This window comes from Genypterus blacodes, unplaced genomic scaffold (assembly GCF_046128005.1).
Source record: "Genypterus blacodes isolate CSIRO-AG114 ecotype Tasmania unplaced genomic scaffold, CSIRO-AGI_Gbla_v1 ptg000072l_1, whole genome shotgun sequence".
NCBI classification, from domain to species: domain Eukaryota; kingdom Metazoa; phylum Chordata; class Actinopteri; order Ophidiiformes; family Ophidiidae; genus Genypterus; species Genypterus blacodes.
In genome coordinates this window covers 1,425,257-1,547,152 of record NW_027466882.1, presented here as the reverse complement: position 1 = coordinate 1,547,152, position 121,896 = coordinate 1,425,257, and the positions used below count along the sequence as shown (strand labels likewise).

The following is a 121,896-nucleotide window of genomic DNA, read 5'->3' as shown; positions in this document are numbered from 1 at the left end:
ACCTTCTGCTGTAGCTGCTGTGTTTGTGACACAATTTACTGTATTTTGCTACAAATTGAAGAACTATGTATGCGTTTAATGAAGTGGTTGCACTTGAACAATGAACTCCCTTGTTCTGAATCTATTCATTTCGTTTATGCTTGGCGAGTGCTATCAACAGAATGAAAGTTGAAAGAGGAATGAGTGGATTTCCAGTGACGGTGTCCAGTGAATAATCAGCATAATCTGTTATAATGACGTGTCCCTTCCACCAGATCCACACAAACTTCACTACAAACATCATTAGTCATACTGCACTTAAGGTCACTTTAGAGGTATTTGTTATGGTTATATATCACTCAGAAGGAAATGTACTTTTTACTCTGGCAGGAGTATCTAGTAGATAGTAGATACTTAGCAGATACATAGTTTACGTACAAATGACAAAAAAATAAATGTTTTAAATGAACTGCTAGCCACAACATTAATTTTTGGAATAGATTTAATTTAATTTAAGACTACAAAAAAAATCCTGGATGATGACATTCTTTCAAGTTCCTTTTACAGCAAATAGCTCCATACTTGTAACTCAGTGATTCTATTATTTTATTGTGATTTGTTTATTAGCTGAATTATAAAGTCTGTCAATAATTCTACAGTTAGAATTACGGTTAGGATTGCGTGTTCATTTCAACAAGGTTGAGCCTGTGTGTCTCTCTGGCCTGGTTCCTGAGAGTATTTTTAACCCGCTTGTTGACCTCATGCTTTCCGTCCTGCCTCGCCTGTACAAACATAGCAAAGAGTGCGGCCTGCTGATTGGTTCACAGTGAGCGTTGTTTTATCCTCTCAGTCGCTGATTGGCCATGCATATGTGCAACCTCATTCTGCGTTTCTGATTGGTCCCGGAGGGCCGCGTACAGCTAATGGAGTCTGCGCAGTAGCCACTCCGCGGAAATTCAAATTTGAACAGACGTTTAGTGCAAAGAGAGCAACAGAGAGAGAAAAGAAGAGAGTTGACAGGCGTTCGCTGCTGTATTTCCGTACACACTCTGGTGTATTGGCTTCGATACTACACTGTTTTATTGATAAACCGTGTCGGAAATGGATCCATTTACTGAGGTGAGTTGCTGAATAATTTTACCGTATTTACCGAGTTATGGCTAAATGGAAATGGCTGCATTACCCCGCTAAAGCTAACTTCACGTCGTGTTTTCTGTCTTTTGTTCCTAAGGCGAATTTTAACTAAACAACTGAGCGACGGTTTCACATCAAACCGCCAACTAACAGCAGTTTATTTATACACATATTTCACCCGGGGAAGCTGTTACATTTGTTCCGTAAATGCGAGTCACATGTTCCGTTTTATGTAGTCGTCAGCAACATGATAGCAAATATTCTGACTGATGTTACGATCAATTTAATGTTGAAATAAAAGACGTAGATAAGTAATGCTATTCATTCTACATTTCATTCATATTCTGACTTGTATAGCTTCCATATCCATGTGCGTTTTCCATGAATTCAGCCACGACACAACCCGCATAACGCAATGCTGTTCAAACCCAAATGCCCAATTAAGGCAGAAGAATGCTTCAGTCTGGAATGTATCCAACATTTCGTCCACATTCTCTCTCTTTTCTTGTTTTGGCTGACTAAACTTTGACATGACTCGTATATAATACCAGTCATGTCTACTACCAGCTCTTGTTATTCCACTGCTCTGTCCATTTCCAAGGGTAAGGTTCCAGTAAACAGCCATAAACAGGAGTGGCTCATTCCAAAGGAATGTTGGTAAAGGCAGCTTCAAGTTTTCCAACGTTCACTTAGTTTGAGGCATTGTGAGGCTGTACAGTGCAGCTGCTGGAATGTGTTGGGTCTTGCACAGTAGAGAGCAGTAAATCAGACTGTGAGACCAAAGGATTGATGTCACCTAAAAAGGACAGCAAGCAAAGGAGCCTTTTTTGAAAATCGGTGCAGGAGGAGCCGCTGTGCTACTAGTGAAGTTAACACACATATAGAATTATGGGGTTAAGTTATCAAGGCTGTGTTGGCTCCTATGCATCAGCACATATGGGGCAAAAGTTATTTATTTAGTCCATTTTGAATAAGTGACAGATATGGATGTTAATTTAATACAAAACTATTTACACAAGCACATTTAAGGACTCATCAATCCACAGGTCAAGATTGAGGGTCTACTGGGATACATAAGCGCTGTACCGGTTGTGTAAGCCAATTTTGTGTGGTGGGAATGTGCTCACTATTTAACAAAAACATGCTGAAATGACAAATGGTCACCCTTGGCAACCCTAGCAAACGGCAACCCTAGCTTGTTGTCATGTAGAAAAGCAGCAGCGAACATGATGAATTTGCATTCCCATCACATTTCCAGTATTTGCTGTCCCCAGATTCAATTTGTATAAAAGTGACACAAATTAGAGAACGTAACTTTGAATAAACTGCACATGCAAAACTGGATTCATACCCACAGCACTTTATGCAGCGTTACCGTTCTGAACGATTGCTCTCAAACCTGTTCCTGTGTCAAATCTCCATATACAAGAAGATCAAGCTCACTTCTGTGCTCATTCATTGTGGTTCTTAATGGACATGTAAAGAGATTCCACATTTCAAGGTTTAAAAACACAAAACTACAAGTCAAGTCAAATGTAGAGTGAAAGAGTTGCTTCATGTTTTGCTTACAACAGTGTCAGACCCACTTAGATATATGAACAACAGTGATGTCATCAAACTACATTTACTACATTGATGTCATCCAAACTAACACAAGTTGCAGCAAAGATGTCTAGTTCCATTTGTAGCCAAAAACAAACTCAGGAATTTCACCCATCCTTGAAAATCAGGCATTGTTGAAAAGAGATTTTTGATTCTGCTCTTGTCAAACCAGAAACTGTTGGAGCGGACCCGGGCCCGCAGGGAGAACTTACAGAAGAAGATGGCAGAGAGACCAAATGCAAACAGACAGATGGTGAAACGGGCCAGAGAGCCACTGGCAGAGACCAACAGTGTGATCAGTGAGCCTGCCAGTGATAAAGGTATGAACGTGAAGGCACCTACGTTATTGTTACTGTGCTTATTTGTGATGGCTGTAAACACAACTGCTCTTCATAAACTGTGGTCTTTAACATTTCCTATGTCAGTGGCCATTTACTTCTTCATTTCTAATTTAGTCAAATGTTTCCCGGTTACCTCCTCTCAGTTCCTCAGGCTGCCAAGCCGTCTCCCTCCAAGCGCAAATGCTCAGGAGAAAATATCCTGCCTCCTTCAAAAGACGAGAACCAGGAGCTGACAACGACACGTCCGGCTGTCCTCACGACACCCGATCCTCCGAAAGACAAGACGGTCCTCACTCCTGTCCCACCCGTGTCGTCCGTGGAGATGCCTGCTTTCCAGCCCGCCGCTCACGTTCGGCCGGAGCAGAAGATGAGCGTACAGCCGGAGCCTGAGCGGATGGTTGTGATGCCTCCTCAGACTTCAGGCAGCACAGATGCAGAGAGGACCCCGCACAGGGGGAAGGAGGACCTAGAGGACGATCCAGCTCCATCAGCTGCTGGCATGAAGTCTCGTCTACAGAGACTAGCAGAGCAGAGGAAGTGCTGGGATGGTGAGGGATTGAAGATTTCTACCTGTTTTTCCTATAACCCAGTGAATTCCGGAAGAAATTCTGATCTATAAAAGGGGGGGCGCCAAAGAAAAAGTTTGGGAACCACTGCTATAACCTAATTTGCATTGTACAGAATAATTTGGATATTCTGAGATGCCTATCATTTGTTTTAACCTAGTATGAAGCACACACACACACACACACACGTAAATCTGTTTTTCATCATTTATTCAAAGGTTTTTGTTCCATCTCTTAAATGTTGAGCAGTGAAGATGAGAAACAAACTAAACAATGTACACATTCTATAATACACAGCTCAGTTTGTCTGCCTGTATGTGAAAGTATCATCTTGGACAGTTCCAATCCAGTTTGGTTAACTGATCTCTCATCTTTGCCTCTGTTTCAGGCACTTCAGCTGCAGCTCCAGACTGCAGCCCTCTGCCTTCCACAAAGAGACAAGCTGATGCCGCACCGGTCGCAGTTCTCCCCGCGTCCTCGGGCCCTCCACTCGGCAGGAGAGGCCGACTGGCCAATCTGGCCGCCACCATCGGATCCTGGGAGGACGATCTCAGCCACGCTATCATTCCAAAGGACACTGCACAAGGGAAGCCTGGTGCAGCCTCTGTTCCCAAATTTGCCTGTAGAGATGCCAACATGGCTGCCAACGTTAAACCATCCGCTGCAAACCATGTGGTGTCCAGTCCAGCTGCAAACAAGAAACCCACACCCAGCTCTAATCAGGTAGCTTTAGAGAATATTTAATTATGCAATGTTCATCCGTGTGTTTCAGTGTGTGTTTGGTTGATATGCTTGGGAACAGTTGTTGATGGAGGCTACCAAGTCAACATGTCAGCTAAATCTACTCTTTAATGCACCATGGGGTTAATCATAACACATAATGCTCACATAGGCATAGATAGAACATATATCAATCAACAATATTAATGGGTAATAATGCTGACTATAAATCTTTCTTTGTAGCAGGTTGTGTATTGTCCAGCCAAGCCAAGCAGAGTGATTCTCCCGAGCCCCCAGAAGGCTGACATCCCTGAGACTAAACCTGCACTTCAGACGGTGACTAGTCCCCAGAAGAACTCCTGCCAGAGGACCGTCTACCCCCCAAGTCCCCAAAAAACCTGCCCCTCTTCCTCTTCCTCAGCAGCAGTTCCTCAAAGCCCCCTAAAGAATCAGGGCTTTTCCAGGGGTCTCAACCTCACGTCAAGCCCTCAGAAGCCAGACCTCGCCGCTAAGCCCGCCAATGCTGGTCCATCATCTCTCCAGCAAAAAGTTCCCGCTGGAGCACCTGGTGAGTCATGCATGTGTAAAAATAGAGAATGGATGAGGCAGATTCAACAAACAACAAAAAAATATCCTGAATTTAAAGTCTGTGTCAGCTGAAGTACCGTTCATTGATTCCCATCAGTAGTGAAGTCGTTCCTGGGGCGCTTTGGAGAGAGGTGCCAGGAGCGTGCAAACCAAAGCTCCCCTGCAGGCGGCGCCACTCAGGCCAGGACTCCCACCGTGACTCCCACCGTGACTCCATCAGCTACACCAAACACCAGACTGGTGCAGGAAAGGCTCAGAGCTGCTCAGGCTGCGAATACAACCACCACTGATCTCATCCAAAAGCAGAAGCTGGTAGGTTCATGAAGTTGATGAGGAAGTTTCACTGTAGCTTTTTCTATAAGTGAAGTTTGGTTCTAAAAAGAAGACTTGAGATTTATGAAAATCCTTTTTCTTAGGAGCGCGAGTCTGAGCTGGCTCAGATTCGCGGTCGCTTCCAAAAAGAGAACAACATGTGGAAAAACAAAGAGGAGCAGAAAGTTGAAGAAACCAATGAAAATCCCAAGAATCCCAAGCGCAAGGTCAGCTAACGGCACAAGTGCATCTGAAACACATCAGACCTGTTGCACTTCCATAGTTAGCATCATGTTCTGATTAAGAGATGATTTGTTTCATAGGAACAGGTAGCTGTGGAGTGTGAAGCTGCCAGACATCAGTCGCATGATGAACCAACAGCGCCCTCTGTTGAGAGAACAGAGACCACCACCAACTCTGTTCCTACAGGTACTAAACAAGTTATTTCTGTTTGGGTTGTGGTGTGTTCCCTCCAGCTTTGCTTAGATAAAGCTTTTCTATATCTAACACATTTACAATCTTCTCATCATCCACTGATGCCTGTTGCTGTTACAGCTACATGTTTATTGCCAGGGTGCAAGGTGCAAAAAGTTCCATCTTGCAAAGTTGTCGCCTGTGGAAATCACCTTAGACGAAAACAGCTTATAAGATAACATGTATATTCAAATCTTACAACATACGTTATGTCCAATTGCAGGATGTGCTTTGTTGGCATCACCTCCAGCCTCAACATCCAGCCCTCTGAAAAGCGTTACCCTCACTGTAGAGAAGCCGTCTGAAGAAACCACCGAAGAAGAGGAGGTCAGGGAGATCGAGATGAATGTCGACCAGTCCATCAACTCGGCAGTGATCAACGGGCTCTTTGATGGAGTCTTGGAGCAGAGTGACGAGGAGGACGAGGAGGAGGAAGAAGCTTTGAATATCTCCTCCATGTCTATTCTTGCCCCACTGGCAGAGACGGTGGCTGCTGTAAAGAGTCCAGAGAGGGGGAGGATGATGGTAATCTCAGACTTTTCTTTCTAACCCATCTACCAACACCTGTTTAATAACTAAATTAGTTTTATTGACTTGATCACGCCTCCCAGATTTCAGACAGCTGAGCGCACCTCATTGAGCAGTGCAGCCGCATACAGGCATGAGAAAAAAGTCAAAATAACTACAAGTCCTTAAACCTTTTTGGGGCTTTCAGTAGAAGGTGTCAAAGTTCTTGAATGTTGTGGTTGTATGCATGTTGTTGTCACCCCAACTCCTGTGTTCTCGTTTGTTATCATAGTCTCATTTCATATCTATCATGTCTGTTCATGTAGACGTCCACTCCAGCTAGTTCTTTCAACGCAAAGGGCAACGCTGACAATGTTCCCAAACCCAGCAAGTTCCAGAGAGCCCACATGATACGAACCGCCTCCGCAGATAGCGCCGAAGCCTTAGACGAAGACCTTAAACTGCCCTACAGGTAACTATATCTATCTCAATGTAAACACTGAGTATCGCAGCTCCTGGTGTCTCATTCATAAACGTCTTAATATGTTGTTTGTGTGTGTGTTTTAGCATTGATGCATACAGGTCCACCAGGGTGAAGGAGACTGAGAGACCTCATGTGAAACAGGTCATTGTGAGGAAAGAAGACGTGTCAAACAGGGGCGAGGAGCAAAGAGGAGCCAGTAACTTCAGCCTCAAGCAGAAGATGAAGGTATGGAATCTAAACTTGGTATGGTAAGGGAAAGCAGGCATCTAGACCAGTGGTTCCCAAACTTTTTCTGCAGGGCCCCCCTTTTGTAGATAGGAAAATCTCTCCTTAACAAAACAAAATAAATGATTAAGTGACAAATCAATCATAGTAGTCTAACGGTGTAATACTGTGTAACTTTATCCCCCCCCTTCTCTACGCCCCCCACTTTGGGAACCACTGATCTGGACCAATGTAGCCTGTGGAGCACACATTTTCAAACGTCTGTGCCATTCTGTTGCCCAAGCTCAGAGTTTTGTCACATGCAGCTGTATGAATAGAATGTGGCCATGGAATGTGTCAAACTGCCAGCAAAACGCTTAGAGAATCTCAATCTGTGTGAGAAAATGCATTAATCTCACATATTTCTGTAGGTTTTGACCAATGAGGTGAACCTGCAGCAGACAGTCATTCACCAGGCCAGCCAGGCACTCAACTGCTGCACAGATGAAGAGCACGGCAAAGGATCCCAGGTGGAGGCTGAAGCTGAGAGGCTGCTGCTGGTGGCAAGTGAGTTAAAGTAGCCAGTATATGGCAACCTACAGCAGGAATACATGAGACTGAGAAGTAGCGTTTTAACAGTTTCAAGCACTTAATAACTCAATAAGCACATTGACAATTATTTCTGTAAATGATCAGCCATTACTCGTACTTCTCCAACGAGCTGTCCAGTGTCCATGAATATCTGAAAACACAACAGTATAAACACAATTGTGTCAACATCACAACGACCTATAGTGCATGTGTCGCTATGTGTATCTAGGTATAGCAGTACGTGTTGGGTGTAGGTGTGCGTTGTTTTAATGGGGGTGTTGCGGGTTCATTTTAAATCGTGCTTAAAACTTTTGCGGCAGGTCAAATTACCTGTGTGTTTATTTAAAATGTGGTTGTACTATATAATATGTATAATCCAAGTAATTTAACAAACTGAACAACCGGAGAAGTTTTTACTGTGTTGGGTCGATATCCTGATGATTGATTGATTTGATCCTGATTTGATTTCCAACTGTTTTCTGTTCCGTTGAACACTCCGAATACACAACAGTACACACACAACCTCCAGTGCTTAAGCTTTGTAAAGTTTTCTTTACTGATTTAAAATGGCCATTTATTAAAGATTTATGCAATTTAACTTTAGTCTCCTGACTTCTCTTCAAACCTCCACCCCGATTTTTTTCTTGTAGGTCAGAACTCTGTCAGCCTAAGACTATCCTCTGTAAATTTGGTTTAAAAGGCCCATGTGTAAAGCCAGGCCTTTTATTAATGTGTGTAATATATGGTTGCTTCCTGCTTTGAATTTGTGATTTAAATAAACTTTCCTTACTTTTTTTTGTCAGCGGAGAGGAGGGAGGCCCTGAAAGCAGAGCTGGACCGTCTGAAGGGGGGCGCAGCACAGCAGAAAAAGGCCCCGGCAGAACTCGCCTCCGCCTCAAAGGGCTCCATCACCCTGCAGGAGCTGCGCCTTCCTCTCAAAGCAGACTTTGTTTGCTCCACTGCCAACAAACCAGGTAAGCAGGATTCATCAAACTCAACGGAAACAACATGTACATATTTAATTCTGTGGCTCGAGAATTTAAAGACACTGTCATTAGTTTAGCATATTGTAATCCACACTATTGGACATGTTGGCACAATAAAAAAGATTCTGTGCTCTCCACTTTTAGAAAAGCTTAATCAACCTCTCTTTCTGTGTTGTCCTCAGACTCCACCAAACATTCCTTCTTTGTCATGCTTCGGGCCGGAGCGGAGAACACTGTGGCTACTCCATTAGCAACCACCCACAACGTCATCAGGGGAGACACTCTGACCTTCACCACCAAGTACACTTTGTGAGTCAGCAACTCTCACACCAAAGCGAAAACATTCACTTATCATTGTTGTCTATTTTATTTGATTGATTTTGTCTGCAATTCTCATCTCTCAATGCGATTTAGCTTTGTTATCATTGTTTTTTGTCATTGTTAAATTAATTTGTCAACTCATGATGACCTTAATGAATCCTTCTCCCTTTTCATCTTCAGATCTGACGTCTCCAGTGACTTTGAAATTGATGTTGAAGTCTATGGCCTGGTGAGTTAAAAAGTGTCAAAATGAATTGGCTGACTTTTGTTTTTAGCATTAGCATTAACATTAGCATTAGCATTAGGCTTTGGACTGAAGAAATCAACTTGTTCCCAACTAAATCATTGATTTAAATGTGTCCACCAATTGAAATGGGCCGATGATGATGATGATGATGATGATACCTTTGCCTTATAAGTATTGTTTTTTAATGTGATTGTACTATATCACAGTGGAACGATACAAAGTAAAGGCTACTCCTCCTCATCTGCTGCATTTGAGTGATAGAGTTTATTATTGAATGGATTTATTTGACTGTTAAGAGCTAAGTGAGTTTCTGATTTTAGGTACAGAAGCGAGATCTGTTAAGTGACAAAAAGAAGAAAGCCAGCAAGTCGAAGGTAACTCACCCCACTTCACCAGCTGTACAGCGAAGCAACACGTTATAATGTTTAAAAAGTGTGTGTATGTGTGTACGTTCAGATAATCTGGAAACAGGTTCATGAGGCCCATGATTTGTGTATGTCGGTATGGAAAGTTTCTGTATCTAATCCCTCACTTGTTGGTGGGTTAGTGTCGCTTTCCTGCACAATGTCGATTAAAGCGGATAAATGTTCTTGATATAGCGGAAAAGGCCGGAAACAGCTTGTAACTCTTTTGTTTTTCACGTTTCCAGGCAATGACCCCAAAGAGATTCCTCGCTATTACTGTAAGCCTGCATTTCCTACCGCCCTAATTATTTGTTTGTTACAAGAAGGTCACATTAACGGTCAGACGCAAATGAGTTCTAGATGTTCAATGTTCTAAATGTGCCTTTTCCTGTCCTTGCAGAAGAGTGTCCAGACACCAGGTACGTCAAAATGCCAAATTAAAACAAGTTGTATACAGACAGACAGCATTTGCTCATAGGATCATGTCAAATATAAGACGCACCTTCTCCTTGTGAGGTTTGCTCTAAACATCTCAATCATTGTGTGTCTCCAGTTGTGGCCAGTCCAGGAGGCCCCAATGCGGTCCGCACCAGTCATTTCGCCCTGGTTGGCTCGCACAAGCTTACACTTTCATCTATCGGGACAAATAAGTTTGCCTTGGAGAAGGTATGAACATACCCTCGTGTCTCTCACCCTTACTATTTAAAGCACATTTTGTTATTGTTGTGTACAGGCAGTCCCCAAGTTACGTCTAAGTCCAATTTGTATGCAAGTTGGGACAGTTATGAGTCTCAACACTCAAAGCCTCAGGTCAAAACACAATGCACACAGCCTCTTACGCAATCTGACTTAAAATGGCGACGCGTGTAAATGTGTGAAGCTGAAGTTCGGCACAGGGAAAGCAACAGGGTCACCGGCCTGTAACTTTGTTTGTTCTCGTGAAACAGTGACTTCTACCTGTGCTCATTCCTTTGCCTTAATATCTTTGTTTTAGATCAATTATGAAGGGAATGACAGAGATCTACTCAGTGGCATGTTTCATGACAAGGTTATTACTTGCTCGATTGTCCTTTTTTCCGTTTACTTGGGAGAGAGGGAAACTATGACAAATCTCTTTTTAATTGTCTCACTAGCATACCTGCTTTTAATCTCATCACGAGGAATCCGTGCGGTTGATTTCTAACCTTCATGCTTCATCACTTCTTGAATATGTGGACTATATCTGAACTGATGACAATGCGGTGCCCCAGTGTTTGATTGAATATTTGTCTGATGGTGTGAAGGTGCCGTTCCTGTGCCCTCTGGATGGCCACATATACCTCAAGATGCAGTGTGAAGTTGGATCAACAAAGGTGGAGGAGAAAGGCTTCCTGGTGAGCGGAGCAGACATGGCCGTCTCCTTACATCTCAACACAAACATTCACCAGTGATTGAAGCTCAGTTCAGCCATAATGAGCTTCCTCTTTTCCTCCCCAGACCATGTTTGAAGATGTTAGTGGCTTTGGAGCGTGGCATAGAAGGTGGTGTGTCCTGTCAGGATACTGCATCTCCTACTGGACCTACCCAGACGATGAGAAGAGAAAGGTAAACCCCTCTCATGTCCTTTATTTAGAACAAACGTTACCTCTAGGCACTTTACAAACAGAGCATTTAAAGAAGCCCAACATTCCTCCATGAGCAACAGCGGCAAAGAAAAACTCCCCTTTAACAGGAAGACACCGCAGGCAGAACTCTAGGTGGGCAGCCATCTGCCTTGACCGGTTGGGTTTATCTCCACAATATTGACATGACTCTGCTATTGTATTGTACCCCAAGTGTGTGTAGGTAAAGTCTCATGTGTCTGCTCTGCGTTACGTTCCGCTTCGTCAGAATCCCATCGGTCGCCTCAACCTGGCTAACTGCACCAGTAACAGGGTGGAACCTGCCAACCGCGAGTTCTGCGCCAGACCCAACACCTTTGAGCTCATCACCGTCAGACCACAGAAGGAAGATGACAAAGAGACACTCGTCAGTCAGTGCATGAACACCATGTGTGTCACCAAGTGAGTACCTGCTCATATCCAAACATGTTTATGAACTGTGTGTGTGTGTGTGAGCTGGCTCCGGTGACCATCTGATTCTTTTATCCGTCCAGAAACTGGCTTAGTGCCGACACCAAGGATGAAAGGAATCTGTGGATGAGGAAACTGAACCAGATTCTGGTGGATCTGCGGATGTGGCAGCCTGACTCCTGTTACAGGCCACTGTAACGTCACAGCCCTTCTCTCTTACGGACTGTCCATAGCAATGACCCATACAAGTGCAATATCAATGTTTAATCCTTTTACTCATGCATATTTTAGAAAATAAGTAATCTGACATAAGTTACACATCTTAGAAAAGTGAATAAAGCCATACATTTGAAACATTTCAGTACAGTATTTTGTGCAGGACTTGGGGCAACAAGACTAAGTTTATATTTTCGACGTGCTCCAATCTGTCTGATGTATTGTTGAGTTGACAGCATTTAGTGTGAATGCATATATATTCAGTCACCTCCACATAATGACTTTAAATTGTTTTCAAGGATTAAATGTATATATAAATGGCGCCGACCACAATTGATACCTTTGCTTAATGCGACCTTGGATAATCTTTATGCAAGCTTTTGTCATTTGTGGAGTAATTTCCAATGTTTGTACCTCAGCCTCATACACAGTTGTTTTGTTTTTTTATACCAATCACACTCCAGCTTCCTTTATATTCAGTGTTTATTGTTTGTATGATTGTGTCAATCAAAGTTTAAGTTCCAACTAAATGAGGTAAAGTTTCCTTATGTACTTCAGGCAAAGTGTTTGTATATGTCGGTTTTTTATGACAAAAAAAAAATACAAGCTTTATATTATCATGTGCATGTATCTTTTAAAATGGGTCAAGATTACGGGATGAAAAATGTTTTCTCTTGTCAGTGTGCTGGTTGACTGTCAGCAGTGTTTTTCACGTAGTGGTCCAACCTGAGATGTGGCTGTTTAGCAAAAGTTCTACTTCTCTTAAGTGCTACAACTTTTTGCGAAATGGGACAATTGAAAATGTCATTTCGGTGCATGTTTACAATGGACACGATTATGTTTTTCATTTCTTTTTAAAATATATATATATATTTCATTATACACAACAATTTCACAGGAAATGTTCTTTCGTCAGTTTTAACACAATTCATGTGTTCAGTTTGTCAGGTGTAGAACATTAATACTTCAATAAATGCCTGCTTTGAAATGGTACGGTTGTAATCTTGTGCCCTTATTTCTTTTCCATCACACTATAATGCATCATTACAATACATAGACTTAATCATTGCCCTCAAAAAGCTATAAACAGTCCCTCCATCCTTTATCAATTCTGGGATTCAATGCAAATTCTACAAAACAGCATTTTCTTGTGATGCATCTTACTGCACATTTATTTTACATTTTATTGCATAATTTTACATTTGACTCCATACATGCTGCATTCATGTCTGCTCCTGATCTATTTCTTAACTTAGTTAATATTAAAATGTGTAAAAGTTGTGATTAAGGGGGAAAAATTGCTAAATTTGCTGCAAAAAGCAAGGAAATTACAGCAGCAAAATGTGTGATCTGAAAAAAATCATGAAATCCAGGGGCGACTAAGAAATTTAATTTCATGGATTCCTTCATCTGCCATTGACGCTGCATGTGCAGCGCTTCGGCTCAAAGCTTTAGAATACAGAGTGCAGGTTGTGTGCAAGGCCATAGTGACTAAAACATGTCAAGTCAATTTTATTTGTATAGCCCAATATCACATACAGTACAATGTCTCAAAGGGCTTTACAGACCCAACATACAGACCCAAACATGACAAATGATGTCTTAATGAGAGAAATTCAATTGTTACATTCACCTGCAAACTGTAGTCAGCATTTGTACCGTCATTACAGCTTAAGTCCAACGTTTTCAAAACACTTTTTGCAGAATTTGCTGAAATGCTCATTACATCCTGATAGGAATACATAAAATTAGTGCTCTGGGAGAAATACAATATCTTAGTATCTCTGATTAAGAGAACAGAATCCCACATTTCCTGTGATTCCACTCACTCAGCCATTTGATTTAGATCGATGCATGGAAATACTTTGTTGGATTCTGACGGGCTTTAGGTCGGTTACTTGGTGTAAGCGTGTGTGGAGTTAAGCTAATTTCCATCCAATTCTGCTCATGTTTGCACACAATTATGCTGACAGAATCATACTGACATTAACACAAAATAATAATTTTCACAAAAAGACTGGAGAGTAGAAATCCTTGGTCTTTATTATTTGTAAAATTATTCATAGAAAAAAATATTACAAAGAAAAAAGACAATGACAAAGTGAGTATGGAGTCATGGTTTTTTACCAGTTTAAAAGCTTGTGATTATTTAAGCGAAGCGGTCATATATCATGTGTGTAAGTTAAGTGATCTTATGGCACGTTGGTTATTAGCCTCTATGTGCATTCGCGACAGGCTGAGGGAGGATTCTTACGCCTAGGAAACAAAGAGAGAACTAGGCAACGAGCACCTCATTGTGCTTTGATGGCACTGATGCAGACTACTACGAATCCAATCATGGTATAGAGAAGGGCATTAAAGTTGAAAAAGCTAATCATTTATCAAGAATAGAGCAGAAATAATCAAACGGAAGCCCCTAACGGATGTGGGATTCATCCCTTACTAAAGCAATACAGGTGAAAATCATAGTCAAACCTCCAAAATAAGAGTCGATCTTACATCATGTGCTTACATGCTCTCATCTACGCAACGCACTGAGAGGATAAAAAGGATGAATTGATCTAATTCCTAGCATCCCCTAAAGCCTTTTAACCAAATCCTGACTACAACCCAGAGACTGGTGCATGGTGACTAGCTAGGAGCTGAAATACCACATAATCATGACAGTGTTACAATACAAGTTATTATTAGTAAAAAGAACCTACATCTTAGTGTAGATGGCAAAACCTGCCTAACCTTAGAGATGGCTCCACCCAAGTGTTAGATGTAAAATTCATGTTCAATGCCAACATGCATAAAGTACGTCAAAGACTGGCAGAAAGAGGTAAACCGCTCTACAATAATCCCATACACACCCAACACTAAAGCTCTTTGCTGATGGACTGCAAGTGAAAGCTGCTACGAGAATGTCTTGATGAGTTTTATTGGCATTGAAGCTTAGCACGTTTTTTCCGGGACGATCAGAGAGTCAAAAATCAGAGTTGAAGACATGGTGGCAGAAAACCTGGCGTGGCGTCTCCTAAAAACTGTTAAGTTCAGCCAGGGTCTGGTCCAGGTTGGCTTGGAGGTCCACGTTCTCCTTCTTTGCCGTCAGCAGCATATCTGGGAAAGGAAAAATAGACAAATAGCAGACTTAACTCAAATTTCGCACCAAAAGCTCAGGAATGTTTTAATTCAACTTAACTGCAACGCTGAAATTTAATGTCATGTAATTGTGACATCTGAAGTTGTCCTCAATTTATTTCAATTTGTGTTTATTTCATCATAATTAAGATTGTTACATTTTCTGTTTCCTTTATTGAGTTTCTTTACAGGCCTCCATCTTTTAGTTTTTATTTTATTTAGTTTGAGCTTTTTTAAAAGATATGAAGCGCAAAAGATCACACAGCACAAAAAGTGATGAATTAATTTAGCTTTAAATCAACATTGAAAACCGCAAAAAGAAATAAGGGATAAAAAGAAATAAAATAGTACTTGAACATTTTTTGAAATGAAATCGTCTTCTCTGTCCCCATTTCTCAAAAGATTGCAGCTGGACAAAATGTCAATGTAACTCTCTTCTTTCCTATCCATGAAGCACATTTTCAATCAATATTCATTGTTTAATTGATTTACACTTAAATGCTTTGGTATTATTTTACCTTGAGTTTAATAAACTAAAATAACCATCCACTGCTTTCAACTAGTGCATCAATTCACTCATGTAAACTGGCCTCTACTGTTAAAAATTCAAATTAATACATACTTGTGCAACTATAAAATTACTACTTGGAGTATTCTGTTTTGGTGGAAAGAGTATCTTGAACTACAATGTATGTAGAAGTCATAATTTATATTATATAAGCCTAAATTACACAATATTTACTGTATATACCGTCACTCCACAGAAAGTGGTATTTATCAGTTATTCTATAAGTCAGTAAAAATTGGAGGAATAAAGGTGTTATTTTCCAAGCTCGTGCTCAAACACAACACATGTAGTTCACATGTGTGATGCTGTTACTAGCTGGACACATTGAGAAATACTCTTAAGTACTCTCTGCAAAACCTGGACTGCACTGTTGCACTTTCAAAATCATCCTCCTGCCACCTACCAGACTGCATTCCCACCTGGTTTTTAAAAGCTGTATTTCAGATGGTTGGTTCAGACAACTGCTCTCTGTCAAGTGGCATCTTCCCCTCCCTTTTAAAGAGGCCCTCCATAGATCCCTCCGTTTTGAGTAATTTTAGACCCATCTCTAAACTCGGTTTTATGGAAGATTTTACAAAAAAATTTCTCCAACCAATGGTCTTCTTTTATGACTAACAATCAAATGTTTGAAAGATTTAAATCCGGTTTCCGCTCCAGATACAGCACTGCGACTGTTCTGGTCAAGGTCACAAATGACTTACTGCTTACAGCAGACGCAGGCCTGTATTCTATTTTAGTTCTCCTGGACTTCACCTCAGCTTTTGATACAGTGGATCTTAATGTCCTCGTCAGCCATCTGAAAAAATTGTTGGCATCAGCGATGTGGCGCTGGATGGTTTATCTCCTGTCTGTCAAATAGGTTGTTCTCTGTAATGCATCGTCCTTGTGTGCTCCTCTCCTTCGGGGTCCGCCAAGCGTCTATTTAAGGTCCCCTGTTAAATGTTGACATGCTACACCTGGGGCACATCATGCATAGGCACACTATCAATTTCCATTGTTACATGGAGGCCAACCAATTACATATCCCACTAAAGCCTGGTACCACAGACATCCATGGAGGGTCGCACAGATTCTGATTGCTGGTCGGTACCAGGATGCAATCCTAAGAGTGATTGTCAGACCTGACACTGGTGCAGTGGGCCCTGGGCTCCTCCTGGTGCAGGACAGTGCAAACACATTTTGCCTCATGTGGGAGTGTGTAGGCAGTTCCTGGATGATGAAGGCATTGATGCTATTCTCTGGCCCTCATGTTCCCCTGACTTAAATCCAAGTGAACACCTATGACTCTTTTAACAATAACTCACGTCTATGCTTAGTTTCTCTGCAAGAGATACATTTGCTTGTACATGATTTATTTCCAGGCTCTTTTCACAATATTTTATACATTCACTTGAATGTTGAATAGAAATATCACCTTAAATATCAGTTCTATTGAGATCAAATCCACTCAACCACAGGCAAATTGAGATGTTGATGTGGCTGAATGGAAAACATTCTACGATCTGAATGTAAGTTTACAAAACATTTCATTACTGCTGTTTTTTTATGTAATACAAATGTCCCATATCAGCCGGTTAACCTTATGTACAACCAGAAGGAACCTCTGCAAAAGAAACCTTTCACTGCTGGGAAAGTAATGACGAGCAATACTGCTTAATTTGATGAATCAGCTCCACGTCTGCACATTGGTCTGAAACTGACCTGAAAATGTTTTCATACAGAGGATTTGATTTGGAGGAAGGTGGAGGGTGTAGATATAGAACATCTCCACAGCCCATACAAGGCACAGGGACTTCACACTGCCATAGACTTCACTTGTCAGAAATATAAAATATAGTGAGGCCTAGCAATGAATCATACTCATACTGAGTAATAGCATATAATGATACTCTTGTGTAAAATATCTGGTTTAAATCCAGTTTTTCGCCTATCGAATCATATTGACATGGCTCCTACAGGGAGGCAGTGGCTCAGTGGGTAGAGCTTGGGAACCGGAGGGTCGCCGGTTCGAGTCCCTGCCGAGGTGCCCCTGAGCAAGGCACCAAACCTTCAATTGCTCCCCCCTCTGTAATGGGTGGTAATGTAATGTAAGTCGCTTTGGATAAAAGCGTCTGTAATGTACTGATTATTGAATAATCTTTTGGAAGAAACGGCAAATACTAGAAGCCTCAAGACCTCAATAAATTCTCCTTTAGCATGAGCACCATTTGTCGGTGTCTTATCTGTCCTGCCTGGCACTTATGCAAATTCTAGTCAGCCTAAGTGACAGTGCTACATCCTGGGATCTGGCTGATCGGAGCATCAGAGGACTGAAGCAGAGCTAGAAGTGACGTTAGAACCTACAATCTGAACCGACAAGAACGTTGAAGGTTTTGCAGTAAAACACACCCAACCTGCACCTATCATCACAATTTGCCCAACTCCACTATTACACCTGCAATCACAGAAACAGCCATACATACACACACAGACACACACTTTTTGGCTTTGTTAACAGATGGAAAAGATGCACAATGAGGAACAAAGTCAAAGTAGAGACAGAAACCACCGTGTGATGACCATTTAATATTAAACAGGAGGCAGGTGAAGGTCAAACAGAAACATTGAGAAAGTGCTAAAAACAAAGAGACACAAAAGAAAAACGGAACGAAACCAAAGAATTGAGGAAAGACAGAGAAAACGGAGTAGAAGGGCAGTCAGGAGGGGGAGAGGACCCGATTAAGATCAAACCAACAAGATGCTGTATAGAGCAGAGTCTTGAGAGCAGAACTGGACAAGATGGCAGAGCCTGAAGAGACTCAGCTGAAAACACAAGGAGCAGGAAATGAGAATGACGACAAATGAAACTTGGAGAGCTAACCATGCTTCGGCGAGAGACACAACAAGCCGACTGACCTCTGCTCAGCAGTTAGCGGGAGATCTCACACACTGCAGATACTCGCTGATCACCTCAAGCCAATCACCACACACAGACATGCAGTAAAACCCAAAGCAGTAACACACTGATGTTTTAACTGAAGTCTCTCACACCTCAGCTCTCTACCACACCCTTGTAAGTACAATTCAACCACTGCTACAAAAACACTGATATAAATGTGTTTAATGAGTGCATGCATTAGATCATTTGCTTTTAAAGTTGTTACATCCTTACGCCAACAACACAACACCACACCACACTACACTCAGCAGCACTGCAACAATCGAAGTTCATTCATAAACATTATCTTGCCGTCTCCAGCACATGGCTGACCCAGTAAATCCAGTAAAAACTATGAAAATAAACCCTTAAACAACTGATAAATATATAAAAGAGGGGCATAGACACAACATTGTTTCTCTGCTTAGTCTAAATCTACTTGTGGTGTCTACTTCCCTTGCACCCAGGTTGCTGCGTCTTGCATTTCCTGCTGTTTTTGTTTCTGAGCACCTTTGCATAGAGACTTTACACAAATTTGATCCTGAAGTTCTTCATAACTTACCTTAACATAATAAGTTCAGCATAACTTTAAATATGAGCTGCCGGTGCTTTTAGAGTCTGTCTCTAGCTAGACTTTTCGTTATTTGATAATTAATTGAGCGTCAGACCAAGCTAGCATGTATTCAAACTGGGAGTTAAGTGGCAAGATTTCGATTTTAATGCTAAAATATTAGACAAGTCACTGCACAACAAGTTCTTTTTAGGAAAATGAATGCAACACTGCTCAGTATGCATGCTTTTCACTCTCACACACAAACGCAAATCACTATTTACATGGAGGTCATGTCATTGAGGGCGTGGTCCAACTCCTCGCTAATGGCCTTGTACTTTAGTTTCTGTGCATAAAGCTCATCTGTTGGTGTGTCGACAGACAGACAGAAGAACAATGAGACTCAAAGGAAAAGGAAACAGTTTAAATGCAATAACAAAGAATGGATTAAATAAGAAACACAAAGATGGGGATAGTGGTAAACACACGAGGCCAAAAAAACACGTTTGCACATTTTAATGCAATCTACGGCTGCCTGCCTGGCCAATTGTAAATTTGTTTATATTATCCGAGGAATAAAAAATGCATTCAATGGATATTTCGGCAATATGGCCCCACACCTCAGACCAGCTGGTACAAGTAATGGGCCATACATTTGGCTTGCTTAACATTAAACAACAAAGAAGTTTAAGAAGGCTTTATGGATGAGGGCAGAGCGAGAAAAGTCAATTTTGCATTTTACTATCCTAATGGATCGTTTCAAGTAATCCATATCCAATTAACTTTTGTTTTTAATGTTATAATTGATATGACAGAATTAGGATAATTATAATAAAAAATAATATTAGTTGCGATTGCAAATTTGTAGTTTTAATTTCTTCTCGTCTCTTGATAAATAATTGAAATAATCAGTTGTCAATATTTGCCTTCACATTACTCATCAGTGTTTGTGAGGTGGTGTGTTGTCCGTCTGTATGCAGACTGCATCGTCTCTAATAGATTTCTGGAAGAGGATGTTTTGGGAAGAGACTTTTCAAGGCCTCTCTCACTGTCTCATTTCCTGGGACACATGCTTGAAGGACACAGCCTGCGTAGAGGGACAGAGGCCAGGAGGTGCAGAGTGTTGACTCGCTGCTGGCCTGTGAAGACTTTTTGTAATAATGTTTTATCTGTCTGTTTGAGTGACATAAGCGGTCTTCAATTTTTCTAAGGATGTGTCCAGTTGAAATTGCAAGTTGTCCATTTTCTATACACACGCAACATAATTAGGATTAAAGCAAACAACAGATCAGCATTTTGTTTTCTGGGATAATTTGAGTTATGAGATGAACTGAACTGTCAGATCGAGCTTTGCGTAAACATGGCTTCCCCAGCCAGCTGTTTGTGCGTTTTAGAGCGACTTTGATAGTGTCGAAAGAACAGTTGCCATAGCTGCATTGTTGGGGAGAACGCAGCACTTTCATTTCTATGTGCAGCAGTTCAAATGGTATACTGTGTGTGTCGTACCTTCCAGATCATCAATTGTCTTCTCCAGCTTGGCCACAGACCTCTCTGCAAACTCAGCACGAGTCTCAGCCTAAGATGACAAAGCACAGCAAGGCCGATCAGACTCACCATGAGGTCAGCAAATTACAACAACACATCTTTACAACATAAAACTTTAGAAAGCCCTTTTAATATATTTACTTTTTTGTAAATTTACCAAAACCTCAGATCAAACTCAACGCTGATAAGTTCATCACAAAATAGATGTCGGTTATATATTAGGGCTTGAGAATTGTCAGTGTTGCCATCTTGCAAATAACTGAAAGTCAATCTTCTTTCAGTATATAAGGCACTTTTACCTTAAAGCCATGATCAATCACTGAATTGAAATCTGGGCATCAATATTTATATCTTCTTTTTAAATATTATATGCCCCTTCCATTATCCCATATGACTCAGCTATTAGTTCTATTCCAATGCAATATTAAGAGGCTGTGTCGAGTGTAGAGTTGTGTTTTACAGTATTTTGGGCATAAAACACAAACACAGCTGTGTGCACTTTGAGACAGTGTTTCTCAAACTGTCACGTATGCCCAAGTGCCCCTTTGTGATAAAATTGGGTCAAAACTAAATCTATGGTCTTTGTTATTGCTACAAATAAGACAGGTTTCATTCAGGGTTTTCATTATATTACGCAATTTCAAAAGGTGGTCATCATTCCTTCTTCTGTCTCACACTTGCAAACTCACCTCCTTCAGCTTGTCGGTGAGGATCTTGATCTCTTCCTCATACTTGTCCTCCTTTTGAGAATACTGCAGTGACAAACAGCATTATTCAGAGGTGGATCAGACAGGCACAAGGATAAACCAGTTTCCTACTTGTTTAAGAACTATCCATAGATGGAAAGATTAAAAAGACAGATCAAACCAAAGATTAAATCCAGCCGCACGGCAATCACATAGGTGTTAATGCTCTGAAATGCTAAAATACAGCCAATCTAGCTAGCACAACTTAAGCTAGCACAAGTTTATGAATCGAATACTTATTATCTATTCTAATGTGCTTTCCAGAAAATGTTAAATATGTGCAGACCAGCATTGAACTATGAGGCTGGAGACGATTTAACTCACTGGAAACTCATGTAGGTCAATCAGGTTTGAACTTGCGCATGTAATCTTACTCAACTGCACCTATCAAGACAAGACTGAACAAAGAGATGTAACTATGCTATGATGTTGACGTGTCAGATCTGAGGAGATATTACTCTAGAGCGGCAAATTTGGAGTTGAAACCATGTGAACCTATCAGCAATTCTGAAGGGTTAAAAACAGGCAAAATTGAACGGATCAAAAGCTCTCTGCCTCCATTCAATCCCAGCATAGTAGTTTCCCATCTGGGGCCGTGAAAAGCCTGAACACGAGGCCAGCACTGCAATCCCCCAATGTGCTCAGTCATTCAAGTATGACCTTTCTGGAAGCTACACAAGAACACTGCAAAGGGCAACGATGACAAGAGAGCAAGAGTGATGGTCTGGGGCTGAGATCTAGAACAAAGCCATTGCAGTCAGTTGAAAACACACAAACAGAGAGGATGGATCCCCGACCAAAGCACTGTTTGGGGGGGGGCGGGGGTTCACACAGAAAAACGTACATGCCGATAGTGTCTCATGCTGGTTTGCCTGTCCTGGCAAGAGGCCCTACCTTCTCAGCCTGGGCCTCCAGAGACTTAAGGTTATTGGTGACGTTTTTCAGTTCCTCCTCCAGCTCAGCACATTTACTTTAGCGGTTTGGGGGTTTTCAGGAAGGCGAGAGGAAAGGAGGCAGCGGAGAGAAGACGGAAAAGCAAGGACATCAGATTAGCTATGAGTGCTAGAGTGGTGGTAAATGTTGAAAGGGAAAGAGTGATTAGCGTGAAAGAGTGAAATTGCAAACAATGTACTCAAATATCGTTTTCAGTGAACAGTGCATGTTTACCATTGGAAAGGCATGCAAACCGCCAAGAAGCAGTGAGCACAAAGCTGTCTGCGTGTTTGGATGGACTGGTCGTCGCCAAACTACATCATTATAGAGATGTAAACAAGGCTTCAACGTTAACAAGGCATTATGTATCAACAACCGTTCTCTTCCTGAAGGCGTAATAGTGCTGCATAGTAAATCAAATAAAAATTGAAATCGCAATTTGGACTGACTGCTTAATCGCAAAAAGCTGCAAATGAATGAATAATTGTCAGCATTAATATGGCAGTTGTACGTCTGTGGTGTATTAATAGAATTCGGGTGATCCTGTAGCTCCCTGTTAGACCCGATTCACACTTGGATTGTGGAAACTAAAGCAAACAGCAACCGAATAGATAATCTGGCACGCACATACTGTTTATAAAGAATTAGCAACCCAGGGTTCCAGCGGTCGCAGAGGAAGTGGTGCCGGCATTTAGCATTCAGTCAGGCGTTCCAAAATGGCAGGAGAGCTTCTGTCAGCTTGCTGCCGTGGTGCGTTTGAGTCGACAGAAATACGACGACAAAGCTACCGAGTGCTGCGAGCAGAGAAGAGAGCGGCGGAGCACAGTCTCTCTGACCGTCTACACCGGGATTTGTTTGACAAAACACGGATCTGTATTGCAAATCAGCACATTGGTAAGACCGTATAGGCTCTACTTCTCGTTATGTTTGAGAAATGTAAGTTATTTAATTCATACTGTGAGTCATGTGAAGAAATAATACACTGTTTGCATTTATAGACAAATGAGATGCAGGGAAGGCAGGGATCAAATTTCGCGTGTTGTTGTGGTCCGTTACTGAAGTATAGGTCGCTTCTTTAATGCAGCAAGCGATTTTAAGTGTAATTTAACAGTAGCATGCATTTGCTGCCCACCAGTGGTTGAAATTCTGGCCTCACTGCAGTGATGTAAAAGTGACATCACCTGAAATGACTGGAGGATGGAGGGTTACAGGTGCAATAGACTTGAACTTTTCTAAAGCAGAAGAGGTGAGTGAAACAAGAGAGTGTTGGGTTACTCTGCAATAGTACAAGAGTCATGCACACGGTGGAAACAAAAGGCATGCAGGGACAGTGGACAGTGCAGGAAGAGACAGTTTGACAGCGCATTTAAAAAAGGTTGAAATGAGTGGAGGGAGTTGTCCCTTCAATTGTGAGAGCAGGTGGGAGAACAAAAACGCATGTACACACAGCTGACACGCTGTACACACTCACTGTCTTTACTCCAATGCCCATCTCCTGCCACACACAAGATACTACACCATCTACTGGGAACTGACACTGACCCATACTGGCATCTTCAAACACAGCATTGTTTCCTGTTGCACAAAATTAAGGATATTTTGGACATTATTCAGAGGAAATCAGACTGTGTGCAACCACTGGCAACAGCTGATGCTTCAGAGTACAACATGGAACCGACAGGCCGGTGTCTCTGTGCTTACGTATACACAACCACGGCATTCCAACAGGGCAATAACCAGCAGATAGATCAATCAATAAAAAATAATGCGTCATCTTTGAGTTATTTGCCTTTTCATAGTACTGACTCTGGAGTTCACTCCCTGACCTTTGACCCCACACCAGTACTGGGACTGTTTTCACAACAGATTGCCTCTCACATCCGCCTGAACTTGTGTAACAGCGTACAGTCTCTGTATACAGCATACAAAAGGAGTGAAGGCCCCTGCAATTCAAGTATTTCAATTCTTGTCCAACTTTTTTTGGGATAAAGTAGCTTGACCAAGAATGTACTTTATTTAATTTGGTCCAACTTAGCTTTGGTGGGTGGACCGGATGCCGGTCAACACCAAAGCAGGAAGAGGACGGAGTGACTCACTATGAGCTCAGAGCTTGTATTCTTGAGACGATGCTTATTGAAGGTGTGCCTTTTGTCATAACTGCGATATTGTTACAGAGTGTTACTGTTCAGTGTTGTGCAATGAAAGTACTTAAATAATGCAGCATGATACACACCGCATTAGGTTTATATGTAGCATAGACTACACTGCAACTTTCTTGAGCCAAGGCATATTTCTTAACCATTAAAAACTGCCATCTGCCGGGTCGGGCGGGCCGGATGGCGGGTTGGGCGGGCCGGATCACCGACTTGATCTCTCGCAGACTAATTAAATGAAGTTGGATGATTTCCCATGGCACACCTGACGATCTCTTACACCGGTTATAAAACACTGGCATAGATGATGATGACCTAATGCTACCGCTCACTGAACATATTGAACATTGTAGTAATCCACGTCTGATTATGGGTTATGAATGTAACAGTTTTGGTGGCCAAATATTCAAATGCTCATTCAGAAAAAACAGGAAACACTCAAAGCCTTCAGCAGCATTTTAACTGCTCTACAAAAACACAGGTCCTTTAAGGAAATAACACTGAACACTGAAATTAGGATATTTTTCATATACAAGTGAGTGTCAACTGACCAATTGATTGACAGCTTGGAGCCATACTTGTCTCTGAATGCAGGTCAAAATTGTAACATTACACATCCGAGTTCCAGTGTTTGAAGTCTTGAGTGGAAGTTTGAAAGCAGTGTTTCTGTTGCAGTATTCCCTCACAGTCACAGTTGTTCTTAGCACGAAGATGACTTATACCAACACGGTCACATGAAGCATTCAAGCAAAGTCCATATTGCTGCTGTACAAATATTTGACATGGGAACACCCTGTGGAGTGGCACCTGCTATCCAGAGGTACAGGGAGGCCTCTGCATTCATGAAGCATTAGCAATACTCATCATCACTATTTGGGGCCAGCGAGGACTCGATTGCCAAAGACACCGTCCAAGACTAGCTGGGCCTACCCAGTGCTTAACCCAATGAAGTCAGGTGTAAAGTGCTCTTCACATCAAAAAAAGCTAATTTCTAGCTATTGGCCTAGAGTCAACCACACAGTCCATGGCCTCCTACATAACACTAAACCCACAGAAACAGAAATTAATCTACCTTGTCCTCAGAGGCATGCAGGGTCTTCAGCGATTGGTCATAGCCCCTCAGCTCCTCGTCCATTGCCTTGGATTTGCTATTACCCGAGATGACGGTGTCACGGACCACCATGTCGCACGGGAAGGAGTTGGGTTGGGGTCATGGTGGGTGGGGTGGGGGGTTAGGGTGCAGATGGGCCAAGCATTGGAATTTAGATCACACAGCACAAACATGCACATAAATGGAGAGAGAGGGAAGGGGGCAATGTCAGCATGTATTGTTATGCAAATGATCTGCTCTCTGTGTAGTGACTGTAGTATACAGCAGGGAAATGTTGGTGCAATATGGTAAATCAATCCTGGTTCTAGGTTTTTTTAATGTGAAAAAAACATGTCAACATGCAGGTGTGAGTGTGGGAATCTCCAATTTTCTAGACATTTGTGTTGGGGTAGGCAACCGACCGAAGTTATTTAACTGAAACCTTTGCATATTCACTTTATTTGGGACCACCGCCATTACTACATTCGTAAAATAACTTTGATACGGGTGTGCTGTACAGTAAACACTAACTTTAGTAACTTGATTAACATGTGATTAAAATAAACGAAGGTGTATCGCTTACCTATACCTTCATTTAACCAAGGATGCATTTTAATCAAGTGGATTTTAATTTGTTTGTTCTAGTTTGTTTGGCTAAGGCGATAGAGTGTCTGATCCATGGTATAGCAGTTAAAACACTGGCTGATTAAACTTACCTTACCACCATCTAGCTTGAATAATTCCCAAGGTCATGTGCGTTGTCATATTTAAAATAAAAAATCAATAAGTATGGTAATATTTCCTTTTTTGTCACATATATAAAAATGTTCCCACCCATTTGATCTAAAACCAGAAAGGTGAAAACCCTGTTGGTAGCAGGTTGGTTGATACTCACGCCTCAGCCAGCTCTGCCCTCTCCTCTGTACGTTCTAGCTCGCCCTCCACGATAACCAGTTTACGAGCCACCTGTCAGGATGCATCACAGGTCAAGTTAGCTTTCACCCATCAGACACGTACATAGAACGACATAGTTCAGTTTCAATCTGGGCCACTGTCTCCAGGCACTTGGCATCCTTAGCGCCGTTGCATAAAGCGGCCGCGCACAGTCGGCCTATTGTGCCACGGCGGCACAATGGCCCAAATCTAATTTCACTGAATTGATGTAACAGATCAGATTTTCATTCCAAGTCGCCCGATCAAAACAAATCTATTTTTAGCAACTTCGATATGTGGTTCTACATCTGACGATATCTAGAATGCTGCGTGAACTCTCGTATCAGCTTCATTCATCCTTTTTCTTTTATTCTTACTAGCAGACACACACGATTGTCGACAGTTGATGACAAACGGGGCTACATCGATCTCACCTCCTCATATTTGCGGTCGGCCTCCTCTGCGATATGTTTCGCCTCCTTCAGCTGGATCTCCTGGAGCTCCATCTTTTCCTCATCCTTCAGAGCTCTGTTTTCTATCACCTTCATACCCCTATACACAAATGAGAGAGACACACACAAACACACACAATTAGATAAGGGATTACATATTTACAAATGTATGTGGGATTGTAATTCTTTTAATCAAATCAGTTGTTTGGAGCATCTTTTAAAATCAATTGCAGATAATAAATACACACTTAACTAAAGCACTGCTGTATAAAAGCTAGTGCTGTGGTCATACTGAGGTTAAATGTGATGCTGTGTGTTAATGCCTGTATTCATGAACTGACCATGTGGATAATCACAATCCCGTTTCATCCACAGCTGATCACAAACGTAAGCCCAAACTTTTTGTGGCCTTAGTGGGGGAGGTGCAGATGTCTTTAAATTGATATACCGTGAATTTCGGACTATAAGCCGCGGCTTTTTCCCCATTTTTCGACCCTGCGGCTTATATAACGGTGCGGCTTATCTATGGATTTTTACAGCTAACGGCCACTAGGGGAATTCCTAAATCTATGGATTTTACAGGTTACAGTCCTCCGGAAGGCGGCCGTGTGCTGCACCTTAGCCTAAAAAATGAAGACGAGGATTAATGGCTTTTCTGGTAGGCTGATTACCGTATATTTTAAGCAGCCGTGTTACTGCAACTTTAGGCTTACGCGTACTGTCGTGTTACAGGCACTTTATTTTGCACTTTTAAATAAACATTTAATTTAGCCATTGACGTTATGCAAATATGCAACTTGTTTGTTGAAATGTTAATAAATGGGAGCTTCCTCAAACAGCCGCCTCTTTCCCGACAATCCCCTCTGTGCACGAACCCTTACATATGGTAATTACATTAAAAAACCTACGGCTTATAGTCCAGTGCGGCTTATATATGGACACATCATTCAATTTAGCTTCTGCGGCTTATAGTCAGGTGCGTCTTATAGTCCGAAAATTACGGTAAATGTTTTTCCTGTGCGCTTGCCATTTTCATTGTACATTCATTACAAATGGTCTTCCACTTGGGCAGGTTTCGTTGTTAGTACTAGCTTGTGTTGCACTTTTGAAACCTGCTGCAAAAGCCTTTGAGTCCGTCAAAGCCTCTAATAATGTAGTGTGCTGTCATGCTGAAGACAGGGCTGAACCCGAGGGCAAAACCCTCAATTTGCTGGTCAATCTACATTCCAACTCTCACCAATGGACATGAACACGGAAACACGGGTGGCTGAAATGAGTTTGAGCCTTGTCATGGCAGGGTGTTAGGACTCACCCTTAGGGACAAGGTGAGGAGCTCAGACATCAGGGCGAGGCTAAGGAGACAGATATTTGGCCTACTTTCCATAAGCATGCGGTCTCCAAGACCGGGACCTGGATAACCTATGCAAAATGAATTGATGAATGTTCTCCCTAAGTCAAACTCAGGGTGTAAAGGGTAGGTGGGTGTGACCGACTATTGTGTTAATCTTGTGATTTTGGTGACCGAATGATGAAGGGTGAGCAGATGACTGAAAGGAGGAACGCAGGATCAGAGGGTGGAATCAGACGAGACCTCAATAATGTCCAATCAAATGAGCTCTTCTCGTCTCCTTCACAAGCAGGCGACCGTTTAGTGGGCAGAGACCAAACCAAGGCTTCATCAAGGAAAAAAGGTGTTCATCTTTGAAATGTTCAAAAACACAGCAGCCAAATATTATTAAATGACTATTTTACAATGATAGTAAAGCCACGGCGACCAATACTGGCCAAAGTGCAATAGTCTGGCTGCTTAAACCTTAATAATCCTGTACGTACCACAGAATCTTTTCTTCTGGGGTCTAAAATGCAAACATCTCTGTACAGTAAATCACTGTAACACTTAATTTTTCGTCCATTCTCTGGTTCTCTTTTCTTTCTTGGCATCGATTCATGTTGAGCAATGTTGAGTCTAGATAGCGCTGAGATTTTTGACCACCGCCAAGGAGGTTATGTTTCCCCCCCCTGTGCTAATCTGTCCATGTGTTTATCAGCGAGAGTACTTGAAAAGTTATGGACCCATTTCAATGACACTTGGTGGGCATTGCAATGGAGCCACAATAAGAGGACTATTGGGCCTTAGAAATACATTGACAATACAACTAGACCACTCGAAGGCCCCTATCAATGGCCGTCTGATGGGGCTGGGAAAGCTTATGTTTGGTTGATACAGCGATGGTCTGTCAAGCTGCACCCTGCAGTGCCCCGAAACCATCCGACTGAACCTTCCCACCTATATAAGACTTTAGAATATCACTTTGAGGAACATATCCCTGTTAAACTAAGATGAGGTGTTAAGATAGACTTTAGTTATGGCTAAAGGTCACCTCTCGCTTTCATCTGCAGCCTTCTCAGCCTCCTCCAGCTTCTGCAGGGCTGTGGCCAGTCTCTCCTGAGCTCTGTCCAACTCCTCCTCCACCAGCTGGATGCGTCTGTTCAGGGATGCCACCTCTGCCTCAGCCTAAGCACAGATAAGAGGAACATGTTGGGACGGATTCAGGCAAAACAAGGCTTCACCTTCAACAATCAAATCAACAATCCTTCGATTTAAGTGTGATCTCTGAACATGCATATATTCCCTGGATAAAGACATCATATATAGGGCAAATATTGATTTTGTTCACCAATGATGATGAAACAGATGCTGTTGTAAGAATGTCAAGTTTTCTTGGAAATGATAATGGTAACGATGGCGTGCAGCAGCAAGGTCAGACTCAATTCAAATCATTCCGGCTGACAGGTTTGAATACAGATCAGATCTCCAGACCCGATTCCAGCTCCATTCCAAATGTGGTCAAGCTAAGCAGACAGACGATGCCTTTACCAGAGTCAATCAGAGTCCTTCTGATTGGTTCAACTGTGGCAAATACATTTTTGAGCTACAAAACCTCTGAACTAATAATCTGCATCATCAAAGGATTTTTATTTCTGTACACCATTTTTAAAGTGTGGTTAATTCAGTTGGTAACAAAAAAATTCCGATTTTCAGGAACACACAGCATCTCACCAGCATTTGTCATTAGAAAAGTGAAAGCTCTTATTTTATTTTCCCAGTCAATAGAGGCGTGTCATTTCATGTGTTACCTTGTCCAGGTCTGGCATAAGTACACAAACATACTACGGGAGAAAACTATGTGCAAACACACAGAACACACAAACTCCATTGCAGGAAGGTCCGAGTCCATCCAGGAGAATATACTCTTAAGCCATAAACCATTAACAGACTCAAATAGTCACAAATCAGCATAACCTTTCTCTGAAGACCGGAGCTTGATTATGCAATTCTAAGTTGATGTACTCGAGCATGTTAATATCGTCACCATTCTGCACACACGTTTCAACATCAGGCCACTGCCGGAATTCTTCATTGAGGTCTAATCGCCAAACGACAGAATGCTTTTAATTCCATACGTGTACAATGCAAATGTTTTATTCCACTGTTTCACTTTGATTATATAACAGCCATATTTCCATGCATGTTAAACCTTTAACGACGCTGTGAGGCAATAAAATCCCTTATTTAAACACACAATGTAAACACAACGAGATTGAAATTAGCATGAAATCAATTGACTCAGATTATGGGATTGAAAATGGATTTACTGGACCACTTAAAGCCAGACAACAGCAGCTCTTTACACACACACTCTGATCATGTAGCACTTACTGCACATTCACAGGACCCTGAATCGCAGAATGTATATACTGTATGTCGTAGTTGCATTTTTAAATCCCTGGCTTATTTGCATTTTTGCCTCAAGCATAGCGCAGTGTGCATGAATTATCTAGGTGTGAGTTTGGGAAACGTATAATGGAAGTATTAAGGTCATCCAAGTGTAAATAAATGTTGGCTTATCCGGTTTATCTCCATTTCAAGGTAATTTCTCAATTCGACTGCACCTCTGCAGCTGAGCTTGAGGATTTGATTTGTTGTTGTGCTGGGAGTGTGAGAGAGTCACTGATGACACCAATGCCAGGCCAGAGCATTCACACACAGCTGATCAATAGCTATGTGACATCATTCGTGTCCACAGCACTTGTAACATTCTATTCCAATCGTTTTAGTGTCATTACTGCAAAGGTCAGAAGACACATGCACTCGGTTTATTAAGGGGCCACTGGTTTGAAGGCACAAATGCAAATTAATTAGCTTTATCACCAGATATTTACATATGGGGTCCCACCTGACATCTGGTTGATTTGAATCTTAATACAGTTGAGAATTTACACCAAAATGCCTGTGTTTCTAAACAATGACAATAACTAATGTCTACCTAGTTTACTATTTTAATGTGTGGATGTATTTCCTTACATCCATGTCATTGCACCGTTAATTATGTGAATATTCTCTGGAAGATTGTTGTTATGATACTTTGTAGGATTGAAAAAAAGGTTCTGATGCATTTGCAGTGTTATTTAATGTATTGATGAACATGTTAAGGCAAAGCTGAAGAGTGTTGGGAAATAGTTTTACTTCGTCAGCATGACCCAAAGTGATCCCTCAACTGCATTTTACCTTAAGATGCTGAATACAGAAAATGATTAATGAAAGGTTAATGTTTAATGTTTTAATGCTCTACCAATTTGATATTATCTTATACTAAATAAATAAAATGCAAGCATGTGAATGTTTCACAGATGTTCTCCTAATTTTGTAAACCCTTAATTGTCCCTGATCATCTAAGGCCCGGAATCACTGATGGATTTTAAAGGCCTTACAAGATTCCAAAAATTAAGATATTTCCTGTTATATCATATGAAAGCTGCAGCTGTTAGGGAGATAAAACTATATTATGTTCTCACTACTCACTACTACGACTTCACAGGTGAAACTGCATGCCTACAGGTCATTAAACAATCTTATCTGGCACTTAAGACGACTCAGATTTGCTCTTTGATACAGATATGAAGCCATATTGCCTCACATTCTGACACATTAGGAGACAAACACCACAACATAGCTACTGTGGCGTTTAATCTTTGCTTTGAGAAAGTCAAAGGAGGTCGCAAGTGCCAGTAAAGTCGAGCCGGCAAATGAGTCGAGTCCGAGTCATCCGCGGTATGTACGAGTTAATCATGTAAGTATGTTGTTTTTGATTCCTTGTGATGAAACCATTTCTCATTTGGAAAAGATTCAGTGTAGGCGTGTGGAAACTGAACATTCCAGAAAAGGCTCTTACGTGTACGTTCATGTGAATGAATCGTCACACCGGGACGCACTTTGATCAAAGTAAAAAGAGTTTGGATCAAATAAATACAAGATCTGATTAACTGGTTGTTTTTCAGTACTTGAGTGAGTTTGACTCAGAGGTTTGACTTGTACAGACTGTACGGACTTCTAGCTCGTTTAGTTGCATTTCCTTAAACATGTCTCTCCTCTGGCGGTGCGTCCTCCCTGATTTGACGCCCAGGAAGAAGAAGACCATTGTTTTCCTGACGCTGTTTCACACACTAAAAGTCACATCGGCTTCACACAGAGTCCACAGCTACTAAAAACATCGTTAAGTAACCTGATTTTCTCTCCCCGTATGATGGTTTGATCTGAGCCAGGTTGGATTGAATGTTACCTGCTCTCTGGAGACCTTCTCCTGCTCCACTTGTCTCTGGAGCTGCACGGCTCTCTCTTCAGCTTCATCCGCCTGCTGCTGTAACACTCGGATCTTCTTCTTGACAGCGTCGATGCTGTTCCCTCCAGCCATGTTGCTGCTGCTGCTGCTGCGGCTGCTGCTGCGGAATGTAAGCTGAGTCGAAGGACACAGCTGGACGCTGGGCTGTCTGATGAACAATACTGCAAGGCCTAACGGTCCAGCTGCAAAGAGGCCAGTGCACTACGAATATGCACTTTTTCAGGAAGTACGAATTTTTTTCTACACGTGACAACTTCCGATGAATTTGTCTCCTTCCTGGGGAAACGACTCTATCCAAGCTGCGCACAATAGTGCTACAGTCCCTCCCTTCTCTGAGCTCTAATCACTCCCTCCGTCCTCCTCTCAGACAACAATGCACAGTCAGGCTGATCCAGGGTCCGCCGCCGGCATCACTGGAGCGGATCCGCAGCCTGCGAATACCTACAAAACCCGCCCATCAGCAACGAGCGCGCGCACCACGTCCATCCGCACCGGACGCGCCCAGAAGAGGCACGAAAAGGCAAAAAAAGACAGGCCGCCGACCGAGTAGTTTCACAGGGGAGATATGAAAGAGGCGCCTCGCTAACTGTCATAAGCACAAACACTCACAGCGGTGGAACTGGTTTTGCTTTTTGGTTTGAACCTTGAGTTGTGAAAACTGTGTCAAAGCAAGTGCAAAAATCAGTGAATGTGTGGGTGAAATGGCGGCCCCTATGGGTGGACAAGGGAGGTGACAAGCACTGAGGAATCTTCATATACTCTGAAGGTGGAACTGGTGAAGTAGTGCTCACATACACTTAAGCACTTTGTTTACTTTGATACTAGCTTGCAGTGCGGTCGCTTTCATTTGTTTTTACATTATATTTGCTTAGTCATTGAATCTGCACCAACCATAAGCTGCACTTCACATGATCTCTATTTGTTAACACAATTGGATATACTTTTAGGGGCAGTCTGCAGTTTTTCGTAGGCAAAGAATTGAATTACAGTGTCATTATTTCTATTTTATTTTCCAGAGATAATGAGATAATTTCTCCTAATCATTGCTGTAATTACCCATCAGCATTTGCAGAAGCAGGGATATATTGATCAGAGCATCACATATCTGTTAAATCGAGGCCCGGCACAGGCTGAAATAGCCTCATGCCTTTTAAGACAACATCGGAACAAGACAGTCATCTCAGTAGCTGAGTCATAGGTACATTCCCATCCGCAGTATTCCCTGCTACAGCTTCCCACAGTTTCATTTTAGGTAGGGAAATGCACAGTATATCTGTGCAATATTAATGGTTAAAAAAGGTATTGATGTTTTAATTTTTATCCACCCATAATAGTTGGAAATACAACCAAAAATATATTTCTAAGGCCCAGGACACATATGTATCGACAACATCAATGTTCCTTTCAACACAATTGCTGCAATCAGAGGGATCTGACCTACGAGTTTGTCGAAATAACAGCACTGATGTCATCTAAGACTCTGCGATTACATTATTGTGTCATTTCAACATAACCTTTGTTGGGTGTGGCTATCTACTGTCGATCTGTTTGTCATCCTATTGTCTTAATAAACATGAACATTACACAGCCTGGTTCTCTTTATGGTTTTAGTTCTCTTCTTTCTCTCTGTCTTTGCTTCCCCCCCCAAAAAAACAAACAAACATGGGGTGACAATGGGGCTTCATATCACTAGTACAGAACACAATTATTCATCACCAACAATGCTATTATCCACCACCTATACAACCCGACTGTTGGAGTCATTAGCTCAAGTCACCATCTCCTCATCTCCTTATGCACTTAGTCCACATGTGTATCACATTTCCTGAGTCCAAATCAATATTTCTTCCCCTTTTCTCTTTTTTTCTCGTTCCATCCTCTCTGTATAAAACAAAACAACTCCAAAATGTCCCTCAACTGTATGCTCATTGTCATGTTAAATGCTTTCTTTAATAAAAAAATTCAGAAGGCTCTTCTTGCAAAGCATCTCTTTCTATCATTTGTGTGTTCTAATCCCTTGTCTACATCTTTCTAATTAATTTGACTGGCTTCCCAGTGAGCGTCTCATTTCTAGCCTGTTCAGAATGGAAGGTTTTCCTGTTCATCCCACTTTATTGTTATGAAGTCACTGTTGTAAGGCTCCTCTTACTCCAGCTTTACTTGTGTTATTTCGTCTTGTGTCTTGTGTGTCCAAGAAACAAACTACTGAACTTGTTGGAATTTCTTCAAACTCTCCATTAGTTACACATCAAATGTGGTCTGATCATCATCATCATAATAGACAAATACATTGTACCTAAATTATTTACATTGTACTTCCCATGTCTTCATTGAACATCAAACAATGAAGGGGAATTCTAAACCACTCCTGCCAACAAAACCATTCCAGCCTATCAATATTTTTGGGATTTCTTGCATTTACAGAGCTCTTCATGCCACAGGATCTCGATTGAGTTCTGTCTAGTCTCTTACTTGGCAGATCTAAAACACATTTTCTTCTATTCAGACTTTCCAGTTGTCGTTTCACTTATACACTGTATGTTTTGGTTCATTGACTTACTGTCATCGTTCTGCCTCTTAAGCTTCAGGTGATGGAGCACTAGTCTGACATTCTTTTGACAGGATGTATTGTTTCCTCAATGCTTGTAGCTAGCTAGGCCCTGAAGCAACAGGGCAAACCATGATGCTCACTGTGCTCCTGAAATCAGAAGCCATCTGAGATAGATAGATAGATAGATAGATAGATAGATAGATAGATAGAACTCTTGATTGACTAAGGAGCAGCAGGAATCCTGGCCTATGACTAAAGCTCAGACCAGATTTGATGAACACTTCTTAACAATATACAGATGCTTACATTTTCAAATTGACTTTGACCTCAAAATAATTCAGTTTCACTGTCTCATCCAGTTCTCAGCACTTCTTCCTTTTCTATTCGAGTGGAGTGGAGTCTTGTGTCATGTCTTGTAGCTACCGCTTTAACTGGAACAGAGTGATTCAGCAGTTTAGCTCTGCTGGGTGTGTTGCCTGCCTTTAATCACAAAGTAACATCTGTGCATACTGGACACCATATTGTGCGTAGTTACTATGGTTGACAAGCTGTTTGTTGAGCTTTACATTACACTGAGGAGATCCTGCTTTTAATCGTTAAGGGGGAGAGATGAATAGTTGTTTTGAGGCTTTTACTGTACATGCTTGTCCTCTTAGGAACTACACTCCACTACAAAGATGGCGTCAGGGTGACAAGATGGAGCACTGGCGTGAGAATGTCATGTGTTATCGGTTTTCTTTAACCTGGTTTTAATCCCTTTTGTTCTTGTTCTTTGCTTTGTGTCTTTGTTTGTTATTAGTAGAAAAAAAGCCACAAAGCACTGGACTCATTGATGATACTTGGTGGGAGAGCGGGACATAGAAGAACCCATTAAACTCTAGTGAAAATCCAAATTTTTGGAGCAAATATAGTTTTTATTTCTCTTCTCTCTCTTCTTTCTTCTTGTTGAAAATCCTTCCTCTTCTCATTTCCAAAGCAGGCTAAAATAATTTCCGCCTCATTGCCACATTACCCCATTATTCCCTAAAAGACATTAAACAGTGACCACTGAAACAACACACCACTCAAGCTCCACCACTGTTTCAGTTACTATGTCTGTATTGTAATGTCAGTATTTGTCGAGGGTGTGAAACTTTGGTAATAACAGCTCGCACTAGGTAAAGTGGGTTATCTAACCGGTAGTACTTGTAATCCAGTGTGATGTGGACGTTCAGATTTAGCTCTCATCCTGAGGCTCAGGGGATGTGTCTACAAAACATCACTAGGTAGCGCTCTTACTCTGCTGAAACTGAAAGCTGCTGCCACTGAAATAGAGATGACCTTGTTGAGCCCCAGCTGCTGCTTGCATGTGTGTTTGGATTTATATTCTTCCTCATGTATGATTAGACGGCAGCGGAATGAGGTGTGGCTTTCAAACATTCTGTGCCTTGATGTGAGCTCGCTGTCTCAGTTTATAATAGGGATCCAGACAATGTTTTGATAATAATTAAAATCTAAAATATATGTAAAATAATTAAGAGCTGTCAGTGAGTCGTACTGAATTCTCCTGATCACTTTCAGATGTTGCAGATGGTTGAACGCCAGAATGCACAAACATTCATCACACTAACATAGTATTGCTGTATTGTAGATTTGTTGACAATAGAATGTCTGAGTTGTGTGTTATTGCTGAACAAATGTTTCATCCTGTTCTTTAAGTAAATCCATATCATGATGGCCTTCTAGCTTCTGATTTCATTTAATGTTGTTTGTCTTATTTTGATTATGTTTGTGGTCAAATGCTGATACTTAAAAGTGTATTCTGTATCTATATCTAAGTTTTGAACAGATTTTGATGCACCGTGGTGGGCGGGTTGGTCATGATCCAGAAAACAACCCACTAGAGTTTAGTGATGCCAGGACTTTTTTTCACTTTCTTTCACATGAACACGATTTGGGTTATTCCTTTTTTCAAAAACCACTAAAGATACCCGGCCAAAAAAACACAGACAAAGCTCAAAGTGATCTCCCAACAGGTGTGATCTGGTTCAAAACTGGTTTAGGAGCTGAATCTGGTGGATTGAAGTATGTTTTCATACAGAGGTCACATATATAGAGTTACTAAGAGGCACCAAGTCAGAAACATACAGCGAACATTGAGCCCATACTGATTCAGTAAGGGGTAATCAATTTCGATGTATCATCTATCGCAATGGATTTAGATCCAGAAGAAGGTAATATCTGTTACAGGTTAGGGTTAGTTGGGTAATGTACATACAGCTAAATTTGGAAGGTCGGGAAGAAGGTGGTGGTATGGGTGCTGAGTGTGTCCAGACCTGTTACAGCACTCCCAGACATAATATTAATAATAATAAGACATAATGTAATTTCCAAATATCCCTTTGTTTAACAAATCCTGAAAATTATGTTTGATCAATTGTGATACATAAAATCGACGTGATCGGCTCCATCTCCTTCATCTCCTTTATCAGTGCACATAGGGACACAGCCTTATAGTTTGGCTCGAAGCTCACAAATCTCTGGCACGGACAGACTGACAGACTTACAGGCTGAGGGAGAGACATTACATTACATTACATTACGATCATTTGGCAGACGCTTTTATCCAAAGCGACTTACATTACAGTTACCACCCTTCGCAGAGGGGGGAGCAATTGAGGGTTCGGTGCCTTCCGTCTATGTTAGCTGTTGTTGTCATGTCATTTGATACTTCAATCAGGGGGGTGATCACGGCTTAGGCAACGACCTGGAGGAGTGTTAGGCCTTAGTGGGGCTATGCACTCTATGTACGTCCCTGTAGTTCACCTGTGAACTACAGTAGTTGGGAACAGTGAGCAAGGCTAGAAAGATAAAGAGGTCTTTATGAGATTTGGGGGCGTTCTGTTTTGCTCTACAGCTAAATCATGGAGTGAACAAGCCTCTGCTGAAAGCTCTCAGCAGGCACACTAAAAGCCAGGAGGAAGAAGGCAAGTCCTTTATTGCTGTAATTGTATGTGTGTGTGAGTGTTCATGCAAAGCAGGACTGATGGACAAAGAGATACCGTACAAACTGTGAGGACAAGATAATAGGGGAGAATTCCACACTGTGAAAGCAAACTGCAAGGTCGAATATAGTGAGCTGGAAAAATGAAAGATACATTGAATGATACATTTACTGTACTTTTGCACAGAATGTAGATAATTCCAGATTTTTGGATCAACAAGAACCAGAATATAACACAAAGGAGGAAGAACAACTTGTCCTGAGATCTACCTCTGCCTTTACCTCTTAACCTTTTAAGTGGGATCAAAGAAAGCACTTCGTCTGACAGAGGCTCATTTGGTTTTGTTATTGGCAGAACAATGACCGCAATAACAGCTGTGCTTTCTATATGAAGAGTCTGAAATAAATTCTTTTGCACTGACTCAGGATTAACTCAGTCACAGCGAGGACATGGTTTTACAATGACGAGGCTGTGACATAGAGAATGACAATGGAAATTTAATAGGTTCAAATAATTTGGGCCACAATTCTGAATGAAAATATGGTTTAACATCGACAACAACAATACTAACGAATATTAATACGAATACGAATACAAATACAAATACTAACACTAATACTAATACTAATACTAATACTAATACTAGTAGTACTACTACTACTACTACTACTACTACTAATAATAATAATAATAATGATAATGATAATGATGATAATAATAAAATTCAACAAAGTACTTTAGTCACTTTCCATGACAACGTCAGCCAACATTATGACCGTAGAGGAATGAATGATGTCCCTAATAAGGACTGGGACCATTGTTAAGCTTGCTGTCAAGGCTGAGCGGCTGACATCATGGCCAAAATAGGACTGTGAATCCCCTGACAGCTGTGCGGGGTGACAGCAGAAAATGGTGGGACTGGAATGAGAGACGCAGGGATTCAAGCCGTGCTTGTTTTACTCTGGCAGCGTCAGAGGTATAATCATGGTCTGTGTGATCATAGGTGAGCAGCTACCTAGGTCAGCTACTGAGATCATCATTGATTTCGCCTGTGCCTTAAATACAAAGTAGACTTGAGAAGTACGATGAGTGGAGAAATGTCTGACTGTTAAAAAATGATATGAGTTGGTCCCAGAATGTGTGTGTGTTTATCAATGTGTGTTACTTACATCAGCGGCCTTCTTGTCAGCCACCTCCAGCTTCTCCTGAGCATCCTTCAGGGCCTCAGAGTATTTATCCAGCTCATCTTCTGTCCCCTTCAGCTTCTTTTGCATCTGCAGGAGCTCGTCTTCATGCTGATGGAGTGGGAGGTCAAACCATTAATCATCCATCACATATTAGCTGTGCTCACTTCTATACTTTCTAGGAAATTGTAGCAGCTCTGCCTTTAAATTAACATGACATGGGGATGAACTGTGAGGTTTGAGAGCCAGGCCAGAACCATTCTTTAATATTAACGTATCATTTGTAATAGACAAATGTATTTAAGTTAACGAGAAAGCTGGAGCAGCATTCTGTAGCTCCTCATACCTCCAATTGCAAAAATATGAGCATCTAGTTATTTGAACATTTCCTTCATCCCTTTGTGTGTCTTTCTACAGAAAGATGCTAATTTGGCAATGTAAAGCCTCACATTATAGAGAAGCTCTGGCACAGATGAGGAAAACCTTCAAAAACAAACCCACTAATCATGACTGCTTCCATTTCTGAAACTATAAATTTAGGAAATGACTGGACCTGTATGAGGCTAATGTAACTATGAACCCCACGTATTAAAGTCGATATAGTAAGTTATATAAGTTTGGATGACCTCAGTCGGTGTGACAAAATTGAGATTCTTGACAGCCATGGGTGTGGCAAACACACACACACACACACACACACACACACACACACACACACACACACACACACACACACACACACACACATACACACACACACACACACACACACACACACACACACACACACACACACACACACACACACACAGGCTGATGGGCATTGGCCCTTCTGTAAAATGTCACATCTGTGGCTTGAAATATGATGACATCAAATGACACATCAACACATCAACCACACATTTACATCGGTAAATGTTTTCAAAAATCATTTTGTCTTTTACATGTTGTCTTTGTCTCATGTTGTGTGTGGTTTTACATGTTGTATTTTCAATAATTTGAATTGATATAATCACAATGTCCAATTCATACAATGTACAACTTCAGTAACATCAAAACATCAATACCTTTGATTTAGAACTTATCAAATAGGCTTTTCAGAAATTCTAACTGTCCTCATTGAAAGATGAAGATCTGACAAAAGTCTCAAAACTGTACCGCAATCACTCTACAGATGTTGTATCGTCAGTTAACTGATCCACGCTGCCTCAGATGAATCTGTGACACTAGAAGACTACCAGAAGCTGTAACGTGTACATGTTGGTTGTGGATTATATGTACACATCATCATTACCCACCTGTTTGCTCCTGTCTTCAGCTGCCTTCTTATCTGCTTCAGCCTGCTCGGCCTGGTCGAGTGCATTCTCCTTGTCCAGCTTCAGCATAAGCATCTTCTTTTTGATGGCCTCCATTTTGGCAGAAGTTTGTTGGGCTTTTTTAGCAAAGAGATAAGAGGACAGAAGGACAGATGGGCTGAGAGCTCAGTCTAATGGAGGAGAGACCAAACTCCAGAGACAGAGGGAGCTCATTTATATGACACAGCAGGAGACACTCCCACTTTTAATACCTTGAGCTTTTTTGATCACACCCACCTATAGGCCCATAAATTATCACTCAATTTAGCTCCAAGTGAAGCTTTACATTAACAGTATATGACGTCGGACTCTTTCTTTAGGCATCTCTATTCACGGAAAGAATTAAGTCTTGTTTATATGCTAATAGAAAAAACATTAGAACAATAATAGAAAAAGCCCCTTTATATTTATTAGAGGCACACACACACATACACCAACACACTGCTCCCATTACAGAGTGCGCAAGTTTGTTAGTGGATAAGGTTAGCCAGATAAGTTAAAGCTAACAACAAGTCATTATAAATACCATCTTGACCTGGTGTTTTGAGTTCAGATCTACATATCTCACAAATGTAAATGTGCCGCTCCTTCGTGTCATAAGACACTGATAACATTATACGTTATTTAATGCTGCTATTTTGTCATGACCACCATGCAGTGGAAGAACAGCTGTTGCTGCCTCAGAGTGTTATAATCACAAATCCATTTAACACCATTTAGCTCTGAGGTTTACAATTAAAGACAGCCAGAGGCCTGGAGGAGCGTGGTTACTATAACTGCTGATGCCATGTTGGGGTTGGAAAATTAAGAACATACATACATATATGTTCAGTAAGTTAGTGGCAGGAAAAGGAAAGAGCCAGACATGTATTTTTATAGATTGATGAAGGCTTTTTACGTATTTCTCAGAAAGGAGAATTCAAAATAAAAGTTTGCTTTTTGGGTTTGAGAAGCACTTCTTGCTGCATATCATCTTGGTACTGTAGTGTGTCAAAACTCCATTTTTTCCAGAGGAAGAACAGACCCTAATCTGCCAGAGTATCCAATATTTTAGGAGTAATTCAAGCACTTCTTTGTTATAAACTTACTTTGTGATGGGGCTGAGCAGTTGAACAACACACAGCAACCGAGTAAAGAGGAATGCCTCTGCTGTAATTCTATTCCATCACCTGGCCTGTTGTGCCTATAAGTGGATTTATCTTGGGAATGGATGGGGTACGGGGGCAATGAGAACCACATGGAAGGGCTACAGGGATGACTATGCCAGTTATCCCCCCGGCTTGGCCCCAACTGGGTTATTAATAAACATCTTTTGGCTGACATTGTCCAAGGGATTAGAATAAAGGACTGTGTCTCTGTGTTTATATGTCTGCCTGCTAATTTCTGCACAAAGAGGAAGACAAGGATTTTATGAAATGTCTGGTTTGAGGCTGTAAATGACTTACTTGAATGCCTTGAAGGAGTCATCAGACATTTTGGAATTCCTTTTGTTTCCAGAGTCCAATAAGAAGATACGTATCATTTTCATCAGTGTGCTGCAGCACCCCCTGTTGGCACTGCAGCACCCCACTGTTGTGCTTTGAACAAATAAATAAAGTTGATAAAACTGGGCACTTGGACCAAGATGTGATAAAAAAGAGACTTGCACCTCTGAGAGAGCAAGTGGTTGTTGAGGCAGCCAATTATCATGAATCAGAAACACGGCTGAGCCTAACCTTTGACCTATCTCTCAAACACTGAAAAGTCATAAGCTCCACTTCCTTAAACACTGATGGCTGATATCATCTCAGCCACTGCACAACAGAGAACGCTCTCCGTACCCCGTCTGCGGAAATGCTGATACACAACAAAAAGACTCACACACGTTCTCGTCTCATCAGCCCCAACCTGGAGAAAGGCCACATTTAGCATTCTGTGGTCTAGTACATTGGTTGTATGTGTTATAAGTAATAGTTCAGAATTTTACACATTTGCGTTTGCTGCATCTCCTCCAGGTTTGAGCCATCAACTCTTTCATTTATATGAGAATAGAATTGCCCTTGAAAATTTCTATAATTTCAAATCACTCACCACCACTCAAATCATGTTGTTTGGCGTTTATCATTGGGAAAGGGAAGGAGTTGATGTGGCGGCTCCATTACACTGATAAGATTCAGCAAATAAGAGTGCATGCTTAAAATTCTGCATGTGCATGAGGGGCCGCGAAGAGTTAAGATTTAATGCCAAACATTTCCCCCCTTATGTATTCAGACTTCAGATTTTCCTGAGGCTTGGGCCTTGTTTTCCATTAAGCATGGTCTTCTCCAGTCCAAAACTGTAGTATGTTCTGTAAAGCTGCATTAACACTATGTATTGCCTGAATTCTGTGTCTCAGGACAACTTGTGCATTACAGCAGTACTGTGGAGGACTGAAAACAACGGCATGAGAAGTTAAAGCACACATGTCCAATTAATATAAGTATAATAATAATTCAAATGACTAACTTACAAGCCATGCTCCCACCATATATTTATACCTCATATGGTGTGTAGTTCATTCTCTGTCTGGTCAATCGCCCAGTGATATCCATTCTGGTGATCCTGTATAATTTACTGTATCCTGTATAAATTTACTCGCCTCAACTGGATTTTCAATTAGATTAAATGGAACTTTATTTATATACAGCCACATCACAATAAACGTTATCTTGAGGCACTTTTCATACTAAGAAACCCAACATTTCACCATGAGCAAGCACATGGCAACAGCTGCAAGGAAAAACTCCCCTTTACTGGGAAGGAACCTCAGGCAGAACCGGACTCTAGGTAGGCGGCCATCTGCCTTGACCATTCAGGTTTAGAGAGGAAGAGAGAGAGGAGTTTGAGAGACACAGAACGAGGCACAGCAACAATAATGATAGTACAAGTGTAAATATGACTAATGATATTAATAATAATAGAACAGGTTTCCACAGCAACCTGTGAGACAAGAGAGCACAGAAAACTCTGGGAAATAAGTAGAGTTAGTGAAATGCAAGGGTTATGCAATGTCATGGATATGCACAGATAGAGAGCGGGGAGGAGAGAGGAGCTCAGTGCATTATGGGATGTCCCCCAGTAGTCTAGGCCGATAGCAGCATAACAAGGGGCTGGTCCAAGGCAAGCCTGACCGCTCCTAACTATAACCTTTTAAAAAAGGAAAGTTTTAATCCAACTCTTAAACGTAGAGAGGGTGTCTGCCCCCCGGACCAAATCTGGGAGTTCGATTCCACAAGAGAGGAATCTGCTAACTGAAGGCTCTGCCTCCCATTCTACTTTTGGAGAGACTAGGAAACACAAGTAAGCCTAGTGGGGTAATATGGTACTATGAACTCTTTAAGGTATGATGGAGCCAGACCATCAAGAGCTTTGAAAGTGAGCAGGAGGATTTTAAAGTCTATTCTGGACTCTACAGGAAGTCAGTGCAGTGAAGCTAAGAAGGGAGAAATATGATCTCTTTTCCTAGATTTTGTCAACACACATGCGGCTGACAGCTGGGGGACATGTCCTGATCAAAGACGACTCCTAGATTCCTTACTATGGTGCTGGAGGCCAAGGCAATGTCATCCATGATGGCTATCTCATTCGATAATGTATCTAAGGTGTTTGTCCCTCACAGACCAACAGTGCATCTAGAGATTTCGCCCTACTTGTTCCACATGCGCCACAATGATTTGATGCCAAATCATCATGATACAATTTATTTAATCAAATTCAAGTTATTTTTGTTATGGCTGCCTTCTCAAATGTGGTTGGGTGCAACTGACTGCACACATTTATCACTGAGACCACCAGCAGGCACTGAAAATGTTTGCAGACACAGAAAAAGACAGCTTTCTGTTAACATCAAGGTGGGTTGCGAGATACTGATCCCTCCATTTGCGCATTTTTTACCCTGTTAGGTCAATACAGGTAGATAGTGGAGGGAGACCGTTTGCTTGTCGACACACATGAAATGAATGTGTTGCTGTGTGTATTCATTATGCATGTTGTTCATGCCAAATTAACAAAAAAAATTCCCATTGTGGTATTTGTTGTGATTTTAATGTTTACCAAATTTGTAATCCATCCTTATTTACAACAGCAAAAACATATTGCACATTAAATGGCCTACTGTTTAATCAGTGCGCTTCCCCTGTCATACAGTTTGTTGCAAGATAGCAGTTTGTGCAGGCTGGATTTCATCAGTCACAAGGTTGATGATGATCATTTTTGACATCAGAAAGGACAGGTAAACTTTTCAAACCCTTCTGCGACATACAAGCTAAACAGATATGTTGCGTTTGTCTTTGTTTTCTACTTCCAATAAGGTGATATCACAAAGTTGTGTGACTGATGAGGGGACAGTGGGCAGAAATCAACCTTTGTTTTGATTTATTCGCTCGTACTTTGCAGTTGAAGCAGCACATCTATATACTCCAGATTTGCCAAATAACGAAAAATAATTTCATTAAACTGGCATCGTTCTGCTGAATATGACTTTTCCAACATGAACGTATAGCGGCAACCACCGTATAGTGGTCAGCACTTTTTCCCTTTCAGTAAGAAGATCCTGGGTTCAAATCTCATGTGGCCTCTGCCCTTTCAGTGTGGAGTCCTCTGCATGCTCTAATTTTCTCCACCAACAAAAAGATCCTATAGCTGCTGAATACATCCTCATAACTAGGATGGATACTTCAATGCACTGGACAAATGGTGGTGTACTTGTACAATGATAGTAAAAATAATCTTCTTTTAAAGCAAACATTTCACTTGCACGGCATTACAAACCACTGCGTATTTGCGTAGACAAATGCTTATACTTCAAAATTCCTTTGCTAAAGTATTGTGACCATTCATAACACAATGACAGTCCTCTTGTTGCTTTATTCAAGTGTGAAGAAAGATTCAATTAAGCAGTTACAGAGCACATTCATTTTACAATACCTGACAGTGATTGAGGGAAAACAAGACACTCATTACTATATGTGCCTTTATGTACTGTAAAAGCATTTTTAGAATAATTGCATTTGTTATCTTCATCTGAATGTGGCTTAGCCTTCATTCAAAACAATGACAAATATTGATATTTTATTTAATATAATATAATATAATAAACAGTTATATAGAATAGGAAATGTGCAGGCAGAATAGTTTTTTCTTAACAAAAATGTTATATAAATTCTCTTCAATGGTAACAATCCTCCATTCCACTCCACTATACCTCCATTGTTGTCCTGTGGATGGTGAACACACACAGCCTGGCATAAAGGCCGGAGAGGGGTACTACGAAGTGAGAGTAAGGGGTTAGCTGGCTTAATTTAGGCTCAAGTTTGATTTTCTTTCCTGCCTCACTTCTCATCGCTCTCTGTCGCCCTGGTAACTTGTACTCCACATTGTTGCTGTTATAGTAGCTTTATATTCTTCATGCTCTTTGTTTATTATCTTTTGCTCCTCTGACATGAAATATGCCACACCTGACTCGTTCCATCCTATTGGTTTGTCTTTGTAGACATGCGTCTTTGATGGGAGTGCGCATCAAGAAAGTCAGTGTTAAAGTACCGTGATACTGATTAAGCCAGATTGTGGGGTTTAGATTTTGTCAAGGCAGCTAACGCAACCAAGGCCTGTCTGTCAAGGTCTAATGAGGTCTGTTAAGCTTCTTTCGTAGTACACCACCCGGCTGTGCTCTTTAGAAAATACCCTCAATCCAAAGGTAGAACTGTCTGGGATGGAAGCCATGTGGTGGAGGACCCATTCTATCCCTGAACAATGTATATATAAGTATATGTAAATAGATATCCAGTATATGGCTGTTTTATTGTATGTCATTTGGTAAATATTGGTATTTTCAGTGCAAAGCTGACACTGCTGTAAAGCTCTCCCTTATGACAATGCAACATTTAATTCACATCCATGTTGATTTTATGACATAGCTGTTATACCAACTTTGCTGTTTATGAATATGAACCAAACACATCTCAGAGACGCAAGCTCATTCTGCATCGCCGCTGTTTCTTAAGTTAAAATCTGTTATCATGCCCATTTGGTCCACACAAGAAATGAATTCATGAAAAACCAAAAATCCCAAGCATGGCTGCATATGAACAAACACACTGCCACAACTCATGTACTTAAAGCAAAGCAGCTCAATAAATATAAACACTTGCAGAAGACCTGATATAAGCTTTGTTGTGCTCTTTCTGGCCCATCGCCCAGTTATTGGAATCAAAGGAAGATAGAAGCTTATTTGCGATGGGAAATGTGCCGAGGATCTGCTCTGCCGTCATTCTCCTCTGGAATATCTTGAAGATCTGAAATAGAAAATGTGCCAATTCATCATAATCATCATCATCTTCTTCTTCTTTCTACTCTGGAGAGCGTTTTTGTTCTGTTTAAAAATACACCATTTTAGTTGGATAAAATTCCTTTAGGTTTACTGAGGACTTTACAGTTTGGGGAAAAATCATTAAAAACATGGTAACTAAAGAGCAGCACAAGCTCATAAAAACCCACTTTGCGTCCCGATACTGATGCATTGTTAAAAGGTATGTCACAGGTGAAAGTCAGTGAACATCCTCTTTTTAATAGGCTTCCACATACTGTATGTCAGAGCCACAATTTATACTGATTTTGATGTCACAGCTAAACGGATGACAAATCAACAAAGGAACCCTAAATTCTCTGATTTAAGAGCTCCATGACTGGCAGCACATAATGCACAGACCAATGCAGATGTTATCTCTTCAGGGCTCTCAGGAAGCTCTGTGCCACTAGAATGTGTGAGATTAGAACAAACACTTCAATTTAAATAAACTGACTAATCAACTGATTTGGTTTATCTGTCAAATTTCTTAATCACGAACACATGAATGATGAAAAGTGAAAGAGTGATGCATATCACACCCATGGCCGGTGTGCTCTGTGTATTTACTGACCTCTGGAACTTTCTGATACTGTCTCATCATCATCATCATCATCATCTGACATCATGTCAACCTCCAAATCACTGCAGTCCTGGAGGGCTTCTGACTGGCAGGCAAGTGGAGCATGAGAAGTGACGGAGACTTCAGTTCCTGGTTGCAAGGACTGAGGCTAAAGCAACAACAAAGGAGAGAGTGAAAAAACTCAGCAGAGGAAATGCAGATTTCCTCTCGTGATTAGCCAGCTGCATTTGTTGGCCATGAGTTAAAAGAGCAGGTTTGTTGCTGAATAACAGAAGCAAAGTGGAAAAACATGGATGTTGACATGACATAATTTCACTTCCTTCATCACCTATTGTCAGTGTGCCTGAGAGGCCAAAACTGTTCAGTGGCAATACATACAAAAGTATGTTTTCTGTCCCGTTACTTTATGAGGATCATAAAACACTTTTCAGTTTGAAGCAGGATGTTTCTGAGAAAAGAGTATGTAGGAGGAGGACAGGAAGGAGGTGTGAAAAATGTCACAGATCGAAAGGGGGCTGAATTGATGCTTTACCCATGCGTGCACACACACGCACACACACACGCACGCACACACACGCACATGCACAAGCACACGCACACACACTCCTACACATACATAGAGAGAGAGAGAGAAACAGAGAGACAGAGAGACAGAGAGACAGAGAGACAGAGAGAGAGAGACTCATAGGAGGAAGAAGACGAAAATAGAAATAGCCTTTGAGAGAATTGCTCATTTGCACAGAATAAAACTAATGCAGATGTATGTGAAGCAATTTTAAAATAAAGTGTTCTTACTTGAGAGGGTAGCCCCCCCTGTTGGCGGGGTGGCACACTGCTGACCTTCATATGTCGAACCTGCCTCTCCAGTTTGGTTCGGGCCCTCTCACTGTCTTTAAATCTGCTCTCTGCATCCCGTAACCTCAGCAGCTCCTCCTGCAAAAGGCTGTGCTGTCTCTGCAGCAGGGCCAGTTCCCCAATGGTTGACCCAGCACTGACCTCCTTACTGCTACCATCTCTCCAGAGGGGGCGCCACGCTCCTCTGGCAGACGGCGCAACAGTATCCTCTTGCTGCAGGAGCAACTCCAAGATGGAGTCCTGTTTGATCACAGCACCCTGCGTGGGGGACAGTTGGTGACTGCTTATTTAATTCTTTGCCTATTTAGGATTTTATGTTGAACTGGTTGGTCACGACCAGCCTGCAACTTTATTTTTCACAATACAACATAGAATTCCAACAATTATATTAAGATTAAGATTACTTATCATGTTGCATGCAATTCACGCGGAAATTACATGCAATTGAAAATGTTCTTGTATGCTATTACATACTGTTGTGTATAAATCATCATGTTATGTGATCTTCTGTGTCAATGTAATTATTTAAGATGACTGTTGACTGATGACTGACTGGAAATTCTAGGAATGATGGTTATTTGCAACACATCAGAAATGTTTTTATTTATTGATTGGTTTACTGAATAGGAGGAGCATGCATTGATAAATATCATTGTAAATATGTGAGTTAGCCAAAAGCTATTTCTTTAATGTGTAGCATCTGAATGTTACAGACAAAGTCACACTGAAAACTTAAGCTCAATTAAGATAAAAACTTAAGCTAAATTAAGATTAAAAAAAAGTACACAAAGGCTCAAAGAAATGTTATAATGGGAGTACCTTTTGTTAAAATTCCCAGTAGGAAAATACACGATATACAACAAGAAGTAAATGATTTAATGTATATTGTTCTGTTGTACATGAGTTCACGATGTTGAAGACAGACAACTTACCTGCAGTGCGTGTAGATAAACACTGAGATTCATCAGCCTCTGAGAGATCTCCTGTAATACACAGGCGAACAGTGCATTCTTATTCCTGACAACACACACACTGGCACATACCTACACACCGGCATCACTGACATGCACAGCAGTCCTTACCTCACTTGGTGGCTTGTCTCTACTCCTGTTGTACTCCTTCAGAAGTCCAATAGCACAGGAAATAGTAACATAAATGTTTGGAGGATAAAGAAGACTCAGTCAGAATAAAAATAACAGTGATAAGAATAATAACACCAGATAAAGTTTTCATTTGAATTGAATTTGAAACTGATGGAAGACACCATATACAATAACTCTTGCACATGCACAATTTTGGTATTAACTCATAAGCGTGTATCTCACTGGTTCTCAGGCTCTTCCCACCCATGTGATTCCCTGTCACTGTCATATCATGATTTTAATCAGATGACCTACTAAAACAGCCCTGATCATACTGAAAATAACTATGATCCCTCTAAAAGCAGCTGCGGTCTCACAAAAAACACCTGTGGTCATACCTAAAACCTATTACAGCTCTGGAATCGCAACCCTAACCCACACTAACAACATGTCAAAGACAAAATAACTTAACATACTAAAAACACCTTTGATAAACCATGGAAACAGCTCTGACAGCACTGAAAACAATATTGAATACCTTAAAATATGTAAAAGACTCAAACTCAAACTAGAATCAGTAGTGTATCCAAACTGTTGGACAGTAGTTCTGTACTCAACAGTGGAGGTAAGGTAGTCGAACAAGATATCATTTGACCCATGGCAGTTTGTGAAAATAATCTATAGTGCTGTAATGAGGACGGGATTGTAAGAACCAACTTCTAATCTGAGTAAAAAATAAATAAAACATCCCACCTTTGTCGCAGGGGATTCAAGGGCTCCATTGACAAACAGGTCCTGACCATCTGAAAGGAAACAAAAGCACCGATACCTCAGTCAGTATGTTGTTTACTAGTACACACCTTAGGGTTTCCGTTAGCTGATGGTCTACTTTATAATTCAAAATATTAATCAAATGTATTACTTATTTTTTTAGTATAAGGTTTTTTCATTACATTACATTAAATTACGATCATTTGGCAGACGCTTTTATCCAAAGCGACTTACATTACATTACCACCCTTCGCAGAGGGGGGAGCAATTGAGGGTTCGGTGCCTTGCTCAGGGGCACCTCGGCAGGGGCTTTTTTCTATCAATAGCTACTGGGGGTCTTCTTAGTTGGACACCAACTTTGCCTTATGGTTGAATCAACCCATGGACAGAATCCTATAGTGTTTGTATGTATCTTGTATAGAAATCAGGATGTTCAGTTAGAACAGGAAACATGACTCACTGTGGTAATGGTGGCAAGGCAGTGGGATTTCGACAGCAGAGCCCAGAAGGATTTCACTCAACCTGTCCACTGAGAGAACACAAGCAACTGATAAGTATAAAAGGAACTTATGTATAAAAGCCAACACATACTCTTTAAATTTAGTTATGCAATCTTGTCATATCAACAGGGGGAAGTCAAAATTACTTCTTACAGAGGTTAGTGCCTAAACTGAAAAGATAAGCTCATCTTGCAGGCTCTTAACACAGCTACTCACAATATGGTGCATGCAGCAAACAGAATTTGTTAGAACTTTTTAAGGTCACATCAAACTTTGTGAGTGTGTTTTACCCTCAGCCGTAGCATCCAGCAGCAGCTTTGCAGCGCGGGGAGCCTGAGCTGTGTCGGCCCTGAAGAGGTGACGTGTGTTGGAAGGCAGTGTGCTCTCCTCCCCCCTCCTCACCTCCACCAGCTCACAGAATAGCGTCACTCTCTCCTGTAACAGCTCCAGCAAGTCTTGGTCCTTCTGCTGGAGCTCAGCTGTGGGTGGTGTTTGGGAATATATTAAAGCATCTGACAAAGCTTAATAGACTGAACAGCAATGAACACCAATCAATCGGAAAATAATTAAAGAGTGGGAAGGTTTGATGATAAAATTGAATAGGAGATACACAACATACAGTCACAGCATGTTGCATTACACTACAGGTTGTGGCCACACCACGTTTATCTCCACAACTTATCTAATTTCTTTGGTTATTAGTCGTGGCCTTTTTATTAAGACATGATGTCACCTCAACCCTTCTGTAGTTTACTGCTCATTGTCACTTCTATAGGACTCAAATATTGACGTTTAGGACTTGGGATTTGAATTGACATGTAACTTGCAACCTGCAACCTGGGACTTGACTTGAAACTTGAGTTTCAAATGTTACTTGTGATTTACAAAACACAAATTTCAAAATACCACCTCTGGGATCATTACAGATCTCATTAAATGATGAAATTGTGTGTTTTGTAAATGGAACACAAGGGTACAAGTGAAGCCATTGTGTCATGTTTTGTTCTCTGACCTTTGAGTCTCCTCAGATGGGCCTTGTACTCCGTTTCTATAAGGGGGAACTCTTCTCTTGAAGGGCACCTGAACTCCAAAAAAGACATAAACATGTTGATGTTTGCAAAAGCAGACACATACGTATACACAGTCACATCCTCCTTTCAACACACACTGCAAACACACACTTCTGAGAGTGAGGTAAACACATGTTGGTTTGTTCAGAGGTGGAAAGAGTTCGCCTCAACAATGGGAACAGTGTTGACAATAATTGTGTGTGTGTGTGTGTGTGGGTTCCCGCACTTGCTGACAATACGATGAATGTGACGTATCCAGACATTCTTGTCATCCTTGTTGGCAGCATGGACCTCATACATCTCAGGAGGGGAGGAGTCACTGATGAGGAACATGCCTCGCTCCTGATTGGCTATATCTCTCACTATCAGGTTCTGGAGAGACAGCACTGGAGGTTTGTCCTGATCAAGTGGAAGCAGAGAGGAGAAGGATTAGGAGAATAATATCACGTCAATCATTGATCACTGAGAGTGTGTCGTCTACTGCGTTTTCTTACCAGACATGGGAAGATGTACCTCTGGTCTTTCTCCTGAAGAAACACCAGGATGTCTGTCATCAGTAAGACCCTTACATCTACAGATGGAAAGACTGATGTGAGAAGGCACCCAGCAGTTATTATAAGATAGCAATCCCTGAAAATATATAGAGGGTCAAGGGTTGTAAGAAAACAGTTTTTGCAGCAAACATAAACATATTGATATCTAACTGACCTCATATGCATGAATACTTACTTTATTGTACTTTGGCTCAAACATTTCAAAGAAGGAATTTGTGACACAGGTAACACTAGTAAGGCCCAGTATAGTGACAAAGATCCCTCAATGGGTTAAGTGGATCCATACTCTTTCCCTTTGAAAGCCTGACAGGGTTGCTACACTCAGCAAGTGGCCTGCATGATTGTATACACATGATTTACCACAGCAGAACCAGAGCCACTAAAACAAGGTAACGAGTTATGAATGCTATAGCAACTACAGACTAAACATAGGTACCAGGATAGAAGCATTACACACCAATGTGACAAACATGACATTGTCTAACTCTAAAGCATATAATCAGAATGAATTAAAATACTTACCTACTTATCTTACCTCTACCATCATGGAATGGAGCATTTCAGCCAAAAATCAAGGTAAACCTTAAAAACTAAGTCACTTTTCCCATAATCCTGTCTTTTTTAAATTGTCCCTCTCTGAAGCCCCCCCCCCCTCCAACCCGTGCGTGTGTGCGCCTCCCACTTAGTTCCAGTTTCCCTCTCTTGTTCGTCACATCCCTCCAATAGTTACTCACAGCGCTGAGTTCCAGGCTCTACACAACTGATCCCCGCTTCCTCATTTGACTTCCTGTAGTTCATTTTTATTATTCTCTGCTAGATTGTTGTTTTGGCTTCTCTGCTTGTGTAACACAGTTCTAGTCATGCTCAGGTTAACAAGAAACCTTGCCTTGGCCTTCCCACTCTCCCTGCTCTACACCTAGTTTATTAGATTTCTCTGATTTGGAACTGTCAAGCTATAAAGCCTGCATCTTCCTTGTTATCTCAGATTTTTACTATTTTAACTTTGGTTTGACTAAAGATGTCTACTTAACCTTATTTGGTCATGCCTGCATCAGAGTCTTCAGTTTTGAGCTCCCTATGGTGACAACTGTACTTGTTCCGTAAGTGTGTACTGAAACTTGAACAATCAAAAACTTGTAAAATCAGCAAACACACAGCAGCATAAGTCTTAAACTTTTTGTTCTAGAAACCAGATTTAGATTTTGCAGCTGACTACCAGGCTGTGTCAAAACTACATTGTGAAGTGCTATGTAAGCAAAATCAGTGATAGGCAAGTATTGAGAAAAATATCCTCTGATTGTAATTGTAATTTAAGATGGTAGGTTATTAGAAGAGCATATATGAAACTGAAGAATAGCGCGATAAAAATATTAATATAATAATATGACATACACACACACACACACATACATACACACGCACACACACACACACACACACACACACACACACACACACACACACACACACACACACACACACACACACACACACACACAAAAGTGTGTATGTTTCATACCTTTGAACCTGGATCCTGGAGTTTTCCACAGCAGTGTTCCTTCATGCATCAGTCTGCGACGGAGCAACTCTCCAGCCTTGAACAAGCTGCCATCCGTCACTCTGGTCTCAGCCCGCGGGTCCAGCTTAGCCTGAACCTCCTTCATCCGTTGGGTCCCCTCCAGCTCTTCCACCTGCCAACCATAAAAACACTCAGCTTACACTTTCATGTTTTTCATCAGCATTGTGTCTGTCTGTCTGTCTGTCTGTCTCATTGAGGATGACACATCATCCCAACTTCTATAATTAAAAAATCAGCATGTATATGAAGGAAGCACCTGTTTGTCTATTGAAGTCAGAAGTTCTCGAACCATAGACAAGGCCAGTGCCAGAGAAGAGGCCTCATCTTCACTGTCTGGCAAAACAGTGACAAATCATATACTCGGGTGAATCATCAAGTCTTTTCAGATAAGAACAGTACAAACTAGATACACTGAAACCTGCAAATATTGAATTTTATCAACATGACTCACCTTTGCTGTTGTCCAGAATGCGCTGGACAAGGACAGGATATTTGGAAATTCTTTGAGTCACAAGCAGGATGCACTCCTGAACACCATGGCAACGAAGCAAGGGTCCCCGACTCACCCGCTAACCAGAGAGAAAGAGAAAAAGAGAGCAAGCATTGTTAAGGATTATCAATTCATCAGTATGATGAATTTACATGATTACTCCTTTGTAATTTCAGTAGCATTGTGTTGTGTTATGTGTCTCTGGTTACTTCCCTACACACAAGGGCTCAACAGTTTTACAGCAGAAGATGATGAGCAGTACAGAATGGCACAGGTATGGAATACATTTTAGACTAAAAGAGAACAATGCCCAGTGTCACTAAAAATGTTAAAAAAAGAGAGTCTAATAGCAATGTTAGACAACCTGAAAACAGAGCATCATACTGTTTATACATTAGTATTACTTTGAGTCACATGTATATATTGTAATTCAAATATTTTTCTTCTTCTTTTCTTCTTATTCAGCCCCTTATTCTTAATTTGCAGTCACTTTTTTCTAGAGATGTGTCAAATTCACTCAATCTATCCATCCAGCGAAAGTCCTCAGGTACAGAATAAAGACCAGGACCAGGAACAGAAGAAAGACCAGGACCAGGAACAGAAGAAAGACCAGGACCAGGAACAGAAGAAAGACCAGGACCAGGACCAGGAGACCTCTGGTTATCTCTCTTCTTCTCTATATGTATACCTGGAGTGTCTGAAAACTCATCAGAACCAGACAAGAGACCAGCTGGTCTCCTTCATGTGTTGCCATGGGAACCACGTCTCAGCTGACCCCCTGTCTCCCAGCTTTAGGGAATTTTAGAGAACAGCCTCAGCAGCTGCCATGACAACCTCAGCGAGCATCATAGAGCTACTGTGTAAACTTGGAAGAGACCTGCTCTCTCTGAAACACACACAGACTGTTCCCAAACTATTTTAGCATTACATAAAGGAAGATTTTTCGATGCGCTTTTGATCACATTTTCTTGCACAAAAACAATGTAGAAATCGACCTGACGGAATAAAAATGTTATTCTGTATCGTCATAGAACAACAGCCCCAAACTGGAACACCTCTATTAAATCTTTGACTGTGTGGCTGCAAAATTAATATGTCACAGAGTTCAGGAAGGGTTAACTTTCAAACTGTCTCAATCAATGTTTGGCCACTAGATGGTACATAAACTCAAAAATCGAACTGATCCAGTCTCGATCTATTATTACCACATCAAGTTGTTCTAACATTTCTCACTACTCATTAGTCAGACATAGAACAGTAACAGCGACTCAGTGCAATATTAATTTCACCTGACCGTGACCGTGTTCCATGTGTGGGTAGGATCTGTATCTAGATGAGCTCACCCGTATGAAGCACTGGAACCTCTTGTCTCTGGCTAGCAGCTCCTTGTACAGTTTCACAGCCTTCAGGTGGCGGCTGCAGAATTCCGCGTAGGTCTTCCTCATCTCATCTGCCTCATGACCTGAGAACTGGCAGACAAAATTCACACATGCTCAGGTACAGTATATTGCATGTGTGAGGGGGTGTCCAAGTTGCATTCCTGTCCTTCATATCAGAGGCTCCGTTGACTGAAGTACCTGTTCTTGCAGTATATCCCCCAGCCTGTGGATGGTGAAGTTGTACATTGATCCGGGCTGCAGACTTTGGTTGCGTCGCAGGAGGAGTTGTGTCAAGAAGTTGGAATGTATGCAGATGAGCTGATCCAGGCATGGGAACATCACATGCACTGCACTGGGCTCTAGCTGCAGTTCCTCCAGCATGCCCTGCCGAAACACCCGGTCCATGATGTGCAAGGTCCTCATGTGGTGCAGCTCCGTCTGAATCAGCTCTGAGAAGACAACATGTCCAACACATCAAAATCCCGTATCAACATACATCAGTCATGTACTGAGGGGACAAGGGAACAAAAGGCTTACTGAACTATCACAATATTTAAACTTATCGGCATCATAAATCATATCATCAATGAATAAGTGGGAAACTCTTTTGTATATAAATGTGCCTTTTTAGCAAATTGTTTGTAATCTTGAAGTCTTTTTTTACTTCCTACACTACAATAGCTTCTGCAACAGATTCTATGATGTTATACTTTCCTTTCTTATTCTCATGTGTTTACCTTCTGCTTCTTTCAAAAGTCTTTCAATGTTTCTGGGGTGCAAAGTAGTTTATGGTATAATCTAATGATTCCAAAGGCAAAATATAAGTCATACATTCTAACTAATCTATCATGTAACATTAACTTAACCAAGTCTGGTTGGTTCCTGCTTCTACATAATATTCCAGTTTTGTCAGCTTAGTATGACAACTTTCTTTTTAACATAACCAATGTTCAATTAATGTGTAAACACTTGGGGGTTGTAGTGTTAAATATTTGTGACATGTGAGCCCGTGTCTGTTGGTTGGATATCGGGTTGGTTTGTTAACAGAATTACTCAAACATTTTAAACTAATTTTGACAAAATCTAATGTAATCACGGGACATTTCCCTTTTATTTAACATTGTGAGGCCAATGAGAATGAGAAATAAGAAAGATCTGCAATCAGTTGGTGCTATTGCTCAAAATCCAACAAGAACAAGAAGCTACTGCAGAAAAAAAGGGAAAATTGTCCTATCACCATAGATGACATCCTGCCTCTTGATGATGTCTTTGCGGTGGGTCTGCAGGTAACCACTGTCCACAGCCATACTCCAAGAGTCGGCCTCAAACTCCTGGCCATCAAGCTCCATCTCCTCCAGCACTGAGGCATAGTAGATATCACCTAACAGGAGGAAACCAGCAGTTTAGCAAGTTAAACGCTGTTATATACTATTACAGCTTAACCATCATGGTTTAAACACAGACAGACAGAGAGAGACAGATGTTGGTCTGAAAGACTTGGGCCAGAAAGTCAAACTTGAATGGAATGCACTGTTTTTCCCCTGTGTCCATATTAGGCATGAAATGCAAAAATGAATAACACTAAGATTAGATGTTTCCATATTGGCTATAGGCAGAGGTTGCAGGTTAAATACATGGATTTCAGCACATCAAAGGATTGTTCTTTTCTCTTCTTCTACTTCTATTTTGACAAGCACAACAAGCGCACAATGAAAGCTCTACTGTTTCACCCGGACCACCATTTAGCCATTAAAACAAGACACTCAAGGTTCAACAACAAATGGGAGCATTGAAGTGATGACACATTGAGACTGTAATATCTAAAAGGACAGAGGACAGATGAGTCAAGTATGCGGAATCGGGACGTGATGCGACCTCTGGTAATGTTTCTAGGGCTTTCTCTGTATGTATGGTGGAAAATACAGCATTATATGATAAAGATTCAGGCCTGTGCTGATCTGCAGTCTGTTGCTAAAAATATTAGAGGCCAAAAATGTTAACACCAGTACTTTAATGGTAAGAGGAGACGGGGGAGACTGAGCAGCGCTAACTGCTAATGTTAATGCTAAGGTTTTGCTAATGTTAATGCTAATGTAATGAGTTCCACTCACTCCACACAAACACTCCACACCGACACAACACTTGTACTAACGGAGGCAAAATCAGTGTGTGTTCTTCCTCATGAATTCCACTTGCGTGTCTGAGAATAAAATAAGTTGATCTCATCTCATCTCTGCCTGTAATAATTATCAGGAAAACTTCAGGAAGAAGACAAAACAATGATAGCCGTCACACTCCCTTTTATGAAGCTCATATCCACCATACCTGTCCGCCACTATACTACACACTTTCTTTGTGTGTTTTGGAATAAAAACAAGGCTATCTTTTGGAGACATTACTGCTTACACATATGTTCATTTGGTGTTGTATCTGCTGGGACTGGGTTTGAGTATTTGAATACTTGTTCGTTATGTAGGTATTCAAAAAAGTATCTTGAGCTACAATAACAATAAATAAATCCACAAGGTAGGGTTTTATATGAATATAGCGGTAGCACTGTATCATCATTGTGTGTCTCGTCTCCGTCTGCTCCTCCAGGCAGCAGTTGCAGTATTATTGCAGCTCAGACAAGCCCTTCAGATAAACCAGTCAGGGTTTAGTGTTGACCTGACAAGTTGACATTTTGAGGAGGTATGTCACAACAGCACAGGGGTGGACACACAGTAGTCAAACAAGTCTGCGGCAGCTTCTTTCATGACTTCTCAGTCTCTGACGTGCTCTGCTGTTGGAGTATGCTGAAACAACAGGTAAGGCATAATCTGCCTTACGTAATCTGCCTTTACCCTCCTCATTATGTGTGTTATGACAAGTATTAGTATTAGAAAGGCTGTTAGAAAGGCTGTTTCTTGTAGCACCAGTTCAGAAAATGTAATGTAATGAAATGTGTGTTATGTAAAGTGGTGTGAAAGGTCTCTTACTGTCATCATTGAGGGACTCCATTGACACTGCTCTGTTCCTGAAGCTGAGGGAGTCTGTGGACTGGGACAGTATCCTACGCAGCCCGAGAGGAGAGTCATCGTTTAGGTTCCTAACACACACACGCACGCACGCACACACACACACACACACACACACACACACACACACACACACACACACACACACACACAGAGAGAGAGAACGCTCTGTTAACCACTTTAGCCTGAGCCGACCTTGTACACATTTTCGATTAAAATGTTTACATATAAAACTACTATACAAGTATGAAAAAAGGATGATTAATAAAGACCACTGTGTCCACTGACTGTAACGGTATGCTGCAACTCCCCATTTCACCGCTCTACAGTACTGCTAATTATCAGTATTATTAGTAATTATCTGAACAAATACCGTAAGCTCAGTTGATGCCCTCATTTCAGACTCAAGTAGGTCTATTTAAAATACATATATCAATACAAAACACACTTACATAGAGATAGAACCCGAGATCTACGATAAAGGCAATACAATTCTATTAATATGTATCAATTAAAAACAGATTTACACTCAAGCTTTCTCTAACTTAGGTGTAAATTTGCAGCGATGGGTTGAAACCTCAATCATATTGTTCTCTGATTCATCTAGCATAAATGTATTCATTGGACTTAGGCTCACCCCGCAATGTTATTAGAGGAGACACTCTTGGATAGGCATAGATTAGAGCGACCGCGACGGGAACCCAGCAATGACTGTCTGAGACTTTCTGAGGGGTAGATGGCTGAACTGGGACGCTCCCGCATTAACGGACCTGCAAAAGAAGGAAAGTATCAGGTAGAGGATAAGGTGGAAGGTAAGGAATGAGAGAAGAAAAGTATACAGTATGAGGAACAGCGTGATAACAACAGGCAGGGGAGGTTGTGTAGGAGGAAAGCACAACCAGGCAGAGATGGAGTAGGAAGGAAAGGAGGAGGCGAAGAACAGCAGGCAGATAAGGAAATGGAGGAGGAAGAAGAGAACGACGGGATGCGGACGAGGAGAATAACAGGGGATGACTGTATTTGAGGAGGGATCAAAAAATAAATGGCAGACAGAAAAAATAGATAGACCGTGTCTTTAGACCACAGAGGGCCTGTGTGTGCACGCATGTGGGTGTGTGTGCGTGTGAGTGTGCATTTGTGTAAGATTGAAAAAGAAATCTCACTCTTGGTCCGCAGTGTGACACTCTGCAAGGCGGAGTTGTTCCGCAACAGGACTGATTTCTGCTGCTGTGTTTATATAAGACACAGATGAGGGTACAATGCACAACAGTTAGCATTACTTCAAGTCATGTGATTTGTCATTGTGGAACATAATAACACAACTGCTTTGTCAATATTGCATAATTCAAGTGGAAGCAACAGTGAAGAAGTCCCGAACACACATTCAGATTGGGCCTTACCCGTTGTTTCATTTTGGCACAGCTCGGCAGAGTGTCTCGACAGCGGTTGTGTATGGTGACATTACATGCTGGAAAAAGAAAGAGAACATAAAACAACAATTTATTGTAAATAAGCCAACTGTGATTCTTTTGGACCATCTAACAGGTGAGAAATGAAACACCACGTTCATTAACTGCACATCTAAACCAAGGCAGGATTAACTCTCCTACAGCTGCCATATTGACAATTTTTTTTTATGCGACACAAATTACTTTCTTTGTCAGATTTGGGCCATTTATGGACGTTGCCTCAATTTATTCACAAGATAATCTTCTAAACCTAACCCTTACCCTAACCCTAACCCGTATTTAATAAAACTGACATTTGATTTTGGATGTTCTGTTAAATAGTAAAATAAATGATAAAAGCCTAGACAAAATCATTAATTATTACCTCTTAGAAACAATCATACATAATTGGATTGTAGTGATATTTCAAGCGGACTGTTTAATTGGTACCACAAGGGTCTTCAATGTTCATTCAGCCTATTTCAAAACCCTGGCTATGGCCCTGGATACATCCAAAATCCAAAGTGTCAGTTATATAACATCTGTCGGGTCAATCTTATTTCAGGGAATTTGTGTTTTCTATTTTTCTATTTTAAAGGTAGAAACACTTCACAGTCACAGTTTTACACGTGTGGCCCCAATGTACAGTATATCATGTTTTTTGTTTGTTTAATGTGAGCATGCGTTGCCTTGGGAAGAGCCGTACTGACAGATAAATTAGAAGTGACCATTATTAAAACCTGGTGTGTAAAGTAGCTAAAATATAATTTGTAGGCTATAAAGCATGCAACTGAAAAGCTGCACTTTGGCACCTTTAATAATGGAAACGGAATGAAGTGTAAGAAGGGATAACATCACAAAATCTTTGACATTGACAAGTGTCAGTGGTACAGTATATATTCTCTTAGACCATGTGATAAACTATGTCCCATGAAGAGGGAATTGCAGGTTTCTAGTTCAATCTAAAACAAGACAACAGCAGATTAAAATAATCAGCACACCCTCAATCCACGAAGAAGAGCTAATTGGCTGAATTCAGCTTCAACACAGCAGAATGCAAAACCTGCAAGCTGGTTTGAGCGACATGGCCAAGAACGTGTTCATATTTGTCTTAGTTTTATCTTAATTTTGCCTCTTGGATGTATGTTTATATGCAGTGTCAGCAATGTAAGGGTCAACTGAGGAAATGACACCACGACATGACACGGTGGCTGTTACTCACTTGGACAGCTGAGCGCCTCCTTAGCTGTAATGCTCTTGCAGCATGCCGTGCAGAGAGTAGTTCCCGATACAGTCAGCGAGGTGAAGAGGTGGCCGTTGCTGTAACGCGCCTCTCTCTCCCTCGCCTCCTTCTCTCTCTCCCTCATGCGCTCTTTCTCTTTATTCTGGAAATGAAAGCGTGCCAAAGACATAGAAATAGACAAATTCAGTATATAGGCAAAGGAAAAGGTGAAACAATGTAACCCAGTGATGCCACCATCATAAGCAGGAGTACACACAAATGGTACATAAGTAATCATCAATTTCAACAATTATTTTATGATTGTTCCTCATCTCATTTCACCCCGCAATGCATTTATATAAACACGAGTGTCCTGTGCTGGTGATTGGTCCCTGCAACTGAGCTGATGGGACTATAAAAGTAGCAGGCTGCCATGGAAACAGCATTCCTGCTATGCTGCTGCTGTGTTGACTGTACTGACACGGAAATCAACAGCACCAACTACTGTTATAACACTGTGGCACTGTTCTCACATATATATATAAATATAAATATTTATATATATAATAAATGGGTATAGGCATACAGTATATGCTCTTGTATGTTTAGCAGTTTAGTGGGAATCACTGCTGTGTAGACTGTATTAGAGAACTGAAATTGGAGGAAAAAGCGTGTTTGGGACTAAAATAAAAGGGAAACCACGGAGAAAGCCTGACTAACTTGCAATTATAATTAGACAAGGCTGGGTGTTTAGAAAAGTTACTTAGTGCTGCGTCAGGTATACATTTTTAAAAGCTACTCCACTGCTTTTAACCAGTGAGGCATAGTGATTAAGATACAAGATGTGTGGAGAGACCAACATCCGAAATGAAAGGAAACTGGATGGAAGAAGACATGTTAGCTAAATGGAAAGAAGTCACAAAAGTGGACTGGAGGTCTTGAGATCTTTAATCCGCAAGCTGATGATGTGTCCCTCAATCACAAGATTATGTTAGCTTACATGACAAATTCAATCATTTAATATTACTGTTTGCTTTACAATCAAATATTGTGTGATAGATCATTCATTTTGAGAATAACAGGTTGAAACCCTTTTTGAAAAAGTCAATAGACAAGGACCAAAGCTGATGCCACCAACATGCCACCAATAGACTTTAACCAATGATGACCTGTAAAAATAGAAATAGGTGTGTATTTACAAATTGTTGCGATATGATAGGAGGGATCATTTGAGTGATGGCTGTACAATAATTTATATTGTCACTTAACTGAACAACACACCACTTTTCAAACTGGATAAAAGGTCAGTGCCTCTGTAAGTTGTGTTAAAATGGCAGAGAGGTGTAATACATGCAGCTGCGATGGCCGAGTGGTTAAGGCGTTGGACTTGAAATCCAATGGGATCTTCCCGCGCAGGTTCGAACCCTGCTCGCAGCGATTTCATTTTAGCTTAAGTCCCGTATGGCCGAGGAAAGTGGACTGGCAGCTGTGGAGTTGCAAGTTTGCCTCCAGGGCACTGGAGAGGGCACTGCCGGGGTGCTCTTGAGCAAGGACCCCAAAAACTGCGTAATAAGGTGCACGCTAGACAAATTTCAGATTGACGTGTTCGCATTTGATTTGAACCAATAAAGTAACGTCTTCTTCTACAGATGAACCACCTGCACTCATTCCTGACGTGGCTGTTTCCATATTTGAATCTTGATATTTGCAGCCAATCTGAATTCTCACTTATTCTCTTCCCTGTCATTAACATAATAGTTATTAAAAAGAGCATCTGGTTTAATTTAAGGGATTGATTAACATATGATTGGCTAATCCAGGACAGATATTATAATGCTACACATGAACCCTGCCTCACATGAAAAGGTGAGGACGTTTGCCAAAATGAGTGAAAAGCCTGCAGCAAGACAGCTGCTGCATCTGATTGGATCAGCAAATAATGGTTCTTTGCTTGAAAATAAAGAAACTCTTTTCATTTCTTCTTGGAAATCGCAACCTTTCTAATGAAGGCAAATAGCAAAGTTCTAATGATATTGACCGCCAGACCTTTTAGGCATCATGTCTCCATCAATGTCAGATCGTTGCAGGAAGTTCATTTCTGAATGATGCTACCAGACACTGTCCAACTCTTTGTGCGCTCATGTACTGGATGTCAATGACACATTTCTTAGCTAAGGAAAATTATCCCTATATGTACACAAGAGACTTCACTAAGGCTGGGCCCTGTTACAAAAGTATGCCATAAAGAAATGTAAGTTCCAGGGCTTCGACTCATATATCAGTGTGAAATACATTATGAACTGTTCATTTACTGGAAGCTAAGACAGAAAATGTAATGAATTAAATCAACTTGATAACTAATCTCCAAGACTTTGGAATTGCAAATGCTGATGTTTCAACATGTAACACCCCGCTGGGTCGATAGCTGGGAACCGGAGGGTCGTCGGTTCGAGTCCCCTGTGTGGACCAAGTAAGCAAGACTGGTAGCTGGTGAGTTGCCAGTTTGCCTCCAGAGCACTGCCGAGGTGCACATGAGCAACGCACCGAACCCCCAACTGCTCCATTATGGCTGCCCTGCACCCCCCTCTGTAATGCATGTGTTTGTGTGTGTGATATGTAAGAGTGGGTGCAAGTCAAATTTCCATTGCATGTAATTTGTGCGTGAATTGAATGTAACATGATAAATAAACTAAGTCTTACAGCACACTCTAATATCATTATTGCATAATTACTATTGTTATCCCATTAAAGCAATGTTTGTGTATTACGGACAAACATTTAATGAACATGTAGCCATGTGATTCATGCCTCATGGTTGGGAGTATTGGACCAAATTAAGCACTGAGTGGGTGCAGTGCCACCATCAGCAACTCCTGCACGCCCACACCCTCATTCTCTGCTACGCTCCTCTGCTCTTCCTCCTCCTACACACTGAAATTTTGGACATTCTATTTGGTTGTATTGTGCTGCGAAAAATCTCCATCCTCTGAAATCATCTCTGTCACTAACTGAGTTACACAATCTTATTTGAAAATCTAACAGAATTGAAATTCTCGAAATGAGCATCAGCATCCTGGAATGAGGCAGAATAGAGACGGACATGATTTGCAGAGGGGTGAAGCATTACAGTATTTCTCTGTGGTCACTAACCTGGATAGAGAATACGAATGGAACATAAATGATACAAGAGGTGAGCGGTGTCCAATAATAACAGGATTTACAGTGTGAAAAGAATAAACTGCACCGGTTCACTCAAAGCCGATACACTTATAACAGCCCGAACTGTCGCAGAACTCAACTGTAAGGCCACACAGCTCGCACCTCCAATTTCTATGACTCTTAGCTCATCAAACACACAAATCCAGAGTGGAAAACATATTCTGGGGTCTTCATATAACAATAATACATTAAAGTCTTATGGTAGTAGTTTGTAAGAATCTGTCCCTGTATCTTATATGTATCTTGTCATAAGATGAAATACATGTGAGTTTGTGATTTGCACTGATCAAACATGATTTTCCGGCTTTTTTTATGCAACATGAAAGGAAATCATATGGTCTTGTTCAATAATTGGTCGACTGGAAAGGCGCAAGGTGCAAAACAGTGTGTGGCCATGTGTTATTATCTCCTGGACACAAGATAAATAAATCACGGCTACACTTTAATAAGTGGTGGCCACAACTTGATTTTTCTTCTTCCCACTTGCAAACACAATAGGTAGATAACTCATCAAGAAGGATTACTTTCCAAGGTTAGACGCTCTGCAGTCCACTCTGTTTCAGACAAAGGACACAATGCAATTATAACTCTGCCACACAAAGAAGTCGTGGCTGCCTGTATCACGCCTGTTTCCTCCTGCTCAGAAAGGCTTTGATGCAAAGTTTTAAAGTGGAGGCAGACTCATATGAACTCACATAACACTTTTGTCAATGTCATCCAGAGATCACATACTGCAGCTACAATTGTAACATGCAACTCTGGATGGAGACTTCCTTCTGCTCATTCGCTCTCTGTTCAGATTGCGTGTGGTTGGTTAGCAAGATAAAGCTTGGTCTGCAAACTGTAGTCTCTAAGCAGTCAACCTGGTTTGAATGGAAGTCTTTGTATGTTGATATTTGGTTTGATTTAGTACAGAATGTTGTGGAATGCGTGCAAAAAAATATTTGCAACAATGTGAAAGGAGAGAACACAGATTTACTTATCTCTGTTGCCGATTTCTATAGATCATTACAGCGATTGATCTGTTTAGCTTATAAATGACGGATGCTGCCTCTTGCCGTCTGAACATTGTACTGGAAATAGATCACAGAGGATTGGGAGGAAACAGGAAATTCCTACAAAATAATGCTCCTAACACAATGGACCAAATCCATTCTTTATTTCTCTTTGTATGCTTGTGTGAAATTGAACCAAAAGCAAACAGTATATGCGGGGTGGTGGTACTGGAAGGGTAATAAACAGCTGTTGATCCAAGTTTCCTTATCTTTCTAATTTCTGATATCAGAGGTTCCTTATCTTTTTAATAATGAATTAAAAAGATAAGGAACCTTGGATCAACAGCCGTTTGTTTTGGTAATAAGGGTTAATTATCTTTACCCCACATAGAACATAACACACATCTGTAAGGAGCATAAAAAGAGAAATGATGATGATGTAAACGGAAAGGTACTGGAAGGGTAGTAATCTGAATTTCGTTGCCCGTACCTGTGACATACGCAATGACAATAAAGTTCAATCTAATGTAATCTAATCTAATAGCTCATAGGAACCTTAAAGTTCATTTGTGCAGCAATGTCAGCTGTCACAGCTCTCACATGTGTACCCAAGGTGCACATAACGTGAGGCAAGGGGACTTTCAGCTCAGCATTTTGTAACTTTCCAAACCACACAACTTGACAATCTCATGAGAATCATCTGAACAGTAACACCAGCGGTGCAGGTGTTAACTGCCAAGGGGACAATATGAGCCAATAGACTTCTACGACTCCATTCCACATTGCTGTATGAACCCAGCTTCAGCTTCAGTGAGCTGCAGGCTAACCGTGTTCTCTCTGTAAAAGCAACATTTGATTTGCTGTAGGCCATTTATTTTATTCTTGTGTTGACAACTACAGTTGCTTTATCACCACAGTTGGACTAAGACACCTCTGCTTTCCTCATTAAGTAACCTTTCATACTCCTTTTTGTGTTATGATTGGAGGACATTGGAGGAAATGACAGGACTTGTAAATGTAGTGATTGGTGAATAGAAATGATGGAATTATGTGCAATAATAGTTAAATGACGGTCTGGTGATATGAGTGTGAGGTGTCATCATTGCCTTGTGAGGACATAGAACTCTTCCACTGGTTGATCTAAAAAGTGTGTTTAACAATTCCTCATCCAGATCCACAAGAAGAATGAGTATTTAAATGAGCACAACCGCAAAAAGTTAATTTGAATGCACTGCTGCTATTCTGGAAGCTTCTTGTGTCCATTATCCTCTTCATGAACATGCTTCATTAGAATCGCTCTATCTCTCTCGCTCTCTCTCTCTCTCCATCAATCATCAGTGAATCTCACAATACCGCTTTAAGTATGTGCTTTAGATACACTTTATATCATTCAATAACTTAAGTTAAGCTAAGTACGTTCCATTTTGCTTTTTGAGGTATAATTAATACTATTCCTATAATATTACTATTAATACTATTATAATAAGAAATTGTAAGGTATGACTTCTCCCAAAGACTATTCATAAAATGTACAATTGAAAAAAAAATCAAAGGAATGCTGATATTGCTAAATGGGCAAAAGATTATAAGAAGCAGCAGCAGCAGCAGATCAATCAATGTTTTATTGAGAAACACTGCCTCCTCCTAAGACTGACTGACAGTTGCTATGCCTGGCCCTACGCAATTCTGCACTTACACTGGAATTTACTCTATTAGTTTAGGAATAGATTAGAATTTTCCTTTAGTTACTATCAGGGCAAGGTGTTTAAATGTATGAATTTGTAAGAACATTTAGTCTAAATAAAAAAGAAGAAGAAGAAGCAGAAGCTCTATAAGGAGCAGAGGTGAAAGCAGCTGGTCATATTTATTTACTCGACCTGCTGTAGTTTCGTTTTTGATGTCCTGGAATAATCCATTGTTGTTTTCTTGGAGTGTCACTGGGTTCAGTCCTGAAAGAGGATGGAGGTGGTCAGCAGATAGACAGGATAGATGCTGAAGAGGTCAACCTGTGACTGAACATCACTTATAGCAGAGTAACAGAGTTTGAATGGGACTTTGTGTAATATGAGCGGCAATAATTGGTTCCTGAGTCATATTTTCTATGAGCGAATGTTCTCTTTCAGCATGTCAGTACATCCTGTTTGAAGGCATGATATCCTTTACAGTGTTGTTAAGAATGATACCTGTAACAAAATCCATCCCGGCAAGTGTTTTAAATGACATTTTACCAGGAATGAAATAATATATCTTAGAGAAAACTATATATTTTATAGATTATAGATTATAATTTCATCACATTGTTTCTATTTCACATTTATGTGATTTCAGAGCGACTGTTAAATGATCTCAGATACATTCAGTACAATTAAAGTAGTGTTATCACAGTTCTGTGTGAGTGACCCATCCTGTGATGAGCACACTCAAGGACTTCCAGGTCATGAGATGGTCACAGGTTCCTCATGACCAGAGAAGGTAATCAGTCTCTTCACAAATGCTCAGTGTTTTTATGAGCAAAGAGGTCTAGGAGCATTCTGTAATCAGTACTCTCACTTTGTCTAATCTACACATTGCTGCATGCTTACTTTCCAGGTATGTTCTGATCCTGTTGTTACATGTTGGCTGACTACTAAAGTTACCAATAAAATGAATTCATCAATTGTGAACATTGATCTATCTCTGATTATTCTGTGTTCACTTATTCTGGTATTTTCTAGGGACATGTGGTTTTGGCGATCACTGGAAGACATTAGTATATTGTCCGGGTTGAATTGTCTGGGGCCAAATGCATGACAATCTCTGATCTGAGTCAAGGATTATCATTGGGATAGTTGTACTGAGTGGGGAAAGTGATTGAACATATTGGAGTGTTTCTGCATCTGGCCTGTCAGACGTGTGGATGGTAGAGCCTTAAATCGCTTGATCTTAATATATCACAACATACAGTATATTGTAAGATATAATTAATATGTGTACTATTTTTAAAAAAAACGTTTTATATTACATAATTTGGTCTATTTTATTTGCTCTTGCTTTTTGTTATTATTTGAATATTAAGAAATTATTTGGAAAGTATCTTTACTCTATAAAATAGCTTTATAGAGTTTAGTGTGCCTAAACTGCATAGGATTTTGCATTCTACTAGGCTATAACATTAAAGTGCATCTATAGTGCGTCTATATTAATAGATCAAATGTTAATATACATTGTTTGTGTTTGTGTTTGTATGTACTTGTTCAAGTAGAGATGCATTCTTCAAGAGCAGTTACTGAAAGGAAGCTATTAAATTGAATATCTAATCTCTGCGGCACAACTGGGCTCTCATGTGATGTGTACAGAGAAAAATGAAAGTCTGGAATCTATTCCTGCCCTGCAGCAATAAAAAAATATTGGTTCCTCACATGCCAGGAGTCTATTGTAAATGAATAGTTTAGAGTGGGTATTTTAATTTATACTCAATGATAATAATAAAGGTTTTATAGTTATAGTTATTTAGTATAAACAGCTTCTGCAATTCTCCCTCGGCCCTTCCCTCTGTATCTTCTGTGTGTTGTGTGTTCTGTTCATAAAAGAACACTCAGAAGAGAAGAAGCCCTTGTGATGATCACATGAACTCAGTTAAAAGCAGAAGTCTGCTTGAACAGATTGTGACAGGACAGATTTCTACATCTTTAAAATGGACACTCACAAGGACGCAATGAATTTGCCATACAGACATAATGAAGGAATGACAAATTAAACAAGAGGGGCCCGTTAAATAGAGACCATGCCTCCACCAAGGCTCATCAGTCCAAATAGAGATAATACTTCTTATCTCAATATTCTACATCCTGACGAGATTTCTTTCCTTGCATACTTGAACTATGATGTCATGATGAATCACAAATTATACAATGTTTGAATATGCGTCAAAACCCCACTGAGTGAGCGTCATCCTCTTTCTTTCATCTTTGTTTCTATCCCTATTTGGTTCTGTTTCTGTGACCCTGTCTCACATACATAACACATTTCAATCATCTAGTTCACACTTATTAGAAGAACACTTTGGGGTTTGCATAATCCTGCAGACCGACAAACCCACATTGCCACTGCAGACATTTCTGGACATCTCAATCTCTGAATGTGCACAACATCATGCTTGCCCAAAGGTGACATCATTGCTCTGTAATACACGAGGCCATGAGGTCCATTTATTACTCTAAATGGTAAAGAAATACGAGGCCATAATACAGGAAAACGATCTTTCTGCCCTTAACGGTGATGCTTTCACCAACACTTGGATATTCAGTGGCAGCAGCTGAAAATATAATCTTTTAGTGAAGTGAATTTGAACTTCCGCCTTGGTCCTGCCATAGTCACACCATTTGTCATTTGAAATGGAGATGTAAGGGTTTGCAGCAATGCATCACAGCACTTCTGCACTGTGCACGGAGTTGCATTGCATCCAGGTTGTGTGATTTGTTCTACAGTGATAGGACAGCATGTTTTGAAGACTCCCACGGAAAGAGCTGATATCACACACATACCCACTGCCATTTCTATGGCAACAGTTGCTAGTGAAATATTCTGCAAGCAAGAATACTGTGTGCAAGCAAGCACACACGAAACACACACACACACACCCACCCACCCACACAAATACACACACTCATCCACTGATTCTACATTAGAAATAGTTTTCACTTTCACTTCCATCCAGCAGCAGGACAACGGCAACCTTCAGCTAACAAAAGCAGGTTTCTGATCAAAAGGCTGCTTATTCACATTTCCTGTTCCATGTAGCGAAAATAAAGGGACAGGAGTACTTCTGTTCTGACATGAACACATCATGTCTGGACAGAAGTACACTTTAACATTACCTACCTATGGTCACAAGTGTCAACAGTGAGCATAAGTGTGTACAGGCCATTTATAATGAAATAAAATGAACTTTTGGTTGTTGTTTCAAGTTAGATCATGAATACATTCAGGTTTTAGTGAGCTCAGTTTCCACCATAATTGAAGCTTGGAAATAGCCTTCAGACTGACCAAACACTAACCTTCCTATAATTACTAAGCTTGTTGATATGCAGCTGCGTGGCATATTTCCTGTCTAAAATAATCAAAATCATCAAAATCTGCTGGTAATGCCATGTTCACGTTGTGTAAAGGAATCATGTACTCATGTACTCATGTACTGCTCGCTTGACATCACAGTCATTAAACTCATTAATTAAATTTAGCACATCATGGCACAGTTAGAATTTCGTCCTCTTTAGAGAAAGAAACTGACAGACATAGAGCACAGGAAGGGTGGGGGCAGGGGGACAAAGATAGAAACTGAGAAACTGAGGCAGGAGAAGACAGAGACTAATCACTATGTGTCGTACCAGTAAGTGAACGTCTTCCTCTTTTTACACTATTTTGCCCTGCTTCCTGTATGGTGGCTGTGTTGCCGGTTAAAACACATAAAGTCATTCTGAATCCACAGTCTCTCATCTTACTCTCAATGTTAAACTATTAACATAATGTCAACTCACCCGCAGATTGATCTCTCTCATCCTCTCTTGCCGCAGCTTTGACAAATTGGCAACTCTGGACATCTTGACAGTTGTACTGTTGACAGAATCAAAAGGTCACAGTCGGCAAACAAAACAATATGTACAGTGTCCTTCCCTAACAAATAAAAGACTCTACTAGTCAGAACCTCTCCTCACTAGACAACATTCATCTGCTTCTGCTTCTGCTTCTCGTGGTGTGGCTGTTCCTGAGAAAATCTGACTTCTGAATCATCACCGCCCCCACACGCACTCACACGCACTCAAACGCACACGCACACTCACTGTTACTGCTTTTTCTTCTGACATAAACTTTACTCAATTGTCTGTGCATCCTGTTATGGCTTATTTTGTAATATTCTTCTTTTGCCTATCATGACAAAACATACAAAATATTCATGTGTGCATTGGGGGAAGCGCTAGTTTCCTTTTTCTTCTGCTGAATATTTTCTATTAAAGAAAGCATCTGGCATTACAATGAGCATCCAGTTATAGAACTTGTTTTTTTTTAGATTTTATATATACAAGGGGGAAGAAAAGAAAACAAGAGAGAAAAAAGGAGGTAAGAAGTACTGGTTTCTAAGTTGTGGGCCAAAGTAGTCCATGGCTGACATTTATGGACTGTAAGCTAAATTTTACCTTGAATTGATTATATATATATTTATTTATATTAAGTTAGTAAAGTTCACTTGGTCTGCAAACAGTTTGTAATGCTGACTAACCCAATTTGCACAAACCTAATCCAACCCTTCAGTCAGTCTTTTTCCAGAATGAGCTTTCTTAACTGTATGCAAATGAGCCATGGAATTTATTTAATTGTGACTCAAGATTTCGCTTGTTGGAACTGACATTTTCACAAAGCTGAGGGTCCTGCATTATTCAGAGGGTTTTTATCATTGTACATCTTTCAGGTTGTAACAGACAAGAACCCACTTATAGTATATTGAACTGACATAGAGGCAACTGGAGGTAAAGGTACCTTTATAAGAAATCATCAGAAAACAATTGTATGTTGTGTTCTAAAGCAGAGCCCTCTGGTGGGCTCTTTGGGTACTTTCTCATCCTTCAAGCGTGATCCTGATAGTCACTAACCACTGCGACTGCTGACGTTAAGGACCTATTGCTGTGGCAGAGCAGTGCAATTAAAGGGCTCCACTTGTGTGTGTAATACATACTGTATGTATTCTATTCTAAGCAGGCCTGCAGCACATTTAACATCCTTAAACTGATATTTGGCTTGTACCTGTACTTTGCTCAATGACAATAAAGTTGAATCTAATCTAATCTAATCTAATCTAATCTAATCTAATCTAATCTAATACTGCCCACAGACTGTCACAGCATAAGGGTTATTTTTTATAACTTGCCAAGACCAAACCATAACACACATTCAGTATCAAGAAACAATACAGTGTTCACTTTATTGAGCTGATGGACACGAGCTAAAACCACAGCCACTAGTTCTTTACTTGAAAACAGTACAGACACAAGACCATTTGTATTTTAAATGATACATATTATTGATTCTTTTTGTAAATATATACTCATTCTAAATGTGATGCCTGCAGCATGTTCCAAATGTAACACTGGTAATGTTGAGTAATGTTCACTAACATTCCACAGGTAATCAGGTTAATTGGTCACAGGTGATGCAATCATGACTGGGTATAAAAAGAGCTCGGATGTTTTCTAGTAAGGATGGGTCAAGGTTCACAATTCAGGAATATTCCTCTAACATTCAGAATGTACCGATGTAAAAGAAAAGCTAAATATTATACCATTATACTATACGTTTACCATATGTAGAATGTTTAGTAGCCTCTCCAAAAGCTTACAAATGGCCTGTTTTATAGAGCGTTTGTTGTGCAATTGCATTTATCTTTGAATGGACAGTTAAAACTCATCATGCTTTCTATTATCTCTGTATGTTACACAGATTGAAGACTATTGATTAACAGTTAATTTGAAAAGATTTTTGCTTTGTTTGTCTTTTCTCTCTTTAGAGGAGAAGTTTGGAACATTTTGATGACAGAAATCTCACAGAGGCAGAGGAGGACCTTCATCCTGACACTCAGTCCTGCACATGTGTTGGCATTTGCAACAGGGAGCAGCAAAATTGCTGTGATGAGATTTAATCCCAGTCTCAAACCAAACCAAACCAAACCAAACTTTTGTTCATCATACAACCAAAATCTTTCACTTTCTCACATGCTCAAATGAGCTTATGATCTTTGTCAACACAAAACATTTGCCATGTATTACATCATAGTTTTCTTGTGAGCAGTTTTCATAAGAAAAATCTAAGAGTGCTGCCGCTTTACACAAACAGATCAAAGAACTTTTAAGTTTCATAAACATGTGCTAGATATGTATAGATTTTAAAACTTCACCAGTTTGCAAAAGAGGTATTTACTAACAGTATATAATACTGTATTTTGTATGACTTTGTTTAATACAAACCCCTGCACTCTCTGAAATAAAGTCTCTCCATTTGTTGTGATCATTTTGAAAAGGATTTATTGTAACAAACAGCTCCTCCAAATCCTGCTGATAAGGCAAAATGAATCAGTTTACAAGATTCGGTTGAATTCATATTGAATGTGGTTTTACATTTGCGTAATGTGTGACTGATCCTGAGAACGTAATTAAGACAAAACAAATCTTTTTGGTCGTTTAAATTCAAAACCCACATTGCCTCCAACTCCAAAACTGGTGCATAGACTAGCTGCACTTCAGTCAAATCCTGACTGAAGCATTCGGTTTGTTGGTTGTGTACTGATTTTCTATTCAAAACAGAATTTTCCCATCTGTGCTATCTCATCTCCTCCCAAATCTGAACATTTCCCCCCCTTGGTCAGTTCGAATATGGAGAGGACAGACAAATTGACAGACAGCTGTACTGATAAGTTCCTCAACAGTTTCTACTTGATTGTTGTCGGCAGAATAGGGAAACATCAACATCCTACTGTAATCGTCCATTGCTCTATGTATGACGAGTTTCCATGAATAAATGTTCAGTCATTGCGTGTAGCAAAAATCATACTTAAATATTTTAATGTTGAATTTCTGTTTAAATGTAATGTAATGAAATTGTGCTTAATAATCAAAACTGTCAGTTACAGAATACACTTAATGTGCTTTGAACGCAACATTCACACTGGTGTCACTTACAAATAGGAATGTGAGCTTTCAATACAGAGACACTGGATCAGAGTAAAAAAAATCTGAATTGACAGTCAGAGCTCGGTCAGTTCTTATTGATCGTAAAACCTTTTGGCCAGACAACCTAGACGATATAAATATGTAGCTGCGATGGCCGAGTGGTTAAGGCGTTGGACTTGAAATCCAATGGGATCTTCCCGCGCAGGTTCGAACCCTGCTCGCAGCGATTCGCTTTGGGTGGCAGTACTGCAGTCCATAGGTTAGAGTCCCGTCAGGACCAAGTTAGTGGAGCTGGTGAGCTGCCAGTTTGCCTCCACGGCACTGCCGAGTTTGCCTGATCAAACTCTGTAAGGCTTTTTTTAAGAGAGGGTTATTAACACCTGATTTAAAAGCAGCATCACAACCCCTATGGAGTGTGACTTATTTATAAAATCAGGCAAAGAGGCCCCAAGCACAGGGATACTTAACCATTTTAGCAGGAAGAGGATCAAGCAAGCAGGTAATGGGCTTGGAGGAGGTAACTAACTTAGAGAAAGGTCCCTCATTGTGGCAACATCAGAAAGTGCTGTCCAAGTGGAAGTAGAGTTGTCAATTAATGCTTTTATATCATCAACCTCGTTCATAAACAATCCATGAAGTCATTCGGTAAGAACTGTTTGTGGACTGTGACTACAAGTTCATGCCACTGTGTCGAATGGGAATTTGGGGTTACTGTTATTATCATTAATCAATGTTGAGTATTTGGCAATTTGAGCAGAGTGAAGCGTTAATCTATAAATTAGTAAATTATCAGACCAGGCAACAAGAGATCTGATATGAATAAGGCCCAATTTCAGGCCAGACACTCTCAGAGCGGGACATGGCAAGTTCTGTGTTAGGTAGATTTATATTTATCAGATTGGACGTGTCAGAGTTATGAGCACCTATACAACCAGTATGCCACACAGACTCTCTACACACAATCAATGTTTTGTGGCATTTCACCAACGGCTCCACACACACTCTTCCTAGCCAGGTCACAAACCCTAACAAAGTTTGGTGAACTCCAACTGACTGATTCATTCACACTATGTCCACATTTAGAAAGATGCTGGGTGAAAACAGTATAGATTTAGAAAAAAAACGTATTTTAAATGCTTGTATAGACAAATTCACATATTTGTGGATATGATGAATCTGTACTGCATGTAAATAGATGCATAGTGACAATGATAATGTCTGGATGTTAGTAGTGTCATTAGTAATTTTACAAATCTTCAAAACATGCATTTATTGTAATAATAATAAACACACATTTCTCATATATTTTCAGGCACAAACAAATCTCATCAAATACAAATTACATAGTGAACATACAATACACAAATTCACAAAGCTGGGATGTTACCGTCATAGTAAGTGTAGCACAAAATCATTAGACAAATAGTTTAATGCACACAATAAAAGATATAGCTTCTGTGAGTTATATATGTCCATAAAAGGTTTATTTGTTGGTGAAAAATAAAGATACACTCTGAATTTTGTTATTGTGCCCTCAAGTTTGTAAAATGTGCTTACCCACAAAACACACACACACACACACACACACACACACACACACACACACACACACACACACACACACACACACACACACACACACACACACACACACACACACACACACACACACACACACACACACACAGACGAGACACAGATGAGAAGGAAAGACTTTGGAAATTGGGTGAGCTATTGGCCGTAAACACTTTCCTTTCCTCTATATTTATATTTGGATCATGCCGTTCAATATTGGCAACAATTTATTACAAGAATATATATTTGTAGCTGGCAGATGGACATGTTACATCTATGTAAAACACATGGAAGACTTGGACATAAAAATAGTTAGATTTTGTCTTTGCAGGGGAAATAATTCTTCCGGAACTTTCCTGTGAGCCTGTACAGTTTCACTCTGAGAAGACTCTGCTCCCACCTGCTGGTCAGCTTTATGAACTGCTACTGAGTCTTCGACGAAGGAGTGAGGCAGGCTTGGTTTCGGTGTCTTCTGCGTCACTTTCACATTGTCTCTGGAGGAAAGGGACAAGCATAGCTGGGTTCACAAATTGTAGGAATTCAGACATTTACTGCACGTCATTGAGCTCTTGATCATTTCATAAGAATTTGGATGGCTGGATATAAAACACTCCTGGCTCCTAGCCACAGGTCAATAGTCCAACAACGTACACACGAGCAGTTAGGAAGAGAAAGTCAACCAGGACTGCCAATAAGCGCTGTGTTTAGAGTCATTCAATCACACAACTTACAATTTCACTTCTGTGCACAGCTAATGTTGGGCTATAAATACATTCACCTCAAAGTAAAACCCACTGAGGCTCAGGGCCACTGCCATAGCAACCTGATGGAAACCTTGAATTTCTCAAAAAAGACATTTGATGATCATAATGTAACCAGGACATTTGGTTCAATTACAACTTTAAAATGACGACAATCAGTTCCAGATACACATTCCAGAACATTCCAGTACTGTAGAAATCACTGTGATCGTTCTTTGTAATTGCTGGTAGAATATACTAAAGCACCTAGAATATATGGCATATATATATTAGTATAGCATATATATTAACTGAAATCATAACCTCATTATCTATTTCAGGATAAATGCAACAATTATTCACTTAATATAGCCTAAATGTACTACTGTAACTTGAACTACTGTAATTACATCATTTGAACTGCACTTGATGTCTGATAATTACAATGTAAAGTATATTTTGCAAGGTGCAAACAATAGGTATATTACAACATTTGATAACACAAAGCATCTTATTATATGCCACAGTAGGTCAACAATTTAATTTTCATGTTGTAGCTACAGGGTTAGCATAGACCCAACACGTGTCAAGTATATGCACTCTGCATATACTACGATTTTACTGTGGTATTGAAGTACTATGACGTGTTTGTTCCAAATTAAACACTGTAAAAAGGTCAGGGGTTATTCCGTGGTTGATCTGTTATTTGTTCTCATCACATGAAGGTGCTAAAAGGATTCTCTCAGTGGTATGGTGGGAACTAAGATAAGGTGTGAAGTGGTGATCGTTCCCGAAAGAACCAGTAGATGTCAGTCTTTTACACTTCAGTCTTTCCTGTGTCGTAGGACAAATTACATTTCTCTGCTGGCAGAAGGCATCTGTCTTTGCTGTGACTGTTTTGTGATAATTTGATAGTTGCATCCAGTATACCATGTAATACTGACAGGTCATCAGGTTCTTATACGATCTTTAAGGGTTTGTGTCACTGCAACCTGACTGAATATTCCTCATATCTATCTCAAGAATGTACTATTCATTTAGTCTAAGCATGATGTAATTTGTCTTGAATGGATGTGGCTTTGTCTGCAGTGTTAATTTCGTTGAATTATAGTTTTTAGTCCATAAAAACTAATTTACGACGAAATCTGTTGACATTTTCTTCAATGAATAAAAACTTACATAAATAGAAAACTATACAAATCTCACCATTGCCTCCTCTGGATCTGTTCTGTTTTTTGACAGCAGTTTCAACTGGAACAGCCGGTTACACATCCACACCATGTTGTAAGACATCTGAGGGCATGGAAGAAAAGTGAACTTCAGTGTTAAGAGGTGAAATGTTAAAGCTGGCTGAATGTGACAGTAACATCAAACTAAAAGCATGTGTAACACTGAATGTGTTTATGGATTCAACTTGAATTTACTGGAGAAGAACTATGAGAAAACTATCATCTCTGTATATGAAGTGCCTTGTGTGATTTGGCAGTTTATAAATAAAGTTTATTGAATCACTTACACTTTTATTTTAAGGTAAAAGCAAAAACACACTTCAGTATATCAAAGATAACTATTAAATGATCATCAATTGCCTTTGAGTATGTAATACAAATATATTATAGAGTCTTTCAATCCTAATCAATATGCTCAAGGCTGACAATGCTTAATGCAAACTTTACAAGAAAGACAATATCGTAGCAGGAGAATCGATAGTATCAAGCTAACTCAGAGGATTTGCTATGACTGCAAAGGACAAGATGTAATAATGGTGAACAAATCTGTTAGGCTGATAAACTACAATGAACCTGATACTCTATCCATTGCTTCCATGTGTAAAATGTTTGGTGCACATATGCAGACTCACTTTCCACTTTCTTTTGGCATTGAACTTTTTAAAGTTCTTCATGTTGATTGAGGAACGGTTCCTATTGGCCACCTGTTTGCGTGTGATCGGCTGAAACAGACATGGAAGACACGTGAAGGGAGCAAAAGCAGACAACGTGTGAAGCCTTCAAATGGTGAAGGATTTGTAAAAACCTTGATCCAAGGATGAAGCAGACAGTCCTCAGATGTCATTCTCTCACTGTAAAAATGGAAAGGTCAGCTTAGACTACAGATCAAACGATCCTGCTTAAATGTAGAACAGAAAGATTAATTTAGCTGGTCAGTCAGTGCTTGGCCTTGGCACGACCGCTTTCCATCACACTCAGTTGCTTACATAACCTTAAAGACTTTGATTACATTGTGATAAAGGTAATAAATCAAGCACAGGTCTGCTTACTGAGAGTAACAGACCTCGATTAGGTGATTAGCATGCAACACAACTCCCAATGGAACCGTATTGGTTCCATGTATATAGCTCAATTGCACATTTTACTTTAATCGCAGTAAGGACAAATATTCTGGGTATCAAATGGTTCCCTTTAAATAAACTGACTTATTAACTGAGCTAGCTTATCAATGTATACATTTATTGATCACTAAATTATTATTATTAGTTATTTGTGGCGCTGTGTTATGTTCTGAGGGGCGTGGCCTTATTGAAGTCTCCTCGCTATTAGGTTTTCATTGAAGCCTCATGTGTGAACTACGTAAACTTGACTGATACAATGAAGACGCACCTGGGATTTTTCACCAAGAGTTTCTGGATGAAATCCTTGGCCATCGAGCTGGTCATGCTGAAGTGCTGTTCAGTAAACTCATAGTTCATGGCCACGATGTTAAGAAGAGTCTCTTCATCAGTTTCACCTTGGAATGGTGACAAACCGCTCAATCTGAGGAGAGACAACAGAGATCTCAACCCAAAGCTGCACATGAAACTCAACAGACGGCAACAATAAGCACAGTTTACTTTTACATTTCAACATTTTACATTTAAATCTATAGCTATGCCTACAAATATTAACACACGCCCAACAAATACACACACTCACAGGAACACTTACAGTATGTAGGTTATAACTCCAATACTCCTGGGGAAAAAAAACAGATTACATTCAGATTGAGCAGAATTTAGTTGTTAGTTCAACTTGAGCACAGATTCTGTGCATTGTGTGGAGGACATTACACGTCCAAACATGCCTGAAACTCAGGAATTTACAGGCACATATGGAGGAAGTGCAGCTCCAAATACTCCAGAGGATCTGAAAATGCCAGAGCTGTGTGTGTGTGTGTGTTAGTGTGAAGCAGTGTTTAGGGAGAGGCTGTCCACTATGCTCACCATAGATCTACTGCTGTGCTGAGAGGTTCGTGGTTGACCACCTCAGGAGCTGGGAGAAAGAGCGAAAGAGAGAAAGAGAGAAAGAGAGAAAGAGAGAGAGAGAGAGAGAGATTATATAACTACTGCAGCCATACAGTAAATACAGCAGTCATGTGACTGTGAACTTAATGCAGTTAAATCCCAGAAATCAACTATCAACTGGGACAAATATATCTATAAAGTTCTTCTCACTTTGATATACAAGCATATATAATGAGTAATTAGTGTAGAAATCAAAGACATTCTCAATAGTTCAAAGCTTTTCTCGCAATTGCATGCAGACTTGTGTTGTATTGTTGTATTGAGCAATCTTTTATCTCTGACATATTCTTATAATTGTGTGAATTTCCATGGTGTATTTTTAAGATAGATAAACACAGCATTGTTTGTTTTTTCCTGCATGTTTCCCCTCTCTGTGAAAACATGCAACATACTGCCAACCTTTGAGATGATGACTTGCACTGCAAGTTCCCCACGACATATTACAAATGCTTCCTGCTATAAAAGTGCAGCTAACATTGTTCTCATGCAACATTTATGTCTCCTTTCATTTTATTGTGGCAGTGGTCTGTGATACTACAACCTCTGGACCAGTGAAGTTTAATGAATGAACACAGGAGGCTTTGTGTCCAATCCCCGCCCTGTGTATTGCCACATAATGTAGCTGCTAATGCAATGTGAACGGCTATAAAAGCACAAAGACAGTTTTCATGCATCTAACTGGTTGACTTATGTCAATAAAACCCACACGGCAGGGCTATAGAGATCATAATCAGCCAAGCAAACAAACAGTCAATGTCAGTAAATTATTTTGACTTGTGCATCAAGCTTGCTCACTGGGATTATGCCACAATTGGAGCAGAACAAAACGTCATATCACATTAGCGTTAGCTTGTTGACTACATCCTACATACTGCACACATTCTCCTCCACATAGATGTATTTATGTACTGACTGGGCAGCTTTACCTAAATACTTATATTTATTGTCAATAACTCAATAATTCATAAAATCTATTATGAATTGATCATAAAAAGCCATCTGTAGGTGAATTTATTTTCTTCTGTAGGAGCTAATGTGACAGTCAGAAGTAGTACAGTACGATCTAGTGAGCTACATTCCAACTGCTCAGTTTTGACGTTTAAGTCTAGAATCTAGACTAAAACAGGGGAAAATACAGATCACTTATGAGCATGAATGTAGATCTAGACTCTATGGTTCACATTCATGCTAAGTGCATGCATAAGTGACCTGTATTTCCACATTCAACAAGAAACGTGATCCACATGTGCTCATCAACAACAGGACGACACCCATTGCTCTTGAAGCTGTGTCCATACTGTTGCCTCATGTTCACATTGGAAATTCAACCTGAATTTCAGCTGCTGTAAAAGGCGGCAAAGCAATGTAAAAGGAAGAATTAATACACACCAATATACTGCGGCGTGCCACTGGTACTCTTGTACTCCTCCCCGTGATGAAAGTGGTGGGCCAGGCCAAAGTCGATCAGTTTGACATTGGGGTTAGGAGACACTTTATCTGACAGCATGATGTTTTCTGGCTGAATGGAGAGAACTTGATTGTTACACGGATGCATCGATTTCAACATTGCTCTATTCTCTGGATCTAACAGGGTTAAATAAAATGACATTTGTAGAAATTCGATTCACAAAAACAGGGATTCTCCACTTGCTTACCTATTGAAATTCTAAAAATGTCCATGACTTTCCTCTAACATTTCCATTGTGTTATATGTTATGCCACATCCACAGTTACAACTATTATGACACCTCTTGGATATCTAATCATTTAACAATCACTTAAAACCCTCCCAGGCCTGTAGAACTCCCACTGACATCCAATACATGAATGTAGAAACAAATTAGATTCTGCGGCCAATTAGAACACAACAACATTAGCAACAATTAAGGACAATTATGGGTTATGATTGCTTAAAATAGTGTAAGGAGTGAAAAGAATGAAGGTAATTTAAATAAGAAATTGTTTTTGTGCATTTTAGCTCATAGCTCTGGTACCCAGTTGTTGATGGAAAATATTGATTTCATGTTTTCTTTATCACCATTATAAACATCGAACAAAAAGTTCGGAAATTTGTGTTTGGTAGATTATTTCTCTGTTGTCACAATGCTTCTTGGCAATACATTTCATACTGTTGGAAAGACTGTTTAGTCCCCTTTAAAATGGTGCCCCATTTGTAAGGAACATGCATTTGTGGAATGAGCAGCACAGCTGAGTATGTGGGTTGCGCTCATGAAAAACTTGCCAAATCTTCTCTGCTGTGTGCCAAACAGCTTATTCTGCTGTTGCTATTGACTCTTGTTTGGTGTTGTTTGGTGGATTGGATGATTGAAGTCTATCAGTAACAAGGAAGAAACAAGACATATTGGCAATTTTACAATTTATTAATTTAACAAACAGTCAGGAGCCTCTGTAGCGTGTGGAAGAACCCAACACAGCCACAAAAGCCTGGCACCTCCTCCTCATGCTGGTCACCAGCCTGGTCACACACTGCTGATATCAAGATGAGATTCTGCAACCAGTGGCAATCCCATATCTCCACAGTCTGGGACCGAACTCCATCCTCCAAGATGACAATGCTCACCCCCACAGAGCGTCGTTTATCAGAGACTGGTTGAGGAGTGGAATGCCATCGCACAGCAGTGTGTGACCAGCCTGGTGACCAGCATGAGGAGGTACCAGGCTGTTGCGGCTGTGTTGGGTTCTTCCACACGCTACTTTGGCTCCTGACTGTTTGTTAAATGAATGAATTGTAAAATTGCCAACATGTCTTGTTTCTTCTTTGTTACTGATAGACTTCAATCATCCAATCCACCAAACAACGCCAAACAAGAGTCAATAGCAACAGCAGAATAAGCTGTTTGGCATTGGTAGAGAAGATTTGGCAAATTTTTCATGAGCGCAACCCACATACTCAGCTGTGCTGTTCATCCCACAAATGCATGTTCCTTACAAATGGGGCACCATTTAAAAGGGGACTAAACAGTCTTTCCAACAGTATAAAATGTATTGCCAAGAAGCATTGTTACAACAGAGAAATAATCATCCAAACACAAATTTCCAAACTTTTTGTTCGATGTTTATGTAAGTATGCCAATTACACATTATTCACAGCCTAACCCTAACACCTGGCAGCTGCTCCGAAACCACTGTAGGTACAGTGCAATAATAATAATTAGGGAAGTCCATAGACTTTATTAGCATTATATATTTCGTACAACGAATAAGTTCTCTAAAGCTCATCCTCACCATGAGGAGCAGTGGGCAGCCAAGGTCAAGCGCCAAGGGACCAACTCTAGATCAACATTCTAGTGCCATGGTCATGGGCACTGGCAGGAGATTAACATGTTTTCTTTATCTGATCGCTCCCTACAGCGAGTGTGAGTGTGTGTGTGCTTGTGCGTAAACGATTTTCAACAATCTATTAAATAACTAACACGTGTATGTGTATGTGGACAGGCAGATGTGATAGCAGATGCTTTGTTGTCAGTCTTGACTGTTTTACCTTTAGGTCAAAGTGGACGATGTTATTGCTGTGCATGAAGCGCACTCCCTCCAGGATCTGCTTCATGAACTCGATGGCCTCACTCTCCAACAGGTTCTCCTTCTCAGCAATGAAGTCAAACAATTCCCCCCCACTAACACTGAAAAGTCAAAACAGAAGAACAGAAGAATTAATTTGATGTTTTCCACACGTGTGCACTGAATAACAGAAACACCAGACAATATAATGCAACACAGTTCAATAATTAGGTATTTATTTTATTTGTCAATTATTTTTTGCTGCCCATAGTGAGCTAATGTTAGAAAAGCAAACTATTGAAAAGTTGAAGTACGAAATGAGACGTGAGAAGCAGCCTGAGCCCAAACAGTACCTACCTACTTAGAAATGACGTCAATGTCAAACAAATGATCTTCGGTTTCAGATGTCTATTCCCTAATTGTTATTTTCATCACTTTCACTTCACTTTCACACAAAGATCAACAGAATTTAGAGGTTGAGAGGGATCCTGAAAGGATCAGACTACAACCTGCCTCACAGATACAGAAGTTCTGTATGGATAAATCTGATTGACATTTAAAGTGTGTATGCTCAAACAAGTGCTCAAAAGTGGATTTATACACTTCTTCCAGCACAGTGCAGCTGGTGTACAATATTTGTCCAACATGAAGGTCATTGCTGTGTTTACTGGTATACCAGTAAACACAGCACCAGTTTACTGGTATACCAGTAAACACAGCACAACAACAATCTTTGCAGTTGGGGACTCATGCAACAGCTTAAGTCCTGGTTTCTGCAACCAGGGCTTGGATGGTTTGTTGTGCTCGTGCCTTGGGGCAACAGTGGCCTAAACATTCCAGGAGCAGGGTTGTAACCAGGAATAATGCCGAAAATTCCACTCATACTGTGTGTATATTTGTGTGAGCAATGTGTATGTGCCCAAAAACTCACACTGCTTGTTTAGGGTGTATTCATTTGATGCTTACTAGGCACTAAGGCCTGTTTGAGTCATTTTGCCTTTTAAGCCAATGTTGAACAGCTTACATCGTCATATGCATCATGGTTTAAAAAAGGCAATAATAGGAGTGCAGAGTGGGAGGGAAGCAGCACATTCTGTCTGGACTATCTTTAGCCTAATGTGTTTTCACAGTTTGTCTTATAGACATTATCTGAATATGTGTGTGTGTCGGGGACAACCGACTGATTTCAAAACATTCCAGTGGTTTTCTTATTTCCCCTGAGAGTCATTCCTCTCAGCCTCATGTCTAGTTTAAAGTTAAGTGCGTTTGCTTCAGTTGACGCATCTTTCCATCGAGTTTGTACACAATCAAGCTGGCTCGCTGAATCACTTCACCTAAAGGCCAACATTCACCTCATTTGCATATGGAGCCACTGGCACGGTATTTTTCTCAAGGCTAGCTGACACAGACTAGAATGTGGACGAGGATTATATTATACAGATACATGTTTCAGCCTTAAACAGCCCTCAGACTCACACTGTCTTCCTCAGCTCTCTCCCTCCGAGTTGCAGGAGACATGAACCCTGTCAACTGTATTCACTGGACTGTTACGCCATGTTACAGGAATAACCTCAAGGAATTGAACTGTTGGCTCAGCAGCACCCTCCATCTTGGAACATATTGTAATGCCTTTTGCCTATTATCAATATTTCAAAGATCTTCTATCTATTAAAGGACCCATATTACACTTCCAATAGGCGCTTATACTCGACTTTAACTTGAAGCTGTTCACAACGGACCAGCAGAAGAAAACAATTAAGCTAGTGTAACAAATAAGCTAGCTAGCTACTAACTGATTTCGGACATTTTTGAAAATGTCTTACAATCTGGAAAAATCCATGCTACAAACTGCTTTGCACAACCAACAATGAGTAAAAGTGAGTCAGTATAGCCAGTAGCACTCAATACTGGATGGATATCAAAAACCTTCTGCTAACCTTCAGTGCCCTACACCACGTGGCCCTCACTTATCTTTCTCACCTACAGGAGAACACTCCCTCCCGCTCCCTGCACTCATCCTCAGCTGGTCTTCTGAGAATCCCCCCTCCAAGCCTCAGCAACAGGCTCTGGGACTCCCTGCCCCCACACATTTGACAGTCTGACACCATATTAGCATTCAAATCCCACCTGAACTCACTTGTTCAAACTGGCCTATTAACTGTAATATCCACTCTACTCTGTGCCTGCCTCATCTCCCTTTGGTGTTACAGCTTTATCTCCTTCCTGCTTGCCCACCCTAAAGTCTTCTTTGTCTGTGCCGCTGTATGTACCGTGTCAGTTTTTAATTTTTAGTGTATGGCTATCCTTTTATGCACTGTAAGGCAACCTTGGGTGTTATACGGTGCGAGCTATGCTAACTAGTTAATATAGAGCAAAATACGTCTTGTTTAAAGTGTTTACCTTCTGCTGCAGAATACTGAAGTAGTCATACATCTACTCGTACATGTTCATATAATTGCTTGTTTGTTGTGTAGAACAGGGCATGAAATGCATCCAAATCAATATTTACAGCACCATTTCTTGTGTAATGTATCAGGTGAACAAGTATATCGCTTATCTGTCACATAAAGTTTGGTTGCACTGGACTTCCCATTATTTGCTGTGCACTGATGGTACTCACTGTGGAACTGTGGGAGCCGTGTGTGCGGTAACAATATTTATTACTTCTTCATACCTTTAGGTTCGCTGTAGGTAAAGCTACTGTGTACCCAAATTTCTTCTTTTTTTTAATACTAAAACAGTCGGAGCCAATCCTTCTTTGGTGTTAAGAGTTGGCTGCTCTCATAAAGGTCAATGAAAGTGTTTTGACACATTACCAACAGGAAAAAGCAATCGGCTCACAAAGGACAACATAAGACACATACACAGGTTCTGTCTCAACTCACAGCTCCAGGACGAGAACCACTTCTGCTCGGCTCTCAAACACATCCTTGAGGACAATAATGTTTGGGTGTTGCAAGGCCTGAAGAATCTCAACCTCGCGCTCCACAGCGCTCCTCTCCATGCCCAGACGGCTGCACGAGCTCTTGCGAATCTTCAGGAACTTCCCTGCCCAGGAAATCCCACTGGAGCGTTCACGAACTATCCGAACTTGACCAAAATGTCCACTGGAAAAGACAAATGACATCATTGATCATTTGCTGTACATGTACTGTTCTAGCTCACTTTACAATCAATCCAAGACTTTAACTTAATTTCTAAGTAAGAGGGCACAAAGCTTTTACACAGTATTATTAAACAGTCGGCTGGAAAACACAAGAGCCCCTGCCCTGCCACAAGAAAACCATATTCTCATACCAACAGTCATATATGTAGACGTACCTTCCCAGGACTTCTCCAATCTCATAAAGGTTTTCCACATTTTCAATTTTAAAGACGGCCATTTTGGTTTGCTTTGTAAATCCCTCCTCCCTTTGTTGCTCCACTATTGGCTGCTGGTTGTGGTAAACTTCAATTGGCTCATGGTGCTCCAGTCAGCAAATCTGTGAGTAAATATCACAAACACAGACATATTATGAATTATCCAATGCTAATCCACAGTAGAAAGGATGGAATGGATTTTAAATCTTGTATCACCGAAGCTTCAGCCACATTCTTGCACTGGACAAGTATGTATATAACATTCATCTAAAGGTCATCATTTTTCAGAAGCTTTTGTAGCATGGTCTGTACTTCATAATTATGTGATAATTAAGATATGCAGCAGACTGACATATAACATACAGACCACACAGCAAGAAGAACCCACCTTGATGAGTAATGGGCTTCTCTGAGGTTGTACATGCTCGTGTTTGCATCATAATAAAAACATTCCACAATGTCCTGGCTCTTGTTGTGAAATGGCCAGCATTAATTCATTATCAACACGTTCCCTCTGAGCCTTTTGAAGTCCCCCAGATTGTTAGCTACTTAATGACCCCAGATCTCATTTAAAAGCTTCTCACTACTTCAAGACCCCAGTTGTGCTACCTGATTGTGAACCTGATGTACAGCGGCTATGTTCTTATACCGTCATTACATCATGTAAAGCACACAAAGCTACAAGAGCTGTGGTGGAGAACAGAGCTGGTCAGTGATCAAAGCTGAATGGGTGTACACACACACATATATATATATATATACTGTATGTATCAGGTTTCTATGTATCACAAGCAAAGATCTAGCCTAGAAAACAACAAGGGCAATCTGTTGAAATCTTGTGATTCCCTTCTTTACTTCTTCACCCCTTCCGTTCTGAGATCGTTTCCTCATTCCTTTTTTAGACATAATTTCTCTTATCACAAGCAGTTCACAGAAAACTCCCTTGTTAATGTGTTTATATTACATGCTCTCTCACCATTCCATTGAGATCATTGCTGATTGTAAGATATTTTGTAATACTTGGTTAGTTGCTTTGGGGGCCTCCATGAAACTGTGTTTTTTGTTAAGTGAACAGTGAAGAAGATTTTGATTAAGATTGAGGAGCTTAACTCAATATTAACTTAACTAATAGCAATTTAAATCTTATAGCATTTATTTGGCATCAGGTTTGGGGGATATTACAGCACCCAAAGTGTGTAGCCCCGCCCCTTAAATCCATGACGCAGAAAGATACTTTTACAGGTACTTATAGCTCTATTTCCCTCTTTGTATGGACTGAGTCAGATTAAGTGAGCAGACAGCATCATTTTTGGCATCTAGCAGTTATGATGAGAGTCTGTCAATGTTTCTGACACTTTATAAATCGATAAAACTAAATATTAATACAATTATCTACTTCATATTCTATAAGTTGTGATCTATTTTATTTTATTGCTAATTTCACGAATCCAAGATCTGAATTTAAAAAAATCAATTAAAGAATGGCTTTAAAAAACAGTGTATTTTTTTGTCACTGTTTCACATCAGTGAAGACTTGCTCTGTAAAAAAAACTACATTAAAATATTCAGATACAACTTAAACTTGACATAAACAAAACGTTTTATGTTTGTTTGCTGTATATATGCAGTAAATAGTGTAGTTTTTAGACTCTTCTCTAGTCCAGGGCCAGTTTACACACGGCGGTTTCTTCTCTCGCCCTGCTGTCACATCGACACGACCCTGGTTGACTGGTGAAGAGGAAACGAACTTCTTCCTCATTGACCACTGGCTCCCCCTGACTCACCTCAGCCATGACCGATCAAACAAGCGTTTACTCACCCACCGGCTCCTCGGCTCCGGACACACCTGCTCCTTAGCCCGCTGTAGTCGTGACACGTCCTCCCGTCTGCTGCAACAGTTCTGGCCGTGTGGTCGCACGGAGGGGGACGCTACGTGGGGCTGGAGAATGCGGAAAACCTACACGATTCATCAGTGCTTGATGTCATGGCCGACGCAGACCAAACATAAGCAGGGCGTCCTATACACGCATCGAGGCTGCCTCCTAGTGGTACAAGCCACGAAACAAGGTGTTTCTGCTGCAGTAAAAATGAGTCTTCAAGGAAAACCTCAGTACAAAACACGTTTCTCACATGATTTATAAAGGCTAAATTAACTCGTAACTCTAATGCAAGAGCACAGGTTTGTTTTTTAGCTTTCTTTTTGTCAGAACGTGCTGTCCCTTTTTCTATCACACATCTACAAAACATTTGCTTTATGACGACTGTCTACAAGTCAGTTCATTTGTGTATTATTTGATATAAGAGTTCTAAGATTTATTTCCTCTTATTTTAAACAAGATATGTCAGATTGATCCCGTTATGACATCATGCTACACTGACTCCACACACAAATTCATTTTACAGCACATTCCCCTTTTAAACACATGCTTTACATTTCATGCAGTTAAACATACATGCTATGACATACATGTTCCACACAAATGCAATCACACATGTATTGGTTGGGGTTCGGTTCCTTGCTCATTGGCACCTTGGCAGTTGCCTGGCAGCGTCAGGGTTGAGATGAGAGGTGAGATTGGAGGACCCTGTACTTCCATGTGATTTGGCTCCGGCAGAGTTGGCTTGTTGTCCAAGACCCTATGGCCCCAACTGTTTTACCTCCAGTCTGCTGTTACCTGATATTGTATTGTATGACCTCCAGGATACACTGTATTGTTTCCCACATGTGTCAGAGAAAATGTATTTCCTCATCCTCTTGTGTTTGTTTTCAGACGAGCTACATAGTGGAAACTGAAGGTTTTATCCACCAGACCAGCTCATGATGGCTGGAACTCACTCCAGACTCATGGTAACATCACTCCACTGCTCTGATGTGGCTCTCCTACTGTAACGCACAAACTAAAACATATTTGGAAGGGTTCCAGAGGAAGAAGTGGTTCAACTCCCTTCATGACCTTCTGTAAGTAAGTGTCCTCTTGTGATTGTTTATCTTTAAAAACATCAACTTGACTTTATACTGAGAAATATAATACATATCTGGAGGGTTATAATTCATTTGATTACATTTGATCATGCACTACAAAACAAACAAAATTGTCTATTTTATACAAAACTTGTATATTGTATACACAAGGTCAAACATGTCAAGTATATTGTGGATGGTAGGATTTGACTCAATATAAGTGGACAGTTAAGTGCAACTTTACTTCAATTTAAGTTTACAAAAAAGACACATCTTTATAAAATTCTCTCATGTTTTATTCATGAATATATCTTGATCAACATTGGAGTCTAGGTCAAATGTATCACTTGGAAAAAATCAAAACGTCATATCCAAAGTGTTGACATCATTATCCACCATGTTCAGGATGTTTGCCATACAGATATTTTGTCTTAAACAAACAAAACAACATCAGGTCATACTGTTTGGGAAACTCCGGCCCATATGCACAAAAACAAAGACCTTTGTTGATGTTGTTTGTGTCAGTAAAAAATCAGACTATCCTTCTAAGCACTCATCTGTTCAGTTATGGCACAACACACACACAAGGTGTCAGTGTTGGAAATATAATACAGCAAAGTACGAGCTTGGATTATGTAAAAATATATGGAGTTACATAACAAACTGACTGACTTCATAGTTGATAAATTTGCTCAGAAGTCAGTATTGTGCTGAACTAAACACCATCCGAAGTCCAAATAGTGATTTCACGAGTTAGATGGATTTTCAGATGCAAACTCGCTGCCTGCTTATATTTTATGGTCAAATGTCGAGAAATCTTTTTGTTTGATTCTGCCTTCCAGCAACAAGCAGTCGTGTGTTTGCCAACTCAGTGTGGGTTTCCTCCGTGCTGATTCACTGCTATCAGTCTACCCTTCATTTGTGACAGAGGGTTCAGGGAGTACGTAGAGTATATGCACTCATGGAATAGCACCGTGGTCTTTGCAGCATACAGCCATATTTGTATGAGAGAGTAATGATTCCGACGAGTGGAGGAGCTGCCTGTCATCCTCAGCAGCAGCTCATTAGGAAGGATGAGAAAGAGGGTTCTTCCTCCAATATCCAATGAAAGCTGGAACCGTGAAACAGCCCAACATCCCCCTCACTCTTCAGAACCTCTCTATTTTACACAGCTTGAAGAGACAGGGAACACGGATTTCATTGTGCATTCATTTTTCATCGGTGCATCGCAGACTGTAGGCCAGTCTTTTCCTCTCTTGTAATAGATTGCATCTATTACAAGCTCTTGTAATAGATGTAATCTATTAATTCGAGGCTGCTAATGGTAATGTGATAAATGGCAAAATCCAAGGTGTCAGATAATAGAGATAAATTATTGTATGAAAGCAATCAGAAAACATTTGTCAAACATCTGAAAGAATTATCTCAGTAATGGCACACCAGCTACTGATTGATGTCACACAGGTACACACACCTCTGCAATTATTTCTAAATGAAGAATAAAAACGGTCCTTTCAACTGTATAAATAGTGTGGCGACAATCCGTAGGAAATGTCTGGGGAAAAGCTGTTGTACAAAATACAGATGTCACAACATTGTCACAGCAATGCCAGATGCTTCACGAGGAGAAATGGGATTTTCCAATTCCAATAGTCAGGGGTTGAAAAACGTCTCCTTTGAGTGTCTGCCGTGTGTGTCTGTCTTCCACACAGATCCACTGATCCACTGATGTGAAACTGGACTGGAAAATGAAGCTGGGTAAGGAGAGCGACCTCACACAATTGGAAGCCTCAGGAGGATCAAGCTAGCCTGCCATGGAATCCTATTACTTGTTTTCAAGATTAGCAAATCCAGGATTTCCCTCATCCTTTGGCTTAAATGGATGACCATCCTTTATGTGTGTCTTATTTTATGTCATTTCTGTGAGAAGTGGAGGGACCAAGGGAAATTTTCAGTCAACACAGATTCACATGTATACACACACATGCACAATTGCACACACACAAATATAGAATAATGGATTATGATAGATAATGGGTTACTGTTTTTTTCCCTCAGGCTGTCGTGATCAGCCCACCTCTGAAGAAAGAAGAAACTTTATTGGGTCAAATCACATGCAAACACCTCACCCTGCAAACATGTCATGTGAAATGTGTCTTGCATGCCGCGCTTACGTATCACAACACACAAGACAGCCTTGCTCAAGGGCACCTCGGCAGTGGCAACTGGCAACTCTCCAGCTGCCAGTCGACTTTCTTGGTCCATATGGGGACTTGAACCAGCGACCCTCCGGTCCCCAAGCTAAGTCCCCTATGGACTGAGCCAGATTTGCTGTTCTACAAAAGGCTTAAAATAGTCTTTAAATAATGCAGAAATGCTTTAAATAACATATATATACAGGTATATACAGTATATATATCTATATATAGTATATAGATGTAATATAATGATTCAATAAATTCAATAAATGAATACAAATCATCCTCATTTTAATCCCTGGCTATGTCCATGTCAGTGCAATCTGAAGAAGTCTGTGATTGCTGATCTGTGATTGATGTGTAATCATTTCAATGAGGGATGATACATTCCATGGAATCCTCTAAACTAGAGGCGTTGCAGTCACATGTTAATAACACCATCTCAGTCCTACTCCACTCATGCTAGCCACTGATTCTGGATGGAAGTCCTGTCATCATGTGAGGCCAAAAAGGGTTCCAGCAGACCAAGTCTCAGAATCAAATCAGGTGAATATGGTGATAGCTGCTGAACACAACAACTATTCAAAGATCAGACAGTCCTGCTAACCTTGGGTGTATGGGTTGAAACCTGTATGGGATGAAAAGGTCTAATCAGGTTACAGACACAATCAAAGGTATCAGCCAAGTCTACTCTTAGACCTCAATCGACCTCAATAGACCTCAGTGGGAGGCAGTAGCTCAGTCGGTAGGGCTTCCCCTTGGGGACTAGAGAGTTGCCGGTTCAAGTCCCTGCCTAGGTGCTCATGAGCAAGGCACCAAACCCCCAACTGCTCCCCCCCTCTGTAATTGGTGGTAATGTAAGTTGCTTTGGATAAAAGTGTCTGCTAAATGACCGTCATGTAATGTGATAGCATATGTCTTAGAGGTTCACCCACAACTTTTGCCCAAGCTCACTAAGAAGACGGATGAATGAAAAACACTTAAAGAACCATAACATAGAAGGAAAATGGGGTGGTGAAGGTATTTGTATTTTGTTTGTAAGGAAGTCTTGTAGTCGGAGGATGTTGCAGCTAGGAATCCTGGGAGCTTTGAGGACCCTCTGAGATAAGGAGCCAGCTGGGCACCCAACAAGGCACTGCTGGAGCAGGAAGCCACATGACAGACCGGTATACTGGACACCGCTGGGTTTCAGGAACCCATCAAGCGCATATGCAGGTTGGCCTCATTATTTCCATCCTGTAAAACTCACAGATCTTCACCACAAGCCATGTTTGTGCTACATCAGAACCAAAGACCTACTGGATGCATAGACATGAAAGGAATGACATTGTTCAGTAGGACCTTTTATCAAAAAAAGATGTTGGTGCCTTCAATTTTTTTCAGATTTATCAGACAATTAAATAAAGCTATGAGCCGCAAAGTAGCAGTTCCCAAGAGATGGTAATTATCACACTGAAATTCAAAAGGATTTTCTTTCTTTCATGATATACAGTATCTCTTTGGCCAGCTGAATGTTGCTACATTCTCATTAATACTCACCTACAATTCAGTTTTCCTGTATCATTCCCCATAATCTCCACTAAGATCCTTCACCCACTATGCAACCTTCTGGTTTCTAGTATTCTTTGTTTCAGAGCTAAGTTAAAGTATTATTGACTGTATTGCAGAGCTCTTTGTTTGGATTTTAGCTCTACCCAATGAACTGGCGAGGCAGCATTAGTGTGGCGCAAAATATGTTCAGAATTAGTGCCTAAACTGCCTGGAAAAAGTAGTTGTTGAGCTCCAAGGTTAGGCCAAATCACACATCTGATCTCATGCTCTGCGACTCAAACTGTGAAAAGTATTGTAGCAACAAATGTTGCACCAAACTAAATTTGTTTTTTTTCTACTGAAGCAGAGGAAAAAGTAAGGTTTCTGCACTATAAAATATCCGAAGTTATGCCCTGAACCTAAAGAGGCTGTGGATGTTATAGTTATTATCTATTTATGGGTCATATAGTGTAGACAAGGCTGGATATGAAGCATTTTCCTTTTTATCACATTTGAAACCTATTTTAGCTCCTTATGTGAATATCTGCTACCACAGTGTATGTCTGGTTCCATACACCACCAGCATTTCTCTCTTTGGTGTCGTTACCTTGTCATAATTTATTTTTATCTGAATGCATATTTCTGTTTTATCTCCCAGTTAACATGTCATGTGCCGACAACACGCACAAGCCTGTATCCTGTCCTCAAGGTGATTCAGTTCACATCAGAAGTTCCATGAAAACATAGAAGCAGAGATCTCATACGGACTGGGGTGTGGAAGAAAATGAAAAAAATGTTTGTCCGTTGAATGACTGTTGTCCTATTCCAGACTTCTTTAAAAAAATAATTGAAACCATCCATTCATCGTAGAGATTTATTGTCTGTTCTTCTTTTGCTTTCATCTGGAGGCTTTTGCAGTGAGAGTGGGAAGTCAAATTACTGGGGAAGTGAGGACAACAAGTGCAGTTCTTTTTCTAGAATATTATCAGAGATAAATCTACAGAGGATACTCAGCCTCTATCCATTTATCATCTTAAATGCCAAATAAACAAAGGATAAATATAAAATAATATGACTTACAATGAATGTGCTGTATGCAATCACAACATGTAAGCATCCATCTATTTGTGTTTATAACATTTCAAATCATTGTTTTTGGGCATTCGTTGAAACGTAATTTGAGACTGACACTTGTTATATATCAGTACAGTACAGAGTGACATTACAGACTACATACGTTTGATATCAGGCTTTAATTTTGGATTCATATTGTAAGGTTTTCAAATAGACCAATGAATTTTCAAAGCCCACATCTAAATCTTTATTTAAAGATGCAAAGCATATCATTTCATAAGAGTCTACTCTAATTAAACTTCCGTCAGTGGGCAAACAGGGTGGTGCTAAAGAAGTGTTCTCCTGGGGCTACTTATTTGCAGTATTAAAGAAATTTTGGACTTGAGGATACACTTATCAGTTGGGTAAGATCACTACAAGATAGTGTTCAAACAAAAAAATATTAATTGTGAATATTTTGCACTAGAACCTGGGACACATCAAGACTTCCGTTTATCGCCATTTCTCTTGGCCTTGGCTATTGAACCACTTGTCATCCCTTCAAAGTCCTCCACTCTTTTCAAAGATGTCATTTGTAATGGCGTTGTATGCAGACGACTTGTTGCTCCATGTGATTGGCCCTGCATCTTATCTTCCGATTACGTCGTCCGTCATTCTTCAGGACATAAACCAAATCTTTCAAGTTAGCCCTTGAACAAAATTGTTTCACTTGCTCTTTTTACTCTGCTAGTAAATGTCTAAATTCACACATTGAAGCAAACAGAAGGAACTCACCATGTTGCTCTGGAGCATTTACAGTTCACAGTTCTGCTGATGACTAACAGTGAAATGCAGTCGTAGCCAGGCCAAGGTGGAAACGGATGTATTATCGAGATAGCAACAAAATCTGTCAGAACTTAGCCTACTACAAAGGCTTCATGCTTTTATGTAATTAAATAAATCAAAAAGAAATTAGCTTCTTTCAGTCACAACACTTCCTTCTTTCTAGAAGTTCTGCTGAAATCTGTGATTTCTTTGAAGCCACAAAGTCTTGTTAGGTGGCAGCAAGTTAGAGATTTTGTAAAATGGAACCCAATAAATCCACTTTGAAGATGATGGTATTCACTTTCCAAAATGCAGAACTAAACAAAGAGGCTTTCACTGGATGTCAGCTTTGATTATCTTGTCCATTGATCAAAGGAATACATCCCCATGGTGAAATATCTTAGCAGGGTTTCAAGACTTGGGGGAAAAACCGTGTTGCACTTTTTCAATTTCTCTCTTTATTGCTTGTCCGCCTTCATTAGCTCTTGTTCTATCCCTCATGTAAATATAAATTGACAATTTGGATCAGATCCCTTCAGCACTGATGATTTACTGAAATGAATAAATAGATCAGGTGCACTTTGGGGGGTTTAATGTATGATGTTTCTTATGACCTACATGCACTTCACATTTATCCACCAGTCAAAAGATGGATCATTGCTTGATGGGCGACAATATCAGTGCTTTGAACATTCATTCCTTTATTGCAACATAGTAACAGACAGGGAAATAATTTGGTTCCTTCCTCTGGATTCCATCGTGTATTTACTTCAAATGTCATGTTTTCATTTTCCAAAGAACAGCAAGAGGATGTTTGTTTTCTTTCTTTCTTGACAAAGGTTCATAGTACTTCCAGGTCTATGGAGAGTTCAGGAATTCCATGTTACAGAGTGAAAAACTGATTAACGACAGTCATCAGGAAAGTGAAAACAGATTGTTTACAGGGATGTCATGTACTTGGTCCACTGGGTGAAACCCACATACAGTATAGTATGCTCAAAACCATGAAAAAACAAAAGCTCTGAGCGCCTCTGCAGGTTTTTAGAGTTAAAAAAAAACAACCGTAGCTGCAGGAGTAAAAACAGAAGCATTGTGGGAGTTGTTGTGACCTCAACTCCTTAGACATTTACACAGGCCAAGCTTCACCTCAATTTTACATAACACGATCCCTGACTGTGACTGACTGCATCATGATGCCGTACGTATACAAATACAGAAATCCATGAGAGCTGTGAAACTGTTTTTGTTAATGAGATGGATCTGATGTTATTTTTTGTGTTCTGTGTCCTTTTAAGCTGTTTCAGCTACCAGATGTATCATTATATTAAATATTTTAAGGGATCTCGTGAATTGTGTTCTCTGGCACTGAAAATTAGTTTGGCCAATTGTACAAGCAAGCTGTAAACACTTTGAACTGACAGAAACAACTGTAAGCCTGTCACCCAATGAATGCTTAGTCCCCGATTCTACATTTGTGGCAAACTACTGCTGGGTGTACAACTAAACTTCTTGTCAATGTTTAAAGACACATCCAATGATGCATTGTGATGCTTTCCTCTTCCCTGTAGACCCTGCAGAGTGAAGTAATTCTGGATTCTTCTGGAGATCATTCTGGAGATATTTGGCATTCACTTTGGAACTGTTGAATAGCCTCTAAGGGTTTAGTTGGATACACACATGTTTGCCCTTGCCTCAGAAAATGTTTTCTATGACATTTCACCCTGAAACATCTGTATTTTTCATTAATCTCTATAGCAACTTTCTGGCGCCTTCTCACAGCAGTTTGCAGCTTGCACATCACCTCGTGTAGAGAGGTAACTAAGGTTATTTACTGCATTTCTGGAGGGTTTAAAAACTTTGTAAAGCCATTTGGAGAACACCGAAACGAGCAGAAATGATACCAAAACTACACCTAAAAACACAGTCTATTAGCTTTTTGTGAGCAATTGTAGAATTTGTTTTTTTAATTGTGTGTTTAGAAGATAAATGTACAAAATAAAACTGAACAGTACAAACAAACTCCACAACCAATTAAGTCTACATGACACTGGGGTTCTTCCCACTTTGCCATTCGGGTGGCGAAGGTATTAATGCATGCTTGTGCGTTCAAACATCACTCTCACACCCACCCACACACACACACACATACGCACAAAGGCACACACGTGCACGCACGGACAAACAGACGCACGCACGCACGCACGCACGCACGCACACACACGCACACATAGCTGCCAGACAGACACTTAAAGAAGACATATTCAACCCCCCCAATTTATACAGTTAGAAAGACTATACTCAGAATTAATTAGTGAGTGACTGAGTTTGGTTGTACATTTCCGGAACATCGTTACTTTTTGTAGAATCGCTGGCATACACATTTCTAAATGTTTGAAAAAGTAGGACCATTGGGACAAAAGTAAAGTCCCATATGGTCTAGCGGTTAGGATTCCTGGTTTTCACCCAGGCGGCCCGGGTTCGACTCCCGGTATGGGAACATTCTTTTGGGTAGCTCAGACCAGAGCGAGACCATGCTGGGAACCGGAGGGTCACCAGTTCAAGTCCCTGTGGAACAAGTAAGCAGACTGGTAGCTGGTGAGTTGCCAGTTTGCCTCCAGAGCACTGCCGAGGTGCACACAAGCAAGGCACCGAACCCCCAACTGCTCCATGGGTGCCGAAAAATGGCTTCCCTGCACCTCTTCTGTAATGCATGTGTGTGTGTGTGATATGAGGGGGTGCAAGTTAAATTTCAATTGCGTGGGATTTCCTGTGGATTGCATGCAAAATGATCATGAATAAAATTCTATTCTAATATGTATATATACTTAGAAACTTAAACTTAATAAAGACAATATATCTATGAAAAAATAGGTAAGTATTGTAAATAAACAACACACACAAATGAAGGGAGCGAGAGAACACCTAGTAAGTAGCACCTGATACTGTATAGTTTATATTCAATACTGCTTATTGTCTTAATTTTATAAATCAAACAAAAATGTTCATTCACAGTTTCCATGGTTTTGTCCTACATTTAACAATTGCAGATGAAGGCGTTTCTGGAGATGAGTTATTTTGCCAAGAAGCAATGATTTTGTGTGAGAAGAACTGACTTGCTTCATTTCTCCAGCATCAACATAAAAACAATTCCAGATGGTCCATATTGTTCCTTTGTAAGGCAGACTGGGCAATTTGGTTTGGAGCTGTTACTTTATTATTTATTATTTATTATTTATTACTTTATTATTCGACTAATTTAATTTAATTCTGTATTCTAAACAATGCAGATTGCAGGAGAGGCAATGAAGCAATAATGGTTATGTCTAAACAATGCTGTTACACAGAGTGCAGTCAGACTTTCAGCAGTTATTCAGGTAATCTTACTCTATTACTCTATTCTTTTCATTGTGACCATGAAAGTGTTCAAAGCTCTGACGCATTATTGATCGTGCCCATTAAATCAAAGCTGTCAGACAAGACGTTGTAAATCTCGTCTGGATTGCCAGAAGCTACTTGGCAACAGAGTTCAGTAGATCTTCAGGGAGGGGTCTTCATTCAGGGGAATGAACATCCCTTATGCTCAAAAACTATAATTATCACAAATAACATACTGCTTGCTTTTGGTTCCAATTCTTTCCTGATTTTAATCCATCTCCATCTGAAAGTGGCATTCAATACACAAATACTTGGCAAAAGCAGCATTTGTGGCCCATCATTCATTTAAGGCATCTGACAGAAAGGACAGCACATTATATTGTAAAACTAGGATTGTTAATGTTTTCTATTTATTAGCTACCTCTTGGTATAATTCAATATACAGGCCCTACCTTGTATTAAAATGCAATCTCTGTTCCTGGACACAGTATTTGGATAAAGGTCATTGTTGGAGAAAGAAACCTATGCTTCTGTATTTACACTCGTTGTTAAATTAATCAAACCCACTTCTTTTTAATTAAGATAATTCAATCAAAACCGTCTCGTATCTAAAGTAGTAGTAGACTCTCTGGTCACATTGACCCTTTGCACTCAGACAAACCCTTACTAATAAACGAATGTTCAATACGAAGTAACTAGACTAGCACCTGAATGAATGCAAAATGAAATGAATGTGTTGTAACATCAACACATGAAATGTAATGGGAAATTTAAGGCATCATCAAATTATGAATAAGCATTGGTGAATGATGGAAAGGAATTAATAAATAAATAAATAAATCTGAGAAAATAATTGAATGGGGTTTTAAAATGATCAAGCAGTCTGAATTTCCTATTATTCAGAGCTGAGTGAAAGCAGCTCTTTCGATAATTTCTGGAGGAATTTCATGCAGTTGATCTTAAAACCTCACTGAGGGAGGGTAAGCTCTCTCTAGGTCTCTCTCTATCTCTCTCTCTCTATCTCACCCAGCAAGTTCCTGCTAGCGAGGGTAATGATGGCGGGCTCCAGTGGTCTTTTGACCTTTGATCTGGGTCCAGCAGAGTTGATGGAGAGCTTAGTTGGGAACCTCTATGGCAGGAATCTGGAGCAGCAGGCAGTTTGGAGGTCTTTTAGGTTCAGGCTCTGATTTACCCGCTCAGGAAATTAAATTATTTAACATATTAACTATGAAAAACAATTTCAAGTGCGAACAAAATCGAAGGTAAGGTGCATAGCTAGGCAAAGAAAAATACCTAACTGAAAAATGTCAAATGTGAGCAAAATAGTACTATTCCTTGAAGACATAAAAGAAGACATAAAGGCTTAGGACTTAAAGTGAGAAACTAAAGACTAACTGAAAAACTGAAGAACAGGAAAAGAAGGTGAATGAAAGTTCAGATAGATTCTGTTTTTCAGAATTAAAGTTGGTTTTGGTCACTATGTAAGAAAATAAAACCTTAATTCTTGCCTTTAGTATTCCACAAAGACTCCACGGAAGGATTTCATTTATTTCCTTAAGTTACTAATATTTAGTTTGTGTGGCCTGTTGCTCTCATGTTTCACAAATGTTATTACAGAGAGATGAAGATGGGGATGTGATAACTAAATTTTAACTCAAGATGTTGCAGTTGCATCAATTGCATCAGGTCCAATCACAATGCAACCCATATTTGTAAGCCATATATGGTCTGACAGGTGAGACTGCATTCCATTTGCAAGACATTCTGTGCATTCTCATTCATTTGATCGTCACCATCATGATGGTAATTATCATCCTTAAAATGTTTAAATATTGCCACCAGAACATCAGGACAATGACCTGAGGCTCAGGCTGACACTCACTGGTTTAGCCCCACAGAGCCAGATTCCATTTCTTATCTGAAATTGGACTCTAAGCACAGCCTTGTCTCCCTGACTGCAGATCCATCAGATGTGTAATCTACAAGTTACTTCCTGATTCAATTGTGTATGCTGGTGCAATATATGCTATAACATAAAACCCAGTCATGTTTGGCAATATTTCTTTTCAGTCTACACACTAACATGTGAGTGTCGTGTTTTTATATTAAGGGTTTGTAAGGGTTTTAGGAGCCTCGTAAAGTTGACCTATTGAGTCCCATTAGTTTTGACTGCACCAGCCGTTGTGCTTAGAAGGGTTAGGATGGAATACGAATAATGTTTCAATATTAGGGCTTCGGTTTAGGTTAAAAAATAAATCTAAACAATAAAAATCAAGATGACTTGATCCTTCAATGAGGAAACATGGTTGTGGGATGGTATTTACCAAAACCATAAATCTGACACTGTGTTTTATGATTTGCCACCACTGTGTTTCTAAATCCAAAGAGAAAGAAATGATACAATAAACAGATCCATACCTCCTTATTTATTTTTGCTGTATGTCATGCCATTACAACACAACCATGGAAGTCAATGCTAACATTTCATTTAGTCTATCACACACTACCCTGCTTGTGCATGGAAAACTATGATAAGGTACAGCAGTACAATTCAGTGTATCTTTTACACCAATATGGTTAGTTCAGTTTTTTTTTCCTAACTTGCAAAATAAACCTAAATTGACAAGGTCCCCTAACAGAGAGATTTCTCAAATGAGAAAGCATGTGTTTAGAGCAAAGACCATGACACGGCTGGAAGTGGAACAAAAAAAAATCAAAAATACAAATTATGAAATGGTGAGAGAAGTATTCAGGCACTTAGAAAGTCTCTCCGGTCCTTGGCTACACTGTGCTTCAATAAATTGTACATGCATTTTACAGAGTATCTTGATCCTGTTATGTGGAGTATGAGGTCGCCTTTACAAGACAAGGCTAAGGGCTGAAACACTTTCAGTAACAACTAGTTAAAGGGATTTCAAGTTTGTCATATTCAACATCTATATTCCTATTTACATGTGATTCCAGTTCTCTCTCTGTGTGTCTAATTGCATATCCCCTCCCAAGTCATTTTAACCATTTCTGTACAGATGAAAGAAACATAATCCACAAATTTAAAGTAAAACAGAAATGTAATTTTTATCAACAAAACCCTACAATCTATATATCACCAATCGTGCAGGATTCTCATGTAAAGTAAGCAATACGAAATGAGCTTTTTGGATTGAACATGTAATTTCCTGTCCCTCTATACGTTGATCTTGTCTTTCATCTGTACTCCCTTTCTCTGCTCTATTCCAGTGTTTTCTAATATCGGTGATGGCAGGGAAGCCATTAGAGAAAATGACAGGAGCTATTTTCTCTTCACCGCCGCCGAGAACATTACTGTACACAATGTCATTCAAGAGAAATCATGCATGCATTTGTGTTGCGAAAGCATAACTTCAATAGGGATGTTTGTTTGGCTTTTTCATGATTGAAATTTGTCTACCAAGCCTGTGTCCTCCCCCTGAGTAAAAGATGCCTGGCGAATGAAGTTGTGTGTGTGTGTGTGTGTGTGTTTTAAATCACCTAAATATGAGAAACAGTAGGAATTAAATGCAGCGTTACATGCTTAGTGTATTTGGAAGGCAAACGGTAACAATTACCAGTTATAGCATTTACTCTTGATTAACCACAACAGCAACAATAAAGAGTCCATTGAAATTGACATTTAGTGTTGTGCTTGCTTGTCTGATGGTTATAAATACACAAAGACAGACTTTTACTGACAACAGCTGATTAAAGACAACACGTACATACTGTACATTCACAAACTGGAAGAAATGTACAGTACAGTACAACAACAGTCAGTCTCCACACTGTATGTTGTTATCAATAACCAAAACTATACATTCCAACACAAACATTTTTGTACCATATCCCTCAAAGGGATTTTAGTCCATCACAATCATTTATCAGGAACTTCAGTGCATTTCATCATCCTGTTATTGAGCATTTATATTTAAGACTGAGCAATGGATGGATGGATGGATGGATGGATGGATGGATGGATGGATGGAGTCATGGATGGATGGATTGATGGATGGATGGATGGATGGATGGATACATGGATACATAGATAGATGGACGCCATGAGGTTTATTTAGTAATGTGAACATCTTTAATACACGAATACACAAGAAATTATATTGAAGTTGATGTGTGCACGATGGCCAGTTCGCAATCAAAACATTCTATTTTATTGGCACTGTGCACAGACTTAAGAACCACAAACGTTCCACTTGGTGCGTTGTCCAAATGCGGGCAGTAGTAAATGCAGTATTTAAATGTGGATTCAAAGTTACGTTCCCCTATCTAATGCTACAGACTCGCCTATCGCTGGAACTTCTTTGCCTACTTTGAGAATGATTACAACATTACAAAGCCTTTTGAGTGAACAATGAAAGATCTTCAAGCTCTATTTACCGTTCTTAGCAGCTGTTTACCTGGATGACTGAGATGAACTTACAAATAAGCATCTGATGAAGCTGTGCAACAAAGCTCAGTTTGTTTTGGAACAAAAAACACCAGTGACTTTAGAATGCTCAAATAAGCTCCACCTTTGGGTAAGCTCCTTGATGATGGCGCATGGTGCTACATACGAACAACCAACATACCAAGCTATGAGAGCTACAAAGTGTTGTTCTGCAAAAACAAAACATCAAGGGGTAATGACTATAAGCTGTTGAAAGATAATTTCTTGTGGAAATCCAGCTTGTAGACAACATGCTTGAGTATTGTCACAACCGACACTCAGGACAAATACTTCATCGGCACGTTCACTCTCATGTCCGGAAATATCCCTCCAAACCCCTGTTCTAGGAATGTTACTATGGTCAGAGCATTACTTATGATGTAAGGGGGTATGTCGTTTGCAGTTGCTTTGAGAAGTAGCTGCATAACTCAAGGTAAATCTAAGAACGCTGTAGAATAGTAAAATGGGGGGATTCGGCAAATTGATGACAGGGTGCTTTACCTTATAATTCGATTTTAACTATATTTTATTATAACGATTTTTAAAATCAGATATTCCAAATTATTATTATTATTAAAAAAGCCTTTACATTATATCAAGAGTTAAACCTGAGATTCAAATTTGTAGAACTCTGTAAGTATCTTCTATAGAAAAGAGAATGTCTCATTAGGTCAGTGTGGCCTCCCCGCTCAACCATCAGGAATTTAAAGGTGAACAAACCTTGGTAAGGACATATGACAAAATTTTCAAAATAGAAAGATTTCTCAGCAGTTTCCATGTACATCACCCAAATGTTTTAATTAGTAAACACTAGAAATGTGAGTATTACACAAATATTTTGGTGTTCATTAGGTTTGGTGTGAGACTTTCACATTACTGTCAGACAACAGTGCTTATGTCGTCAGCCTCATCAGGTTTCTTGGGTTTGCTGGGGAGAGACTTGAGGTACTCCAGGTGGCGTCGGGCGTCCTCCTGGTTTTGACGAACATAATACACCACATAAGAAATGACCATAGCAAACCAACCGAACATGGTCACCAACATAGCATAGTCTGTGGTCCTTTTGGCCAGGTTACAGAGGTCGGTGTCTACTGCCAAAAAGGGCCGTCCCGCCTGATCAAGAAGCTCAGAGCTCCTGCAGAGGACGCGGGCGGCTGCCTCATGGTTATGGGCCATTCCGCCAATTGCCTGCTGGAGGGCGCAGTCACAATGCCAGGGATTATCATCCACGATGACGCGGGCCTTGAGCCGAGCAAAGGCATCCTTGTGTACGCTAGTGATGCGGTTTTGGGAGAGGTCCAAAACCTGTAATGTCGCCTCCACACCACTGAAGGCACCTTCCCCTAAAGTCTCAACTGCATTGTACGACAGGTTAAGCTCACGCAAAAGTCTGAGACCATGGAAGGCTTGATCAGGTATTGCGCCTATTTGGTTGTGGTCGAGCCTCAGCAGGACGGTGTCGAACGGAAGGCCCGGGGGAATCTCTTTGAGCCGCGATTGAGTGCAGGTGACGTTGAGACCGTGGAGATGGGGGTCGGCACGCTGGCAGATGCAGCCCTTTGGACACATGCTGGCCGAGGGGAAGCACAGGGCCATTAGGACAAGGCTCTGGAGGAGCAGGCACATTGGGATGGAGCGCGTCAGCCACAAGTCCAGCAGAGTCATACTGACTGGCTCCTAGCTGCATCCCGCCGTGGGCCACAACACAACCACTGATCCTTCACACACATCGCATAGTGCCAACCTGTCGCCTCTGTTCGCCCACTGGAGACAATATAATATGAATGGATGTGATCATTCTGAGTTGAGTCCTGAAAATACAAAGAAAAGAAAGTCATGGACACATCAAAGTCAAGGTGAACTTTTAATTTGACATTTTTTCAATTTTCAAATTTCACACAAGTAAGCATCAGTGTGCTCTTAGTGTGAGGACAAGGAGACTAGAGTTGGCTCACTATAGCTGTAGCCATTTGCCAGATTCTTTTTCAGATGACCTAAAGGTGTGACACACTGTGAGCTCAGCGGTGGTATAGTTGTTTGTGAAGATGAAAATTGTTTTACAGATTTTCAAGCAGGTAAACCCGCATTATTATGGATTTTGATGGCCGAATGTTTGAATGCTTGTTCAGAATAAGCAATATACTGGTAGCTGTTCAGCTGTATTCTTGGCAAGACGTATTATTACCTTGTGTTGATAACATCAATATGTTTTGTATTATCTATTGAAAAAAAACAACTGTAGATAATAATTGCAAGTTAAAGCACATCAAAGCTAGAGTGGGTATAGATTGGAAAGTACTTATTCCATCGAAGCTTTTTAGCCTATCATGATAAATAGAAAGCATAACATTAACCATAAGAAGTGAAGTTGGTTTAACTATGAACGGAGTCTTGCAACGGAGTATTAAAATCAAACTGGTTGATGAAAATGAATGATTGACCATCGTCTGTGTGAAACATCATGTGTGAATAACAAACTTCAATAACAAACATTTTTCAGTGTCAAGGCACACGCATCACAGTTTGGTGCAGTGCTTTAATGTAGTATGAAACAAACTGAACCAAATGAAAATGATAGAATGTAAGAAACGGCCATAGACCACCACACCTAGCGTTACACAATGGGAGCTATGCTATCACTACGGCTTACCAGTGTGTTGCTGCCACACATGATCAGTAGAAAACAGCATGTGGAAAATGTCTGGAGTATAAACATTGATGCACCTGAGCATATTGATCTGATCTATCTGAAGCTTAACAGAGATGACTAACTCCACCACACATTCACTCACACTTTTGTCAAACACCCTATTATCACAATGCATCACTGCGCGGCAAACTGCAAGACACCATTAAAGGAGACAAAGACAGAAAGAGCACTGACACTGACATTCAGTACAAACACTTAATGGCCTTCTTGTCCTCAAAATGTACGTGTTGAACATATGTATACAGGCATTTTTGTGAAAGCTTATGTTTGCTGTGCTAAACATTTCTGATAGCTCTTTCCTTGGAAAAAACCCAGTGATGTACAGTAAGTGATGACTTATTAGTTACAATAAAAAAAGAGCAAATAGTAAGTAGAAAGCAATCAGGGCCTCCACAGAGGCTTCATCAGGTTGATTAAACACGAATCATTTCCATTTGGTTGTAATGATACAATTAATTTGAGTTATGGCTGTCAAATACACTTACTGTACAAGAATTTTGGAGCCATTTTACATATTAAAAAAACAAGCTAATAACTTTTAGGCTCGTAAAAAATATGCCACAATTTTGTAGGAGGAGTGGTGAAAAATTCTTCCAGGAAAATGGTAATAAAAAAAACCATCATCATTATTATACATTATTGGAATAATATATTCTTGACTGATTAAATCGTTCATTCAGTTCAGTCATTACGCTGATGTGTGCAGTATACCTATGAATATGGTAATTCAAGTTTTTCAGTAACTTTTAACAAAGGGGAATATTTTTTAGATTTTGTTCTTGGCCCAAATTTGGCCCACAGGTCACTTTAAACTGAATCATACCAAATCTCATTAAATATTGTGTCTAGACAGCCTGTTAATCAGCAAACTGACAAGAATCTAAATGCAATAACCAAACTTAATTATTATGAACAAAAATTCCAGCTTGTTTACAACTCTGTGCTGGAGGAAAGCTGAAAAGGAAGCAGGAGAGGGGCATCACGAGGAGCATTGTGGAGGATACAAAGTACAAATATTTCCTCCAGATTACTGTCAGTCTGAAGGTTATCTGCCAACTCTTCACAATATACTGAGAAATGCACAGGCTCCGAAAACATTTCTGCCTCTCTTTGGCAAACATCTTCCATTCATTCATTCTTGCACAGAGGCAATGTGTCCTTGTTTATAAAACCACAGCATGAGGCACAAGGGATCATCTGGATTCCAGTTCTGTTTGTTCAGCTGCTGCCTTGGTACAACAGGTGAAGGCAGTAATTGTATGGAAACAGGCATATTTGGTATATCTGTTTAAACCTGCTCTGTGCTGATGAGACCCATGTGTACATCAGGCTGCATATTTTGATATAATGTGCTGCCAATTATTCTTTGTTACATTCCTTCATGTGGTGGATGTGTTTTCTGTTTCCATTGTTTCTCTCCAGCTCAACTTGATTGACCAGCAATCCATCAGGAGGCCAATCAGACGAACCTCCAGTGTTATATTACCATTTGACACTTCCTGTTCCATCTCTCTCTTTCTTGTGTTGCTGCTGGCCTCCTCTAGGTTTGCTATGGGTTTTGTGAGTGTTGCTCATTAGATGTACATTATCAGTCAGCCAGCCAACTTTGTGTTTAGGTCACACAAAGGAATTGGAGCAGGTAAGGGGCAAAGAATGAGCCATGGCCTCTATTGTTGCAGTGTAAACGTGTTGAAAGGCTCAGTAGGGGAGTCTTCAAGTCAGACATTTGATGGATTTGTTAGAGAGAAGGGAACCCTTTTTGCCAAATGGATTACTGCTAACACATCTGAAGACAACAGCTCTCTTGAATAATTAATAGTATTGAAGGAGTTTAAGATTTGTTGCCTGAATGCATTGTAGTAGTAGGAAGTAACGTTGTTGACACAGGCTGCAGTGTTATCAGATGAGTTCATTCCAGACAAGGCTCATTTATTTATAGAGCACATTTTCGCACAGAGCACCTTCACATAAATAAGACAGAAGTAAAAATCAGCATAGAAACACACAAGGTGCAAGAGCAAAGTTTAGATGAAGCCAGAGGGGAACACAGCATTGTTTAGCTTCTTTTCAAAGCCAGTTACAGATTGGGCAGATTCGATCTCCATTGGGAGCTGCTTCCAGAAAGTTGGCAGCATAATAGCTGAACACCATTTCACCCTGTTTAGTTTGAACTTTAGACACCGCTAAGTGACCAACTCCAGCAGATCTTAGAGACGTATTCGGCTCATATACATGAAACATTTATGAAATATACTTAGGGCCCAGACACTATAGTGATCTATAGACAATAAGTAAAAGTTTGAAGTCAACTCTTTATCTAACAGGAAGCCAGTGCAAAGACCTGAAGAGAGCTGGAGTAATATGCTGTCTTTTATTAGTTGTAGTAAGAACCCAAACATCAGCATTCTGTCTTAGCTGTCTAATGGTCATATTTGGTAACCCAGGGAGGAGAGTTAAAGTTCTTTGTGCTCTGTACTCCAGGTCGGCACGAAGTTGCAGGATGTTTTGTTGCATCCAGCCATTCACTTCTTCCTGGCAGACACAGAGTCAATAGGGCTGAAGTTGTCTGACGTCATCTGCAAATACCTTTTCTCCATTTGTGCTCAGCTTTCCTGCATTCTCTTTCCATTTGCTACTGCAGTGACATTTCTCAATGCTTTTTGTTTACCAGAGGTCATTTTAACCTTGATAGGTGCAATAGTATCAAGGACCCTGAACATTTAAAAGTTAAACTGACGAAGATCTTCGTCCAGACCTGACTGCTATACTTGGTGTCAAAAATATAGTTTCCTCAAACAGAGTGCTGGTATTTTTTAATAATGTACTTAATCTTATTGACAGTTTTAGATCTGGTTTGGGTGATTGGAGTCCTTCAGCGTTTCCACAATGTTGTGTTATATCTTCCTCCTGTTTTGGTTCCTCTTATCTCTTGTCCTTGGCAGAGGGAACACATACTGTGAGTGACGCAGGAGGAAAAATTGTTCAAACTCCTGACCTGTCTCAAAAAGATTAAAAAGATGTCTGTGATCCCATAAAAGGTTGAAATTCTACATAAAGTGATCTGAATGGACAGTACACACAGTTGACAGCCATGTGTTCAGTGCCAACAATCTGCTAAAATCTCTCAGCTCCTCTCATTCCCACTCATGAACACCTTAACATTCAGACCGCTTACTGTGTTCAACAGATCTGTAATGTCTTGTTTCAGTATTTCAGATTGCTGCTTCACAACATCATTGCTCCCTGTTTGCAGTATGATGGTTTTCATGGTTGCATGTGCAGCCACAATATGCAGGATTCTTTCTGTCAGACCACATCCTTGGGCGTATTTTGGCGATTTCGCTGCTCACGTTTCACGACATCAGATTGAGATCTCAAATCTGAATTTAAGTTGCACACAAGTTTTTGGGAGATTTGTGTATAGTTATCCATTTTGCAGCTTTCCACGGCTGTGACTTGTTCTGTACAGGAATTGAAGAGGATGATAATGGAGGCCAACCATCACAAATCTCGGGTGATGGGTTCTGCCTCCAACTCGTCCTCCTTTTTCCCCAGGGAAGTGATTTACTCTAAGAGAGTTCCATGGAGGACTGCTCTTGTAGATTTATCTGGCTCACAACTCTCCTGTTTCTTGGTAGTCTTGTTGGTGCGAGTTAGCATGCTCCTGTCCATTGTTGTCCATGATAAAGTAGTATCATTCCCGCAGAATCCATTAACCTCCACATTCATTTTGAAACGATGAATTTTGGTTTTTTGGCACTGCAACCCTCTGTAACAGTGTGTGGCAGTCATCCAAGGAGAGGGAGGACATTTTGGTGCTCGTTAGCCTTGGCTAAGTTCTATGTTAGATACATAGAAAAAGTAGAGAAAGTAGAAATATGCAAGCAGAGACAGGAGACAGGAAAGCAGTGTAAGGCGTGTCACAATTCCAGGCAGGAGGCGTGGAGCCTTCATTGTTCCTCGCTGTGAATGCAGAGGTCTCCCGAAGCTCCTCGCTGCTCTTGGTGTGTGTCTGCGCTGCCAGCTCGGAACGGAGCGCCGGAGACCTGCTATAGTAGGGACTAGTAGGACTTGTGTTAAAAGTCACAAACTGGGCTTTAAAATGTTAAAATCCTGATAATCCAGTTGTTTGCAGGAACCATCAAATGAAAAAGTGGAATGTGATAGAAAGCACTAACACTAATAGAAAGCGACTAAGTGGGAGATGCGTCTGTCTCTCACTCTGACAAGATCGGGGGGGGTGATATAGATGAATAACACCATCTGCAGAGTACAGCCATGTACAAATGGTGAGACTTTGTTGCAGAGGAAAACTTGTTTAACTGTGATTTGAAACATTAATAAAGAGCAACTAGGTGATGGAAAATGAGGCTGCATTCAGACCTGTGGTCCATTTGCTTTGTTCCAATTTAGAGAATAATACTTAATTGGATTTGTGTTCAAACTGTAACCAAAATTTGTAAACAAATGCCACGCGCTTGCAAACTGTTTAGTGATGAAAGGTACCCTCTTCCTACCCTGGAAAAAGTTCCCTTCTCTGTGCAGACAAAATCAAAAATACAATCCAAATTGGAGCATCAGTACCGTGTGTGTGCATCACTGCTTTGCTTGTTATTGTCTCATTGATTTTGCAATGTTGACAAGGACAATAAATTAATTCTCAGCGAGCATCAAGGCTCAGATTTGAAAACAACGTGTTGATACTTCTAATCAGAAGACGCACCTCTTCAAGTTACCTCCGTAGCAAAAGATGTGCTCTGGATGAAAAAACAATTTGTCTTCTGAACTGACGCACCAGGTAAGCTTGTTTGAATATTTATAATATTCATGAGCCCAGGTATTATATGCAAACTTTTTTCATGCAGTATAGCAAGTGAGCTGTATCTTTTATTGAGCAATTTGCTTTCTCATTGCAAACAAACCTCTCTGTGGAGCGATTGCGGGTTCACACTTTCCCAAATGAACCAATCCCATTTCTCCATTCTAAGGATGCATCTGGCCTTGCTGTGACTCTGCGATGACCACTGTCTGTCTGTATTTTTGTACAACATGTATTACAGACTGGTCACAAGGTTCTAATACTATCTCCAAGTATATCAGCAGAAGCATTTTCTCATTGTAACCTGTCTGGATATTCATTGTATCCCACCAATGTACTATTAATTCGTCCAAGCAATATTTGATTTGTCAGTCTGTCTTAGACAAGATGTGACCTCGCCTGAATCTATTCAGTGAATAAGGGATTGTGCTGCTCCTTGCTCAGGGCTCACTCAGACATTTGCCTTGTGGCAGTAAGCTCAGACATTTACTCCATTCCAGACACATGAATTAACTCATACCAAATCACAACTTTGTGCTTTTCCCAAGTCATTTCTTACAAATTGCCACCACAGGGGGTAAACGATCCCAGTTTTGGAAGCAGTGCTTCAAACAAGCTAGATCTAAATACAGCCTTAAATATGATGCATTACAGATAAAGTAGAGAGTTTTTTTATTCTGACTGTCATAAAGATCAGGTTTTTTAAAGAAATTAATTTGACCACGGACAAATCCAAGGATTTGTTGTTGGGTCCAAAAACAAAAAAAAAATGCATTAAATAATACAAAAACACTCCAACTCCAAACCAACTCTGGCAACTGGAAAAGTTCACAGTCAATCCAAGGATCCTCAAATCATCAATAGTTATCCCAGTAGATCCAGAAGACAATGGCTCTCCATCCCTCACAGCACCTTCATAAACTGTAGCTATTTCAATCTAAGTAAGTCAAAGTCAGTCTAAAAGTTTCTTGAGTGCTTTGTGTTCCACTCACTGTAAAACCACATGGCACAACACACACCAAACATTACAACTTGTCGTCAATATTGACTGCACAACAACTTTCTTTCAGTTTCTGACACATTCAATCTAAAAATAAACGACATATACTGTATATGTTCTTCTGCAACAAAGTCTCATAGTGAGCAACCATGTGCACAGTAGCTCCACCAGGCTGCGCTGTGAGCACCAACAGACGGTGGAGCTTCCTCTCCTCTGATTGACACGTACACTGCTGTCAATCAATCTCAGACCTAGTTTTTTATTTTTTTTCCTATTTGTTTTTATTGAAGCAAACATTTTACATGACAGTGCACAAACAGTTATAGGACATTTTGGAGTTAATTTGTTATACAGTAGAGAGATAGAGAGAAAGAAAGAGGGTTGTATTATGATTAGTACTATTCTTGTTGTTGTTTAACTTTTTTCGTCGACCCTGAGGTATAATAGGCAATATGAGATACAATTGAAATTGAAACAACAGGACGCCACAGACCTAGTTTTTAAATATAATTGTAACTCCCCACATCTATAGAACATTAAAGAATTAAAATGTATCTTTATGACCTTCAATAATAACAGGGTTGCACAAAAATCCAAAGTACGAGCACAGAGAGAGAAGAAAAGATTCTGCTCATTGGCTCAGTGCACTAAGGAAAACATAGAGCTCTCTAGTTTATTATATTTAACTATTACTTTTTTCACTTCCACCTCGCACTTTGAGTTGAGCACTGATGTTATTAAAACTTTCTGGACCCAGAGACTTTTGTGTAATGGCTTTATTCTAACAGTGTACAAAAGTGTATCCCACACTATGGTTTACTGATGGAAGACACTGATTCCTGTCCAGACACGTCCTCTTCTGTGGATTTATGTATTATGTATTTATGTAGATATTGAGCGTTGATGATGAGCATGAGGGCAAAGTGAAATAAGAGACTATAAGTCAAAAGTGAAGTCAAAAAGATCACTGAGTGTGAAAATATGAGCAACCTGATGTAAATGATTATACAGGAAGGACAGGGACCAGGAACAGACTCGTCTAACAGATGACCTCCATATTTCTCCAGCACAGATAAAGACCTGAACTTTATCACTGCCAGTGAATGAGGAACATAGAGGAACAGACCAGATTCACCAAGCAGCCTTATTTGATGAAGCAGGCAGAGAGGCATCAGGCAGAGAGGCACAGCTGCTGGAATGTACAACTCCATTTACAATCACATAATCGATGTTTCCGCTGATTTATGCCAATTTCAATCTAATTATGGTGTTTTTACCATAATCTGGATATGATTGAAGTTTTATCGTGCTGATTGATTTGACATTCCAGCACAGCTTGACTATGTAAATCGCACACTCTCTGCAGTGCTGAGCCCCGTGGCGACAGTAAACAATATGTCACAGGAGCCCATTTCAAGCACAGATATGTATTAAAGGTAGGAGAGTATATTTATGATGGCTTCACATCAACACCCACAACAACCTATTTTAAGCCTGAAGCTCTGAGGTTTAAACAGTGAGCACATGTAAATATTAGGTCAAGAACACACGCCAGAGACTATCACAATTTCCTTTTCGGTTTATTATTAACAGAATGAAGGGGTGGAGCTTCCTATACGTCTGTTTTATCACTGCATTTTGTATTAGACACAGAATTATATCCCGTATTTCATGCTTGAGAGAGGCCCAGCTTGATCCAGTCTGGTCTCATCTCTCCTCCTCATCCAATCCCACTTCTTTTACCCAAAGCACAGGTAAGTCTTTTAAGTCTATTGGATTTTTAAAACTCATTTAGATCGTATAGTTTGGGGATATAGATTTGTTTGCGTTCTCTGCTCCGACTCTCTGGTTTAAAACATTAACACCTGTGTCACTCATCCCTGAGAGGCTGATTGTCAATCCAGAAATTCTTTGGTTTGTGTTATTAAACCTCTCGCTATTATGCTTTAAGGCTGGCCTTGTAAAAATAATTCAACAACCCATTCGCTCACTTAACAATGTGTGTGAGAAAAATAACACTGAAATAACTACCTTAACAAAAGCTTTTTAATCTTCACTTGACTCCATTAATGCCATATTCCTGTCTTTAAGATGTAGACGTTTCAATATCTGCTGGGATCTTTAAACATGCAGTCTGGGGAAAATCCTCCATTTTTTGGCAGCAGGAAACACATTAACCCATATTAATGTAATCACCCATAAACCTTTGCCCAAGAGTATAGTAACGAGCCAAAAGCTTGTTGCTCAATATAGGATTGAGCAACACCACCTGTCCATCAGCTGTCACCCCAGGGTGCCCTATACTGTCACCTGACACACTCACCTGCTCCACATTCACACATCTACAGATACAGCATAACACTGCTATAACAGGTAACACTTAAATCACACATTGGATCTTGATGAATGAATTATTCGAGAGGGGAATCTTAACTGATGTACAATGTACACGAGACTGTGCTGGGAGACACAGAAATCCTTCTAGCGACCATTTGTATGGATGTCTTTGTCTTGGTTTTGTCTCTCCTTTGCACCTGTTGTCTCATTCATTTGCACCAAAGCAGGTGAAATTGATTCACAGATGGACGGATTGATTTCCCTGAGGTTTAACTGACTTGGTGTTTATACAGTGATGATGAAGTGTTCCCTTGATTTTTTTTAGCAGTGTATATACAGTAAATGCCTGCTTGCCTGCTTTGCCCCCCTGTTTGCCAGACCTCTGAATTTGTCAGTCAGTTCATCCTGTCATCCTGTATTTTGGATTGGAGACCCCTCCTACAAACTCAAACATTGTATTTATCTTATCTTCCTGTATTATTACATCTTTCTGCTTTATAGCTCCTAAGGCACACCTGAACATTTGAGGACACATAATCCCTTCAAAATGAGGTTTCTTCCCTTTTTCCCTTTTGGTAAGAGAAGAGGAGGGGGAGGGGGGGAGGGAGGGGGGTTCCTTGTCTTCCTATGAGCTTTGGGCAGGATTTGAACCGTTTGTTGTTGTTGGCTGTCCGGGCTGCTGTTTCTGGCTACAAATAAACTTCACTTGACCATTTAATTGCAAACTTGCCTATAGTTAAACCCTGAATTCATCAATATTACCTTGTGTGTTTACTTTTTATACACTGTATAACAATATCAACAATAATAATAATAATAATAATAATAATAATAATAATAATAATACTATTAGAATATTAGTAAAAAAATACTACTACTACTACTACTAATAATAATAATAATAATAATAATTTGTGGTTCATCATTATAACTAATAATAATAATCACCATCATCATTATGTGATTTTGTTTTCATATTTCCCATAAAAAGCTATAATTTCTTCTGTAAAAATAAAACATTCATTAGCTGAGCTGATGTGACTCCTTGTGGAATAATCACATTGAGTTTACTGCGAAGAACATGGAACCAGCGTCTACCTCCTTATAGGTCATGTAGACATTATGACAGTGTAAAGTGATATGTGCACACACACGTCCCGCAGGTGTGACCGCACCCTGACGCCTCGACAGTGCTCCCGCATGCTCTCAGCACCACTCTACAGGTCTTTGGGGCAGAACAGTAAGAACATGGTCCTTCCCGGACTTCTGGCAGAGGACTTAAACGCATCACTGCCCGTGCGTGATAACAGGAGGATCCAGCTGTTGGTCACATGTGGATAAACCTCTCTGCCATTAGAGAAGTACCGTATTTAAAGGCTCCCCTGACTCGTGAACCGACATTTCTCCACACACGCACACACACACACACACACACAACCTGGTCTCGCTGTTTTCTGCACAAACAAGCAGACATGACACCTTCCCCCAAACAAAAGGTATCTGCGTTGCCAATCCAAAAAATCCCGACGTGACTCCAGCCGCGTCCCTCATACCTCCATGATTAGAAACTGAAAGAGCGCAAAACTCTGCTCATACAATCCTTAATCCTAATATATCTTCAATTACTGTGGAAAAATGCACAACCCTCCATCAGTGAAGGCAGAAAATGAATGAATAGGAGCGTGACTATATTTCGGCTCATGTCTAACGCACCAAACAGCCGCAGGTTTCCATCATATTCCAACTTTAAGACACGCTTGGCCCTCTGCGCTGCCGCCCTGCACACAGCACTCTGCTCCACAAGTACAGCTATAGTAAAGTTGAATTTTCTCACAGAATAAAGAGCTGCTTCTGTGATATTTATGCGCCGAATTCACGTGTTGCTTATAATCAGCTGGATGTTGTGTCCATTCATATTTGATCTGTTCTGCCACTTCGCATTGAAGCACCGCAATAATAATTCGCAATCGCTGAATGGCAGCTGGTGGGATATTCCCTGAGAAAACATCACGCATCAGCCTACCTGAGCCGACAGCAAATCAAGGCTGGATGTTGTTTCATATGGAGATAAGACAGATACAAAAACCATCAACGAAGACGCGTTCATGCCCCGCAGATCCCTACCCGGGTAAACCAACAAAAACAAGTTCTCTGTGCTGAAAGATATAATTATTATTATTAAACAGAACAAATAAGACAAGATAGACAAATATGATCCAGTCGCGATAACCCGAGGAGCAACAGGCGACACACGTCTTGCCTCACCTGCAGGGAGAGACGGCGGCGGCTCGGATTGACGAGGTGTCCGTCAGTGGCGGAGCTTCAGTCAGGGTGCTGCTGCTGGAGGACCCATTCAGATGTACGAGTCGCAGTCTAAATTCGCATCTTTACCTTTCAATATAAAACACTAACCAGGAGTGAATGGGGAGAGAGGGAGGGGTCCTCTGTGTTGAAGCAGAAAGAGAAAGAACAACTTGATATCCGGTGATGGATTTCAGTATAAAAGCCTTAAACGTCAGCTGTGTCAATATTGGGGGATATTTATTTTTTCATTAATTTCTACCAAAGAAATTAAGCATCTGAATGAAAAATTTCAATTTCCAATTTCAGCAGGATCTCGGTAAATTTAAAAAGCCTCTCTTTCTCTAGACAAATAAAGCAAATAAGTCTTATTATTAGTAGAGGTAGTAGTTTTTAAGCCTTCACTGTCAGCGCTGCCATTGTGCTAAAATAGGGAAGAGTCAAATGCTGAGGGAGAACTTCACAAATGATTTTGACTTCACTTAAAGAAACATTTCATTGGAGAAGGAAAAAGTCAGACTTGCCCAGCCTTAGAGGAGGTGATCTCATGAGCCCCCTGCTTCCACTGCCTCGTGGTGCGACCACTACAGTGTATAACCGTGTGTAGACTACACAAAAACACACATGAGAAATGTGGTCTACGCATCCTTGTGTGATCTCATGCAACCATTGGCTCTTGCTCATTGTCATTCTTGTGAAAATGCACCACTGACAGACACTAACAGAAATTTGGCTCCAATCTTGGGATTTTGTGGTGGTTTAGATAAATTTGTGTGGGATTGGAAAACAAGAACCAATTTTGTGAATCTAAGCTTGAAGCAGCTCAATATAAAATAGACCTTGAATCTTTTAGTAATTGAATGAGACATCTGCACCAAACTAGCAGGATCTCATTGGAAAGAGAATGATCAGCTTTTAGTGAAACATCGATAGCATCTGCACAGTGAAAGCCTATGGGATGGATTCACCCCAAAGAAAGTAAAGTGCTTGTAAAACATTGCAATCGGGATTGGCTCAGACATGGAGATGGGAGCCTAACAGAGACAGATGTCAGTGTCTGGTAAGCCAAGTAAGTGAAAAGTCATTCAGTTTAAACAAGTTCTATCAGAGAGAGACCCTGTGTGAGCTACTAGGGTAAAATTCAAAATAAAAACGTAAAAACCCCCAAATAAACTTGACTTGACTTGTGTAGTGCTGAGTCACATACATTAAATTATACACATCAACAAACCCCACCATACACATGTGATGACAGCTGCAAATACAAGCTGTAGGTTGCCAGAGCAAAAAATATGTTGCATTAATTGTTTATGTGATAATGTTCAGGGGGATTGCTGTGAGAGAAAAGTGTCCTAAAATCATTAAAAAAAATATTTCAATAAATGCATTGATTTAATGTTGTTAATATTATAAGACTAAAACACAGTCAAAGTAAAATAATAATAGCTGTTTTCATCTAAAAGTGGTCATTTTGTTACAGTACAGATTTTCCCTGAACCTTAAGGGCCCAATCCTTAACAGTGACTTGTGTCTTCAAAAGAAACATAACCTAATACAAAATCTATTTCAGTAATTGTTTACTATCCCGGAACCTAAGTAAGATGAGATCACGTAGTGATGTTACTCAGCACACTACTTCTACTACGGCCATTTAATGAATGGCATTACAACTGTAGCACGATGTACAACCATTGCCATGTGAAAACCTTATATTTGAAAAAACCTTAATAAAAACCCAAATTAAGATGAAGCTTGCTCTAACATATGTTAATAATGTTAGAGTGTTAATGTGTTAGGAGTGTTAAAAATGTGACGTGATCATTATTAATTGATGTAGTTACTGCTCTGCTATGTTGTGTAAAATGTGCTTTTAATGTGAAAGCAGAATAACCTGATCTCCGGTTATATGCTTGCTAAGTGTAGTAGCTTGAAACATCTACAATGTTCAACATCAGGAAATCAACACTGGCAGAGTATTGTTTTGGTATGTCTTATAAAACAACAACGCATTAGCAATGAATGTGTTGATGAATATTGTTAAATCATTAATAGTAATTTCTTATGATGTAATAAATGTGCCTCTATCGGCTACAGCTGGATGGAGACTATAGAATTTTACAAACATATTTCTGTGGGTCCCCTCCCCAGTAAGCACAATTTACTCAATCAACACATTTCATTTTAATAAGTACATATCTATAAGGTCTGAGAGATCTATACTTTATTCCTACAGCGGAATCTAAACACTTAAAACACAAATATTGAACTTATGTGCGGTATTTGCTCCTCCAAGTGTTCCATTCTTACAGCAGGTCAGAACAACCCAAAGGGAAGCGGGTCACAGCGCTGCACATTCCTACAAATCCAGGTCAGGGCCATCTGGCTGCCAGCCAGTCACATACTCAATCTTATCCCAGGGTACATGCAGTTAGCTGTATATTACATCAACAGTTAGTGAGTTAACAGACAGTTATTGCCGTCTACTGCTCATATGCTTATTAATATCATGTAGTTTACTTAATTACTTTGTGGTTGCCTTTGTCTGTGTTTCTGGCTATTATGAAAAACACATGCCTGTGCAAGATGTAAAAGCTCTCAGAACACATTATGAATGGAATATTGAATCGAAAGGAAATTGTGCCTTGCTGTAAATGGGTACCTGCATCGGAAGTGTATGCAGCGACAACCAACACAAAGACTTAGTTTATTTTAAAAGCTCATCTATGGAGCAGAGAGGAAATATAGGCTTTAAAAGCATAACAGTAACAGCCAGCTACTGAGATTGCAGGCATATCTCAGATTTCGAATATGGGGTCTAAACTGTAAATACTGATCTTGTGTGTCTATGTCTGGACAATGTATTGAGATACTTAAACCTCCTTAAGTCAGTGATCGACTGATGTGTTTTCTGTATCACAGATAGTTTTGGTCTATATATTGTCTCTGTAATGTACAATTATGATAACATATATGTGAGATGTGAAACGGCCTGCTGTGTGTGTTTACATTGCCAAGAGGAAGAAACCTTGAGCTCTGTGATGCTATTGTCATTTCTCTAGTGTCATCATCATTTTATAATCTCCTAAGAAATGCACCTTCTTACTCTTTTGTTGATCTTTTATCTGCTGTGGACATTAATGCTTCAAACAGAAGAAAGCCTATTGATTTTGGTGACGATGACCTTTCTCCTGGCTCCACTGTCAGGCCGAGCTTTGCCTACTGGTATCTTCCTATTCCATCATATTCCCAGCAGAGTATTGACTGCAACAGTAATGCATAAGTGCAGAGATTGTTAAGTCTTGGTGAAGGTCTGCACTCTACTGAATGCTTAGCTGTTATAGAGAGATTGACCAATTGTATATGGAACCTTGCCTCCAGCTGAATTGAATCCAATGTGACATTTGCATCATATTCCATAGATCTGATCATGAATATATTTCGTCATTATTCTGCAAGCATACAGTGGCACTTTGTCAAAGTAAGGCAGAAGAAGCTGCAACAGCCAGAAAATTGGCTACTGGCAGTTTCGTTTAAATACACATCACTTGTCGTTTTGCAAGGGTTTTAAAGCACTCATGCTACATTAGCTACATTACAAGTAATTCTAAAATGCCCCCCAGTAACCATTTTGTTAGGGACACCTATGCAATCCAATACAACAAACTTGCTATAGATCCTGCTTTTGTGAAGATGTTGTTGCTGAATCTTGCGTGGGGGCAAAACAATAATGTGGAATGTATTGTTTCCAATATGTATTTTACTATCTCTCTCTCTTTTCATTATTCTTGCCAATGGTATGGATTAGAGTTGTACAACATAGACTTAACTGGTGTCCCTAAGTTTGACTTTGACACCACTGACTTTTGACCTTTGGAGTTGAGCTTTTTGATGTGAAATTGTCAATTGATATTGCCACCAAAGATTCAAAATGATACAAAATGAAAATGGTACAAGGTGCAAAATGGCTCCAAACACAAAGTGAACTGAACTCGAACTGCCAAGCAATGACTTGGCTCCCACTGAATCTTACTGTTGTTACTGCTATGAGTAAGAATTCAAAAATTCGATTCGCTAATTTGCAGAAAATAAGGCATTCACAAATAATGATACAACAAACTTGGTATGCTGATATTTGACAAAGACTTTTCACATTTCTTGGCAACGGCATTGTCACTAAGGAACGAACTGTGCTCAGCTGAAATGCTCATTATTACATGTTGACGTTCACTAGCACAAGTGGAGTCATTATCTGACAATGTTAGAATCGATAGCCGTTTCCAGTCGATTCCTTAAATAAGGTAGAGTGCATTTTTACTGACAGGACAATACACAAATTGATCTGATATAATTGACTGAAAATAACGTCTTGATTTGTTTTACATCCTTAGAAGAATAAATAATGAGTATACTAAGTGGTCCTCAGTCATCCATTGGTCAGCAGATAATTATGTATGGACTGTGGAGCCATAAAATGAAGAAACCCAACTCACTAAAAAGAGCTTTAAGAGGCTTTTTATCTACTCAATACACTTATTATGTCATAAGTATAATGCAATGGATGGAATGGAAGGCCTCTTGATCAAATACCATGAGCTGAGTCATCTTTGTTTTGAAATCTAGCTTCACCAGTATTACATTTCTATTCTTATACACACACACATGTTTCTCAGAACATCAACTACTTACTGACAAATCATTCATGGCTTGTGATTGCGTTCACAATAGAGTGCCCCTTTGATTTTACACTGAACATCAACATAACTATCAAATGCTGCTTTATTGATCTACAATGCTGTTCTGGAAAGGTCGAGCTCTCTTATGCGTAGGGTTAGTTGTGTCTCAGTGGGCCATATATGCAGCAGGATCGCAATACATTCCGACAACTACAAGAGCGACTTGTGCGGATTGTCTTGGTCCCTACAGAATGATTCCTATTGATTTCTGCAAACCCTTAACATTTCCTTTTACACCACATCAGATTGCCGGTCACCAGATGTTGAATCCTATAGTTTTTGATGATTACTTGACCTTTCATGTAACGCCGCTAACTGGTAGAAAATACACAGCTTTTCTTGTTCACACGAGACATCAAATCTCACAAACAGAAAGCACACATTCATTAACTTCCTGTCAAGTTCTAAGGGGATGAGACTGGATACGTTTTTTAGCAGAAGGTGTGTGTGTATGTTTCTGTGATGGATTGAGAGAGTGAGAGCTGCAAAGTTGACACTTGAGGAGGCTCAGTGCCACCACAATGTTCGTGATATCGGATGAAAACCATTTAAACAATCTTAAAATTAAGCTTAACATTCAAAGTTGTTGATCATGAACACAGGTGAGGTAAAGCACAATTTAAAACACCATCCATGGACCGTGACCCATATATATCCTTGCTTTTTAAATAATGTCATGCAATTTTTTAGGAGGAGTGAGAAAAATAGCAAATAGCAAATCTCTGTTTGGAATGTGAGAGGCTATGATATGATTGCATGGTGAAATACAGTCCCAGGTAGGGCGGACCGACACAC

General features: G+C 40.2%; 5 protein-coding genes and 3 non-coding genes across 9 annotated transcripts; 4 read left to right on the top strand and 4 right to left on the bottom strand.

The window, feature by feature from the left end:
* Positions 1–952: 952 nt before the first annotated feature.
* Positions 953–13,033, top strand: anln (anillin, actin binding protein). The gene is made up of 23 exons (XM_076157150.1): positions 953–1,098; positions 2,888–3,035; positions 3,200–3,604; positions 4,011–4,345; positions 4,586–4,910; positions 5,028–5,242; positions 5,347–5,469; positions 5,566–5,671; positions 5,940–6,241; positions 6,550–6,695; positions 6,791–6,932; positions 7,343–7,478; positions 8,306–8,476; positions 8,671–8,797; positions 8,990–9,038; positions 9,377–9,430; positions 9,706–9,738; positions 9,861–9,879; positions 10,014–10,126; positions 10,744–10,833; positions 10,937–11,044; positions 11,330–11,502; positions 11,595–13,033. Exons 1-23 carry the CDS (start codon positions 1,081–1,083, stop codon positions 11,707–11,709), a joined length of 3,453 nt encoding a protein of 1,150 aa, XP_076013265.1. The 5' UTR covers positions 953–1,080; the 3' UTR covers positions 11,710–13,033.
* A 1,654-nt stretch (positions 13,034–14,687) lies between these two features.
* On the bottom strand, positions 14,688–32,762 carry LOC143005770 (uncharacterized). The gene is made up of 8 exons (XM_076157151.1): positions 32,359–32,762; positions 29,119–29,252; positions 26,720–26,837; positions 26,248–26,318; positions 25,335–25,410; positions 21,120–21,182; positions 20,392–20,461; positions 14,688–14,829 (listed from the first exon to the last, which is right to left on the bottom strand). The coding sequence occupies exons 1-8, from the start codon at positions 32,488–32,490 to the stop codon at positions 14,747–14,749; spliced, it is 747 nt and encodes a 248-aa protein (XP_076013266.1). The 5' UTR covers positions 32,491–32,762; the 3' UTR covers positions 14,688–14,746.
* Positions 32,763–45,356: 12,594 nt separating this feature from the next.
* Positions 45,357–71,379, bottom strand: arhgef2a (Rho guanine nucleotide exchange factor (GEF) 2a). 2 transcript variants are annotated; one of them, XM_076157097.1, is made up of 24 exons: positions 71,134–71,379; positions 67,495–67,566; positions 61,404–61,566; positions 60,134–60,201; positions 59,897–59,960; positions 59,371–59,503; positions 58,695–58,804; positions 56,954–57,097; positions 55,915–56,165; positions 55,681–55,806; positions 54,299–54,416; positions 54,104–54,180; positions 53,788–53,959; positions 52,209–52,285; positions 51,941–52,113; positions 51,657–51,724; positions 50,935–51,123; positions 50,605–50,673; positions 50,127–50,176; positions 49,374–49,409; positions 49,224–49,274; positions 48,232–48,549; positions 47,428–47,584; positions 45,357–46,803 (listed from the first exon to the last, which is right to left on the bottom strand). In XM_076157097.1, the coding sequence occupies exons 2-24, from the start codon at positions 67,531–67,533 to the stop codon at positions 46,736–46,738; spliced, it is 2,721 nt and encodes a 906-aa protein (XP_076013212.1). In that variant the 5' UTR covers positions 67,534–67,566; positions 71,134–71,379; the 3' UTR covers positions 45,357–46,735. The 2 variants fall into 2 exon arrangements, with proteins under 2 accessions (XP_076013212.1, XP_076013211.1); XM_076157096.1 differs by lacking the exon at positions 67,495–67,566.
* Positions 62,759–62,840, top strand: trnas-uga (transfer RNA serine (anticodon UGA)). The gene has a single exon. It is a non-coding gene; the product is annotated as a tRNA-Ser (tRNA).
* Positions 71,380–74,457: 3,078 nt separating the features above from the next.
* On the top strand, positions 74,458–74,539 carry trnas-uga (transfer RNA serine (anticodon UGA)). Its single transcript has one exon. It is a non-coding gene; the product is annotated as a tRNA-Ser (tRNA).
* Positions 74,540–75,579: 1,040 nt separating this feature from the next.
* On the bottom strand, positions 75,580–88,805 carry LOC143005848 (death-associated protein kinase 2). The gene is made up of 12 exons (XM_076157263.1): positions 88,625–88,805; positions 86,767–86,927; positions 86,331–86,552; positions 83,429–83,567; positions 81,316–81,445; positions 79,846–79,894; positions 79,571–79,597; positions 79,247–79,399; positions 78,663–78,708; positions 78,490–78,579; positions 77,835–77,921; positions 75,580–76,382 (listed from the first exon to the last, which is right to left on the bottom strand). The coding sequence occupies exons 2-12, from the start codon at positions 86,826–86,828 to the stop codon at positions 76,302–76,304; spliced, it is 1,086 nt and encodes a 361-aa protein (XP_076013378.1). The 5' UTR covers positions 86,829–86,927; positions 88,625–88,805; the 3' UTR covers positions 75,580–76,301.
* An 8,993-nt stretch (positions 88,806–97,798) lies between these two features.
* trnae-uuc (transfer RNA glutamic acid (anticodon UUC)) lies at positions 97,799–97,870 on the top strand. The gene has a single exon. It is a non-coding gene; the product is annotated as a tRNA-Glu (tRNA).
* A 3,417-nt stretch (positions 97,871–101,287) lies between these two features.
* lrrc3b (leucine rich repeat containing 3B) lies at positions 101,288–104,876 on the bottom strand. The gene has a single exon (XM_076157192.1). The coding sequence runs from the start codon at positions 104,864–104,866 to the stop codon at positions 104,081–104,083; it is 786 nt and encodes a 261-aa protein (XP_076013307.1). The 5' UTR covers positions 104,867–104,876; the 3' UTR covers positions 101,288–104,080.
* Between the last annotated feature and the right edge of the window lie 17,020 nt (positions 104,877–121,896).

What these genes read in the sequence shown, in the direction of transcription:
- anln (XM_076157150.1), top strand. An exon ending in TGAGCCTGCCAGTGATAAAG is followed by an intron (nt 3,036 to 3,199) that starts GTATGAACGTGA and finishes ACCTCCTCTCAG; the next exon opens with TTCCTCAGGCTGCCAAGCCG. An exon ending in AGTTCCCGCTGGAGCACCTG is followed by an intron (nt 4,911 to 5,027) that starts GTGAGTCATGCA and finishes GATTCCCATCAG; the next exon opens with TAGTGAAGTCGTTCCTGGGG.
- LOC143005770 (XM_076157151.1), bottom strand. Translation starts at nt 32,490, where the DNA reads ATGGCTGGAGGGAACAGCATCGACGCTGTCAAGAAGAAGATCCGAGTG. An exon ending in AGGGCAGAGCTGGCTGAGGC is followed by an intron (nt 25,411 to 26,247) that starts GTGAGTATCAAC and finishes CTCGGGTAATAG; the next exon opens with CAAATCCAAGGCAATGGACG. An exon ending in TGCATGCCTCTGAGGACAAG is followed by an intron (nt 21,183 to 25,334) that starts GTAGATTAATTT and finishes TTGTCACTGCAG; the next exon opens with TATTCTCAAAAGGAGGACAA.
- arhgef2a (XM_076157096.1), bottom strand. Translation starts at nt 71,196, where the DNA reads ATGTCCAGAGTTGCCAATTTGTCAAAGCTGCGGCAAGAGAGGATGAGA. An exon ending in GTGCCAAAATGAAACAACGG is followed by an intron (nt 59,961 to 60,133) that starts GTAAGGCCCAAT and finishes ATATAAACACAG; the next exon opens with CAGCAGAAATCAGTCCTGTT. An exon ending in GCCTTGCCACCATTACCACA is followed by an intron (nt 50,177 to 50,604) that starts GTGAGTCATGTT and finishes GTTTCCTTTCAG; the next exon opens with ATGGTCAGGACCTGTTTGTC.
- LOC143005848 (XM_076157263.1), bottom strand. Translation starts at nt 86,828, where the DNA reads ATGGCCGTCTTTAAAATTGAAAATGTGGAAAACCTTTATGAGATTGGA. An exon ending in TGGCACGCCGCAGTATATTG is followed by an intron (nt 79,895 to 81,315) that starts GTGTGTATTAAT and finishes TCTTTCTCCCAG; the next exon opens with CTCCTGAGGTGGTCAACCAC. An exon ending in TGCTTCATCCTTGGATCAAG is followed by an intron (nt 78,580 to 78,662) that starts GTTTTTACAAAT and finishes TGTCTGTTTCAG; the next exon opens with CCGATCACACGCAAACAGGT.
- lrrc3b (XM_076157192.1), bottom strand. Translation starts at nt 104,866, where the DNA reads ATGACTCTGCTGGACTTGTGGCTGACGCGCTCCATCCCAATGTGCCTG.